At 38.3% G+C, this 118,665-nt stretch overlaps 13 protein-coding genes, 1 long non-coding RNA gene and 1 pseudogene across 19 annotated transcripts; 7 read left to right on the forward strand and 8 right to left on the reverse strand.

The window, feature by feature from the left end:
- Window positions 1-5,638: 5,638 nt before the first annotated feature.
- LOC139191284 (uncharacterized) lies at window positions 5,639-6,765 on the reverse strand. Its single transcript, XM_070811864.1, has 2 exons — window positions 6,700-6,765; window positions 5,639-5,986 (listed from the first exon to the last, which is right to left on the reverse strand). The coding sequence occupies exons 1-2, from the start codon at window positions 6,763-6,765 to the stop codon at window positions 5,639-5,641; spliced, it is 414 nt and encodes a 137-aa protein (XP_070667965.1).
- Window positions 6,766-11,840: 5,075 nt separating this feature from the next.
- LOC103431251 (mitogen-activated protein kinase kinase 9-like) lies at window positions 11,841-13,222 on the reverse strand. The gene has a single exon (XM_008369387.4). The coding sequence runs from the start codon at window positions 13,097-13,099 to the stop codon at window positions 12,155-12,157; it is 945 nt and encodes a 314-aa protein (XP_008367609.1). The 5' UTR covers window positions 13,100-13,222; the 3' UTR covers window positions 11,841-12,154.
- A 4,977-nt stretch (window positions 13,223-18,199) lies between these two features.
- Window positions 18,200-24,370, forward strand: LOC103431252 (potassium channel SKOR-like). The gene is made up of 11 exons (XM_008369389.4): window positions 18,200-18,729; window positions 19,633-19,921; window positions 20,561-20,900; window positions 21,159-21,454; window positions 21,763-21,843; window positions 22,160-22,258; window positions 22,684-22,908; window positions 23,041-23,229; window positions 23,378-23,453; window positions 23,574-23,868; window positions 24,126-24,370. The coding sequence occupies exons 1-11, from the start codon at window positions 18,452-18,454 to the stop codon at window positions 24,247-24,249; spliced, it is 2,292 nt and encodes a 763-aa protein (XP_008367611.1). The 5' UTR covers window positions 18,200-18,451; the 3' UTR covers window positions 24,250-24,370.
- Window positions 24,371-28,582: 4,212 nt separating this feature from the next.
- Window positions 28,583-29,551, reverse strand: LOC103431267 (uncharacterized). The gene has a single exon (XM_008369403.1). The coding sequence runs from the start codon at window positions 29,549-29,551 to the stop codon at window positions 28,583-28,585; it is 969 nt and encodes a 322-aa protein (XP_008367625.1).
- Window positions 29,552-44,166: 14,615 nt separating this feature from the next.
- Window positions 44,167-46,347, forward strand: LOC103431253 (uncharacterized). Its single transcript, XM_008369390.2, has 4 exons — window positions 44,167-44,501; window positions 44,741-44,823; window positions 45,859-45,914; window positions 46,047-46,347. The coding sequence occupies exons 1-4, from the start codon at window positions 44,330-44,332 to the stop codon at window positions 46,123-46,125; spliced, it is 390 nt and encodes a 129-aa protein (XP_008367612.1). The 5' UTR covers window positions 44,167-44,329; the 3' UTR covers window positions 46,126-46,347.
- A 1,625-nt stretch (window positions 46,348-47,972) lies between these two features.
- LOC103431254 (U-box domain-containing protein 21-like) lies at window positions 47,973-49,702 on the reverse strand. Its single transcript, XM_008369391.4, has one exon. It carries the CDS (start codon window positions 49,472-49,474, stop codon window positions 48,140-48,142), a length of 1,335 nt encoding a protein of 444 aa, XP_008367613.2. The 5' UTR covers window positions 49,475-49,702; the 3' UTR covers window positions 47,973-48,139.
- A 1,128-nt stretch (window positions 49,703-50,830) lies between these two features.
- LOC103431255 (extra-large guanine nucleotide-binding protein 3-like) lies at window positions 50,831-56,485 on the reverse strand. Of its 2 annotated transcripts, none has more exons than XM_070811574.1 (8): window positions 55,367-56,485; window positions 55,142-55,279; window positions 54,711-54,815; window positions 54,412-54,597; window positions 53,376-53,553; window positions 52,396-52,628; window positions 51,916-52,085; window positions 50,831-51,797 (listed from the first exon to the last, which is right to left on the reverse strand). In XM_070811574.1, the coding sequence occupies exons 1-8, from the start codon at window positions 56,396-56,398 to the stop codon at window positions 51,215-51,217; spliced, it is 2,625 nt and encodes an 874-aa protein (XP_070667675.1). In that variant the 5' UTR covers window positions 56,399-56,485; the 3' UTR covers window positions 50,831-51,214. The 2 variants fall into 2 exon arrangements, with proteins under 2 accessions (XP_070667675.1, XP_070667674.1); XM_070811573.1 differs by having other exon boundaries at window positions 52,396-52,631.
- A 308-nt stretch (window positions 56,486-56,793) lies between these two features.
- LOC103431256 (uncharacterized) lies at window positions 56,794-59,301 on the reverse strand. Its single transcript, XM_008369393.4, has 4 exons — window positions 58,814-59,301; window positions 58,142-58,287; window positions 57,121-57,239; window positions 56,794-57,032 (listed from the first exon to the last, which is right to left on the reverse strand). The coding sequence occupies exons 1-4, from the start codon at window positions 59,026-59,028 to the stop codon at window positions 56,931-56,933; spliced, it is 582 nt and encodes a 193-aa protein (XP_008367615.1). The 5' UTR covers window positions 59,029-59,301; the 3' UTR covers window positions 56,794-56,930.
- Window positions 59,302-61,196: 1,895 nt separating this feature from the next.
- LOC103455652 (UV-B-induced protein At3g17800, chloroplastic-like) lies at window positions 61,197-63,862 on the forward strand. Of its 2 annotated transcripts, none has more exons than XM_008395235.4 (3): window positions 61,197-61,523; window positions 61,845-62,158; window positions 62,725-63,862. In XM_008395235.4, the coding sequence occupies exons 1-3, from the start codon at window positions 61,380-61,382 to the stop codon at window positions 63,560-63,562; spliced, it is 1,296 nt and encodes a 431-aa protein (XP_008393457.2). In that variant the 5' UTR covers window positions 61,197-61,379; the 3' UTR covers window positions 63,563-63,862. The 2 variants fall into 2 exon arrangements, with proteins under 2 accessions (XP_008393457.2, XP_008393456.2); XM_008395234.4 differs by having other exon boundaries at window positions 61,284-61,523; window positions 61,842-62,158.
- Window positions 63,863-64,196: 334 nt separating this feature from the next.
- On the reverse strand, window positions 64,197-80,870 carry LOC139191285 (purple acid phosphatase 3-like; annotated as a pseudogene).
- A 1,948-nt stretch (window positions 80,871-82,818) lies between these two features.
- On the reverse strand, window positions 82,819-89,165 carry LOC103455654 (purple acid phosphatase 17-like). Of its 2 annotated transcripts, XM_029093118.2 has the most exons (8): window positions 89,050-89,165; window positions 88,628-88,737; window positions 88,339-88,495; window positions 84,134-84,241; window positions 83,890-84,017; window positions 83,605-83,733; window positions 83,442-83,509; window positions 82,819-83,180 (listed from the first exon to the last, which is right to left on the reverse strand). In XM_029093118.2, exons 3-8 carry the CDS (start codon window positions 88,493-88,495, stop codon window positions 82,967-82,969), a joined length of 804 nt encoding a protein of 267 aa, XP_028948951.1. In that variant the 5' UTR covers window positions 88,628-88,737; window positions 89,050-89,165; the 3' UTR covers window positions 82,819-82,966. The 2 variants fall into 2 exon arrangements, with proteins under 2 accessions (XP_028948951.1, XP_028948949.1); XM_029093116.2 differs by lacking the exon at window positions 89,050-89,165 and having other exon boundaries at window positions 88,628-89,004.
- LOC139191389 (uncharacterized) lies at window positions 84,173-88,291 on the forward strand. The gene is made up of 2 exons (XR_011575432.1): window positions 84,173-84,279; window positions 88,245-88,291. It is a non-coding gene; the product is annotated as an uncharacterized lncRNA (long non-coding RNA).
- A 1,173-nt stretch (window positions 89,166-90,338) lies between the features above and the next one.
- On the forward strand, window positions 90,339-93,024 carry LOC103455653 (DNA-directed RNA polymerase II subunit 4-like). 2 transcript variants are annotated; one of them, XM_070812259.1, is made up of 7 exons: window positions 90,339-90,461; window positions 90,900-91,008; window positions 91,171-91,248; window positions 91,483-91,516; window positions 91,593-91,661; window positions 91,906-92,003; window positions 92,767-93,024. In XM_070812259.1, exons 1-6 carry the CDS (start codon window positions 90,413-90,415, stop codon window positions 91,981-91,983), a joined length of 417 nt encoding a protein of 138 aa, XP_070668360.1. In that variant the 5' UTR covers window positions 90,339-90,412; the 3' UTR covers window positions 91,984-92,003; window positions 92,767-93,024. The 2 variants fall into 2 exon arrangements, with proteins under 2 accessions (XP_070668360.1, XP_028948701.1); XM_029092868.2 differs by lacking the exon at window positions 92,767-93,024 and having other exon boundaries at window positions 91,906-92,115.
- Window positions 93,025-102,052: 9,028 nt separating this feature from the next.
- Window positions 102,053-108,277, forward strand: LOC103431260 (transcription repressor KAN1-like). 2 transcript variants are annotated; one of them, XM_017331176.3, is made up of 6 exons: window positions 102,435-103,964; window positions 104,205-104,281; window positions 105,266-105,311; window positions 105,969-106,131; window positions 106,274-106,324; window positions 107,942-108,277. In XM_017331176.3, the coding sequence occupies exons 1-6, from the start codon at window positions 103,004-103,006 to the stop codon at window positions 107,958-107,960; spliced, it is 1,317 nt and encodes a 438-aa protein (XP_017186665.2). In that variant the 5' UTR covers window positions 102,435-103,003; the 3' UTR covers window positions 107,961-108,277. The 2 variants fall into 2 exon arrangements, with proteins under 2 accessions (XP_008367618.2, XP_017186665.2); XM_008369396.4 differs by lacking the exon at window positions 106,274-106,324 and having other exon boundaries at window positions 102,053-103,964.
- A 3,507-nt stretch (window positions 108,278-111,784) lies between these two features.
- Window positions 111,785-116,899, forward strand: LOC103431258 (uncharacterized). The gene is made up of 7 exons (XM_008369395.4): window positions 111,785-112,808; window positions 114,139-114,177; window positions 114,279-114,349; window positions 115,553-115,617; window positions 115,734-115,823; window positions 115,968-116,060; window positions 116,190-116,899. Exons 1-7 carry the CDS (start codon window positions 112,114-112,116, stop codon window positions 116,589-116,591), a joined length of 1,455 nt encoding a protein of 484 aa, XP_008367617.1. The 5' UTR covers window positions 111,785-112,113; the 3' UTR covers window positions 116,592-116,899.
- The last annotated feature ends 1,766 nt before the right edge of the window (window positions 116,900-118,665 follow it).

Raw genomic sequence — 118,665 nt, forward strand, 5'->3', positions numbered from 1 at the left:
ACTGTTAGTGTGGATGCAAATTTCTTCCTCCTTGATCTTGGACAATTTTGCACCTACAAAACAATTAACACCTTAGGTTAAGGCCAAGAGCCTTACGCGCCCACGATGAATGGGGGTGCTTTGGCCGAAGAACCTCCGATGCCAAAGTTAGAATTTAGAGAGAAAGAGTGTTTAGAGAATTTTGGGATTTTTGTCAAAGTGTTGGAATGAGTTTTTGGTGAAAATAGGAGCCTATTTATAGGGCTAGGCTTGGCCATTTTTTCTAAGGAATGGCTGGCCCTTGAAGGAGTTTTTGTGGTTGAGATTTTGGTTTAATTAGCCAATTTATTGGCTAATTAAACCTTAAAGAATAAATTGGTGGTTACATATTTATTTAGAATAAATTGATAATTAGGTTATGAAAAGGTTATAAAGAATAACTAAATAATTAGCTAAAAAGGGGAGAAAAGGGTAAGGAAAGGTAGGAAATAGGATGGATCCCTTTTTAGATGGGGATGGCCGGCCATTGATGTGGTTTTGGGTGGTTTATTTGATATAATGGGTGATTAAATTGGTGATTAATGGATTAATTAGGAATTAATCCATTAATTAGCCAATTAATCTCTATTTATATGAAATAATTTGTAGGTTATGAAGTAATTATCTAAGATGAGGATGGATGAGATAACTATGAATTTGTTACCTTCCTTTGGGCACTTTTGACTTGGTTTAGGGATGACTGCCCGCTGCTCGCACGTAGGAATCCCAATATGCCTCAAGGGTATTTTTGTCCTCTTTTACCCAAGAATCCACGTGTTGCCTTGTGATTATTTTTGGCTCCACAAATGCCCCTACACTTGTTGGGCTGCTCGCAGAAAAGGGCAACAGGTGTAGAGATTTTCTCGTTTTAATAGGAAATTAAATCCTTCTAGGAAAGGGAAATAAATTTTTCTTAAAGCCTATTTAAGTCCACCTTAAGTGGGTTATTAAATCAACTTTGGAGAGCGGTTTATTCTACTTTACAAGAGAGAGAGAAAGCTTAGATGATATTTGTTCCCCTCCTCTAGCAATCTTCTACATCTTGCCCGTGCAAAAGACTGTCTTTCGTTGATTTCTTCGTCTTCTCCGTGCCGCACCGATGTAAGAAAATTTTAATTTTTCTTGTCTTCTTTTTGGATAGTGTTGTTGCAGGGCAGCCGTCGGGGTGGTGCAACACATCGGTTGGGAAGGGTCAGGAGTCGGCTCGGCATGGGCCGAGAAGGTGTTGTGGCAAAGACCACTGCCTGGGTTGTTTGGCTTGGCTCTAAGGGCAGCTTGAATGGCTAGGGATGTGAATTGAGGCGTTGGGGTGCAGTGCTAGGGTAGTCGCATGGCTCATATCCTTTAGGCCTTTGGACCTGACGCGGGCCAAGCTGGCGATTGAGAGAAATGAGAAGGTCGCGGGCTTCATAAGTTGCTGGAATGTTGGGCATGCAGACCTTCTACCCGCTAGAATGCTGGGTTGAGCTTCTTTGCTGAGTACCGCGAATGACGTTAGCTGTTTAGTCATCTTTATCGGCAGAAAAGTAGGCTGCTCCCGAGAAATGAGGTAAAGAAGATTAAGGATGACGCATTGGCTTGTCTGAACGCTGTTGTGTAACCTATTATGAATGAAGGTGGAAAAAAGAAATCTTCCCGCCTACTCAAAAGATGCCGGTTGGGAAAAACTGAAGACTTCATTTGCTGCTTGTGACGCATGCTGTCGAGAGGTCTGTGATTGACATGACTTCTTCCAATAGGAAGAGAAATGAGGCTGTTAGATCTGAGCATGTGGCACTGGCCATGTCGAGAATGGCTTGTACGATTGCTGATAGAATTGCTCAATGTAAAGGTCCATTCATGCCCTCAGTGCCGAAGTATGTACCAAGACGTCCGTTGAGAGCCAAATCTGGTTCATATTTAGAGAAGCTTGCTATTATAAAGAGCAATGAGATGGACTATATTGCTAAGGTGGCACTAAGGCCTACTTCCTCTGCTACCAAGACTGATTCGCCTGCTAGAAAGGAAGATACTGCTTTCATGGGCAGCTGTGAGAAATCCACTAAGCATGCTTCTAGGGAGGCTGATGAGATTTATGTGCCCTTGAAACCAGATCTGCTTGAAGACATGGACCCTTGTGCCAAGTTTGTTGATGGCGTTAGAAAGGTTTGCTTGCCCAAGTTCCTTTGCGAAGCATACAACATAATATAGAATGACTGATCTGCTTGCTATGATGCAGATATAGCAAGGCTGCCAATGAGGTGGCGAAGACTATGGCAGCTGAAGCTTATTCCTCGACTGAGGAGATTAAGAGGTTGGATTCTGAGCTCGTTGATTTGAAGAGTTCTAATATCTCTGCCCCTACTCAGATTCAAGATTTTGAGTGCGTCGTTTCTTAGCTTCATTCAGTTGCCTATGCAAAGGATGAAGAGTGTATTGCTGCTTATAATCAAGTGATCCACTTCAAGAGAATCGGCGATAGGCTTGAACCCCAAGTGTTGGAACTTCAATGTGTACTGAAGATCAATGAAAGTCTGAAGAATAAAGTGGATGAGCTACAACGCATCCATATTGGTCTGCTCGAGGAGAATGAGCAACTGAAGGTTGAGAATGATGGGCTCAAGGTTTCGAGACATTCTCTATTTCTCCGGAATACTTGTTCACCTTTACTTTTGAGGCCTTCATTGTTAAAGTAGTCGGAGATGTTGGTGTCCAGGCTGGTGCAGCCGGGGGTGAAGCGCTGAATGGTGCTGCTAATGAGAATGTCGCGGCTGCTGAAGATGTGGTGACCGAGTGGTCATGGAGTGTCCAAGCTGCTGAATAAGAGTCTTCTAGGTAGTCTTTAGGATTTTCTTTGTTTCCCTTGTTGCTTTTTGCTTTGCTTGAACTCATTCGATCTTTTCTAGCTGTTTATCAACTTTGCTAGAAAATTTAATAAACTTGCTTCCTTCACTTTTCTTCATCTTCGCTTCTTTTGTTCATGCCCTAACCTTTGGACTTTATAGACTAGTGGCAGACGTGCTACTTTTTTATAAGCAGACAAGCCGCGTAGCTTATGCAGCTGTAGGTGTTGGTGTAGAACTTTGCAAAGTTGTTAGCCATAAGGTCGGCAGCCGGACGCCTTACTTACAGAAGCAAATAAGTCCGCGTGACCACTAGGCTGTTAACCTTGGCTTTCTCCACTTCCGTAGGTTGCGTAACAAGTATCACAACACTTTAGGACTTGGTGTGAGTCGTTCCGCTCTTGGCAGAGGTAAAGCTTATCGACTACGTAGCATGTCGGTAGTGGATAAAACTTCGTATATGCACGATAACTTGTTTAACCTTTCACAAGAATGTGCGGTTGTATAAGTTTAGCGTGGTTTACTGCTCGAAGGGCAAGCCATAGGCAGTCTTCCGGAAACCATAGGCTACCTTAGTGCACTTGGTAGCAGCTTTAGGGTTCCAGGGCAGCCGTCCATTGGATGTACTGTGTACTGTGCCCCCTCCGTCTCTAGGGCCCGATTCCCCACGAATTAGGCCAAAAGACCCAAAATCCTTCAATTAGCTAAGCCTTGAAAAAGACTATTATGGCTAATTCTAGGAATCCCGGCGCAAGCCATCGTGCATCTAGTTATACTAGGGTAGCTAGACTCATCCATGTCTAGATATTCGGAGTGTAAAGTTTATCCTCTCGTCTTGGAGAGCTGACCCATATGGGTGTCGGGGAATTGGTTTACCCTCTCGCACAGGAGAGCATGGTTGGTCCCTCGGGGGGCGCAATTCCTGCGATGGGTCTCTAAGAAGGGCACAGTCTTCTTTTGAAGTGCCGGAGTGATCAGTTGTTGTAAGCATGCAACCGAGCCAAGTTATGATACTTCTGAATTCCTCATTGAAAAACGAGTGAAACGAACGAGAACTTAGCTGTAAGGTAGGAACTGCAAAACAACTGGATAGTCCTCGACTTGTGAGGTGGTGCTCGTCGAGCTTCTTGAGTCTTCGGGCTTTGATGTAGTGGGAGGTCACACATGGTACTTCTTCAGATTGTAGGCGCTCCATTACTTTTTGATCTTTTTATCGTTTCATGGTGGCGAGGGTGTAATTACTCTTGCTGCCTACTCTGCTGATCTTGTACGGACCTTCCTAGATGAGATCCATCTTTTTGGAGCTTTATTTGTAGGCAATGATGAAGGCTTTTCTTAGGACTAGATCTTTGGGCTGGAACTGCGGATCTTGGCCCTTTTGTTGTAGCTGGAAATGAACTGCTGCTGGTAAGCTGCGATGCGCGTGATAGACTGCTCGCACTTCTCCTCTGCCAGATTTAAGCCTGTGGCCATCTCCTTTTGGTTGCTCGTCTTTTGGTGGTGCGATATGCCCATTGACATCTAGGGAGTTCGTCTGGCCATTTTCTTTTCTTACTGGTGGGGGATTTCTTGTGGCAGTCGAGGATCATCTTGGTGGATACTTTGGCCCACCTATTGCCTTGAGAATATCTTGGCATAGACATGTGCTGCTTGATGCCATATTTTTGGAAGAACTTCGCCAAATATTTGCCCACGAACTACGGGTCATTGTTTGTGACGATGGATTAAGGGATGCCAAATCGATAAATGATGTTCCTCCATATGAAGCGCTCTATGTCCGTCTGAATCATGGTCATCATAGGCTCTGCTTCTACCTATTTGGTAAAGTAGTCGGTTGCCATGATCATCATGTCTTTGCTCCTAGTAGTCTGGCTGGTGATTAGCTGGGAATCAGAATGAATTGAAAGCTTTTTCACCACCAAGTCTTTTGTCATTCGAAGACCTACTAGTGGGGCTTCGTACTCTGCTTCGTTGTTAGATGCTTTGAAACCTATAATGATCGCCTGCTCGAGCATCGAACCGCCTGGGGTGACAAGGACCATGTCTACTCCTGAACCTTTGTAGTTGGATGCGTTGTAAACATGCAAATGCCAGAAGTCTTTATCGGGTGGAGCAGGCGCGGTTGAAATGTGCTCAGCTACCTTCGGGACATCATTAGGCCACTCTGTTACGTTGTCAAGGCTAGGCGTGAAGGCGCGGTAGAGAGCCGTGGAGTTGGGGCCATGTTACATATGGCAGAAGATGCTCAACTGCCGGTATTGGGCCACTCTAGACTGAATAATAGAGCAAGGGTTGGCTAGGGCCGTGTGACGCACAACAGGAGGTAGTGCTAACTGCCGGTACATGTTGCTCTTATGTAGAATCTTCTGGGACGACGAGGACAAAACTTGCTTCTGAGTGTTCCTTCCAATGTTCGTCTGCCATTGGCGTGTCTTTTGGGCTAAGTTGTTGCGTTCGTTAGAAAACTTTACATCCGTCAAGGTCTACGCCTTTATTGTCGCGCGTCTAGATTCGGCGGAATAGTGCGTCATGATGATGACTGTGTGTGTTTGAAGGTAAAACTTGAGCTTTCAGGTTACAACAACTATTGTCAAAGTTAACTTTTGAATTTCCAATAGCATCAATGAGAGCTTTTAAACTGTAGAATACAGGTAGTCGGGCCCTCAGCTCTTCTCGCATGATGATAGAGCTTATTGATGCTCTAGATACCGTTAAACACGTGAATAAGTCATCCGCTGCTTCTGGTTTGGATAGTATGGAGATGACGTCGGGTACTTCTTCAAGTCTTTGAATGTGCATTAGCGAGCCTCGTCCCAAAGTGCATGTTTCTCTGCCAGAACGAAAAAGTCTGCCAGAGTTAGATCTTCTTTCATGATCAATTTTCCAAATAGCGGGTGGTCTGCTGGAAGTCCTTTTTGGAAGGCTACTCTAGCTATCAAGTCGTTGCATCCGACTATCATTGCCTTCTCTGTTTTGAACATTCTCACATAGTCACGAAGTGACTCATTTGGGTTCTTTTTGATCGAGCAATAAGATGAATATTCTTTGGTGAAAACCAAAGAAAGTTTGTCGAAATTCCGGATGGATTGTGGCGACAAGGTGTAGAACCAAGCTTGCACCTCGCCTTGCAGAGTGGTGGCGAATATCTTGCACATGAGATCATCGTTGTTTCGATAAAGGATCATTGAGCTTCGAAAGTGTTTTAAGTGTCATTCCGGGTATTCATCCCCTTTGAAAGATATGAAATGTGGCATGCTGAACTCGCGTGGAGGCTCTGCCTGCTCGATCTCATTCGTGAAGGGTGACCTGCTTATGTTGGTCATGTTCCATCGTAGTGCATCATCAGTGACCTCATTGCGTTGGAAATTGCGCAATTGCTTGGTCAAGAGTCTCTCTACTTCTTCCTGAATTTGCCCTTGTTGGGGTAACGGAGCTCTCGGCTGCCCCCAATAGTGACTTACTGGTGTAGGCTATTCTTCTATGTGTTTGGCTCGTCTATGCCGCGGATGCGGTGCATGTAGCGGGTTCCTAACAAGCGAGCGAGTTCTTCGTAGGCTGCCGGTTGAATTTGACCCGTTTTGAGTGACTGCTTTTCTCCGTCTGTCGTGCTGCCTACTCCGATGTGAGGTGGATGATGCTCCTTGCGGGCTTAGCCGCAAATGAACACTTTGCCTGGAAGGCTGCTCATGTTGATTATCGGAGTGTGACCCAAACTGTGAATGTATGTTCGTCTGTGGGCCTAGTCAAGAGTGCACACTCATCCGCGCTCTAAGACGGGAGTATACGCTATCTCGGGGGCCCAATAGGGAGTGTACACTGCCCGAACGCTCGGTTTGTGGCTGGTCGAGTGGCTGCTTACCGGGACGCTGTTAGAGAGGTTCTTTATCTGCCCTTGTCCTACTTCGGGACACCTCATCTGGGGCATATTGCACTTCGGGACACCTCAGCTAGTTCACCAAGATCGTCTGCTGTGCGAGGGCGCTCGTCAACTCTATGACTTGTTGAGACAAGTGTTGTTCTCCATTTGGGTTGGAAGAACTTGGAAGGAATGTTTCTCCTTGAGTAGTGGAAGTGTGGTAGACTCCAGATGCGAGATTTGAGTTGGGAAATGTCAAATCTGTGAAAAAATATGGTAAGAATGCCCCCGGCTCGATGGTAGGTCCGGATAGTTGAGATAGTCTTGGGCTGACTTGGGCTGCTTGGAAAGCTACGATAGCAGACTAGGCCGCGGGAGCAGGCTAGGCCATGAGAGCAGGCTGGGCCGTGAGAGTAGACTGCTTGGCGGGAGCAGGCTGGGCTGCGAGAGTAAGTTGGGCCACGAGAGCAGGCTGGGCCGCGAGAGTGGGTTGCTCAGCGAGAGCAGGCTGGGCCACAAGAGTGGGCTGCTCGTCAGGAACAGGCTGGACCACGGGAGTGGGCTGCTCGTCGGGAGCAGGCTGCTCAGCGTGTGATGCATGCAAATGCAAGGCTTGGGCTCGGACCCGTGCAAGCTTGGATGGCATAGCTTGGGCCATGGTGGAACCTCGTAGTGGTGGTACCACTCCGCCTATGACCACATTTAGCCTCGTGGATCGCCGTGGTCCCATTTTTTGAGTATTAGAATTTTCACTTGTGGAATTTTCTAAATTTCTAGCCATTATATTTTTCTTATACGTTTTATCAAAGAACCTTTGCAAATAAAAAATTCTAATAATAAGAACGTATGAAAAATATTCAAATGGACTAGAAAATAGAGAAAAACCTTTTTATGCGAGAGTCTTCTACGAGTATAGATCTCAACTCTTAATGAAAGCACCAATTTGTGGATGCAAATTTCTTCCTCCTTGATCTTGGACAATTTTTCACTTACAAAACAATTAACACCTTAGGTTAAAAGCCAAGAGCCTCATGCGTACACGATGAATGGGGGGGGCTTTGGCCGAAGAACCTTCGATGCCAAAGTTAGAATTTAGAGAGAAAGAGTGTTTAGAGAATTTTGGGATTTTTGCCAAAGTGTTGGAATGAGTTTTTGGTGAAAATAGGAGCCTATTTATAGGGCTTGGCTTGGCCATTTTTTCCAAGGAATGGCCGGCCCTTGAAGGAGTTTTTATGGTTGAGATTTTGGTTTAATTGGCCAATTTATTGGCTAATTAAACCTTAAAGAATAAATTGGTGGTTACATAATTATTTAGAATAAATTGATAATTAGGTTATGAAAAGGTTATAAATAATAACTAAATAATTAGCTAAAAAGGGGAGAAAAGGGTAAGGAAAGGTAGGAAATAGGATGGATCCCTTTTTAGATGGGGATGGCCGGCCATTGATGTGGTTTTGGGTGGTTTATTTGATATAATGGGTGATTAAATTGGTGATTAATGGATTAATTAGGAATTAATCCATTAATTAGCCAATTAATCTCTATTTATATGAAATAATTTGTAGGTTATGAAGTAATTACCTAAGATGAGGATGGATGAGATAACTATGAATTTATTACCTTCCTTTGGGCACTTTTGACTTGGTTTAGGGATGATTGCCCGCTGCTCGCGCGTAGGAATCCTAATATGCCTTAAGGGTATTTTTATCCTCTTTTACCCAAGAATTCACGTGTCGCCTTGTGATTATTTTTGGCTCCACAGTTAGCATATGGCTACCCACATTAATTAATTGTAACTAAGATATGGCTGCACACATTGTGTGTGTGAACATTTTTTATTTTTAAATGGGAAGGAGAGAGAGAGAGAGAGAGAGAGAGAGAGAGAGAGAGAGAGAGAGAGAGAGAGGGAGAGAGAGAGAGAGAGAGAGAACATAGGAGTGGGAGGGGGGAAGAGAGGTTTTTGTTTTTTATATTTTAATATTAGGTATATGCTAAAATTACATGTATGTGAGGTTTAAGTACAAAACAGCAAAATTTGATTTTGTGAAATTACATTACTACCTATAAAAAAAAATTTGTGATAGAAAACTAAATAGTATTTTCAAACTCTTTTGGTTGATAAAGAGGATTTTGTTAATAGGTAGTTAGATATATGCTAAAATCACCTGTAGGTGAAGTTTAAATATACAACAGCAAAATTTGGTTTTGTGAAATTACATTATAATTTTTTTTTGTGATAGAAGATTAAATAGTCTTTTCACCCTCTTTTAGTTGTCAAAGAGGATTTTGTTAATAGATAGTTAGATAGTTTATTGTTGCATAATTGACAACTCATTTAGAGCATGTTTACATACATGGAGTTATAAAAGTAGTAGAATCATTTTAACATCTTGAGTTTTCTATGTTTATTAGAGTATATATCTTATCACTTATTAAATTTTCATTGTGTTTAACACATGAAAACTGAAAAGTGAGAGTAGTTTTCCCTTCAAATCCATAATCAAATAATTAAATACCAAGAATCAAATTAACTAAGTATATTATGGCTAGTTAACAAGGAAAAGTGTTTCAATGGAAATATTTGAAAATAAAACGTACTTAACAATTTATCAACAACCTATTTAACTATTTGGATGGTGACAATTGAAGAGCTGCATGATTGACATCGACGACCTCTCGTGGATGATCAAGTTGGGTGGTAGGGTGGGATTGAGTCGTGAGACATCAGACATGGAGCGTTGTGATTCATGCATGACATAATTGGCCAAGCTTTGATATTGACATATTTATTTACCTTTTTCTGAACTCTCTCATGGAGGAGCTATTTGCTGACTCATCATGTTCTATATTATTCAGGATCGATCGAAGCTGTCAAGAAGCATCCAACTTTCGTGCCATGATAGCCTTTGCTTGCACCAAATTTGTTATCATCAGACTTGGCAGCCAATCATATATGACTCCGAGAGAAAAACTTGTATAGGTCATCAAGACTACGTCAATCACTTATCTGTAAAACAGCTTTCACGAAACTATAAGATTAATTGCATTTATCTTGCTTGATATAAAAACGTTGCACTAATCAGAAAAACTCTAACAAGAGTTTCCTTTACATGCAGTGTAATTCCACCTAAAAATATATAAACGGACAGGATTGTTTCAACAAAAACGAAGGAAATGGCTTCGAATCTTTACATATGATGACATATCTGCTTGGCTCATGAATGGGACATTCAGATATTTATTTATTGCAACACTAGAAAATTTGTCACTTGCCAGTGGAGGCTAGCAAGAAACCAGCTTTATAAGACATTCGTGAAGATTGGATAACCAAAAATATAAATCTACGATGATTGTACCTTTTTTAATTTAAACAAAAAAATAATCTGCACATTGGACATGGATTTGTGAATAAGTGGAGTCACTGCATCATTTTTCTTCTAATCTTGGTTGTTGGATTGAGGGTTGTATTATTGTTAGCATGATTTCTTTACTTCTTGCACGGTTTAGCCTAGCTATCTGATCATAATCTTTGTTTTAGGAGAAGACTTGATCTTGGTTAATTGGACAAAAAAGAATATCCAAGCTATAGTTTTGTTATATACTGGAAATTAAAACTTTTTCCCCGAGGAAATTGAAACTAAATTGATCAAATGCTATTGTTAACAATCACCCTATCATAAATCTAATTCATGACGGTAACTATATATTTGTAAACGCACAAAATTCGAAAATCGACATAATTTTAGTAATTAGTATGTCACCCGATTAGTATGTAACCCTAATGTAAGTGTTTGGATTTTTTATATTATGCTAAGCACACAAAAAGTCGAAACTCAACATAGTTTCAATAATATACATAGAAAGTAGAGGATGACTTTTTAGCTAGAATGATTTCTGAGATTGGCATAAGATCTCATTTTGGTCACTGTCAATGAAAATCGATAGAATCGATCCTGAGTATGTCCACTATAAATCATTTTGGTACTTTCGTGAAAATTTTGTCAATATCTTCATTAAATTGTCACGTGAATGAATACGTGACTACCTTTTTAAGGGTATTTTTGTCAAACCAAACCCTCCACTTAACGAGAATTGACAGATTTTTCACGGAATGACCAAATGATTTACGGTGAACAAACTCATGAATCACTTTGATCGATTTTTATTGTTAGAGATCAAAATGAAAAATTATGCTAATTTTATAGACCATTTTAGCTAAGAAGTAAAAAAAGTATACTATTATTGATTTTCTTCCTACCGTAAGTGCTCGGATTTCTATTACGTACAAAGCTAATTCACCCATAGAAAGTATTGATTTTCCTCCTAAAAATTGACTAGTATTTGTACACCAGCTAGGAAGTAGGGTTGATCAATTACGTACAGCCTCTACTTAAGGATTGACTGATACATCAAACTATTCATAGTTTAGAGAAATTATCAATCGTCGTGGTCTTTTCTTACACTTCTTAGTTCATTTCCTCGATGTTAACTTCAAGTGTTGAATTCTGACTTTTAGTCATATAGAAAGTTTAATTAATGTCGTGATGTTTAAGAGCCACAATGAAATAGAATCAAAGGAAACTTGATATTCATATGATGATTCTCTTAATCATAATTTAATTAACATCATAATCCACAAAGAATCCGAATCCGGCCAGTATATACAAAAGCTCATAAAATCTACAGTAACTAGTGTCCGAAAAGACTCATGCCAAGCCCGGCGACCCGACTCCTAATTACTGCCGGATCCACTCGCACGGATATTTGACACGGGAAGATTTGATAGATCATTTTAGCTAAGAAGTAAAAAAAGTATACTAATATTGATTTTCTTCTTACCGCGAGTGTTTGGATTTCTATTACGTACAAAGTTAATTCACCCATAGAAAGTATTGATTTTCCTCCTAAAAATTGACTAGTCTTTGTACACCAGCTAGGAAGTAGGGTTGATCGATTACGTACAGCCTCTACTTAATTGACTGATACATCAAACTATTCATGGTTTAGAGAAATTATTAATTGTCGTGGTCTTTTCTTACCCTTCTTAGTTCGTTCTTTCGATGTCAACTTCAAGTGTTGAATTCTGAGTTTTAGCTACTCAAAAAGTTTAATTAATCTCGTGATGTTTAAGAGCCACAATGAAATAGAATCAAAGGAAATTTGATATTCATATGATGATTCTCTTAATCATAATTTAATTAACATCATAATCCACAAAGAATCCGAATCCGGCCAGTATATACAAAAGCTCATAAAATCTACAGTAACTAGCGTCCGAAAAGACTCATGCCGAACCCGGCGACCCGACTCCTAATTAGTGCCGGATCCAATCGCACGGATATTCGACACGGGAAGATTTGATGAGCATGAGAATAAACCAAGTTAATTGCCCGACTCGGCCTTGTAGCCCTTGGAAGATTTATAAACTTCCCGGCGACGGATTCTTGAATTCACATCCTCACCTATCTTTACAGACGAAGGGGTGGGTCAGAAGCTGAGCGGCGGACCACCTCTTGCCAGACTCCTTCTGCAAGCAACACTCCATGAAGCTCCGAAACTCCTCGGACACGCCCTCCGGCAAGGTGGGGGGCTCTCCGAAACATATGGCACACATGAGGGTGGCCCAGTCGGGTCTCTGACCCGGAGGCAAGAACGGGAAGTGACCCATGTAGAGCTCCATCAGGGTCAGCCCCAAACTCCATATGTCACTGGCGTAGCCGTTGTAATTGCCGCCGTAGGTATCCGGGTCGAATCTTTCCGGGCTCATGTAAGCGCAAGTTCCGACGTATGAGTTGCAGGCGTCCAACGTTCGGCACATGATCTTGCTCACGCCGAAGTCGGCGATTTTTACCTCCATGTTGCTGTTTACAAGAAGATTTGTTGGTTTGATGTCGCGGTGGATGATTTTGTGGGTGTGGAGGTAGTTGAGGCCGTTAAGAACTTGCCGCGCCACGTGGGTAAGTTTTGGCTCGGAGAAGGTGCCGTTGGATTTAAGCAGGGTCTCGAGGGTGCCATAGTCCATGTACTCCATGAGAATCCCGATGTCGCCGGAGGGCTGCTCGAAGATTGCGTGGCAGTGGACGACGTACGGAGAGTCTGTGCGGCGGAGGATTTCCATCTCGCGGAAGAGTTGACGGCGGACGGTGGGGTCGGAGTCACCTTGGACGAGTTTGTAAGCGTAATTGGCTGAAGTCCGCTTGTGGCGGACCTTGTAGACGGTACCGCCGTTTCCGTGTCCGAGGACTTCGAGTCTCTCGAGTTCTGCGGCCAAGATAGCGGAGGAGGAGGTGTTGGTGGTGACGGCGGTGGGAGGGAGGGGGAGAGAGAAACGAGGGCGGCGCTCGGAGAGGTCGGGCAAGGGGAGGCCGAGGTTGAACTGGCGGCGTTCACGGATAAGAGCCATTTGGATTTGCGGTGGTTGTGTTGGTGGAGTGCGGAGTGGAGAGTTGTGTCGAAATGGAAATGAAATGAAAGAACCCTTTTCCCTTTATATATAAGTGGGAGTGAAAAAGCACGTGCGGGCCTTGCAGCCGGCGGAAGAGGGTGGAGGGAGTTAGTAATACGAAGGTGGAAGGATAGAGAGGATGTGGGGTCCAATTGGGTGTCCAATTTTTTAGTGCTACTTGTCGTCGAGATGATATATGCACATGTGATTAAATGGCAAGTTGATAGCTAGCATGCCACTCCATTATTTTAAAAGTAATCAAATTAAAATTTTAGGAAATATTCAGATGAATCTGAAGATAATGTAAGGCCAAAGCAGCCAACCACCAATCAATGCTCACTATTGCAAGTGGCACTTGGCTCACCTTCTAGCTAGCTACTCCATCACTTTGCGATAATTCTCACTACTTATAGAAAGGTCTAGTTTTCTATGAATGGAATGGGGGAAATTAACCCAAGGTTTCATTCCAAGTTTAAAGGATATGCACTACTAAATCAATAGCTTTAATTTGAGATGATTAATTTGGGTCAGGTCACAATGAGTATGTCATAATAATTAGATATCGAACTCACTATTTAAGAAAGTTGAATATAAAATCTTCCACTTGTAAGTGAAGACGAATATCATTTTTTTTAATTATTATTATTATGACATGGAGAGAATTCGAAACGATTACAATAATTTAATAAATGAGTAAGTTTCGAACACAGAACGTATGGGTGGAAACTCAATACCCATTTAAAAATATGATGTTTAGCCACTTAGAACTACTGTCTGGTGTATTCCTTTTCACTTATAAGTGAGAGATCTTATGTTCGATTATCACTAAACGACGAATTTGAATCACATTATTGTTATTCAATTATGCAGCTTAGTCCACTTTTCTACTCATTCTTTTAGTGTAGATAATATCGTTTGTTAAAAAATAAAAATATATCATGTTTAAACAATGATTAGGGTAACCAAGAAAATAACATTTCATTAGCCTATCTTCCATATCTCGTGCTTAAAGAGTGAGACACTTATCGTATAGAGAATTAGGCCCATGTCAATGGCGGTACGTAAAAGCAATCTAGCAACCGCCCCAAAGAAAAGAACAAAAGAAGATTTGATGTTTTAAATAGTATTCATCATGTACATCGCCAAATCACCATGTGCTCTATTGGACGTTTTTAATTAGGTACGTTGGCTGTTGAGGAGCCATCTGTGACGAGGGAGGATTCCCGTCATATTCTCTTTGTGAAAATTTTAAGAATCTTTCAGTTACATTTGTTAATCGTATTTTATACTATCAGTTTTCGTTAAGTAATGTTTATATTCAATTATTAAATAAAAAATTTATAATAATTTCTGACCGTATGATGTACGATAAACAAATGTAATTTGAGAATCTCCAAAATCTTTATAAAAAGAAACCAACTATGATCGTCACTCATCTTTGACATCAAGATTCCAATATGTATGAATAAATTATTAACGGATCACACTACCGTTTGTAACGATTGAGTCGCAAAACAATTAATTAAATTGGTTTTTTTGTTGGTTTCGTTTTTTGTTTTTATGGTTAGTAAAATTAGGAACGTGGTTTAATTAAGTTTGTTTAGATTAAACAAACCCTGCCCGTTTACGTTGGTTTCTGTGGTTAGGAGGTTGGCTCATCAAGTTCCAAAAGAGGGCACATTGGGTTGGAGTGCGATTGGTATACATTGAATTTGGTTTTAAAGTTTAAATTAACTGATGAGGTGGCCCCTGTGTCCCTTGTCTTAATCAGTGTCCTTGTTCCATCTGCTACATGTAATTATATAAAGCAGCACATTGATGCTACGATATTTATGTTCTTACTTATTAACTTTTATGTTCGAAATAAATTAAAGTTTTATCATAAAATTAAGGATAATATTAAGAAGATTATATTTTTAAATAAAATTTTATCAACCAAATGATATGGATATTGATTATTGGTTTATTACTTAGCGTTAATTAACATGTTTATTTTCTATTGGTGATACATCATTTGATTTGCAAATTTAATTTAAAATTAATTTGGTCCCTCCTAGCATTAGGTTTCTCCATTCACCATTCACCATTATGGTACTCTTTTACATTGACATCCTTACACTCCCTCAAATATAGCGAATTTTCAAGCTAAACACATGAACAACACAAATTAAGTGACATGGAGCATGTGTGCACATGTGAGCCAATTTGACTCTGCTACCATGAAAAAAGTTGACATTCCACTACAAAACCAATTGACAATATAAAGAGTCACCCAACCTCTTAATGTGGAACTTTTTACCTACGCCTCCTCTTGGTATTTATATTAGAAGATGTTCTTATACTTTTTATACACATTTTGGTCAAAAGTTGTTACCCTAAACAATGAATTACCGCATGAATATGCATGCGCATCTAAGTCGTCAAATAATTTCCTTTATCAACGTTATAACTTTATTACTAACTCATTAACCTGCTCCACCACCATCTAAATATAAATACTACCGTTTGTTAAGTGATTAATAATCGATCATAAGAGCTTAGCTGAATTTTAATAAATGGAGAACATGGGGCCGATAAAATTGAATTGCAGAGGTGGATGGCGACAAAGAGGGCTATTCTTTTATAAATGATGCCAATTTGGCTATTGTCTTATAACTTTGTGACGTCAACATTAAGTGCACGAAAGCAACTTCATCCATAATAATAATAATTAAGAAATAAATAACAATATCGCACATACCACTCTCTAGCTCTAATGTTTTCAAAATAACTATATATATAAATAAGGTAATTTGAGTTTGATATTTATAACGCCACAATTACATTAATGTGAATTTAATGTATTTAAATCGTTTTCATAAGCTTAATATATTGAACTCATAAGTTCAATTTACTATAAAAGTGTAATTCTTTTATAGATTTAATATATTATATCCTACTGTAGATGGCCTAAGCAGCAAGTTGCACGTAACATCTGAACATCAGTCCTGACGAAGATGGAAGGGGGCCTAGGGCTTTCTTTGTCACGTACTGTGAGCTGTTGCTTGGCTCACTGCTTCCTTAATCAACGTCTGTCCCAAATTGTGTTATGATTACCAAGCGTGACTGTGAGTGTCGTCCTATATTAGCCAACAGAGGATCCTAAATTATGTTCGTTCATTGTACATTGTGTGATCAGTTTTCATCATATTATATTTGTACTCAATTTAAATAAAAAAATTTAAATAATATCTGACCGTACATCATATAATAAAGAGATATAATTCATATATCATCAGGATTCTCGCAAAGAGAATCCGGATTCTTACATTGGGACTGCTTAATTATGCCAATCCATTCCACGTTGAAACCTATAATTGTCGTCTTTTATTTTTTTTTATTTTTTTAAGTTTATTTATTTATTATTAAATATGAAAACTTCTTTAATCGATGAATTATGAATATATGAATAATCCGGTGAGTAAGCAAGGCAGAAATAGGAATTTTTTAAAGAGTGGCTTAACTTTATTTAATATATATACATATATCTCCAAAGAGAAGTTTCAAATGTGTGGAACTTGTAGTATAAAATGAATCGATCAAACAAAAAACGTGACATATAGAAATTACAAGTTATTTGTATGTACGTAGTTAGAATTTTAGAATGAGGTGGGCTAAAATTATATATTGTGCATGATACATGAGGTAACTGAGTTCATGAAGAGTTTACCTTTGATGTAGTATTTTTTATTGGCATTTACTAGATACGATGATAATATGTTTTTAAAATAGAACCATCGACTCAAGAGTCATAATTCTACACACACATATGTATGGGCATGAACGAGCTCAATTTAAGCAAAACTTATTAGTGATGAGGTTGATTTTCTTTTGTTTTAATTAAGCATGTTAAGCACGGAATAGTGCTTTGATGTTCTCCCATAGGATCTTTCTTGCAATTTTGTTCTTTCGAATTGGGCTAATTGGCTAAGGGGGCATAAAAACCGTGGAACCACAAAATCGAATTGAACCGTAATAAAATAAACTATGTTCAAAAACCAAATCGAATCATATATACCGATTTCAATTTCGATTGATGAATAGAATCAGACAGTACCGAACCGTCCCCACCCTCTGGCTACCCACACTCTTGCAATTTCTAGGGACTTTTTTTTATCGTTACAAATTCTTGGGATTTAAACTTAATAAATTGATTGAAATTTTTGAGCCACCAAGCTTTGGGCCAGCAGAAATTAGATATAAAATACTTAACAATGTTTTCATTCATGAAGTCCAAAGACTTGAGAATGTTACGAGCCCAACCACTCGGACATAACAAACAAATGATCAAAATCCTAAAACTTATTTTATAGGTATTAGGAATTTGGGACCAATGTATTTCTCTTGTAACTTGAAAAAAAAGTTACAATTCTGTATATAAACGTACAGATGGAAACGTATAGTCATATATTTATGCGAAAAAGTGCAGGAGTATTCCCTTGCTTTATATATATATATATATATATATATATATATATATTTATGCGATATGAGGTGGTGTCCCATCCATTTGAAATTAAGGTCAGTATAGATTCCATGTTTATCTATCAGTCTTCAACTCTGTTAATTAATTTCGAAGCATCTTACAATAAAAAATAAAACACCAAGAATATTAACATCTTACTATTGATGTAGGACTGCTACTATATTTTTCTTCATTTATATATGTTACGTAATGCAGACGTCAATTAGCTAGGGCAGCTCAAATTTTAATCATCATATATGTAATTAAAATAGTTTAAACTATCGATCGTCTAATCAATAAATATTTGTAACCTAATTAATATTTACAAAGCTATATAAAGTTTCCCCTTGAGAAATGTTGAGACTTTATCAAAATTGGGATTCTTCATATTTTATGTCACCTTATGTTTTTGACACAATTTTTATAACGTTGACACAGAAATTACGTTAAACTGTAAGGTAATAAAAAGTTCATAAAAAATCTCATTTTAAAATAATCTCCTTAGCATTTCTCTTTTATTCTTTATTGGATGAATTTTCATTACTTGGATGCTCAAGAAGATTGTTCTTGGGATACGTAAAAACATTTATGAGCGGCCCAAAATAGGCTTTCCTTATCTGATAAAAAGACGGGAAAAAGTAGTAGTGCCTGGATTCTATCTGTCACCACAAAAAGTTACTGTTTATTACTTGGTATCAAACAACAACAGTATCATTGGCATTAAATATACATTGGCTTTGGCTCTCATTTAACTTTATTCACAAGTTTGTTATTATTGAAAGAGGTCGATCTGAGGAAGATAAAAAATGCATGGAGCTGAAAGGAGAAAATCGTCAGGAGGAGGTGCTCATGATCAGTACGAAGATGAGGGGTCGACGTTTGAGGATGATGATGATTATGAGGAGGAGCATATTAATGATGATTCTAAGAAACAGTGGCTGTGGAAATTAGGGCGTTTTATCGCTTGTACGACTGCCGGCGACTCCACCACTCTTACTACTACTCCTGGCAGTACAAGTACTGGAAGCAGATCATCGTCTGCATCTTCGTTTCTTGATCGACTCGTTATTCATCCTGATAACTGGTAAGTACATGTACCTTCAAATTTCTCTGGCTAATATATGTATGAGATGTGTTTTCTAGATCTGTGTTCACGGCCGGAGAGAATCTGCGTTGTAATGAGTTGCAGTTAACACATAATGGTAATTTAATTAGTACATTAGGATCATCAATCATAATTATAGATGGGTTAGTAAGTGATAGATTTTTCTCGTGAATAGTATCTTCATTTTCATTTACAAGCTATTGTATTCCGAGTACAATGCCTTAATTAGAGTAATAATATCGATTATAATAAATAAATAAAAATCATGAATGGATTATGTAGGTGTAGGGTTAATTAGTTGTGAGAAACCTACTTATATATCATTTTCAAATTATTAATTAGTTGTAAGGCGTTAGCTTGCAGACCAGCGGATCTGGTGGTCGACAATGATTCAGACTTGGTAAAGGTTGTCACCGCACCTGTTTCAACAATCTTGTATTTATCACTTATAATTATATTGAAAGTTTGGATACAAAAAAATTATATAGAAAGTTAATACACATGATATATAGATGCATATAGTATGTCTTTTACCTAAATGAGAATGTGAGTCTCTTAATTGTATGTATCTACCCTACAACTACAAGCAGAGGTCTGATTGTACTTTCTTGAAGGTTGTAGGTCAAAGTGGGAACTTTCTAACTAGAATGTCTTTGTATTCACACATTTGGGAAGGAAAGAAAAGAAAATTCACGGAATTCATGATATTATATAGAACCTGCTAGCAAAACCTTTTCGATATATAGTACTCAAGAAGAGAGGGGAAAAATGAACTTTATGAATATAGTTTTGACAAAAAGTTGGGTCGGGTTTAGAACCGGCCCAATAGCCCAAAGCTGTAAGTTGGCGCCAAAACATAACCCTAAATATTGGAAAATGCAGGTTGTACGTGGGGTGGACGCATTTCATTCTGCTATGGGCAGTCTATTCGTCCTTCTTCACGCCATTGGAGTTCGGCTTCTTCCGGGGTCTGCCCGAGAATCTGTTCCTGCTCGACATCGCCGGCCAGCTGGCCTTCCTTGTCGACATCGTCGTACGCTTCTTCGTGGCCTACCGAGACTTTCACTCGCACCGTATTGTCTACAACCGCAACCTCATCGCTCTCCGCTACTTGAAGTCTCGATTTCTCGTTGATTTGCTCGGTTGTCTGCCTTGGGACGCCATCTACAAGGTAGTATTACTCTTAACTAATTGTAGGCAAAAACACGTTTTCAGTTATGTAGTTTCTAAAAAGTTCCATTTTCGTTTCATGTATTCCAACTACATCGGATTTGGTTAAGTTGTTTGCAAACTGTTCCAGTCCGAGGGCATCCGTTAAACCCCATACTCTTAAGTCCTATTAATTTATTGTACAAAATTGTCTCGTGCATTCACATGGGAGAGTGATTAATTAACGAGTTTCGTACAAGAAATTAACATATGTTAATGGATGTTCTGTAATTGAGATTTGCAAACTACAAAGACTAAATTTGACGCCATTGAATCTGAAAACATATCTGAATTATTAGTTTGGAAAATTAGCACAATATAGCGTACTCAGAGTAAGTGGCTTCTTTGGGAATTTTGAAAGGTCTAAAAACATTTTGTGTTTGTTAAAAAAAATAAGAAGCGCTTTAGCTCATCGAAACATTTTTTGAATAAGCATATGTCAGATACTTCTATTGGAAGCACTTGGGTTTATAAAAAAGAATTTCAACTTATATAATATTTATAGAGAAGTAATGTCAAACATGCCCTAAGTCTTTCTCCAACTGAATCCAGATCTAGTTATTCTTAATGAAGTAATTAATAGATTGATTATGATGTGTAGGCTTCTGGGAAAGAAGAGGGAGTGAGGTACCTGTTATGGATAAGACTAAGTCGAGCACGCAGAGTAACAGAGTTTTTTGAGAAGTTGGAGAAAGATATAAGGATCAACTACCTTTTTACAAGAATTGCCAAACTTTTTGTTGTGGAACTTTATAGCACACACACGGCTGCCTGCATCTTTTATTACCTTGCTACTACCATACCTCCGTCACGGGAAGGATACACATGGATTGGAAGTTTGAAGATGGGTGACTATAGCTATTCCCATTTTAGAGAAATTGACCTTTGGAAGCGTTACGTTACCTCACTCTATTTCGCCGTTGTTACCATGGCAACCGTTGGTAATTATCTCACTTATTTGTTCATTAGTTTAAGCTTCTTAATTTCCTTACACTAGGTTGTCATTGCGGTAGTATTCCAAGTTAATCACATAAATCATGTATTGTCATGTATTTTAACATTCTCATGTGACAATCCGTGATTGGTTTGGGATCCCGTTGCAACTACATTCTTCTCTTTTACTATACATACGCCAATTCATTTTAGAGATGGTTAATTAATGTATGCTTTTTCTTCTTTTGTTTTTGTATCTTTTATAGGATATGGAGAGATACATGCAGTGAATGTGAGGGAAATGATATTCATCATGTTTTATGTGTCTTTTGACATGCTTTTGGGTGCTTATCTGCTGGGTAACATTACCGCACTGATTGTAAAAGGATCAAAAACTGAAAAGTTTAGGGACAAGATGGCCGAACTTATAAAATACATGAAGAAAAACAGGCTTGATAGGGGGATAAGTAAGGATATCAAAAATCATTTGAGGTTACAGTATGATCGTAGCTACACCGAAGCGGCTGTTCTTCAGGATATTCCAGCCTCCATTCGCAGCAAGGTACTGATCACTGCCTAATTTTAAAGTCAGGCCGAAATCTGTGAATTGGGAGTTTGATCAAATAATATGTTTCTTGTTCTTGACTGTTCTTCCGGTTTGAACCATTTGCTGAATCATGAAAATCTCCAATAAATTTTAGTACATTTTCCTGAAAAATTATTTTTTATTATCCAATAAATTTTAGTAAATTTTAGTACGTATCAAATAATTGGGATCTTACATTTGATTATCCTATTTGACAAGTTTTTGGTACTGCTGTACTGATTCTGAAATCTACTAAAATTAATCTATTTGTTTCTACTTTGCAGATTTCACAGAAATTATATGAACCATACATCAAAGAAGTTTCTCTTTTTAAGGGATGCTCTTTAGGATTCATAAAGCAGATTGTAAGCCATTTTATTCAGTATTTGCATTGGACAAATGAACAAAATGCTGTCATCATTTGATATGTGCATCACCTTTGTTTACCCTCAACACATGAATGATTTCTGCATACATTTTTTTCTCCTTATGCATACTCACTCCTATTTATTTATGTCCCTTGATTCCCTTTTAATTTATTAAAACTGAATGACAGAAATATAAAAGGGTGTGTAGGGGGAGAAATAAAAGGGGTCTATAGTGCTCAGTTCCAAAATGATTAGAATTCTAAAATTACTTCTTCCATAGGAAGAAATTTAACCTATGTTTTGCGTTTATCAGGCAACCAAAATTCATGAGGAGTTTTTCCTTCCAGGAGAAGTGATCATAGAGCAGGGACAAGCAGTGGATCAATTATACATAGTATGCCATGGGGAGCTGGTATGAGTTTGACATTTCAATGTTAATTGCTTATTCTTCACTAATCAAAATTAATCCTTAAATTGTTTTAGTTACTCACACATTGATCTTTGTGTTCCTCTGCTCTTACTATAACTCATACTGTTGATTATTTGATTAGTTGCATGCGTGCAATCCTCAAACACCATGATTGGTGCTGGCTACTATTAGTACACACACACACACACAAATCTATTTCATTTGTTGTATATGCGAAAGCCTGCGCGGCTGCACGCACAAATGAAGCACCTTTTTCTCTGTTTACTCTTTCAGGTTTGCAAGTTCATATTATTTGTTGACCCCTCAAGGGTAAATTAATAGTTACTCTATGTAGTCTATTGTATACCAGAATATATGTTCAATTTTATTCCTAAATCCTAACGGATTTGTTTTGATATTGTCTACAGGAGAAGGTGAGAAGGGATGAAGACAGTGAAAGTGAAGAGCTCCTTGAGCGCCTGCAAACCTATAGCTCGTTTGGCGAGGTTTCTTTTCTTTGTAATACTCCCCAGCCATATTCTGTTCGGGCTAGTCAACTGTGCAGGGTCTTGCGACTTGATAAACAATCTTTTAGGGAAATCCTGGATATACATTTCTTAGATGGGCGGATTATCCTAAACAACCTCCTCGAGGTAAATAGACTCGAAAACTTTCGTGGTCTTTTTTCGCTTTCTTGCTTCTTTCACAAAAAGATAGTGCTTATGCCCAGGTAATTTGCAAATGAAAATTTAAATTCCACCTGCTAATCACTTCTCTTCTTCTAGGGAAAAGACGTGAATACCCGGAACAAGCTTTTGGAATCAGATATCATCCTATATATTGGAAAGCATGAAATGGAGTTAGTTATGAAAGTAAATTGTGCTGCCTATGATGGAGATTTTTATCGAGTAAAACGTTTGATTGGAGCTGGAGCTGATCCCAACAAGATGGACTATGACGGAAGGTCGCCTTTGGTACGTATTTAGATGCCTAAGCTTAAGCTATAATTTGATCTTTATAAACTGGAAATGTTGGCATAATATAATCAACTTTACTACTATGTTTTCTTATCTGTAACAGTATTAAATATATATATCTATATATTTTATTTTGTTTCCTCAGCATGTTGCTGCATCAAAAGGGTTTGTTGATATCACTCGTTTCCTTATTGAACAAGGAGCGGCCGCTGAGATGTCAGGTGATACTCTAAGGAGCTCTACGAGAACTTTTTAACTGGATCATGTTATGTTGTGAGTAAATCTTCCTAGTTATTACAATTATTGTTGATTAATTTGTGTGTCACTGTACGTAATATTAGATAAATATGGGAACACTCCTTTACTTGAAGCCATTAAAAATGGGCACGACGAAGTAGGTTCTTTACTTGTTAAGGCGGGGGCATCACTCGCTGTTGATGATGCCGGTGATTTTCTCTGTACCACGGCAGCAAGGAGGAATATGGAGCTTCTGAAAAGGCTTTTATCCAATGACATAAACCCGAATGCGAAAAATTATGATCAGCGGTCACCACTTCATGTAGCTGCTTCAGAAGGCTTATATCCAATGGCAGAATTCCTTTTAGAAGCAGGAGCAAGTGTTCTATCAAAGGACAGGTAAGGTCTGAATGTACCTCATCTGGCTTGTTAGGCCGGAGGAGTTATATGGAATGGGTTCATCGCCAACGTGGCTTCTTGAGCCACTAATACAAGAGCATATGCACGGCTCTCTCCACATGGCCTTGTATTGGTGGCCCATGGCGCAACAATGGTAGTGAATTTGATCCTTGTAAGTCTCTCTTGCTAGGCAAGGACGACATCTTATGGTCTCCTTGAATCCATTTTTAAATAACTAGTCTACTTCTTGATTGCAGATGGGGAAGAACTCCACTTGATGAAGCCCGCATAGGTGGAAATAAGAAACTGATCAAATTGCTTGAAGTCGCCAGAGCTTCTCAGTTGTCAGATTTCTCCGATCATTCTCAAGAAACTGGTTAACATTAATTTTTATACATTTCTCGAACATGTAGTACACATTTTATTACTAGCTGCTAGCCAATCTGTATTATCTGTAATATTACATTATCCTTTGAATTCATATCGAAGTAAGCTACTCTAATGAACTTAGTACCAGTTTGGCTTAAGCTTAAATTATAAAAAAAGTGGGTACCAAAAAAAGTTGAGCACTAAAATGTATTTGATAAACATTTTAAAACAGCTAATTTTCACAGTTTTGGATGAAAAAAACTTCACAAGACCGGCTTTTTATCGCCAAAACACGGATGAACAGTGTTCATTAAATGAAACTTTCAAATTTCCAAACCTACCCTTTTGCATCTTTCTCCTAAAACTCTCCTTCGCTGTTGTCTCTCGCCCGCTTCCACTCTCCAGCTCTCTCTCTCTCTCCGTTTGAGCTCGATCTCTCCCTCTCATCTTGTTCGAGCACTCTTCACCAAAAAAAAAAAAGGTATATTTCCCTTTCTCAACCTTTATTTCTGGATAGTTGGAATATTGAAATTGAATAATTGGAAGGTAGAATTGGAAGATTATTGTTTGGACCCGATTTTACACTATCGGCCCGAGTAACCTAAACCGTTGAATGAGTATAGCTCTTAATTGTTGGATGAAAAATAAATATAATTTTGTTACTATTAAAGGATAATATTATGGTTTTTATCATAATAATTATCTTTTAATTTGAATCATTTCAACATTATATCTTCGAATAAGTACAATTCAAGTGAACTTGGGATTCCTGTTATTAGATTGGAGCAGCATGGTAGATGGGGTTTGAAAAGTCAAGATGCGTGGTTTGGGATAATTGGAATGTCATTGGTGCATGGAAGTTGGACCATAGAGATTCACAGCTTGCGAGGCAATCAAACATCATCAAAACCAATCTTTGGTTTAGATTGGTGCCATGCAAAAGATAAGGAAGGAGCACGTGGCATTGAGGGAAGGATATGCAGGGTACAATACCATCAAATATCAAAATTGTTCCCTGGGGCCATTATCACAAATGCACGTGGTCTACATCAGGGATTTGGGATTTTGGATATCGCATATTATGTGGATAAGGTGACAGAATCCCGATTGAACTCTACAAAGTTACCAGGCCGTGCCAAGCAAGAACTGAAACCTATAAATACAGAGGCAATGGCAATAGGAAAAAGCATCTCCAACTCAACACACAAACTGTCCTGCGCAAACCCTCGCTTTACGCGAAACCTCTCAACAACTTTGAGATTTTTATTTTCCTTTTTCGCCAACACATCTTCAATTTGGATAAACAGCACTGTGAAAGCAACCAGCGAACATCTTCAGTTTGGATAAACAACACTGTTGCTGTAGAATCAGCCGACCGTGAAGCACCTTCAGTTTGGATAAATAGCACTGCGACAGGGTCGACTGGTTATCTATCAAAGTCTCGGTCGAGAAGGATTTTCGAATCCTTATTGGCAGAGGTCATCTCATTAGCCTTCTCGGCGAAATGAGGTGTTACAAGTTACTACATTCGGTACATTGAAAGCCGAATTTGATATTGAACTTCGCAGAACTAGCAGCCTTGTTTTCAGGCTCTAGAACCCAAAGGCCGAGACGTGTTTCTTCCTCGGCCACAGTCGCAAGATCAAGAAGTCAGTAGCACACCCAACTCAACATCAACATTTTTTACTCCTCGGCCGACGAGTTGGCACGCCCGCATACAACCGAAGGATTTAGTTAGCTTATTAATTACTTGGCCTGCGCGCCACATAGACTTAGTAGTTTTTAGGGTCAACAGTAATATAAACGTGGTTGATTTCATTTTAGTGACGAACCATTTGGTAAAAGAATAAGGAGATTCTTTTAGGGAAGACGCATATTTCACCTCAATGCAGGGACAATGCCACGTACGCAGATAAAACAAATGCATGTTTGGTATACAGATATAGTACGTGAAAGTGTTCTATTAAAGATTCAGAGGACAGGTGTACGATTTGAATGTTCTCGACCTGACTTGTTTAGGCTGGATCATCTTATGGTCTTCTTCAAACTATTTTTTATTATAACACCAGATCTTCTCAGTTGCGACAGTACTATGATCACTCTCCAGAAACTAGTTAACATTAATTTACATTTCTCGAACAACTATGCATTTTACTAGCTGCTAGCCAATGTGTATCATCTGTAATACATTATCTTTGATTGAATGGAGCCAAGAGTGCGAACATTTCTCTCTCCCATTTTGGCCTGCTTTTTTTTTTTTTTGTCAACTTTTGGCCTGCTTATTTAACTGACAAAAGAAAGAAACTAACGTAATATTTGCTGAAACTGTCTAAGGTTGTAAAGATACACATGAATATTATATGCAAATCATGGAAAACTAATCTTGGTCGAGTAATGGTGTACGTAATGGGTAATCAACCATTTAGTTTGATTTGAAAGGTTGAAACGTATGGAAAATATTATGACAAATGAATGGCCTGCGGTATACTGAGGAAAAATTGAAAAAGTCGCGAGGCCAAAATTACAAATTAATAACCTTACTTGCTAGATCATTATATGCATGAATTAATACATTCGTCCACTATATATTATTGAACCTCTACAACACAAATACCTTTCCACATAGATAGGATATGTCTGTTTATTGGGAGTCTCATGAGGATTTCTAGAAACGCTACCCATAAACATTAAATCATGATGGTCCTGGAAGGCTAGTGGCTTCTTGCACGGGACTGGCTGTGTAGACATGTTGGGGATCGGGACTTAATTCTTTCAGGCGTAGTTCTAATCTGCTTTCAACGAATGACCTTGTACAGAGACCGATTTGCACGTGGCGTAGTTAGCAGAGCACATTGTTGTTGTCTTTGTCGGCAGGTCCAACAACTCAGGCTTGAACAATTGCAAACCAACTGTTTTTGCCTTCGTCCCGCTGGTCAGCCACGGCCAGATCAACAGGTTGTTTTGAAGAACTAGATCCACTTGATGAAGCCCGCATAGGTGGAAATAAGAAACTGATCAAATTGCTTGAAGTCGCCAGAGCTTCTCAGTTGTCAGAGTTCTCCGATCATTCTCAAGAAACTGGTTAACATTAATTTTTATACATTTCTCGAACATGTAGTTCACATTTTATTACTAGGTGCTAGCCAATGCGTATTATCTGTAATATTACATTATCCTTGATCGAATTCATGTTGGAGTAAGCTACTCTAATGAACTTAGTCTGGTCGGAGTAAGCTACTCTGATCGGAGTAGTCAGAATACTTTAGTTTAGATAAGAGCAATCTAGTCTGATCAAAGTAGTTAGGCTACTCTCAGGAAATGATTAGCCAGAACACCAAGTGTAGTCAGACAGCCTTAATCATTAAGACTAGGCTTATGCCCATTATAGATGTTACTTGTCTCCCAACTAGGAAAACCCTAGTTCATGTCAAATTAAGATATCTTGGTGATTAGGCAACATAATCATAATCTAAGAGGATTGTGTCTTATCCTAGATACCCTCCTAGATACTCTCTTGATTTAATACATAATACTTTTTCTACAAATACTCTCAAGATCTCTACGAATACCTTACTTTGGGTATATGCAATCATTCTCAATTCTCAATACTATTAGACAACGTAATCATAATCTAAGATGATTGTAATTACACAGTGAAACCACCAATCTCTTGAAAAAGGGGGATGATCTTTTCTTTTATTTTTTATTTTTTTATTTTTGTAAAAAAGGGAATTATCTGGGACCCATCTTCCCTAAACAATGGTGGGTTCTTCCTCCGGAGTAACGGGAGGGCTGGTTTGTTTTTCTCTAGAGAAGCACAATTGCGCTGTGTTTCATCCTACCCTCCTGTGGAGTCGCAGGATTGGCTTCGGTTAACTGCCACCGGTTTTTATCTCTTTAATTTTTTTTCTTTAATTATTTGATATGTTTTTGTACGAAAACTCCCTTTAAGATTATATTCTTTTTTTTCCTTTGCAGTTGTGAATTTTTTTTGTTTTCGAGGGGGGGGGGGGTTTAGTCCAAATTTTTTTGTCGAAGCTTGTTTCACCAAAATGAGCACTCGGCTTTATAATAGTAGAGATATATAAATATAAGATAATTAATGAATGCATGAACTATTATTAAACCCACTAATAAAAACATACATTTTCACAAAGATAGGATTTGTGTTTATTGCTTTAGCGCACACAACAGTGAAATAATTAAAAACTAAAAAGAAATCAAAATTACACTTTTGCTAGATACACTGTTATATTTAGCTCATGCAACAATTTTTTTAAGATAGAACGAGTGAAGTTTCATGAGGATTTCTTGAGACACTATGCACAAACATCACATGATCATATCATGTATGGGTGCGAATTGCTGTGTAGACATCAACTTCTTGGGGGTCAGGGTTTTCTTCGCCCAGGCGTAATTCTAATCTGTTGTCAACAAATGGCTTTGTATAGAGGCCAGTTGCCACATGGCGTAGTCGGCAGAGCACATTGTTGTGGTTGTTGCCGGTTGGTCCGACACTTTCAGGCTTGAACAATGTGCAAGTCCATCTGCCTGTGTTTTCATCTCGATCGTCAGCCGCAGCAAGGATCAATGACCTGTTTATGTCCATCCTTCTCAAGTATTTGTTGTTGTACAAGCATTTGATATGAACGTAATGATTATTTTGGTGGTCCCTACTGTTTGCCCGCTCCACTTGGAACTGTGCGAACTCGCTCGTACGATCCTGTGCGGAGAATTGGAGAATCTGATGAATGTTGTTTTCTTGATCAAGCATGTAGCGCAAGTACCTGTTGTTGTTGTTTGATTGCAGCACAAAAGGGCTCGGTAGTACAAGCGGTTCCAAGTCGACGACTGTGTACACATCCATATCGTTGTGGAGGTTGGGGGTGTTTCTCTCTGCGAAGAGGCACTGGTTGAAGTCGTTAACAGTGAATGACGTCACAAAGTGCCCGAGTTGCACGTGGAGTAATCGGAAGACTGCCTTGTTGTCTGAATGGACAACCACAGGCTCGAATAATGTGCAGGACCAATGTTTTTTATCTTCCTCTGGTTCGTTAGCTCCAGCTACAATCCAGTACTGGTGATCGCTCGCCCTTCTCAAGTACTTGTTGTTGAAACAGCATTTGATATGCACGAGTCCTCCGTAACCGCTGTCTGCCGGCTCCATTTGGAACCTTGCGTACTCGCTCTTAACATCCTCTTCGGAGAGTTGCACAAGCCCATCAAGATTCTCGATACGTTGATGTATGTAGCGCAAGTATTTTTTGTTGTTGTTTGATTTCAGTGCAAAAGACCTTGGTAGTATTGTTGCCATGGTATTTGCAAAGATATCTTTCTCCTTTCTCTCTCAATTATAATTTAGTTGGGATGATCTCTTTCTCTCTTCTCTCTTAATTTCTTCAAGTGCTCTTCTTCAGCTGTTATCTTGCTTATAAAGCCAACACCTAACTGTACAAAAGAAAATTGATACCAGTTGTCAGCTATCCTTTTTGGGTTTTTGTTTTTTATTCTTATTTTTTATTTTTTATTTAGACCTTGGTATTAAGTGGTAGCTATCCTATATTTTGTTGTGTTCCCAATATTTTTTTTTTCTTCTAAGAAGCCAGCAAGCAGCTGGTAATGATTGTTTATAATTATATGGTTTCCTTTTTTCTTCTAAGAAGCCAGCAAGCAGCTGATAATGATTGTTTATAATTATATGGTTTCCTTTTCATCTGTTCACAACTTGTGTCCACACTGATTTAATATATACTTTTAAAGAGTGGTTATCAACTATTAGCTATTAGGAAAGTAGTAATGGTTAGTCTTTAATTAATATAAACACGGCTGATTTCATTTAGTAACGAACGATTTGGTAAAAGAATAAGGATAATACTTGCATTTCTTTTAGGAAAGACGCATATTTCATCTCTCTGAATAATGTATCTTTATTATATAAATTTTTATCAAAATCATTATATTTCCTAATTTTTGAAGATAATCTTTATATATAATCATTCAAATTGAAAATTGTTTAGTCATTCAAAAGTATTAAATAAATGGACGGTTCATCATGATTATAAACTTGATACTTATACCGTCGATTTTGTTCCATATACTTGGCTGCATAAACAATCTCAGATTTGAATGATTTTTTGGAGAGAGAATCTTCAAATGAAGATTAAAAAATTGAACTTCCATTTTAGAACCATCCGGTGAAAATACATTATCTGCAAAGGCTGTCGTGGGGGATACAAACATTATCCAAAGAATAATACAAGTATCCATCCACTTACAAACATAATTTAATAGTAGAAGTTTTATAATCGTAACTGTTCAATTATGGAGCAAGATAATACTTGAAGTGCCCGCATAAGATGAGCTCATTCCTCCACTTAAAACACATTTTCATAGTAGAAATTTTATAATCGAAACTATTCAATTTCAGAGCAAGTATTTTTCTTGTTGTTTGATTTCGGTAGAATTTTTATGAGCCATGTTTTTTTCTTTTTGTTGAACGATAGATTTGTTTGATTAAATGTTAAATTAAGGAGTTGACGGGGTTCAAATTCACACGGTAGTGCAGGGTAACACTCCGCTTCACTAATGTGGTAGAAGGCCACAGGCTGCCATGTTAATTGGGATATGAAATCTTTCTCTCTTCCATCCCTCTTAATTCTCTCATCTACTCTTCTCCGAACCCTCAGCCACCTATATTAGTTCTATTTATAAAAGCAAATTGCTACCAGCTGCAGTTTTCCTATTTTTTTGTTGTTTACATAAGTTAGATGATGCTTTAGTATATAGGTATTTTTTTTCTATGTTCACATATGGTGTCCACACTAATGATTCAAATTATGTATATTTTTAAAAGAAATTTTATTAACATTCCAAAATTTTCCTTGTGCATTTCTCACAAGTGTGTATTTTTTTTAAATATAAAAATTTGGAGTGCATAACGAGAATTTGAAATACCAATAATAATTCTCTTTTTTTTATTTTAAAATTTTTTATGATCATATGAGAGCATACGGTAAACTATTTACAAGCCAGCTATACTATTTATGGTCTTCTTCTTCTTTTTTTTCTGATCATGTTGCTTATATAATTTTTTTTTATCTGTTTCGATACAATAAACTATTAGAGAGTAACATTTGTTCTTAGTATTTAATTGATATGGGCATCCAGTGACGAAAGATTGGGTAAATAACTGATGTCATTGCTTTGTTCATTAGTTTCCAGCCTTGTTTATCGGAATAGCATGTATTTCTAAGCATTAAATAAGTGATTGTCAACTTTCATAAAACACATGGCTAGTGTAGAATTTTTTGTTAAAATTTTTCTTAACAAGTCGTTATGGTTATGACGAGGAATAAAAGCGTAGGGATCGCTTGTTAGAAAATACAGTGGAGCCTTAGAAATAGTGATGGATTTATAGTAGACGATGGTAACAGACTTGGTTAAAAGTGGGAATGGAAGATGGTGGTGAAGACATCCATGGCTGCCTGGCCATGAGAAGGAAGGTAATATCGGTGGGGAGTCCGTGACCGTGTGATTAATAAGGACTCGAATATAGATGCTTTCCCTTCTAGTAATTTTTGAAAGGTAGATCCTGTTGTGAAACTTAGAAAGTTTCCATCCATATATACAACACCGGATCTTGAAAGGAAACTCGATCGGGGAAAAAAGTTACTTTGGATTATGCAAGTGTAATAGCTTCTTTTGGTCTTTAATTAATCTTTCTCTTAGTCTTTAACTAATCTTTCTCTCAGTTTCTCTCCTTCCACAAAATACAAATCAAAAGTTGACGGGGTATATATGTATTATGTGCAAGCTTTCAACAACGAGTTGTTTAATTAGCTCAAGTCATTGGTCATTGGATGCCCAATAATAATTCTTTTTTTTTGTATTTTTTATGATCATATGAGAGCATACGGTAAACTATTTATAAGCCAGCTATCCTATTTATGGTCTTTTTTTTTATTTTTCTGATCATGTTGCTTATATATATATTTTTTAATCTGTTTTGATACAATAAACTATTAGATAGTAATATTTATTCTTAGTATTTAATTGATATGGGCATCCAATGACGAAAGATTTGGTAAATAACTGATGTCATTGCTTTGTTCATTAGTTTCCAGCCTTTTTTATCGGAATAGCATGTATTTCTAAGCATTAAATAAGTGATTGTAAACTTTCATAAAACACATGGCTAGTGTAGAATATTTTGTTAAAAATTTTCTTAACAAGTGCTTATGGTTATGACGAGGAATAAAAGCCTAGGGATCGCTTGTTAAAAAATACAGTGGAGCTTTAGAAACAGTGGTGGATTTATAGTAGACGATGGTAACGGATTTGGTTAAAAGTGGGGATGGAAGATGGTGGTGAAGACAGCCATGGCTGCCTGGCCATGAGAAGGAAGGTAAGTCTGCGACTGTGTGATTAATAAGGACTCGAATATAGATGCTTTCCCTTCTAGTAATTTTTGAAACGTAGATCCTGTAGTGAAACTTAGAAAGTTTCTATCCATATATACAACACCGGATCTTGAAAGGAAACTCGATCGGGGGAAAAAGTTACTTTGGATTATACAAGTGTAATAGCTTATTTTGGTCTTTAATTAATCTTTCTCTTAGTCTTTAAATAATCTTTCTCTCAGTTTCTCTCCTTCCACAAAATACAAATCAAGAGTTGACGGGGTATATATGTATTATGTGCAAGCTTTCAACAACGAGTTGTTTAATTAGCTCAAGTCATTGGTCATTGGATGCCCAATAATAATTCTTTTTTTTTGTATTTTTTATGATCATATGAGAGCATACGGTAAACTATTTATAAGCCAGCTATCCTATTTATGGTCTTTTTTTTTTCTTTTTCTGATCATGTTGCTTATATATCTATATATATTTATCTGTTTTGATACAATAAACTATTAGATAGTAATATTTATTCTTAGTATTTAATTGATATGGGCATCCAGTGACGAAAGATTGGGTAAATAACTGATGTCATTGCTTTGTTCATTAGTTTCCAGCCTTTTTATCGGAATAGCATGTATTTCTAAGCATTAAATAAGTGATTGTAAACTTTCATAAAACACATGGCTAGTGTAGAATTTTTTGTTAATTTTTTTTCTTAACAAGTGCTTATGGTTATGACGAGGAATAAAAGCCTACGGATCGTTTGTTAGAAAATACAGTGGAGCCTTAGAAACAGTGATGGATTTATAGTAGACGATGGTAACGGATTTGGTTAAAAGTGGGGATGGAAGATGGTGGTGAAGACAGCCATGGCTGCCTGGCCATGAGAAGGAAGGTAATATCGGTGGGGAGTCTGCGACTGTGTGATTAATAAGTGATACGCCCCTACCCTGATATTCTCCGAATACCAGGATAGACACGTGCTGGCCGACACCCGAGGGTGACGAAAGCCATTAATTGATACAAAAGCTAAGAATAAGAAATAAATAAGGGTTATGAATTTAAAATACAATGAATTAACAATTTAGGAACGTGTTTAGAGCATACAACTAAATCTAATCACTAAAAAGAATTAAGATAAAATTGAATGAATAAAGAAGTGAGTCCTACATCAAGAGGATTCAAAGATGCTACTGCGGAAGTGTCTTGACGCTGGGATTAGATGTCTTGATCCTAAGTCCTGAATGGGGGCGCAAAACAAAGGTGAGTGGACCAAGTTCATATATATAATAATAATAAAACAGTTATCAAGATACTAACCCCCACAGTTTAATAATGAAAACTACTAGCATAATAAGTGATGGATTTAATAAAATCCTAGCATACCAAATATCTCAAAAGCCATATCGCAGAAATGCATCGCGGAAATCAAAACAGTAAACGTATCATAAATCGTCTCGTAAACGCGGTGTGCTGCTAGAAAGATCACTGAATAAATAAACTCCCAGCCCAATGCCTGCTCCGTGGTCTCTGCGCCCGTAGCCAGAGATTACCAACTCTCAGCCCAATACCTGCTCCATGTCCCTCAACCCGTAGCTAGGGATTATTTATCCCGGCCTAAATGCCAACACCAGTTCCTCGCCCCAGGCGGCATAGTGTCTACTAGGTACGCACAAATAGTTACGCCTCTCATAAATAACCACTTCATAGTATAAAGTCATCCATCGTCTATACTATAAAGAGGGGTTTCTAAAACATGTTCTAGCATCCTATCGTCATCCATCGGATAGTCTACCAGTTCATAGTTTTTATAGAAAATACGATATATCATAATATAACTCAATATAGGCTAACAATGAATCCTCACCAAAACACGAGACGAAAATCAATATATTAAATCAACAGGCTTCACATAAATCAAATCATAAATTCGTAGGAATGCTAATCATTTATGCAATTAAATTATCAAATCATGAAATTTTAGAAGGGGTCCACTCACAAATATTCCTTAGCAGAAGAATTGCGCGAATCAGGATTACGAATTTCCTTAATAACAACTTTACCTAAGCACAAAAATGTAATAAATAAATAAAAGAATTTTCTAAAAGATTAGGTTTGAATTAAATAAAATAGGGGATTTGGGATTGAATGGGTTTAGGGTTTTAAAGGATTTTAGGAACCTCGGGTTTTGGGTTAAAATGGTATTAGGGTCAGAATTGAGGTTTGGGCTTAAACCCAAACATACACACACATTACAAACACACACACACATGCATGTGCATGCATAAACACACACACACACACCTCAAAATACACACACACACACGGGCACAAAATCACAAGGCCTTAAGGCCTTAATAAAAATAAATAAAGAAAAACAGGGCTTTAAGCCCTTTTTAAAAACCACCGACCCAAGGCCCTTTTTTGGGTTTAAAAAAAATAAAAACAGTAAGCTAATAAAAGAAAAAAGTTTGGGGTTTAATGGGCTTAAGGCCCGAGGGAAAGAAATGGGAAGGCCGGCTGGCCTTGGTTTGCCGAGAGAGAATGCCGGAGCTGCTACAGCTCCGGTCACTTGAAAACGAGAGCTTCGAGCTCCGATCTAGGTACAAACATGAAGAACAAGGAGAGAGAGAGATGTTTCTACCTTCCAAAGACCGTGACTCAGTCAGAGGTGACCGGAAAAAGCTCCCAACGTCCACGGTTCGCCAGAAAAATGGGTGTGCTCACCCTGGAACGATTCCAAGGCAAAACCTACGTAAAAATGGAAGGTTCAAGCTTCTAAATCACAACCAAGCAACAATCTAACAACGAGAAGGAGAGATTCGACTTACCTAACGGAAAAAGAGGGAGGGGGGTTCACCGGAGCTTTGCTCCGTGCTGTCAAACTCGCGGGCAGAGAGGTCCTGGGCTCGTTGCGAGCTTCTCTTCGATGGTGACTCGGTCCTAGTGAGTCCACAGGAAGAGAGATATGCGAGAGTTTGAGGGAGAGAGGTACGGGAGAGCTGAGAGAGAGAGGGAGAGAGTGAGAGCTACGAGGGAGAGAGACGAAGGAGAAGGAAGAGGTCTCGGGGGTGGGGGACAGAGAGAGGGAAAAGAGAAGTGGTTTAGATGACTGCCACGTGGCAGTTGGGGGGGGGGTGGGAAATAACAAATACTACAATTATTTGGGGGTGGTTGTAACAATAAGGACTCGAATATAGATGCTTTCCCTTCTAGTAATTTTTGAAAGGTAGATCCTGTAATGAAACTTAGAAAGTTTCTATCCATATATACAACACCGGATCTTGAAAGGAAACTCAATCGGGGAAAAAAGTTACTTTGGATTATGCAAGTGTAATAGCTTATTTTGATCCTTAATTAATCTTTCTCTTAGTCTTTAACTAATCTTTCTCTCAGTTTCTCTCCTTCCACAAAATACAAATCAAAAGTTGATGACGTATGTATGTATTATGTGCAAGCTTTCAACAACGAGTTGTTTAATTAGCTCAAGTCATTGGACTGACGCGAGATTTGGTTGGACAACTGACCTCAATGCCACATACGTAGATAAAACAAATGCATGTTTGATATACATATAAAGGGATTTGGACCCTCTCCTAAGCTTAGGGGGCTGAGCCTCCTAAGCAAAGCATATGAACCGTTGGAATCCAACGGTTAAAAACATGAGGCTTCTCTAAAAGTTATAATAATTGTAGTCATTGGGATGGGATTTTCAACTAAAAGGCGTGTCCAAAATGTTCAAAAGTTTTTCTTAACAAGATCGGGTAAATTTGGAGAGAGATTTCTACTATTAAAAGTCTAGAAAGTTAAATAGAAGAAGATTTCATTTCATGAAGGGATTACATAAATCTTAGTCCAACAACTTTACATCTTCAGCCAGAGCAACTATTCTAGAAAAGTAAATTTGCATGATGGTAAAAATTCGGCATGGTTCTCCTAAATACATGTTGTTGTTCGCAAGTTGGGTTTTGGAATCCTCAACCTCTTGCGAAATCTTCTCCATCTCTTCTACTTTTTGGGAGAGGTGGTTGGTGAGGGTCACTTTCTCAGCTTTGAGTAAAGACAATTGTTCCTCCAAGCGCTGGATTTCAGAACCAACCACTGTAATCCTTTCTTCCATCACTAACCCTTCTTCCACCAACTGCCGGAGCGCGGCTGTACTCTTCACATGTTTTTCCTAAAAGCATTTCACTCTATTGGACGCCCGCTCCGCCTTCTGATGATGATCCCTTAATGCCCGCAAATTCTCGAATAAACTCAGAAAGACTTTTACTAAGCCTGGGACAGCAACTGAGCTTGGTAAAGCTCAATAAAGGCCTTATTCGCGTCATGGAGAATCTTAAGGCTGAAAGAAGCTATGAAGTCCCGTTTCATCCAATCCTTGAAGATTTGACGATCATTTTAAAAAGAATGAGACTTAGAGGATGTTGGAGGTGATTGCAGCTTAGTTTTGATTTGCCCGAATTTCTTTACCAGGTCGAGCAAAGATGATGCTGAAGAAGCTGAATGTGCACTTTTCACACCTTCAACCGTAGAAGTAGGGGCAGCCTCAACTAAATGAGTAGGAATGATTGCAGAAGCATGAATGAAAGTAGCTGTTGTAGAAGTCTTGGCTCGCTTACTCACAGGCTCAGGGACAAAGATTCATGTGATACTAGAACTAGGAGGGAGGCGAGAAAAATCTCTCTTACGCACTATGCGCGGTGGAGATTTTCCCGAACTTTCTCCAAAACCCTATTGCAAACAAGACAGACGTGTTAAAAGGAAAATTTACGAGTCAGAATAAGACAAGGTAAATCTACCTGAGTTAAGCCGGAACCTTGGAAGGAGATGAATGGGGAGTTACTTCCTCTGATTGCTGGGGGGACTGTCATGGCTTACCAAGGAAGGAGAGACAGTGCTCGAACCTTCAACAGAAACCTACAAATAACAGAAGTGGGGGCCAAAGTTAGTAATTAACTTATGAAGAAGAAAAGCAGAAGGTCTAAAGTTATGATGTACCTGAGAGGGAACCTAAGGTTGAGGAGCAGGGACTTTAGAGGCTTCAGGTGCATCAGTAGGAGCTGCTCGAGAGGCATGTAGGTTAGTTACCTCTAAAACCACATGAATCTCAAGGACTATAAGCTCCCCGAAAGTGGAAACTGGTGTTTGATGGGGTTTCTGTACTGGAGAAGGCTGGGAAGAGTACAAGATGATGAGTACTAAGAAAAAAGATTCTTAGTATGAAAGTATTAAAGGTAGGCACTTACTGGGTTACTGTCATCCTCAACATAGTGCATCATTTTCACAGTTGAACGATCAAACTGAGAAATGGGAGTCACCTCCAAAGGAATGGATTTTGCTCGAAATGGAGGAGCTTGCCTTAATTGGGATGAATGAGAAGAAGCCTCGGGTAGTGAGATCTTTTTAGCCTGAAGATCCTTTGCAGATAGTCAGGTAGAGAATTAAGAAAAGAAAAGGAAAAAAAAAAAAAATCAAAGAAGCAGTCTATACCTCTAACTCTTTAAAGGCAGCATTTTGATGTTCTTCGGCGTTCCGTTGCATTTCTATGCCCAATGACTCATCCCTTGAAACAAAAGAAGGCTTCTTAGATACCTGGGGTCTTGAAATGAAAGTAAAATAAAATTGTTAGCTTTCAGACGTAAATTATAAACGGAAACTTGAAGTGAGGAGTACTTACTAGAGGCTTTCTGTTTCTGCCTACCCGCTACAGGAATAACAACAGTATGTGACTTTGAAGCAAAGGCAGCTTTTGAAGACTTGGAAGTATGAGCTTTTGTATTCTTCCTGGTTGGGGTTGCCCACTTGGGTTTAGGCTGTTTCTCAGACTCAAAATCAGAAGTTTCTACCACAACTGTCTGTGCCCGCTTAGGTGCTCGAATGTTCTTTTCGGGCTCTCCTTCAGCCTCCGAGTCTCCAGATAGCTCAGAGATATCCCCACCTTCTCCAGCCTCTCACCTCTTAGCCTCAGCGATAGCTTCCTGAATGATCAATGCATCAACATATTCTTCATCTGACCCAATGTTGGCCGTTTCAGTATTCCCTTGAGCTACAAATGTTAAAGAAAAAAAATGAATAAAGAGCTAAAGAAAGACGGATTCACAAGATTTTCATAAAATATAAATTAAGGGAAGAAAAAGCACCTATCAGTAGAAACTGGTTCTTTTGACTAACCATTTCCTTCCAATTCTCAAGTTCGCCCGAGCTAGGTTAAGATTTGAGAGAGAGTTGGTTGAAGAGACGGTCATGAGCTTGCAGAAATCATCTCCATACTTCTTGATCCATTTAGCTTCCCACCAAGTAGAGAAATTCGAGGTGTATTTGAAATTAAGGGCTAAAGGCTTTCAGGCAACATTGCTCATAACCTCAAGGCTATGTCGGGTAGCTCAGAAAATGACTTCTTGAGGAGATTGGAAGCGATAAGAGGTGTCACAATGAATATAGTCAAATAATGGGATTGGAATGGCTTGTTTAAAGCCGAATTACCTACTACAAAAGTTGGGATGATAAACCTCCAACCCGCATTCATAACGATCGCTACGGACTTCCCAAGCTAAGTCCCGTGGTTGAATACAACTGTTAAATTTCTCCCTGCAAAAGGGATTAACATATTCTCTAAAGGCATCTTGGAAGGCTTGATCATAAAACCAAGAATACCTCATAAACACAGACGTTCCCCACTCCAAGTCTGCCCGAGTCTTGCAAACTCTAAAAAAATAAAAGCAGGCAAACGTTGAATGGTTTGTGGAATAAGCTTTAGCTAGAATTCGGGCATGAGCCACACCCTCTGGAAACTCCAAGTTAGCTGCCCGAAACTTTGGAAAATACCATTGTAACCATGATAGGGTTTATACAGATGTCTTCGAAAGATAAGAAAAATAAATCACATCATTAAAAAAAAAAACTACTAGGACTTGGCGACAGCAAGATTTCTCCCTTCACATCAACCTTAGCGGTCCAGCTGTTGGAGGAAACCTTCACGTGAAGGCAGGTTTGGTCAACAGGCATGATCTCTCATACTTTGATACTTTTGCATGTTCTCCGGGTGGGTTTTTCAAAATGGGAACATGCATGATGAAAGGTCAGTATACAGCACGAGATCTAAAAACCAGCTGGTGTACTTCAGCTGTAAAAGGTCAGTATACTTATCCAAGTGCTTTCTTCTTTCCTCTTTTTCCTTTATTCCACTTTCGCTTTCTCAGAAAATGATTTCACATGGCTACCACCCTGCAAAGAAGATGTAGGGGATGGGTCATTGATCTCATCCAGTAGGGTCTGCAGCATACAGAGCATCTTTGATATGCACTAACTTCCATGCAATTTGTCGAGGTACTAGGGCTGGCCATGGGGCGGGAATTGGGTTCTCTGATGACGGCAGTGTGCGGCAGAGAGATTTGGCGAAATCAAACCGTGGAGAGAGAGAGAGTTCGATCTTGCTGCAAAATCGAAGCATGCAAAGCTGCCATATTGATGAAGAAGTCGAGCGATTGCTCGTGTATCCAAATAAATCCCAATCACATTGCTACAAGCCGAGAAGGAATCTAAAAATGGGGCGGTTGGCGTACTTGTACGACAAGAGTTGTAGTCTAAGAGCCTCCATGTCCAACAAGCCATCCCCGTCTAAACCGATCTCGATCACTTGAGCTAAGCTTTGCCGCCACAAGAGGAGGTTCGAGTGGTGCTCGTAAGGGCCGACGAAAACCAACCACCTCTCTTCCATGCCTATTAAATCACTACCCAGTATTTTATCTCTTAGGGTTGATGGCACGGCAATCCCCATCATTTCTTGGAGCATTTTGATTGCTAAAGTGGTGCCTTAGCCGCACAGCAAGAGTGTATCATCTGTTCCAACCCCTAAGCATTTCTTCAAGTACTTGACTGCTTCTCCCACCATTTTTGTCATTCGGTTTCTGACGAAGCTGTCACAAGTGTGAGTATTCCCGTAAACGGGAAGGACATTTTTGACGATGAAGTTTTTAATATAGAGAATAGAGCGTCCAGAGGCAGTGTGATCGGCGTACGTGAGTCTTCGTCTCCGAAAGGAGAATCAAATTCTGCAGCAGCACCGATGACTTGAGAGTGTAGACAAGACAACCTTAGCTGCGCGGACTCATTCTTTGGCACCTCCAAGTGTAGACAAGACAGCCTTAGCTGCAGCGGCACCGATGACTTGAGAGCGTAGACAAGACAGACTACTGGTTGATCTGTTTCTGGCAAGGTGGGAGAAAACAGGACAAGCCAAACTCCCTAAACATTTCCTTCATAAGGGTTTTGATTTTGTGGTCATTGTAGTCATAGTAGTGGTGATCTGTGGCTAATGAGGAGGAAGTGTAGAGAGGAAGATGAGGAGAAGGGGCATTGGGCGGCTCTCTGTAGTCGGTGAAGGTGCCTTGGGAGTTACCCATCTTGATGCAGATCTCAATGACTAAAAAGCACCCAACCCCAGAAACAAGAGAGAGAGAGAGAAAGAGAGAGAAAGAGGCCCAAAGAAAAGAGCACAATAAAAAAGTGAAAGCTGCTTTGCTTGCACGATGGGAGAGAATTTCCCAATGAATGTGGGGTTGGAGCGAGAAAGAGATGGGCTATCTTGGTTTTGCAGATCCACGGTAGACAGTGGTGAAATTTGATGAAAAAGTGAAAGAGAACCGACATAGTTTTTTGTGTCGATTTCCCACAGACGGCTCCAAATGTTGATGCACAAAACCGGAGGGGTCTTGGAACAACTTAAATCCGATTGTGAATCTGCAAGAAAGTAAAGAACACAAGATGTATCGTGGTTCACCCCAATGTTTGGGCTACGTCCACACTGATATTGTATTTCTCTGTTTGTGAGATGATGAAATGGTGAAAGCTTCTGAGGGTGAGAGAGCTCTTCCCATGGCCTAAGAATTGGCCTCCCTTAATGAGGAGAGTGAGGGGTCCTTTTATAGAATAAAGGCTCCTCACTTATTACATATTTGCCCATTCATTTATTACATAATTACATTTGAGTCCCCCGAGTATTTATACGAGATCTAAATACGGAGACCCTAAGTATGGTACAAACACATCTAAATAAAGAGTGCGTTGCAGTTATTCTATGTGTCTAAATAACATTATCGTTAATTAATTTTATTTCCTATGCTATTTGATAAGCAACTCAATTAAAACAATAGGAATGATTTGCTATGTAGTTTGCATGACAAGTTTATAGAGTCTCATTATCTTTATCACTTCGGTGACTAATTAAGATTTCATAATCCTCTACCTTTAAGTTTATATCAACGAATGTACTTTTAAAATTTTAATGTTCTCTTATCACCTCTATAAGAAATAGCACAACATCACAAACAATAACTGTTCTTAGTCTTTAACTAATGTTTCTCTTTGTTTTTCTCTTTAGTTAATATGAGCATGGATGGCTGACCGCATTGTACTGACGCAAGATTTGGTATAATTATTAATCTCATTGGTCTATTTTACTTGCACTGTATGAATAAGCGTTTGTCTAACTTTCATTTATAAAGTATGGATGCGGAGTATTTTGTTCGAAACTTTGTACCATATTAGTTGTTGATGCACAAAACTGATCGGTTGAATTTTGAACCAATTTAGATCTGACCTTAAATCACACAAATACAAAGAATACAAAGAAGTATCGTTGTTCACCTTGGATTGGAGCTACGTTAACATTGGTGCAGTTCCAATTTCACTACGTAAATTAATGTGGGTTACAATGTACATAAATGTCTATTGCATTTGAAATAGTAGAGAGGCTAGGGTTTCGTCTCTCTAATATAAGGTGAGGAGTCACTTCTATAGGATAGGGGATCCCCTCTTACATACTTAGTGCACTAAGTAGTGGGCCCAAACTATGCTACAACATGGTTATTGTTATACATGAGGAATGTACATATATTTAGGCTTGTTGCTTTCAGTTGATTATTTTGAAAGCAAATAGATTTTATAATGAATTTTATTAGAGTTGTAATTCTAAAGAGTAATGTTATTCATACCATGTTTTTGTACCATATTTTCATACCATCTTAGGTGACATTTGATGTGGACAACCATATCATTTGAATTAATCAGATTTTTTTTTTAATTTAGTTCATTATTTAATAAACTAATAATTAAGAAAAACTAGTTAAGTAAATGATGATTGTGGTATACGATGAGTCTTTCTTATTCCTTTCCTTGGGTTTTGCAAATTTTTCAAATGATGTGGTTGTCCACATCAGATGTCACCTAAGATGGTATAGAAATATGGTATAAAAATGTGGTATGAATAACATTACTCAATTTTAAAAGGGTAAGGAATTAACATTCCCTACTACTATAAATAAATGTGCACTGTAATGGAATAATACACATCCACAATTACATATATTTCTCTTTCTCTCTACTATTGCCGCACTCCTCTTTCTATTGCCTCCATAATTGTTTATTAAATTATGCCTACAACATCTTTATCTTTTATCTTTCTTTCTTCTTTTTTTTCTCGTGTGAGCAAGACAGCAATGTTACACCTCTATTTTCTTATGTGTAGGTTAAAAGCTGAATGGTTAAGAAAATATTTTTTGTCTTAACAAAAGGAAATGGCCATGTGCTTGATAGTTGATACTATATTAATTAATTCGTTTCTAGACTTCTCCATACACACATAAGAAATAGTATTTTACTATTTAGTAACAATATTGATATATTTGTTTACGTACCATCTAATACAAGTGAGCATGAGCGCATCCACATAGAGACCAGTGTGGTTCCGAGACCTAATGAAGCCTATGAAACAAGTTTGTGAAGGTCCTCCGAGAATGATCCGAACCAGTATGAGATGTTTTTTGTGCCGACTAACTATTTGATGAAATGTATATTCGACATCACACATAGAAAGAGTCGACAAAACTAGGCAAGAAGTCTCAACAACACTCGACAATTGACAGGTGCGCATCATGGCTTGCAACCAAGTACCCGATGAAGTGCCTTATTGGAAAAAGTTTGAGCGCTTTTGTGTGCTATTTCTATCTAAAAAACCTTGCACATCGAGGACCCCCACCCCCCAAAAAAAATTCTAAATCCGTCATTGCAAGTGCATTCTGCATACGATAAGTAGGAAACGTACACATCTAATAGAAAACGAATTGCAGTTATTTTTATGTAACTATGTTATATGATACACAACTCAATTAAAACAATAAGATTGATTTACTATATAATTTGCATGACAAGTTTTTAGTCTTGTTCTCTTTATCACTTGAATGACTAATTAAGATTTCATAGGCCTTTACCTTTAAATTTTATATCAACCAATCTACTTTTAATGTTCCTTGATCACCTCTATGAGAAATAGCACACCATCACAAACAATAGACAAGACTACATTCTCGATTTACTGCAAATTTGAGCCTCAGGCCCATTTATAGTTGAAAACATAGCTTGGGCTTTGAGTGGACCGTATAATTGCTTAATGGCTGTGGCCCAAACGATGTTGGTTTTGGGCCAACCCAACCGATCTGATGAGATACAAACCAGACCAAACCAAACCAAACCAAACCAAATCATATCGGAGAGAGAGATACTTTTCTTCCTTTCTTATATGCTTTACTTGGTGATTAAGCCTTTTAAGCCTTAAGGCAGCTGCAAAATCAGAAGGAGGAGTAGAGCAAGTAACAGCGAAGCAAGCAAAAGCAGAGGAATTGGAGGCGAAGATGGCGTTGCAGTGGATGATATTGACGTACGTCGTGGCGGCAGAGGCGGCGTTGGCCTTCCTCCTAACCATTCCGGCGCCCAAGCTGTTGAAGAATCGATTCGTGTCGCTGGTCTCTCTAATCCTCCAACCCGCCCTCTTCATCGTCCCCTTCGCCGGATTTCAGCTCCTGGGTTCGTTTCCTTTCTCGATTTCGTTCCCGTTTCCGCTCCAATCACACTGATATTGTCCTTATTTGTAATTATTTCTGCGATCTGGCCTCTCAATTGAAATGGGGTTTCGAATTTCTCGTTCAGGGCATTATATAGCTTTGGATTTCCCAATTTATCTTCTTTTTTTTTGTTTGATTTTTGGTAACAATGGGTTCCCTTTGATGTTTGATTTTGCAATTGTTTCGTTTGTTTGTGTGTAGATATATACTGGAAGAATGAGCACCGGTTGGCCTGCACCTCTGATATCTGCACCGCCTCTGAGCGTGACCGCTATGAGAAATCGGTCAGTTTCCCATTACTCTCTCTCTCTCTCCGTGGTTTTCATTGCTTTTAAAGTTCCAATATTTGATCAAATTGATCAGATGATGCCTTCTGGTCTTGAACTTGATCAACCAGCTAAATTAACTTATTGAAGTAGAAATCTTGTAACAAAAAGGAAAATTACATTTTGATCTCCCCATTCACTAATGCTGCTTGGCAGCTTTATTATAATTAACAGCATTTTAATTTAGGGACCTTCGAGATCATCACATATTCGTGCTTAGTTTTACTCAAAATCAAAATGCTCAATAATGCATATCTGTTTCTTAAATTAGTCCTCCGAATACACATATGTTGGGAATTAAATTGTTAGGTTGTTTTGGAATAGGATGGTATCTTGAATCCTGCTTCTTTATCATTTGTTGGACTTTCTTTGTTTGTGGGAATTTGTGGATGAGGGGGGAAGAAGGGGTTATGCTTTTGGAAATATTCTAGTACGAGATATCTCTACATTTGGGCTGTACATTTCATGAAAAATTCGATATGTGGTCCAATTCTTGCGTTGCAAGTTGTTGCACATTCAGCTTTGGGATGTCTTAGAGAGATTGAGAATAGATATGTCCATGCAAATGAGTGTTTGACAATTTCTCATCATAATGCTCGCTTCTAAAACGACACTCGCCATTGTTTTGGATTTCTAGGTATCAAGATACAAAGGTTTGAAAGCCAAGTTCATCATCCTTCTTTTTTCAGGTTTAGAAGATGGAATTTGGGGATTTCTTTGTTTATTAGGGAAATTGGTACCATTCGTGCATTGTCTTTGAACCATTCATGCATGGAAATTGGAAAGTTATTTGAACTTTAACTTGATGCACGTAGTTTAGTCTTATCATATTTGATTCGGTTAGGTGACAAAAGAGCTGATCAGCCTAGTCTAGTGATTGCATATTTAGCCCTCTGCCAATAAAGAGATACAAAAATCAAGTTCTTTCTATATCCATGGTATATTCAATTGTTCTTGACTCATTTCCTCTGTTGCGAATAATATGCCATGCAGATGTACAAGGCTCAAGGGAATGTAGTTCTTTGTGCTTCAGCATGTCTGCTTTACTGGTACGTCGGCCAGATATGAAATGCCCACTTCTTTTTGTTTTTAATTCATAAAAGAGAAAAGGAAGAAGGTAAACTTAAGGCCTCTGATATATGTCTTGTCATTTGATAGCAATCTACAAATTTTGGGCGCAGGTGTCTATTTCGCATCTGTAAATTGTACAAGGACATTCAGAACTTGGAGGAAGTGGAGAAGAGGTACAAGGACGAGTAGGTTTTCGGATATAGGCCCTTCGTTGGCAGTGGAAACAACCGAGTTAATATTTTTTTCATCATAAATGAGAAACCGATGCTGCTTTTAGTAATACTGTAATGTCTTGAATTTGTTTGTGTAATTTGTAGCCGTCTAGTATGTTGATACATTGTTCGTGTAGCTGAAATATACTTTGTTTTCCACATTACATGAAAACTATGGCATTGATCGTTTGTTTGAGTATATGAATTCTAATCTCCCTCGATTCGTGAGCATGACGGGGCAGTAGGAACAGGCGGCGCCCCGTCTAGCTCAGTTAGAATTTTTAAATTTCGTTGATGGAACCATCAGATGCATTTCGGCATGGTCATTGTTTCGTCGGCGTATGTTATGCTGCAAGTTTCGTTTACACTTCGTGGCAGAGAAGTCAAATAATTCAATTGAAATGTTCAAACGAGGTCTTCCAACGTACGTAGACTTGGTTGTCACACAGAGGCTGCATTGACCCATGAAACACGCTTTAATTTCTTGAAAATTGGCCAAATTTGTTGGGTTAATCACTATAATTGCTATATCGTCATTCTATGATGGTTGTCAATACTTAATCGATACGATATTTTATTCTGACCAATTTAACAATTAAGATTTGATTTAAAATTTGCACAACATTCAAAATTAATGGAGGACATTGTATTATGCATAGGCTTATAAGTTTATAACATTTTACTTATGCAAAAGATCTTGTGAATAACCACCAATTTTGTTTTTCACAAACACTTCACTATAATTCAAGGTTTTTATCAAAACCCTCACAAAGACTATTTTGTATCATTTTCGCCGTACCATCAGCTTTCCAATGACTTATAATACTTCATCTTATTAAATAATCATAGTTTTTTTACAGATATGTCTGCTGCTTGATAATGTTTTCTTTGGCAACTATTTTGCTCCAATTTTTTATTATTTAGTATATTTACTGAGCAAATGATATCTTTTACGAGATTTATGTTAATTGAGAAAATAATATATTTAGCGAGATTTTGTGAGCTCTTCATGTCTTTAAGAATGTGTTGCATGGGGAGGAGGGCGGACTGTATCATGTGCAGAATTCCCACTCGGGGGAGAGGAAAAGCTAAAACACTAACAGCCTACAAGTTGAAAAGATTGAAAACACATTACAATTGTGCAGTACATCATTGACATCCTCGTCGTTCCCAACTCACATCATAGAAAGTGTTGCAATCTTCTTTCTTTTGGTAGGTATGAAACCATGTCCTTATTATCCAAACGAGTTTTGGTTTAGTTTAAACAGGTGCATAAAAAATCAGCTTCATCAGTCGGCGCCAACAACTAGACACACAAAAAGGATGTGTTTCGAGTTTCTTTTTTGCACAAGAGGTGACTTAAATTGATATAAACATGACCCGCTGATATAACATCTTAAATGAATAACACATGTTTTGAACGGATTTTAAAATGACTAAAAGTGTTTTTGGCAATCGAAAAATATGTGGCCAAAAACTTATTAGCATTTCTAAGTCGTACAAGCACTTTTGTGGAGAAGTGTTTCTCCAGTAAGCACTTGAACTCTCAATGTAGAACTGTAATATTTATTTATTAAAGAGATAAATGCTAAGGAGACTTTTAAAAATGGGGCTCTCTATCATCCCATGTTTTTTTACTTAAGTTTTACAATGTTGGAACGGAAATACCATTAAATTGTGAGGTAGCAGAGAATCTATGGAGTGTCCTACTTTAAGAGTCTCTTTAGTATTTCGATATTACAAAAGTCCTTTCAAAAGGGCTAACCAGCATGTGTTTCAGAAACAATAATCATTGATATAATACTGTGACATGTGAAAAGAAGAGATTGAAACTCTGTTTTACTTTCCAATTCAACTGGCAGCATTGCATTAACAAATCTGGAGAATAAATTAATCAATGTTTACCATTTCAAAAGCTCATCAATTGATGGAACTAAAACTAAGAACTAATTAACACAAAGAATATGTATGTTTTCTTTTGAAAACGTTCATCAAAACGACCTTCTAATACTCTTAAAATCGACGGACTCTATGCATTCCAATCCAGCTCTGTAAGGATTCAAGAGCTTCAGAAGCTCGTTCGTCTTCTCCTTCGTGTGATCATCCCCGCAACGAACCTGTAAAACCAACAAGAGCTTCTGAAATGTACCGACTTGAAGGGCCTCAACCAGCACTCTTTCTTCTTGCCTGCTTGCACATTTACACAGCTTCCAAATCGCTGAAATCGAATACTCAGTTGCCATTTCCGATATTCTCAAAATTTTCTTCACTAAAACTGGTATAGTTAGCGCATCAGCATACGCCTTTTCCCTCCCTTCTTTGCAATCACAAAGACTGTCGATAACCGCCAATGCCCTCTCGCTTACGCCCCTTTCCGAGTCCACAAGCATTTCCAGCAATACCGAAACCAATCCCATCTTCAAAAATGCTAGCTTGATATTTTCACCGGCGGAAGAAGATGATGAAACCAAGTACCAAACTACCATCAGAGATGCCTTGGTAATCGCCGGTGAAATTTTCTCTCTGATGAGCTCGAAAAGAATGTCATTCACCCCACCAATCTCCGCCAACGCTTCAACATGTTTGGTGCGATCATCGCAAGAAAGAAGCTCTTTCAATGCTAGAATGGAGTTTTGCTTCACCGAAAGATCATCGCTTTCCTTGAGAAACCAAACCATGCAATGCAACGATGCCTTGGATCCCAAGTGTGTGTGTGACTCTTCATCGAAAGCCGGAAGCATCCAACTCAGCGCAGACAGTAATTCTTCACACACAATTGCATTTCTCCTTTCGCAATCGCTTGCGAAAGAATCAAAGGCTGCAGCGAGTACAGATGCAGCCCCATTCTCCAATATACAGCGCTTGTTTCGCTCGCTCCCAGCCGCCCATTTCTTGATTCTGCGCACACATTCGACGCACCCTTGGTGATCCAAACGTCGAGCTGAGCCCGCTAAACTGAAAAGAATCTCGGAGACCTCAATTGGCATGATGGGAACTCGCGGCGTTGGAACACGTTCAATTCCATAGCGCTTGTTTTCGGTGCACCATTCTTGAATCATTTTTCTGAGACTATGGTTGGGAATCTGATCAAAGCTTCTCAACACCTGATTTGTCACAGGGCAAGTGAAGTTCCCGCCTTCGAGCCACATGTCGATGCTCTGTCTATCATAGGTTATTCCGGATGACAATGTGACCGGATCCTTCATCAAGTCAAGCGATATCGGGCAGAGGAAATGGTTCGGGATCAGGGCTTCCATGTCGAGGTCCCCCGGCTGGTTTTTCGCCGCACGGTGGCCGGTTCTCCTCCTTCCCCAGCCTAAAACCATTGGTACAAGCTAGTTCACTCACACAACAGAAGTTATAGGTTAAAGACGAAAATTCAGAAAACTAGAGAAGTTGTTTCTTTTGGTTTTGTTGGTGTTGGTTTTTTTGGTTGTGGAAAAAATAGGAGGAAGGAGATGGAGTTTATATACCAAAATTTGTTGTCCAAACTACAAGTTTGAGGCCTTCACACGCGGCGTTCAAAGTATGAGAAGTGGGAAAGAATTGAATAAGAAAGAAAGGAAATTCAAGATGTAGGGGGAGGAATAGGTTTTCCATTTTTCTCTTTTTAAGTAATAGTATTTGAATGTTGACCGTTGAAGCTTTGAATGTTTTTAAACCTTAAATCGTCAAAGGAGGAAGCGGTAAAAGTATACTCCTCACGGGATCCAACTGTACCAAGCAAACGAATTATTTGTTCTCTTTTCTTCTTTGTTTTTCCCTTAGAATACAGGATAATGTATGATTGAGTTTAGTCAAGTTCGACTCTTTTTTTTTTTTTTATGATTCAAATGAATTTAGTGTAATTATTCTATTATTTGTTTTAGAAAAGTTAACGAACAAGACATGTAAACAGTCCTACTAATTAGATGGTTAGCAATCTCACGAGGGAACGAACTCCTCGTTCCACTGGACCTCACATAAGTACAATTCTCAATGCACATCCTTTGTGAGAATTGTTGGTCTGGCTACCCTATAGAAAAGCCTTCTCCCAACAAAACTTCTCCGACCGAAATTTTTCTCCAAACAAAGACTGACCGAAAGAAAAATACTAACACAATAACATATTTTGTTGTAAGTAAGTTTCTCTCTTCTCGAGATCCCATCTATTACAAAAACGATCAAGTTGGGCAATAAATATGGTAATAACTAGAATTATTGGTTATTATTCTATTCATTTTTTTTAGTCTTTATTTAGGTCTATGTTTTCTTTGTAATCGGATGTAAAGCAACACAAAGTCGGTCAGCTTAACTGTGTAAGAACGAGTCCTCCTAGCCTAACTAGGTTCCTCAATATCAGGCTAAGGTATCAGCTGTCTTCTTCACAGCAGTTTTGACTTTGACAGAGTCATAGGCCATTCAATTTCAAACTCCCACGCCATAAAATTTAAATAAAAAAATTAAACCCGGTTAATTCGAATCTTGAAGATCCTACAATCACGTTCGTCGATCGTACATCGTGCGATCAGAATTTTTTTTATTTTTTTATTTAAAATTAAATATAAATAGTACTTGACGAAAACTGACCGCACAATATACGATTAACAGATGTAATTAAAGGATTCTCGTGATCCTCACAAAGAGGCCTCATTCAATTCGAAATAAGCAAATAGAAATTTTAACCTAAAAAACAGAAAACCTTACGAAAGTGGCTTTTTATTCACTTTTGAATTTACTGTACAGAAAAATACCACTCCTTTAAAAATGAGCTTATGTTACAAATCAATTTTTAATCCTGTACATAACCAGCAACACTGTCAATGAACCTTGAAACCAAATCCGGCCTACGTTGGCCTACGTTGAAAACAAGTCCGGCCTGAGAAAGGAGGAGGAAAAGAACAAAGAGAGAAAGAAATGCAGCCGAACTGTCTTCGCTACTCATCCTTCCATCAGTTGAACAAACGGCAGCACGTAGCCCCCCATGTTCGTTGGAGCAGTTTCGGTGTTTCCCCAGTGACAAGTTCAAGCCTTCCAACTTTTCACTTCACATGGTGCTCACCTGCAGAGCCACGGAGAAGCGTGGTCTATTCCTCCCTGACATATGGAGAAGAACTCATCTCCGTGCTGTAAAATGAGTCGTCCCCATTTACTGCAAAGAAATTATCATTCTTTTCTTCATCCCACTTGAGGACCTCCCGTACGTACTTGAATGCCTCGTCAACTGAGGCAGCCTCCCGAGCTCGGGTCTGCGCCACAAACAACTTTTCGCCGCTTATGGATGAATACAGCTCTTTGAATTTCACCGCCACGTAATAATATGCTTGCTGTGCCAGAGACTGACTATTACCATGAAGCCTAACAGGTCTGAAGTCCTTTAGCCACTCGCAGGCAGACAACGGAACCTGGTTTATCTTGCCTTCAAAGGCATCGTATTTGTTCAGAAAGAGCACAAACGGAGTGTCTCTGAAACAAGGGTGCCGTACCAAACTCTCAAACAAATCTCTGCTTGCCAGCAATTTATTACGAAGAAGACCATTACCGTGGGCCCACATTTGATCATAGTCGCTCAACACAACACAAAAAATCACTGCCCTCACATCTGCAAACATTTCCAGCCATTTGCAACCATCACTCAGTCCCTTGGAATTAATGCGAATTAGTTGATACCTGAGACAATAAAATCCAGTGAGCAACAGACTGATGGTCTCATTGGAAACAGAAAAAAAGATACAGTATGAGGACAAGATGGGAAGCTCGACTGACGATGAAAGAATGAAGGTATTACTTAGTCAAGGGAAGGGAACATTCATAGTTTTCATTGTATGGCTCAGACGTGGCACTTCTGTCATCAAATGAAAATTCCATAGAGGCAAGCCCATTGCTCTGTGTAACGCCCTCAGCATATAAAATGTCTTTCTCGGACGGCTCATACTCGTTACTTGATATTTCTATAGCCTGTTAGAAATGAAACACCAAACGTGCATAAGAATAAAACATGAATATTGCAAATTTAGTTTAGCTAGCGACAAAGCATCCAAGCCTGCTTAAAATGTCACCCATATCAACCAATTAAACCATATTCTATCCAAACATAGTCTTAATATTAATTCAAAGTAAATGTGAATGATCATAAACTAAATATGAAAATTCCATAAAAGGAATACTATCAATTCTGTGATTAACAAACTTTGATCTTCCAAATAAAGTTTTAACAGGCATGCAATTTGGAGCCAAAAGAGTAAGGCAAAAATGAGTAATGACTAACCCGATCTAAGAAATATTTGGCAACTTCAGGAAGGCAGTCTAGTTCCTCCCTCCTTTTGTATGTTTCCTGGATGGCAGAATCTCTCCACACTTCATCCACAATAGGAGCATACTCACGTGTCGCAGCAGGAAAGAATGCATCCAAGTCTCCAGTTGCCATGATATCCAGTAACCAGTCAGAAAAGTGCTTGAACCTTTGGTTGATTGCATAGATGCATTGCTCACTTTCATCAACTACTGTTTCACATAAATTCATTTCACAGTCAACCACTGACTTAAGGTTCATTCATGCCTACAAGCAGAGAACCAAATAAGCAAAATATTCTCTCTTAAGATGTAAACATTTTCCTCTTCAACCAGTATAACATTTCTTCAATATTAATAACAAGGGGACAATCATGAGTTTAAATTATGTTGGACATAAGATGAAACCAATAGGGGAAGCATTTTTTCCTTTTCGGACAGACAAAAAAATGATATGCCAACGCCACTGTTCTACTTGATTCTAACAAACTAGGTCTAGGTCGTACCCAGTGCACAAGGCTCCCGCTTTACGCAGGGTCTGGGAGAGGTGAATGTCGGCTAGCCTTACCCCCATTTATGGAGAGGCTGCTCCCAAGTCTCGAACCCGAGACCTACCGCTCATGGGCGAAGGCACTTGCCATCGCACCAAGTGCGACCTCTACTTGATTCTAACAAACAAACAAACAAAATTTGACCAACAGCAGCAGCAGAGAATCAGACTAAGAGAAGGTTGACCCATCTATCAATAAAAAAAACTACCAGCCCTGTCAAGGTAGCTGTATTTGAAGTAGTATTTAACGCAAAAACAAATCAGACATGACCACCATAATGCAATGTATCTATGTTAGAAACAACTACAACAATCATGGATCTAGAGTTTTGTTGCAAAGATGGACATGGACATAGCAAGCAGCTACCGTATTTTTGTAAACAGAAAAAGTAAAAGGTCATGTTGACCTGAAGGGGACTCATGAGCAGCCAACAAAGATATCCTATTCTCTGTCAATGCTTCCTCTTCAAAACGTTCTCGGCCCTCAAGTAATATACTTAGATACTTATACATATTGCTCTGAATCATGAGTTTGATGTTCTGCAGCTCTTCGGAAGTGAACTTGTTCCCGTATAAGAGCTTAGCCTGTTCCATGGGTAAAAGAAGGATGACATAAGCATTTTTAAGATGTACTGTCCAAGAAATAAAGCTTTCAAAGTTCTGATACCAAAAAAAAGCGAATGAAATAATAAACAGCAAAAACAAAAGCACCAAGCCCTAGGGGCTTTTCGCTAACCGGTCTTCAAGGTATCATGCAGTTTGATTATCCACAAAAGGTAAGTTAATACATTAAATGGACTCCAATCCTATTTTAATATCCCTGTTTTCCCTTGGTTTTGAATCTAAATCATTCACACAAAACCTAATGACTCACAATGCTACATGTCAGCACATCTATGTTAAATGTTTAAATTAATGTTTTCCAAGGTGAATGCCCACATTTACCATACTTGCAATATATCAGTGACTGAGCTAATTGGATTTCCCCTGCTTCTAATAATGTTCTTGATCCATTAAAACATGCAGCATCTTGGCTACTTCCATGGTTTTACCATACTTGCTAAATTTCTAGACTCCTAGTTGGGGTTGTTCAGTCAAAAAGAGCCAATGGTTTCAGTGAAAGATTGCAAACCATGTAATGACATATGGGAAGATAAGGTAAGTTCACTATCATGGTAAAGGAAACACATTTTAATTGTCAACTGATGAAATATGTCACGAGTCAAATTGAAAACAAGGTAAATGCAACTACTAACATCTTTGCATTTAGCGAAAGCAGTTTTAAATATTTTATAGTTGCATAACTGTAAACCAATGAGGAACCAGACACCGGATAGAGCAAGTCTATTCAAGTCTTGCTTGACTAGATCAGACACTAGGAAACACGTAAACTCAAAAAGACGTGTACCATGCAAGGCACCCTGAAGAGAAGGGGGGCAATACCTGCTTGAAGATGGTGCTAGTTCCAGATCCCTCCAAGCCAAATAACAGAAGTTTCTGAACTCTTCCCTGTTCCCAGAATTCCCGGACTGACCTGCTTGAAGGTGTCATCGGATCTTCTTGTGCCCCATTTTGATTACCAGGTGGTACAGGCAATGAGAATAATGAACAAATGAAACGAGTGGATGCCTGCCTACCAAAAACCAAACTGCAAGAGAATAAAAATTCGACTCACAATAATCTGTCACAATTTCAAACGTGCACCAAACAACAATTAACCAACATTCAAGGTACGAAAGAACCTTTCCCCATATATTCCCTTTAATGTTATTCTGGCCTTCCTCCTCATAAGAACCATCATCATACACCCAGAAATGAGTATCCGGAGGGCACTGCACTTTGGCCAGCTGAGATGCAAGTGAAAAGGAAAATGATAAGCTTTGTCGTATGTAAACAAATGATTTATGCAATCACCAAAAAATATGAAGAAGCTTCTTCTTATTGTTAACTTTCATTAGAGACTTTCAACTAGACAGATGATTATCTTACAAACTTACTTATTATGGAAAATCCTATAGTACGAATTCACATTTGCAACCATTGGATTGACAGATTCACTTTTTCATACTAGGGGTTTAGGGTTTAGATTTCCAAATTATTGTTGCATTTGTTTGTATTGAAAACGGAGCTCTACTACCAACATACTCATTCATTATGGACATTTAGGTAATACCTTCAACACCCTACGCTCAATCTTTGTGATCTCTCGGCCATTCATGAACACTTTGGTGTTCCCATTGCTTGCATCAAACCGAATCTTACCCCCAACATTGAGTTTCGAGCTAATAATCCTATCCGGCTTCTCACCCTCCTGAAATCAAGCACACAGGACTATAAACATACAAAGCACAAAAAACCCTACTGCAAATGCTCATCCATTTGCTAAAAAAAAGCTCACCTTTCCCCAAAGACCGGAATCCTTATCGTACCAATACCTCCCAGGTTTCAACTTCTGAGGAGGCAATTCACATCCCAAAATCTCAGCCAGTTCTTCTTCCCTCAGCTTGCTTCCATTCACAACCAACTGCTCCGGCCGAAGCTGATTGGCGGGGCACTCCTTCTCGCCCCTCATTATCTGCCGAATCTCCAAAGGGCTGCAAACCCTCGACAGGATCCTCGAACACTTCCCCAAGTTCGACCTCTTGGACTCGTCTATTGGCTGCCCAATGCAGCTCACACATTTCCTCCCCTCCGGCATCGACCCCATCGCCTTCAGCAAGCAATTGCTGCAGTACTTGGCGTCGCACACCAAACACCACTCTCTCTCCTTCAATCTGTTCCCTTTCCCGCACCTGCTGCAAATCCCTCTCTTACTCGATCGCCTCCCGGGCGAAGAGGCCCCTACAACCGGCGATCCCACCTGTTCGGTGGCCGCGCTCGATTGCGGGGACGAGTCGTTATCTTCACCCTCGTCCTCGTTCTCCGAATCTCTTGGTTCATTGAAAGTGACGACAGCCGCCCTCTTTCCTCCGGTGGCGCCGCCGGTCGGTTTGTGCTCCAAGTTCGAGTCTTGAGCCGGCAACTCAGAGCTGAAACCTTCCTCTGCTCCTTCAAATTCCGATCCTTCCCTGCGGTTTCGCAGCTCCGGTTGCGTCCGCGGAGTCGAAGACGACGTCGTTCTACTCGTCTCCTTCACAACGCCGCCGTTACTCACCCGACTGAACCGCGAGACCTTCTGACCGACCGGCGACGCCACCGGAATCGAAGACGGGGCTTCAACCGAACCAGCGGTCACGGAAGAAGAGTAAAGATCGAGAGAGTCGAGGTTAACCGGATCAACCTTGGGCGGGTCGTAGTGCAGAGGAGAGCCTTCGTATTCGACGGCGATGGAGTAGTCGAGGTGCTCTTCGTCGGGTAATGGTGCGCCGGCAGGCAGCATCTTTCTGAGGAGGTCCTCCCAGCTCTTCCCGCCCTCCGGTTCGGAAGCCATGGCGGGGCGCAGGGTGTTTGGTTCCCGAGAAAAAAGCTCGAGAAAATGAAATGAAAGGTAATTGCTTTGCCGTACAAAGCAGTTGGGGGGAAGCTAGAGAGTGGGGGATAAGAGTTGAGAAATGTCAACGATGACGTTGACAATTTTTTCACATTTCAAATTGATGTTTTTGGAGTTTACAAATAATTAAAAATAAGTACCATTGGAAATTGACAGTTGATTACTTTTGGTGAAACCAAAGTAAATACGTTTATACATTGAGTTGCTAATGTTTGTTGGTCGAGAAAAATTTGGCACGAGATGTCAAGATGACGTTATCCTTACCTCTCGCAGAATAGAATTTTGGTGTTTTAGTGTCATCTTCGTACTCCGTATTAGTATTACTGGTAGGAGAGTTGCTCTAATCAAGATATTATTGAAACTGGTGCTTAAGCAAGAAGTACATTTAGGGAGATCAGTCAGTGCACATAAGTTACCAGCAACACCGGGTCTTGGTTTTTCGAAATCTCCCTAACAGACTATTAGTACAGTTTCAATAAAATGAGATGCTATACACTAACTTCCGTCGCTGCTGTTTCTCAAAACCAGATACAATATCATCAATTGATTCCTCCCACGATTCGGCTGCTTCGATCTGGAAAAAAATTAACGATAATGTACCCGTCAGCATTACTATTTTGCATTACAGATTATGGGGTGTCAATGCAACCATAAATACAGACCTCTTGGCAAAGATCTAAAGCAAGACGAGCTCCTACAGCCGCCTCCTCGTGGTTATCTTTCACCTCCAAGTTGATTATCAGCACACATTTCCTAAGAACATGGTCCCGGTTGTTGAGATCTATACATTGTTGCACACGGGTCAGACAAGCAAACAAGGATGGCATCTTCAAGTTACAGATTAACTGCACAAATCTTCTTTTAGTTTTCATAAAACTAAAAGATAAACCAAAGTAGATGGTGCCAATACTTTTGAAGCTTTTGTTAGAGTTTGGACTAAAAGTTCAAAGTTCAAATATAAGTCCATATGATTCATTTGGTTGTGTGAATTACATCAAGCGAAAGATTATGAAATCAAATCCACAGAGAAATCTGATCAAAACCCAGTTAAGTTATTCAATTTCCATTTTTTAGGCATAAGTAGAGTCTCTCCCACCTACAGCCTTCTCTGCGAAAAATATCACCACGTATACAGCAGGCAGACTCAAGCCAACAAATTTCAGCATTCTCCCCTACCATCCAACTTGGGTTTTCAGTTCAAAATAAATTCTTCCACATATGCTCAACTAAACAGAAACTTTCAACCATCCAATATGTTATTTTTTATCAAAAACTCTCTTGAGGTTTAAACTTTATCTTTTCCTTGAGGTTCATTAACCACAAGTTCCTAGAACCAGCATCTCTGTTATATGTATAAAATCTAATAATCCTGGGAACCTATAAACTCAAAGTTCTTACTTTCTTACATTTCCCAGATGGAAAAAGAATCCATTTCAAATATCAATCGTTGTTTGTTACCATCTCCAATGATTACGTTAAGCTGAAAGAAATTGCATGCCTATAACTTAAGAGCTCAAACTCTACCAGCTAGTCATATTCCAACAGCTCGACAGAAAGAGATTGCCAAGAAACAATACTACCAACACAAAGAAGAGCATTTAATTAATTGATTATCGAATTACTGTGGACTATTGAAATCCAGAAGATACAAGCCGAAACTAGGAGAAGAGAGTTAAAACCAACCTTCAATAACCATGTCAAAAACCTTTTCTTCGAATGTTAACACCACATCAAAGGAACCGTCGGCAGCATTGTCCTGCCATCGCTGAGGTGCCAGTTTGACTCCCAAGTTTCTTTTAAGCATAGGCAAGATGCCATTACGCTTATACCTGTACTTATCGTCAAGGTTGCACTTTGCATAAAAAACAACACGGTTCAGAACGCAAAGTACGCACATAAATTCCAGTTCATACATCCCACAATACTCGAGCATTGCTACTCAGAGCTACCAATCAATAGTCATCATCATCAACTATTCTATACTCTTCGCTAAACGCCTCGAATCCACAAATATCGAATTTACTCTTAAAAGCCACGGGTAAGTTCATACACAAAATCTATCAGACTGCCCACTTAATCTCCAAATATTGAAGCTTTGAACCTACAATCTCAGTTGCATATATCAACAGAGTCTCAAAGTTCTTCTTTTTCTTTCATGTTAACCAATCTGCTGCCACCAAAACATTTTGTTCGCACTATTTTCTGGATATTTATAGGAATCTATTTCATCACCAAAATATCATATTCCCCAAAACCCAGAATTCGAAAAACCCAATCGAAACAAGAAAGATACATAATTTGAAAACCCCAATTGAACAAAATCGAAAGAAGAACAAGTTCGGAGGAGGAGGATACAGTTCGGGGTCTTTTCGCCGCAGATCGTCGAACATCTGCTTGTAAGGTGTGCCAAAGTCGTAAACGTTGGGTTCTCTGAGAGAGGGACCAGGGAGCTTGACGTGGGCTCCGGTGCCGTACGACGCGACGTCGAAGCCCTGCCGCTTGAGGAGCGAGTGAGCCTCCATGCTCCGGTTCTGGTTCGACGAACACACCATGGCGTACCGGAACTTCATGGCTTACTGAATTCCACTGTCTCTGTCTGATTCACAGATCACAATACGTCCCTTGGGGCGGCTGGGTTTTTCACTTGTTTATCACAAATTAGTCAATTTCTTTTTTCGTTCACTTATTTATTTTTAGGTAAGCTCCTTTAGGGTGCGTTTGGTACGTGGGACGGAACGGGACGAGGCGTTCCGTCCCGCGTTTGGTACGTCAAAAATGGGTGGAACGGGCTATTCCACGGGATAGATTTTGGGTGTTTTTGCGTCCCACCTCCCCCTGGAACGGGTTTGTTCCACGTCTGTGGAACACACTGTTTTACCATTTTAAGACAAATATACCCCATGTATTTTTCAAAAATTACACCTTCGTTCCGTCCCGTCCCGTCCCGTTCCGTCCCGTCCCGTCCCGTTCCGTTCCCTCCCGTCCCGTCCCGTCTGCGTACCAAACGCACCCTTAGGTATCGTTTGGGACGTGGAACGGGACGGAACGAAACGGGATAAGGCGTTTCATTCTACGTTTGGTGCGCTTAAAACAGGTGAAATGCATTATTCCACGAGATAAATTTTGGGTGAATTTTCGTTCTGCCTCACCTCCTGGAACGACTCGTTCCACATCTATGGAACACAAAATTATAACATCTCCGTCTCCTTCTTCTTCCTCCTTGTTTCCATCCGGGGGCATCTTTGCTCTCTCTCCATTCCGTCCTGTCATGTCTCGTCCCGTCCCGTTCCATTCCGTTCTGTCTCGTCCCGTCTGCACACCAAACGATACCTTACACTATCTTAAAACCTAAAATTTTTAACCTAAAAAATTTAGTTTTAATCCATAAGTAGCTTTTTTGCTCAAACTCTTATGGGTTAAAATTTTAGGGGTGTATTCAATTGGGAATTTGAGAGATTTTAATAGATTTATAAATCCATGAATTTTTATAGAGTTTAACTAATTTGTAGAGATTCCATGTAAAATTTTGATTCAATTCCCTCGAAATCTCATGGGGAGATGTGAGATTTGTAGATGCTTAAAATACATTACAAAATCTCTCAAATTCCCTTTAATTCCTCAACTTTTCTAAATTCTTTAAATTCAAATTCTAATTGAATACACCTTAAATGTTATAAACTTCTTTAAAATTCTAATTGAATACATCTGGATTTCTAAGGATTTTAATAAATTATCTTAAAGTCCTGATTGAATACACATTGAATTTCAGAGAATCACTTAAAATCTGATTGAATACCCCATAATTTATCAAAAGAATTAAAATCCCTTAAAATCCTAATTGAATACACCCCCTTAACCTTAAAGTATTAAAAAATAAATTTAGGCTAATAACTTTAAAAAAAAAATTATGTAGACTATCTTAATTTAATTTTATGAACATATTGACCTAAAAATATTTTGATTCTGACAAATATTAAAAAATCACTAACTAACACCATGAAACTCGTGAAATACTATGAAAGAATATGAAACACATAAAAGAATTTTTTTTTAATTACTTTAGTTGTTGGATTTAAATTTAGACCGTTAGATTTTTACCAGTTGGATTTCATCAAATTAGATATTAACTGTTGAATTCAATAAATTTATATAAAACTAAAAAAAATATACATATATAGTGGGCCAGCCCCACTAACCCAGGAAGAATCCTGGGCTAAATTTGGCCTAGAAATGAGTTTTGAGTTTTAATTCATATTTACCCCAAAGGTTGGAACAAGTTGGGTAAGTTTAGAACTTAACATCTGAGTTTTACTCTAAGGGTTGGAGTAGGTCTTAGAACTCAAAAGTCATAATTTTATTTTAATTTATAGATCGCCTCCTAAAATGTACGTGAGACCAACATTCAAAAAGACAATGTCGTATGTGCAGTAAATTTAATTATAAATTTTCATTATACGTCAACATTCAACAATCAGATAATATTAATTTTAAAAGCATTGAATAGATGAAAGAAAAAAAGTTAATTAGCCCGGGGCACCTAGCTACATACGAGATTAACATATCTAAATCAATGTAGAATAAATTTTGAGTCTTATAAAGATGATTTTTAAGTTCAAGAAAGCACAAATCGAGTTTTGAGAGCAAAGTGGAGTAAATTTTAACTTGAGAAAATAAAATGACGATTTTTAAATTAAAAAAAAAAAACCAAATTAAGACTAAATTTAAGTTTCAGAAACGTAGCTAAAAATAAGCTAAGTTTTTACTCACTCTTTTTTCATCTTTATTTTGTTACTTAAATTGGACGGTAATAATTAGACAGCACAACTCATTTGTCTAAATAGAAAAAGAATTTCATTTGTCTTGTGTGAAATTTATCAGTTCGAATTGTAAATTATAGGGTTTCGGGTCGGAGAGCTGAAAGATGGAAGCAGCAGCAACATCGAGTGTTTTTCAATCATCAATCGCCGCCTCCAGGCCCTCCAATTTGATTGCCCGACCGGGGATTTTGACGGCCAATGGACCCGGATTTCTGCGTTTGGGTCCCAAAACTCACTCGCCAATCAAGGTAATTGATGAGAATTCGTGGGTTGTTGTTACTTTTCAATTTTGCATGATCCCGAATAGTTTGCGAGTAATGGGTTCCTCTGGTAATTGATGAGAATTCTGGGGTTTCTGTTAAATTGAGAAAGATTCAATTTTTATTGGGATTTGAGGGGTTTTAGTTGGTGCAGTTCAATTGTGCTGTTTATAGCATATGACTTAAATGTCTATGCAAAAAATCAATTTTTAGTCGATATTTCATCCGATCTTTTTCGGAATATTTGTAGCTGTGGCCAAATTTGGCGTAGTAGTTGAGTAATATTTGATCTGATTTCATGTTTAGCAGCATCGGTTTTCAATCTGTCAACCGAAGGTGGGGCATAGGAGAATGGGATATGGAAGCAGGAGAGGCTTCGTGGTTAGGGCGGCAGCTGCATCTTCGTCTCCGGACTCAGCTGGTTCTGCTTCTCCAATCGCCCCACTTCAGCTGGAGTCTCCAATTGGGCAGTTCCTCTCTCAGATAATGATTAGTCACCCACACCTTGTGCCTAGTGCAGTGGACCAGCAGCTTGAACAGCTTCAAACCGACCGCGATGCTGAGCAAAAGAAGGAACAGAAGGAAGAGCCTTCCGCATCTGGTACAGACCTCGTTTTGTACAGGTTAGTTGCAATCTAGATTGAGTGATAAGCTAAGAGCCAGTTATGTTTACATTAAGGGCTGGTTTGGTATCGCTGAGCTTTGAAAAAAAGCTGCTGTGAGAATAAACGGCTGTGAAAGTGTTTGGTAAACTTTTTTGTAAAAGTGCTTTTGAAAAAAAAAGCAGTCTGATAGTGGATCTTTTCATTAAAGGAGCACTGTAGTTCTGTGTGCTTTGAAAAAAAACCAGTTTTCCAAAGCTACAAATTGCAGCTTCAGCTTTTTTCTTTGATTTCAACTTATTCTCACAGCAGCTTCCAAAATAAGCCCTTTTTTTTAAATTTACCAAACACCAAAAACACTCCCAGTTTTTTTTCATAGGAGCTTTTTTTTAAATCACCTTCAACCCCAAACTGGGGCTAAGTCAAGTTAAGCTGCGTAAATGAACCATAAGTTTGATGCTGTTTTCCTTAGTAAAATCAGAATAAATGAAGGAAAAAGTTTGACTTTGCCACCATTTGGTATGTGCAACTAAATGGAGAATTGTAGTTTTGGAGTGAGATATTATTAACTTCTTCTGCAATATCAGGAGGATCGCTGAGGTTAAGGCTACTGAAAGGAGAAAGGCTCTTGAAGAGATTTTGTATGCTTTGGTGGTGCAGAAATTCATGGATGCTAATGTTTCTCTAGTACCTGCCATTAGCCCAACTGCTTCAGACCCTTCTGGCCAAGTTGATTCATGGCCAAGTCAAGACGAGAAGCTCGAGCAGCTTCACTCTCCTGAAGCGTACGAGATGATTCGAAACCACCTGTCTCTCATCCTAGGAAATCGGTTGGGTGACTCGACCTCTTTAGCAAAGATTAGCAAACTCAAAGTTGGGCAGGTTTATGCAGCCTCTGTCATGTATGGGTACTTCCTCAAACGGGTTGACCAGAGGTTTCAACTGGAGAAGACAATGAAGATCCTTCCAGGTGCAATGGGTGCTGAAGACAGTGATATTCACAAATCAGTGGGGGAGGACGTGAGGCCTGGCAGTGGAGGGGAGGCTTCGCAAGCAGGGGCGTCTTCCCATCCTGAAGTCCCTTCCTTGGCTGGAGGCGTTAGTCCTGGGGGTTTTGGCAATGCGCTGAAGCATTCTCGGTTGCGAACCTATGTGATGTCGTTTGATGGAGAGACCCTTCATAGGTATGCAACAATTAGATCGAGGGAGGCCATTAGCATCATTGAAAAGCACACCGAGGCATTGTTTGGGAGACCCGATATTGTCATCACTCCTCAGGGGACTGTTGATTCCTCCAAGGATGATCTCATCAAGATTAGCTTTGGTGGTTTGAGGAGACTCATTTTGGAATCTGTGACTTTTGGCTCTTTTCTTTGGGACGTCGAGAGCTATGTGGATTCCAGGTATCATTTTGTTGCAAACTGAGTTATATTGAGTTAAAGATCGTTCCTGCCATGGTAAAACTCGGTGGTGCATTGGAGCCCCAACTGCCCTTCTCAAATGGGATAATTGAGACCTAGTGAAAAATATCAAATGTTTGGTGCTAATTGCTGTATATAAACAGCTGAAAATTTGCTGTTGTCCCTGTAACAAAAAGGCTTTGTAGGGTTATCAAACTTTCTGTAATTCTGATTTGTTTGCGCTGACAACCATTTCTCATCGATACAACGGGTTACAGAACAACATTTGATCATTTAATTTATGAGAGTCTTTCCTTTTGTTGCACTTCTACATGGAATTGTAAAGAAATTTGTTAGGCTTGGAAAGATTCAGACGATGCAGAACTGCGCCGAACATGTCATAGAATGTAAATTCTGCATCAGTCTCTGTAAGTTGTGCAGATAAGAAGCCTTGCCCGTCATAGTAGAACTTGAATCTGTTTCGTTTCGCTTTAATGTCGCCTTTCCATGCCTTCGACCCACCACCGCTGGTCAAGAACTGGATTTGGCTGTGCGCACAAAATTGGTGATTTTTAACAGATTCTATTCATCCATAAAGTTAAAGTTTAACTTTAAAACTGCTTATCCTGTTGGTGTCGCTAGTGTGTTCCAAGCAGTGGTCATGTCCATTCATGTACGCGGTCATGTCCATTCATGTACGCATCAACGTTGTCTGCCTGCATCAAAATCATGCGAGAGGTCGAAACATGTTACTCAACATATCTCTCTCTCTCTCTCTCTCATGCATAGCAGCATAAGAAGTTACCTCAAGAATGGGCAGAATCTGGTCAACTACTTCTTTGGTGTCTCCATGATGCCCTATGCTTCTGATTGTGTGATGTCCAACGACAACTTTCCACTTTGCAGAAGAATTCCTTAATGCAAAATCTAGATCCTGTTCCCAACATAAACAGATGTATTATGCATATTGGTAGGAAAATCCATTGTTGTAAATGGGAACATGGTAGGGAGAAAATGGGGATTTGCCATTGTAGTGGTATCTCAAGTCAATATTGTACCGTCATGTATTTTAACTTTCTCATAGATCAGTTTGTGATTGATTTGAGATATTGTCAAGTGAAATTCCCGTTCAAGGAAGTTCATTCTCAAGCCGAAGAAGAATGGGAGGAGTACCTTCAAGAGATTAGAGAGGTACTCCTTCCTAGGAAGAACACCGAAAAATACTTGTCCACAAAAGGGTTGGTGTCAATGAAGAAGTCTGCGACTTGTGTGTTGACAAGAAAAGACTTGAGGCAAAGCCACCGGTTGTCCATCTTCCTAAGGACCGGACTCAACTGGGCCAAAGCATTTCCCCGGTAGTCATGGTTGCCGAGAACTGAAATCGACTCTATTTTCCCGACAACATCAAAACAAAGTCAGCTGAGCTTCATTTAATTCAATGTATAGCATATATAGTTGAATTTAACGGTTGGATGTGCATTGAAGAATCAACGAGAATTTAGTGGGTGGATCTGAGTGACTTAAAATGTACAAAGCAACGAACTCACGAAGATACCATTGCTTTTGGAGACTGTTGGAGCGAGATTTCCTACAAGAAGAAATACCTCCACAGATTTATTGACCGTAATCTTCACGTTCGCTGAATCTTTCTCTCTGATATCCCAGAATAGTCTTCCTTCGTAACTTGCCCGGGCGGGCGTACGTGCAAAAGATGCTCTGACGCTCAAGTAAGCTGATTGGTTTTTCTCTTCTTTGGATTCTCTCAGGTTCTCCTTACGTACCTTGTTCTTTGGCCCCTCTCCATATTTATAGGATTGCATGCCTGGAGAACAAGTATCACGATCTCTCTTCCCTTTTCCACTTCCTTAGTGGTCATCCGTAATATGACCGCATGTTTCGGGAACAAGCACCACGTTATATTTTCCTTTCCCACTTCCTCAATGATCCTTCGTAGTGGAGGCGGTTACCTGGACACGTGCGCCTGTTCCTCGTGGGCTTTCCTTACGGTTTACCTTGCATAACACCATTCCTGGGTGACTTGGATTGGCCCATGAGTCGAAACCGGATTTTATCCTCCCACAATGCCCCATTTTCCCCTTTTTTTACGTATGTAAAATAGCGGAAAACTAAGTTTTTCGATCACATGTGGCCTTGAAACTATGCTTTTTGAACCTAGCTAAAACTTTAAGCATTTCTTACTAAGACCAAATTTGTGGAAGTTGCTTTTTCTACGGGTAAATGAAGGTAAATTTACCAAAGTCATTGTTTCGTGTGCCTAACTCGCGAAAGCCAAACAGGCTCCTTCGCTTACTTTACGAAAGTCACCTCACATCTTCACATAAAATGTGGGCTGACACCTTCCACGAAAGCAGACTAACATTTACGAACGAAGATTTACAAACGAACATAACACCTTGTATGATTTATGAATGAGAATTTACGTATGAAGATTTACGAACGAGGACTGACATGAAAGTGGACTGACTTGTATGATTTACGAGGATTTACGTACGAAGATTTACGAGCGAGGATTTACGTACGAAGATTTACGAGCAAGGATTTATGAAGACATTACGAAGGTGGACTGACATTACGAATGAGGACTGACATTACGAAAGTGGACTGACATTACGAACGAGGACTGACATTACGAAAGTGGACTGACATTACGAAAGTGGACTGACACGACAAAAGATGACCGACGAAATTTAACTGTGTAGGATGTCTAACAGGTTACACGTATGCGTATCTATTATATAAATCATTGTCCCATCTTGTCGAACTGACAAAAGCAGCAGCTGTAGCTGCAGCGCAGAAGTCTAAAACACGTTCATACATTTGCGTGCATATATATAGACACCAATACCGACACTTGCCTTTATACACACATATATATGCATACTTTTGAGGACATCACGTCCTTGCCAGACTTTTGCATGCTTTTCTATATGTATACACACCAATATATATATATATATATATGTGTGTGTGTGTGTGTGTACTTTTGCAGACATCACGTCCTTGACAGACTTTTGCATGCTTTTCTATATGTATACACACCAATTCTAACACTTGCCTTTATATATATACATATATATATGTCTGGATTCATAGGCATATATAGGCAAACCTACGAGCAACATACGTGTGCATATCTCTGCATACTGACATGCGGATCTCTGTACATACTATTCATTTATTCGTGTACATCTCTATGCACGCATGTATATATATATGTGTGTGTGTGTGTGTGTCATTACCTTGTGTTTCTCCATCCCTGATTTTCTTCACTTCCTCTGCTTAGTTTCTTCTCCAAGCCTATGATTTCTCGCTTCAGGGTGACCTCTTAGTTTACAGGTAATTTTCCATTTCAAACCCCTCAAGAATATTTTAAACATTCCACTTACGTTTACGAGCACAAATTCCTCTTCTGTCTTATCTAACCAATTTTGGCCAATAAGTCTCCCACCCATTTATCATGTCGAGACGTACACCTTGGTCTAAATATGGTGGTACTCCACCACACTTCGAAATTGTCAAGGCTCGTGACCTAGGTCATGTTCCAGATGACATACACCTTAGCCCACTTCCTGCCGAAGCCGACATGTATTAGGGCCTCGGTATCCTAGCCAGGTCTACCTTTTATCTCCGGATTACTTAGGGGTCATTAGTTTCCCGCTCCACCCCATGATTCATCTCATCTTATTCTTCACCAATACTCACCCTATGCAACTGAACCCAAACTCTTACTTGATTATGTCGACATTTCTGGCATTGGGTCTGAAGCTAGGTGTATCTTTAGGTTTTAGGGATTTTCTCTATCTCTTCGACTTGACGGTTATTAAGGGTGAAACTAGCTTCTTTAATTATAAACCTAGATATCATAAGAAATTCTTGTCATTGGGCCATTCGAGAGCCAGAGATTGGAAAAACCGCCCTCTTCTGATTTCGAGGAACTGGAAGGCTCCCGAGCTGTCTCAACTATCTATCCCTTCTACTTTCGGTCCTAAACCTGGTATATAATTTTACCTTTATTATTTGTTTTTCATAACTATGCGGACTTTACTTACCGTGAACTTCTTTCGCAGCTTTATCGGATGGTCCTGAACAGATCATTTCCAAAGACCGAAAATGCTGGCTAAAGAAGTTTGTGACGAGGAAGATATGGAGCTCTAAAAAAGTTCTCGACATCCTCACTTAAATCACCTATCTCCGCAACTCCATCATTTACTTCCTGTACTGTTTGGTCGACCGGTCGTTGCCCTCGGACCACCTACTTAAATCTATCTTCGCTCTCGATCTTGACCTTCAGTTCAGCGCAAAGTCTTCCTTATTTATGACCGACTCTCAAATGGAGGGCTCAGAAGAAGAAGACGAAGGAGAAAAAGACGAGGAGTCAGGGCAATCAGACACGAATTCTGACTCGAATTATTCTCCTGCAATGGCTTCACCACCTTCTGACATTCCACCACCCCACTGCATTACATCGGCTCCACGTGATCTTCCTATGCCCATAATTGTAAGCAGGTCGGATAATGTCATCTGGCGGATAGGCCCAAAAAGCCTAGGCGTGGTTCACCGACTATCTTCGGCACCACCCCAAGACCCATGCAATGGCAACTGGCTCCTCCCACTTTCGGCTCGACTAGTGGCAATGGTTCCAGCAATTCATCTCAAGTTTAGAGGCCTGAGTTCACAAAAAGAGATGGGAGTCATGTCACCTTTAGCGATGATCTATAGGGTAACGCAAGCGCCGCTACTGCTGTGGTGAGAGGCTTGGTTCATCCTAATGACGCCAGTCGTTTCGAGGTAATGCTCGATGATGATGTCAACTCTTATGAATCTCATTGCCTTATGAAGGTATTCCTTCATTCTCTCATGTTTTCGTCATTTCTGTAAGCTTTAACCCTAACGTTGTTTCCAGATGGCTCTCATTCAAAAGGAAAAATCAGACAGACTGGATGCCAGGTTGGAATCCCTCAGCCTTACTCAGCAACAGGTCAGAGAGTACCAGGCTAAACTTCATGGATATGAGGAAGAGATCACAAGTTTGAAATGAGCTTAGGATGCTGTAACGTCCGAAGTACGCCACATGAAGGAAGAGTTAACTGAGGTCAAGCGAGCGAGGGCCACTAAGCGCGAGATGAATATGCAGCAAATATGTAAGGAGATGGCTTCCAGCTTCAGATTTGGTTAGGTGCAAAGCCAACAATGCCCGAAACATCGATTTGTAGCTGATCCTGACGTGTATGATCGCCATATGAGGATTGAATCGGGTGGATATAAGTGGTATGAAGGGATAGATCGTAAAGATCGGAGACCCTCAGACCAACCTGCTTCTTCTGATTATATCCCAGGCAGCGGGTTTGTTACTACTTCTGGACCCATCTCGAGTTTAGGCTTTGGAGGCTTTTAATTCGGCCATCGTTTCGGCGCTCAATAGCTCATGCAATCGCGTGGTCTATTCTTTTGGGCTAAACCCCCATTTGTGTTAGTGATCCGTTCTTATGGGCTAAAACTCCATCTATGTTTGTAATCTGTATTTTACTTACTATCTCAATTGTATCTTCGCGTGATTGTCATTCACAAATTGGGCCTTCGCCCTTCCACTGCCTAACTCTTCCTATCCGTTCCTTTTGATTTTCAATTTTAACTGAATGTGATCAATATCTTTTATCCTTAAATTTGAGTTTTCAAACCAAAGATTAACTTATCTTAATAAGATACGATCACCTTAGATTTTGAATTTTCGTTTCTATCAACCTCGAATTGCCTCTATATAAAGGGGTGTTTGAGAGCCATTAGGTAGTACCTGGATCTTATGGTTAACAATCGAAAAGTGAAGCTCCACTTCCGGCTCTACGCTGATGTTCCCAAAAAAGGAAGCTTGGGGTTCTAGGAATGTAATCGAGCTATGTTCTAATTCCTTTTCTCGTTCACCAATAAGGGCTTCTTATTCTTCTGAAGTCCCTAACACTTTTTTATGAATCCACATACCGGTTTTGAACAAGATCTAGACTCCATTGTCGGCGGAATGATCTATTCGAGGCTAAATCATACCACTTAGGCTCTTAATCCGGTTACTGACAGAATGGTCTCTCCGGGAGGGAGTTACGCAACTCAGGCTCCTGACTCTATAGCTTGTTCTCTCGACCTTTACGCAAGAGATGAAGCGGGTCCTTCTCGCGCACCTTCCCGTCACCACCCACGTTGTCCCCAGTGCTTCGACTACTCCCTACTATTGAACGAGCGTGAAACTCTGAAGGGATACTTGCAACGTGCTGAACACCAGGTAGATCATCTCAGAGGGGAATTAATGGCTATCGATCGTGCCGTGTATGTTGCTCACTTAGATGGCATACACGATGGTTTTAAGCAAGGCATTCAATATTTCCGCTCCAAGGCGAAATCGGCCTTTCCCTCCGTAAACTGGGATAGTCTCTCTACCCCGTTAGACTAGCCATTTTGCTTGTAATAAGTTGGGCCCTTAGGTCCAACCACTATTGGGATATCTAGTAGTGATGTTGTCCTTGTTTTCCCTTTTTTGCTAGTAGGTTTACTTCTCATTCTTGTCTTTTATCGTACTATATGTCCAACATCTAAGAGGTTTTCCTCTTTAAATAAAACATATTATCTTTTACGGCATGAGAACAACGTCCCATTGCCTAAGCTTTTTACCTTCGCACACGTCATGCCTTATTTTCCTCTGCAAACACGCGACGTGTTCGATGAGGCAAATCTATTAAATTCACCATTTCGTTATCGATCTCAGAAACCATTCAACCTTGAATCAATTTTTACCTATTCAATCTTAGATGGGTCTTTGCCCATTGGATTTCCTTTCCTGCTCAATCTTAGATTTTTTATCTTGATTGGGTCTTTGCCCATTATCTCTCGCTTAGGGTACTGAAGCGGTTATCCCCACAGAGGTCAGTCTACCTACGGTCAGTATGCAGAGATATGCACACGTATGTTACTCGTAGGTCTACCTATATATGCCTATGAATCTAGACATATATATGTATGTATATATGTATGTGTGTGTGTGTATATATATAAAGGCAAGTGTCGGAATTGGTGTGTATACATATAGAAAAACATGCAAAAGTCTAGCAAGGATGTGATGTCCGCAAAAGTACGCATATATATATATATATATATATATATATATATTGGTGTGTATACATATAGAAAAGCATGCAAAAGTTTGGCAAGGATTTGATGTCCTCAAAAGTACGCATATATATATATATTTTATTTTTTTTATTTTTTATTTTGATGTGTATACGTATAGAAAAGCATGCAAAAGTCTGGCAAGGAAGTGATGTCCGCAAAAGTACGCATATATATATATATATTGATGTGTATACATATAGAAAAGCATACAAAAGTCTAGCAAGGACGAGATGTCCGCAAAAGTACGCATATATATATATATATATATATATATATTGGTGTGTGTAAATATAGAAAAGCATGCAAAAGTCTGGCAAAGACGTGATGTCAGCAAAAGTACACACACACACACACACACACATATATATATATATATGTATAAAGGCAAGTATCGGTATTGGTGTCTATATATATGCACGCAAGTGTGTAAACGTGTTTTAGACTTTTGCGCTGCTGCTTTTGTCAATTTGACAAGATGGGACAATGACTTATATAATAGATACGCATACGTGTAACTTGTCAGACAGCCTACACAGTTAAATTTCGTCAGTCCTCTTTCATCATGTCAGTCCACTTTCGTAATGTCAGTCCTCATTCGTAATCTCAGTCCACTTTCGTAATGTCAGTCCTCATTCGTCATGTCAATCCACCTTCGTAATGTCTTCGTAAATCCTCGCTCGTAAATCTTCTTACGTAAATCCTCGCTCATAAATCTTCGTACGTAAACCCTCGTTCGTAAATCTTCGTACGTAAATCCTCATAAATCATATAAGTCAGTCCACTTTCGTGTCAGTCCTCGTTCGTAAATCTTCATACGTAAATTCTCGTTCGTAAATCATACAAGGTATTATGTTCGTTCGTAAATCTTTGTTCGTAAATCCTCGTTCGTAAATGTCAGTCTGCTTTCGTGGATGGTGTCAGCCCACATTTTATGTGAATATGTGAGGTGTCTTTCGTAAAGTAAGCAAAGGAGCCTGTTTGGCTTTCGCGAGTTAGGCACACGGAACAATGACTTTGGTAAATTTACCTTCAGTAAATTTACCCGTAGAAAAAGCAACTTCCACAAATTTGGTCTTAGTAAGAAATGCTTAAAGTTTTAGCTAGGTTCAAAAAGCATAGTTTCAAGGCCACATGTGATCAAAAAACTTAGTTTCCCCTATTTTACATACGTAAAAAAGGGAAAAATTGGGCATTGTGGGAGGATAAAAACCGGTTTCAACGCATGGGCCAATCCAAGTCACCCAGGGATGATCTTATGCAAGGTAAACCGTAAGGAAAGCCCACGAGGAACAAGCGCACGTGTCCAGGTAACCGCCTCCACTACGGAGGATCATTGAGAAAGTGGGAAAGGAAAATATGACGTGGTGCTTGTTCCCGAATCATGCGGTCATATTACGGAGGACTACTAAGGAAGTGGAAAAGGGAAGAGTGATAGTGATACTTGTTCTCCAGGCATGCAATCCTATAAATATGGAGAGGAGCCAAAGAACAAGGCACGTAAGGAGAACCCGAGAGAATCCAGAGAAGAGAAAAACCAATCAGCTGACTTGAACGTCAGAGTATCTTTTGCAGGTACCCCCGTCCGAGCAAGTTACAGAGGAAGACTATTCTGGGATATCAGAGAGAAAGATTCGGCGAATGTGAGGATTACGGTCAACAAAAGATTTCCTACAAGAAGAAATACCTCCACAGATTTGTTGACCGTAATCCTCACGTTCGCCGAATCTTTCTCTCTGATATCACAGAATAGTCTTCCTCTGTAACTTGCTCAGACGGGGGTACCTGTAAAAGATACTCTGACGTTCAAGTCAGCTGATAGGTTTTTCTCTTCTTTGGATTCTTTCAGGTTCTCCTTACGTACCTTGTTCTTTGGCTCCTCTCCATATTTATAGGATTGCATGCCTGGAGAGCAAGTATCACGATCTCTCTTCCCTTTTCCACTTCCTTAGTGATCCTCCGTAATATAACCGCATGCTTCGGGAACAAGCACCACGTCATATTTTCCTTTCCCACTTCCTCAATGATCCTCCGTAGTGGAGACGGTTACCTGGACACATGCGCCTGTTCCTCGTGGGCTTTCCTTACGGTTTACCTTGCATAACACCATCCCTGGGTGACTTGACTTGAATTGACCCATGAGTCGAAACCCGATTTTATCCTCCCACATAGACTCTGAGCAGTGTATTTCAGCAAACGACTTTAGAAATGCAGGGTCGTTGACGCTGGTCAATCCCCTGTTGTAAAAGTTATTACCCGTGGAGATGACGAAGTCTATGTTTAATTTGGCTCTAATCTTCCCCATCTGCAATTAATTATTTACAAGATGCAATTATGCATGGTGGAAAAGAACAAACACTCCACACTTGTTACTTTTAGAAAGAGCCAAAAACGCATACAAATGATTTGATTAAGCGAGCCCAAAAAGCGTGCCCATAATCTCAACTGAAATTTATGTAGGTCTTGACACCTAATTACCAGAGCAAGTAGAACAGTCGTGTTTTTGTACACTTATTTTTACTTCTCTCACATTTTTTCTTAATTCTATCATTTAATTTTTTTTTTCGATTCATTTGATTCGACTAATCAAAATTGAAAGGGGTAAATGAAAATTAAAAAGAGATGTGTGAATAGCATAATCCTTTAGATTAACTTCAATGGTTAGATTAAAACTCAAAATTTAAATTTTAAAATCACTCAAACTTCTCCAATCATTGGGCTTTGGGAGAAATTTAGCCCAGAAACTGAGCCAGTTAGTGGTTGTGATAGAAAGACCAACGACTATTTTTTATCCGACGGCCCACGTGGTTGGACCGTTTGTTCAACCAAACGATCCAGATTCAATTGTTTAAAAAAATTAAATTTATAAATACATAATCCAACATTTGAGATCAAATATAAGCAAATCTAACGGTAAAAAATGTCCAAAAACTCACAATAAAAATTCAATTGTTTAGACTAACTTCAATGGTTAGATTAAAACTCAAAATTTAAATTTTAAACTCACTCAAACTTCTCCAATCATTGGGCTGAAAAAAAAATTTGGATTAAAACTTATCTTTGAGGGAAATTTAGGCCAGAAAATGAGCCAAAGTTAGTGGTTGGGACAAAAAACCAACAACTATTTTTTATCCAACGGCCCACATGGTTGGACCATTTGTTCAACCAAACGATCCAGATTCAATTGTTTAAAAAAAAATTATAAATACATAATCCAACATTTGAGATCGAATATAAGCAAATATAACGGTAAAAAAAAAATCCAAAAACACACAATAAAAATCCAACGTCTAAAATAATTAAAAAATATATTTACATCAAAATTTATCCAAAAACTCTATAAATACCTATATATTTGTTCAAACATCCACGTAAAATTCACTCGTCAAACAATTCTTCCTTCTTTTTCCTACCCACCTATGTATTTGTATTTAACAATGGGGTAGGTTATGCGGTTTTTCATGTTCTTTCATGTGATGCATATGTGTAAGAATGGGGTAAATTTAATAATTTTTTATTATTTATCAAAATTTTAATATTTTTAGATTAAATGTTTATAAAATAAATTAAGATAATCCATATAATTTTTTTTTAAATTACTGAATACTGAAAGAAAAGTAGGCTAGAATAATTCTTTGAATAATTTCGGGCTAGAATTTTAAGGTAAAACTGTTTCTGGGTTAGAATCTAAAGTTTTGGGGCTAAACATTTAGTTGACCCCAACCATTAAAGTTGGTATTGGAGAAATGGAAAATTTCAAATTTCTTCATAATCTACCCCATTTCAATATATGAAGGGTATATACATATACGTCTTAATTTTCCTTGAGCTTGTGCGTAAAATAAAATAAAAAACTTGAGAATGAAGAAAACATGAGCGGAAGGAGATTAAGTACATTTTTTACAATGTTTTAAAAGACATTAGGCGCTAATCGGGCGATGGGTTGGGGCCTAGCGCCCAGGCGGCTAGGCAGAGCCTAGGCGGACTATGCGGAGTAAATCTATTGTATTTCATGTAAATAAGTGTCTGTTGATACTTAAAATATATATAATTTCATCATAAACTATAAAATAAAATGAAGTATTCATAATGAAAACATGAGGAGCAAACATATAATGTGTGTTTATTTAAGTGGTCAATAAGTCTCTTACAATTTATTGGAAACAATAAAAAGCAAAAGGAAAGTTGTCTATTTTTTATCTAAGTGAGTTGCAACCTAGGTAGGTGTCTAAGTGGGTCTAGGCGGGCTAGGCGGGTGCCTAGGCGGTTTAGGCGGACGCCTCAGTAGGTATGCGCCCTTTCTTAATTTTCAAAAGCCTAGACATTAATCGGGACGGTGGCTAGCCGCCTAGCGTTTAGGCCCCGCTAGGCGGGGATTTTTAGAACAGTGGCTTTTAATAAGCCAAGAAAATAGTACAATGTTATTAATTTCCTCTTCTATTTACTTATGTTGAAGCAAAAAAAAAAGCATAATTATTTTAGGAAACTAAGAAACTTCTGCAGAAGAAACATCTGTCTGACGGATCGACAAGATGAACTGTGTCTGTAATAAACAAAGTAAAGCAAACTTCGGGGTAGCCGAGCTGATCAGAGCAGTGTGTTCATCCTCTATAAGTTATAACTCGCATGAAAAGTTCAAAAAGAACAACAACAACAACAACAACAACAAAGCCTTTTCCCACTAAGTGGGGTCGGCTATATGAATCCTAGAACGCCATTGCGCTCGGTTTTGTGTCATGTCCTCCGTTAGATCCAAGTACTCAAGTCTTTTCTTAGGGTCTCTTCCAAAGTTTTCCTAGGTCTTCCTCTACCCCTTCGGCCCTGAACCTCTGTCCCGTAGTCACATTTTCGAACCGGAGCGTCAGTAGGCCTTCTTTGCACATGTCCAAACCACCGGAACCGATTTTCTCTCATATTTCCTTCAATTTTGGCTACTCCTACTTTACCTCGGATAACCTCATTCCCAATCTTATCCTTTCTCGTGTGCCCATACATCCCACGAAGCATCCTCATCTCCGCTACACCCATTTTGTGTACGTTGATGCTTCACTGCCCAACATTCTGTGCCATACAACATCGCTGGCCTTATTGCCGTCCTATAAAATTTTTCCTTGAACTTCAGTGGCCTACGACGGTCACACAACACGCCGGATGCACTCTTACACTTCGTCCATCCAGCTTGTATTCTATGGTTGAGATCTCCATCTAATTCTCCGTTCTCTTGCAAGATAGATCCTAGGTAGCGAAAACGGTCACTTTTTGTGATCTTCGCTAGATTGCTCCGGTCATTAGTGTGGATAAGTATATAAATGGATAGAGATAGGAAAGCAAACACAAGATGTACGTGGTTCACCCAGATTTGCTACGTCCACGGAATAGAGGAGTTCTCATTAATTGTGAAGGGTTTACACAAAAGCAAACACAAGATGTACGTGGTTCACCCAGATTGGCTACGTCCACGGAATAGAGGACTTCTCATTAATTGTGAAGGGTTTACACAAGTACATAGGTTCAAGCTCTCCTTTAGTGAGTACAAGTGAATGATTTAGTACAAATGACATTAGGAAATATTGTGGGAGAATGATCTCGTAGCCACGAAACTTCTAAGTACCGGAGTGTGGTATCGTCTTGACTTGCCTTATCTGTCTCATAGGTAGATGTGGCATCTTCTCTGGAAGTACTCTTCCTCCATCCAGGGGTGGTATCTGTAACTGGTGGAGATGCACAAGGTAATGTATCAATTTCACTTGAAGCTTACTTGTAGTTTCATGCTTGGTCAAGCGCGATACAAACCATGTAGTAGGAGTCCCCCAAGTCGCCGAGCTAGGGGATCTGCTGAAAGAGGTGACAGACAAGGTAAGCAATCAGAGCTCCGGCTGATTGTTCACATTCTCCCTATCTTGCAGGCAGCATGAAGGATAAAGAGAAGAAAAATGAGGAGAGATGATATGGGATACTTTTGCTTTTGAAGAAGTAACTTTCCACAGGCTTATTCTTGAACTGGGCTGGAGGGTTTTCTGGTTTCCTCCAGAGTATAAGGCCGACTGAAGAATTTGAGGGTCAAAACAAGTCCATCAAATCTAGAGTACGTTCGACCCTGCTGATATGTGATACTTTTGCTTTTGACAGAGTAGTGGATGTATCGGCACGTGTGCTGTTACGCTTGTCTCCACATGCTTCCTTGTATCATTCTCACTTGCCCTATTTGTTCCTCAGGCAGATGCGGTATCTTTCCTGGAAGCATAAGATGTTGAAGATGAGTACTCGAGAGCAATGCCAGGTAAGTAATCAGGTAAGGGGTTCCAGGCAGTCAGTTCCTGGCTGGAAGCTTGATTCCAAGTGCTGACTGATTGCTCTCTTTCTCCTTGTCTTGCAGGTAAGAACAAGGCCAAAGGAAAAGACAGGGAAAAAGCATGATATGGGATACTCTTGCTTTTAACCCTGATGATATGAGATATTCTTGCTCTAGTATAGCTTGTTTACAGAGGTATTATCGGGGGGAAAGAAAGCTGAATATTTCGAAATGCTTCGTTGGGAGTGCCCTCTCAGATAAGAGAAAGGGTTGAGCATTTTTGCAGGTCTGCCTGTCCGTTAGGGATGGAGGTCGACATATATAGGAGTCTCCCTAACATCAAGTAATAATGCTATTCCTTTACCCTGCTTGGTTATAGCACGGTAGTGGGAGCTGCCAGCTTCACATGTTTTAACCCTGTCAGAGCACTTTGAAAAAGTGGTCTGTGGTATCTGGAAAGCTAATGTTGCGTGTGAAGATTACAGACAAGCTTTATCCAAGGAGATCCAGCTCTTGAAGTTGGGAAAGTGGTGCCTCTTCGATTTTCGAACAAGCAATCCTGTCGGGGATCTGGCTCTCGAGATTCGGAGAACGATGCCTCTTCGATTTTTGAGAAAGCAATCCTGCTGGGGGTCTGGCTCTCGAGATTCGGAGAGCGGTGTCTCTTCGATTTTTGAGAAAGTAATCATGTTGGGAGTCTGGCTCTCGAGATTCGGAGGGCGGTGCCTCTTCGATTTTGGAGCAAGCAATCTTGTTGGGAGTGTTTTCTCGAATGTGAGTAAAGGTTGGACGTGTTTGCTAGTCTACCTTGCCACGAAGCACAGAGGTTGACACACAGGGACTTTCCAATTATCCAGCAGTGGTACTGTTCCTTTACCCTCTCTTCGATTTTTGAGAAAGTAATCATGTTGGGAGTCTGGCTCTCGAGATTCGGAGGACGGTGCCTCTTCGATTTTGGAGCAAGCAATCTTGTTGGGAGTGTTTTCTCGAATGTGAGTAAAGGTTGGGCATGTTTGCTAGTATACCTTGCCACGAAGCACAAAGGTTGACACACAGGGACTTTCCAATTATCCAGCAGTGGTACTGTTCCTTTACCCTCTCTTCGATTATTGAGAAAGTAATCATGTTGGGAGTCTGGCTCTCGAGATTCGGAGGGCGGTGCCTCTTTGATTTTGGAGCAAGCAATCTTGTTGGGAGTGTTTTCTCGAATGTGAGTACAGGTTGGGCATGTTTGCTAGTCTAGCTTGCCACGAAGCACAGAGGTTGACACACCGGGACTTTCCAATTATCCAGCAGTGGTACTGTTCCTTTACCCTTGTGGGTAATAATATGGTAGCTAGACCTTCAAAATTTATGTGTTTAAACTTTGTTAGTGTTGTTTCTTTGCAATTCTTTTACCCTTCTTGGTCAGAGCGATGTAGTGGGAGCTGCAAGCTTCACGTGTCTCAACTTTGTCAGAGAACTTTGGCAAAGTTATCTGTGGTACCCATGAGCTACTGTTGCGTGTGGGAAGTGGGTGATTGAACAGTACGATTCATGTGCTTTCTACTTCGTCAGAAATCTTCGACAGAATGCCCATAATTTCCGCACAGCTGAGTGTGCGTGTGACAGGTGCTGACAAGGCTGGAAAAGTAGGTGCCTCTTCGATTTCTGAGATCGGCCCTCGTGGTCTCTGAGCATCCCATCTTTTGAGAAAGCAAGCCTCTTCGATTTCTGAGATCGGCCTTCGTGGTCTTTGAGCAGCCCAGCTTTTGAGAAAGCAAACGCCTCTTTGATTTCTGAGATCGACCCTCGTGGTCTCTGAGCAGCCCAGCTTTTGAGAAAGCAAACGCCTCTTCGATTTCTGAGCAGGCGCCTCTTCGATTTCTGAAGCTTCGTCGAGTGCAGATTTTTATAGGGGCTGACATTAAGTTCCAAAGCACACTTGAATATCCACCAGTAGAAGCTCCATTCTTGCACTTCTAAGATCTTGATTTGTCCGACCTCTTCTCTCTTCAACACCTTTGAAAATGTCTGGCCCCTCCGACCGTCGTTTTGACTTGAACCTTGTTGAAGAGGTAGCCCCGCCTTCTCCAGACAACATATGGCGCCCATCCTTCGTCTCCCCTACTGGTCCTCTTACCGTTGGGGATTCCGTGATGAAGAATGATATGACCGCTGCGGTAGTGGCCAGGAACCTTCTCACTCCCAAAGATAACAGACTACTTTCCAAACGGTCTGATGAGTTGGCTGTTAAGGATTCTCTGGCTCTCAGTGTTCAGTGTGCAGGTTCTGTGTCTAATATGGCCCAACGCCTATTTGCTCGAACCCGCCAAGTTGAATCATTGGCGGCTGAAGTGATGAGTCTCAAACAGGAGATTAGAGGGCTCAAGCATGAGAATAAACAGTTGCACCGGCTCGCACATGACTATGCTACAAACATGAAGAGGAAGCTTGACCAGATGAAGGAATCTGATAGTCAGGTTTTACTTGATCATCAGAGATTTGTGGGTTTGTTCCAAAGGCATTTATTGCCTTCGTCTTCTGGGGCTGTACCGCGTAATGAAGCTCCAAATGATCAACCTCTGATGCCTCCTCCTTCTAGGGTTTTGTCCAGTACTGAGGCTCCGAATGATCCTCCTCCGGTGCCTTCTCTTTCTGGGGCTCTACCGCCTGCTGAGACTTCTCCTAAGCAACCTTTGTGAAGGCTCCCTCTTGTTTGTTTATTTTGACTCAAGTATATGTACATATTTGTAACTTATCGGGGATATCAATAAATAAGCTTTCCTTCATTTCAACGTATTGTGTTAAATACACCAAAGCCTTCTTCGCTAAGTTCTTTGAATTTTCTTTTGTTGAAGCTTGTATGTTGAAGCTTTGTGAGTGGAGCATATAGGTTGAGGTAGTGTTCCCTTAATTTCCCGAGTGAGGAAAACTTCTTGGTTGGAGACTTGGAAAATCCAAGTCACTGAGTGGGATCGGCTATATGAATCTTAGAACGCCATTGTGTTCTGTCCTGTGTCATGTCCTCCGTTAGATCCAAGTACTCTAAGTCTTTTCTTAGGGTCTCTTCCAAAGTTTTCCTAGGTCTTCCTCTGCCCCTTCGGCCCTGAACCTCTGTCCCATAGTCGCATCTTCTAATCGGAGCGTCAGTAGGCCTTCTTTGCACATGTCCAAACCACCGTAACCGATTTTCTCTCATCTTTCCTTCCATTTCGGCTACTCCTACTTTACCTCGGATATCCTAATTCCTAATCTTATCCTTTCTCGTGTGCCCACACATCCAACGAAGCATCCTCATCTCCGCTACACCCATTTTGTGTACGTGTTGATGCTTCACCGCCCAACATTCTGTGCCATACAGCATCGCCGGCCTTATTGCCGTCCTATAAAATTTTCCCTTGAGCTTCAGTGGCATACGGCGGTCACACAACACGCCGGATGCACTCTTCCACTTCATCCATCCAGCTTGTATTCTATGGTTGAGATCTCCATCTAATTCTCCGTTCTTTTGCAAGATAGATCCTAGGTAACGAAAACGGTCGCTCTTTGGTATTTCTTGATCTCCGATCCTCACCCCTAACTCGTTTTGGCCTCCATTTGCACTGAACTTGCACTCCATATATTCTGTCTTTGATCGGCTTAGGCGAAGACCTTTAGATTCCACCTAAGAACAACAAAGTAAAGAAATATAGTTTACAAAGTTAACCTGAAAAGCAACTTGAGATTGATTCTAACCACCCCTTCTACCACAGTCACCAACCGCCAAAAAGCTGAGTGAGCCATCAGGTTTCACAGGGTGCTCAAATCGCTGAAGCTCCGCCGTCGACACAGAAACAAAGCTCAACCAAATAATATTCATGAAAACAACCACCCACAGCAACCCCATGGCTATGGACATCGGCTAGCCAATATTATGTTTCTGTGTTTTAGAAGTTGGAACTAAAAGAAAGTAAAACGCTGAGTATATTATATTATCTGTATATAAAGAGAGAGTGCTTTAATTAATATGAATTATTGTTGTGAGGGCAATGTAAGAGAAAAATTTTAGTGTGCCGAAAATACAACTTAGTACACTAAGTATATAATACAAGTGATTGGAAATTTCTTTTTTATAAGTATTCAACCACTTGTATCGTAACAATTGGTTTATTGGACCGTGCTCATGACACACTAAAAACTCTCTTACCAATGTAATAATGCAAGGATAATACCTACGTTCTTTTGGAATATACATATCTCATTTCTCTCGAATAACGTATATTTACTATATAAATTTTATAATTAGAATCGTTGGATTACTTAATCTTTATTTAACTATCATTCCTACATAAAGTATTCGAATAAAAAATAATTTAGTAATTCAAATGTATGAAATAGATCGATGGTGTAAGTACCAAGAAACATATTCAAGATGAGCCGTCTAATTATTTGATACATTTAATTGACTAACTGATCTCTTATTCCAACTTTTTTGTAAGAATGATATTCAAAGAAAGATTAAGAAGATGAACGATTCTGATTGTAGAGTTTATACAATTAAGATATGTTATTTGTAAGACGTGTATATATGCATTTCCCGTCAGAGCACACAAGTATTATTCATAAAATAGTACTATTCACACATTCATTTACCTTCCACTCATCTTTATTAATTTTTTGTCATTAATTTTCTTCAACTCATTCAATCCAACTGTCAAAGATTAAGAGAAGAGTGTAAGAATTAAAAATGAGTGTGTAATGCAATTAGATTCTGAATTAGGCAAATGTAGACACAACGGAAAGTGAATGCTACGTAGACCCCCTACCGATCCGTTTAAAGTTACTCCAAGTCCAGTCGGCATCTGCAGTGCAAAATGTGATGTTGCTGGGTCCCATCGATAAGTCTAGGTTCTAGCCTCCTAGGGTTGCTTTCCTTCCCAATTTCCTAGCAACTTCCTACCTTCCCAATTTCCTGGCAACTTCCTACATCTTGTTTTTCTCTTCTCTCACTTTCAGGTTTTGGGATCATAGTTTGGCAATCAAGTGACAGTCCTACACCGATCACTTGCTAGCTCAAGTCCAAATATACAGAAGAAAATGAATGCATGATGCATAAGCTTTTCTACAAATCACTAGGTATGTAATTGTCTTTTGATGATAAAACAACCATTTTAATACTTAAGTTGTGCCACAAATCAACGTGAACCTATTATAATATTCGATTTGGTACTGATATTGTTTCAAACTTAATAATTCGACATCAACTTAAGCACCTAAGTTCGTCCACATCCATGACTTATATTGAGCCGTACAAATACTAAAAATATCTTGGTAACACGTCTTAGTATATTTTGTGATAGAGCCAGGAAGAACTGAAATGATGTCTTGATTTTGTGTTTCTAGTTTCTAATCAAGTCATGCCTCGATTCTAAGATATGCCCAGAATTGGCACATGATAGCAGAAAATAAGGGTATAATAATACATAAAGTCAGTTGATACACATACATAATACATATAAGATATTCAACGGGTTTTACATGACACAAGGGATTGGTGTCAAATTATAAAGAAATAGACCATAAAATGTAACATGGAGGGAATTAGAGAAACTCTCCATGAGCATTACAAGATCATATACGAGGGTTTCATAGATGACACCTCCCAAGTACGGTTCTGTGAATTCCTCTCACATGCTTTTGTAATGCTTGTGAAAAGTTTCTCTACTTCCCTCCATGTTATATTTTGTGGTCTATTTATTCATAGCTTGGTATCAATCCCTTGAGTCTTGTTAAACCCTCATCCAAACATACCCTAAAGTAATTTTGAATATCTTCTTGTTAAAAAAAACCGACGATTTTGATAAGGATCAATGTACTAAATAAGGTACATATTTAAGAATAAGAACAATTTGAGAATTGAATCCAACTACAATTTTCAGCCTTGCAACTACAATCTATTCGGCTCTAGTACATTCCCTCTTGCATCTAGCTAAAAAACATAATTTATATCGAGGGGTGAAGCTGCTTGGAAGCATTCAGTCTATGTAAAACCTTGCCAAAAACATCATAAAATGCAATCTCTGCATCTGTGGGATTCAACTTCACAGACATAAAGCCTTGACCATCATAAAAGAAGTTGAGCCCTTCTTTGCTCAGCCCCTTAACATCTCCCCTCCATGCTTTAGACCCTGCTCCGCTTGTTAGAAACTGTATCGGGCTGCATTTACATTCGAGTTTCAATCAGCATCACCGTCGTGGGGTCACATACAAGTTACTTAAGCTTATACTTCATGACTCTCGTTTAGTGCTTAGGATTGGATTGTATGGGATAATCACCACCAGATTCAATGTGTTGAAGCAAGAAATGAATGTTAACTTCCAAATCTAGCGAGTTATCCAATATCCAGTCCAAGGTACCAAACAAGGCTTTCCAATTTTAAGCAACACCATGAAAACTACCTAAATTAAACTTCTGTACCTCTCTAAGTCGCTAACGTGTTCTAGGCAATGATTGTGCCCGTTCATGTAAAAATCAACGTCATTGGCCTGAGATTTATGAAGGATTTAGTAGAGTTAGCTTTCTTCATATGACATAGTTTCATCACAACTTATTCTTATCGAAGATTTATAGAAATACATACCCGAAGGATTGGGAGAAGCTGGTTTATAAGCTCCTGTGTGTCACCATGATGCCCTACACTTCGAATTGCATGGTGTCCAACAACAATCTTCCACTTTGCAGGGGATGTCTTCAATGCAAACTCCACATCCTATTACCACATCAGATGTATCAATATGCATCATGGTTTTCACTAAGATGTCAATCTGGTGGTTTCCCACGCTAAATACGCACTGCCATGCGTTTTAAGTTTCTCACATTTTAGGCAACATTCAAATTCAAAATGGTAGCAGAAATTTGATTATACCTTCAACAAGTTTGCAATATAAGCCTTTCGAGGGACAATGCCACGCCAATCGTAAGTATGTTCGTCTGCGTTTGTGAAGTACATATCCACCAAAGGCGTGGTGTCCACGAAGAAAATCTCCGCTAGTTCTGGAGGAAAAAGGATATAGGAAGCAACTGCTTATGAAGTTTTGATCGAGTTTCCAGGGATTTCAATTCATTGTATAGAAAAGAAGGAAACTCAAGAGCTCTTATGTTATGCACACCTGTATTCACAATGAAAGACCTCAAGCAAAGCCATCTGCTATCGATTTTCCGGAGGAGGGGGCTCAGTTGAGCCTCTGCATCTCCCCTGTAATCATGGTTCCCCAACACTGGCATTCAAAGTAAACCAAGGATAATTATTATCAAGGTGTTTGGACCCAAATTTACACTATCGGCCCGTGCAGTCAAGGCCGTTAGATGAGTAAAGTTCTAGACCGTGGGATGATAAAGTGGTTGAGATAATTTTCAATTATTATTAAGAACCGTGTGGAGAAATTCTACAAGGTTGGAATGGGATGATCAGTATGATGAGATGCTGTGCGTGCGAAAGTCTCTCAGATATCTACTATATATATATATATTAGGCCTGCATGCCTATGCGGCTATGCCGTGCGTACGAAAAGCTCCCAACTCCTAAAATATCTATTATATATATATATATATATATAATAGTGGTTATTACTATTTGGTCAGATGATGTGATAAGTCTTGATAGACTTTTGGTTTGTTTGAGAAGGCACGACAGCTTGAAAGGATAGCCCTCTGATATATCAAATTTCTTTTCACAAGTTTGAGTTACAAATGAACTCTATGAAGTTACCAGGCCGTGCCCAGCAAGAACTGATCACTATAAGTACAAGGCGCTCTGCATCAGAAAAAGGACCCACAAAATCAATACAAAATTGCCATGCGCAAACTCTCACAACTTGAGATCTTTTTCTTTTCCTTTTTCGCTGACACATCTTCCGTTGGCATCAACAGCACTGTGGAAGCAACCGGTGATATCTTAAGTCGGCATAGATAGCTCTGTCACCGTAGAGTCGGTCGGTCTCGCAGTATCTTCCGTTGGCATCAACAGCACTGCGGCGAGAACGGTCGATTACCTATCCAAGTCTCGGTCGAGAAGGGTTTTCGAATCCTTGTTGGTCGAGGTCATCTCATTAGCCTTCTCGGCGAGGTGAGGTGTCACAGTTATTACATTCGGCACATTGCAAGCCGAATTCGGTTCGTGAACTTTGTAAGAAATAGCAGCCTTGTCTTCAGGCTCGAGAACCCAAGAGGCCGAGACGTGTTCCTTTCTCGGCCGCAATCGCAAGACGCAGAAGTCAGTAGCGCGACCCAACGCAGCATCATCAAATTTACTCCTCGGCCGAGCCTCGGCCGACGAGTTGGCACGCCCGCAATCACCGAAGGACGTAGTTAGCTTAGAATATACTTGGCCTGCGCGCCACGTAGGCTTTGTAATTTCTAGGGTCAACATTTTGGCACGCCCAGTGGGACCCAGTGCTAAACTACGAAGTTCACATGATCTATCTCGATCCGGCTTCAAGGGATGAGTGTTATCGCCTATTAAAGAAGCAAAAACAACTTCTCGAGAGTTTGAGAAGAATTTCTGAAAGGCAAGAGGCCGGGGGGCAAATCTCCACTCCGGCCACAACCAATATTCGGCCTAAGAAAATTGTTAATTTGGCCGAAGAACAAAGGCCACCTATTTTTTCGGTCGAGGCTGAAAGTGTGGTAGGCCTAGAAGAAAAAGTTCAAATTTCTGAGCCACAAATTGACTCAGAAAATGATTCGTCAGAGGAGTGCTCCAATGACGAACAAGACCAACCCATGACTTCTGACCATAAAACCACATCAATTGATATGGTAATTGGAGACATGGTCCTAGACGCCGAAACCATGACAGTCGATATGGTTATTGGCGATAAAGCCGATGTAGAGATATCTCATTCGGCTAAGTTATTCAAGTTAAAAGCCGAAGTTATGCCTGGGGGGCATAATAATTGTCTAACATATTCGGCGGCCGAAAATGAAAAATATTTCGCCAAGTCAAAAATATTTGGGGAAAAGTTTTTATTCGGCCTAGGGCGAAATCAAAATTTTGTTATTGCAAGATCTCGGCTTGGAATAAAGCATTGTTGGCCTCCTCCTGACTATGGTTCGGCCACTTTTATTTCCATTTAGAAAAAAATAAAAAAAGAATAAATTATTTTCTTAATTATCTGGCTAAGTAAGCCGATGCATAAGAAAATAAGGGGGGCAACAAGAGTGCGGCAATCCAAGCTTATATATATTAGTTGGCCGAGAAGAAAAAGAAACAAAGAAAGCCTCGGCTACTTTACAAAAGCCTCGGCCTCGACCCCATTACAAAACAAAGCCTCGGCCGAAATATATATATATGTAAAAAAAAAAAAAATTCATTTTGGCCGAATGAATGCTTTTGGCCGAATTGTCATGGATATATATATAAGCATGGGACTTTGAAAGGTCCAAACTGAAGACAGGCTTTAAGCCTAAAGCCTAGACCTAAGGGTGGCAGGTATTTTTGGCAAAAGTGGTTGACTAAAAGAGAGAAAGAAAAGAAAAGATGTGATGGAGATGCATGGCAGTTTGCTTTACAGCTTGCTTTGGGGTGCTATTACCAAGAAGGAAAGATATATATATATATATATATATATATATATATATATATATTTATATGTGCCAACTGCATGGCTGGCCGATCATATCAGACAATCAGGCTAATTATATATATATATATATATATATATAAAAGCAGCTTTTGCCCGAAGGAATGCTTTTGGCCAAATGAAAAGGTTTGGCAGAGTACAATAAGTTTAATATATATATATATATATATATGTATATGTATAGGCAGGCCGAGCTCCAACAATCTGTCTCGACCTTCCAAATATTTCTCGACCTCGGCCTCGATGAAGACAGCAGCAAAAGAGAGGTGGAGACTCGGTCAAAAGGACATGTTTGTGAGCGTGGGATGCCATGAGTAATGTCTGACACAAGTTCAATTCATGGCCAAATTACAGTTTCTTTGGGCAGACAATCCTTGTCCTTCTTTGGGTGCTTTCTTTTCGGCCACTTTGTCTCATTTGGTGCTGTTGTACTCTTGATCATCTGGAGAAACTTAATTTCCTTAACCATTCGGCTTACGAGCCGAAGCTCAAGGAAACTGGGGGGCAATGTTTGGACCCAAATTTACACTATCGGCCCGTGCAGTCAAGGCCGTTAGATGAGTAAAGTTCTAGACCGTGGGATGATAAAGTGGTTGAGATAATTTTCAATTATTATTAAGAACCGTGTGGAGAAATTCTACAAGGTTGGAATGGGATGATCAGTATGATGAGATGCTGTGCGTGCGAAAGTCTCTCAGATATCTACTATATATATATATATGTATATATATATATATATATTAGGCCTGCATGCCTATGCGGCTATGCCGTGCGTACGAAAAGCTCCCAACTCCTAAAATATCTATTATATATATATATATATAATAGTGGTTATTACTATTTGGTCAGATGATGTGATAAGTCTTGATAGACTTTTGGTTTGTTTGAGAAGGCACGACAGTTTGAAAGGATAGCCCTCTGATATATCAAATTTCTTTTCACAAGTTTGAGTTACAAATGAACTCTATGAAGTTACCAGGCCGTGCCTAGCAAGAACTGATCACTATAAGTACAAGGCGCTCTGCATCAGAAAAAGGACCCACAAAATCAATACAAAATTGCCCTGCGCAAACTCTCACAACTTGAGATCTTTTTCTTTTCCTTTTTCGCTGACACATCTTCCGTTGGCATCAACAGCACTGTGGAAGCAACCGGTGATATCTTAAGTCGGCATAGATAGCTCTGTCACTGTAGAGTTGGTCGGTCTCGCAGTATCTTCCGTTGGCATCAACAGCACTGCGGCGAGAACGGTCGATTACCTATCCAAGTCTCGGTCGAGAAGGGTTTTCGAATCCTTGTTGGTCGAGGTCATCTCATTAGCCTTCTCGGCGAGGTGAGGTGTCACAGTTATTACATTCGGCACATTGCAAGCCGAATTCGGTTCGTGAACTTTGTAAGAAATAGCAGCCTTGTCTTCAGGCTCGAGAACCCAAGAGGCCGAGACGTGTTCCTTTCTCGGCCGCAATCGCAAGACGCAGAAGTCAGTAGCGCGACCCAACGCAGCATCATCAAATTTACTCCTCGGCCGAGCCTCGGCCGACGAGTTGGCACGCCCGCAATCACCGAAGGACGTAGTTAGCTTAGAATATACTTGGCCTGCGCGCCACGTAGGCTTTGTAATTTCTAGGGTCAACACAAGGTAAAAAGAAAAATAAGATTAATATAACAATAAGCATTTTTCATTAACTTTCGAACGTGAGACAACTCTTCACATCATCGCAGGAGAAACTTACCGCTATACCACTGCTTTTGCAGGCTCTCTTCTGTATAGATTTTGGTAAATGACTCTTCAAATGCTGTGTCATGCTCGCTGATGAGCCCATTGTCGTAAAAGTTATCTCCCGTCGACACCACGAAATCTATGTTAAGTTTATCTCCAATCTTTCCCATCTGCAACAAAAGTAGTTGTGCATGTGCCAAAGCAAAATTGTTATTAGCACTCCAAAAATGTTGATTCCGCCGAAAATCATGAGAAGAATGTTAAACGAATGAGAACAAGGTTTGGAAATTGTGGAAAGGAACCTGAAAGGCAACTTGAGACTGGTTGAAATCTCCTCTCCTTCCCCAGTCCCCAATCACCAAGAAGCTGAGTGATCCATCTTGTTTGGTGGGGTGGTCGAATCTCTGCAGTTCTGCGGATGTAATTACCAGACATAGGGCAAAACTGAGGATCAAGAAAAAAATAGAGGTTCTATAGTTTTTAAAAGGAATAGCCATGGATGGCTATGGAGTTTATGAGAAAAATCGAACCAAATGTATATATGAACGAGGCAAAAAGTATAGACTCGATGAATATTTGGGGGTAATCTTCTTCCTTGTATTAAAGTGTCACAGTCCACTGCCTTTATATACAACAAGGTTGATAATTAAGTAGGAGACAAAGATGCTTAATTATAATTATGAAGATGATGATGCAAAAGGATTGGGATTAGGTTCCACTTAACTCTGAATTCCGCGATACGACGTGAGGAATACTGAAGAATATTCTCCAAGTCACGCTCAAGAAACTTGAACATGGAATATATTTTCACTGGCTCATGAATTGGTGGAAATAAATACCAAGTTGTCATAATTTTGAACTTGAAATCTCTTCTAATATCGGAACATACAGTTTGCCACGTAAATGTTAGTTAATTTGAAATATTTGTTAGTTTTTGCAGATTCTGTGTGTATAAAATATTGGTTAAATTTGACTGGGTTTGGCAGGGAGAACATGATGAGAATATTTAGTTTCATGGATTCTAAATGGTTGGCAGTTCCAAGATAATGTTAGGGTTTTGCAACTTGAGTCAATTATTACACCAAAACAGAAAAGGAATTGATAACGATCCAGACGTCACAGATAGGATGACGAGATGCGAATATGCGCGGGCATATATGTTGGAACCGTTAGAATATTCGGAGGATCCAAATCCAAGGTCGGCGAGAACCAGTTTGCCTCCCCAATCGTAGGACTGCAGGCAGGGCAGATGTCATCGTCTCCAAACTCCAAAGTAGTTGGCCAAAATATCCTTCACTTGTTGGATTGGTCCTTGGATGGATGAATATTTATGTCCGGACCAATCAGAAACTCGTATCGTTAATTAGCGAAGCGCAATAATAATACAGCAACGTATGACGTTTTATTTTTAAATTTTTTTCACGCTTTCAAGATTATGAAAATCGAAAAGCAATAAGAATACGTGTTGTAGTAACTCTAGTCTATACGTTTATGTCATTACATAAGAATCTGATTAACTTTTTTTTTATAGATAAAACGATATTTTAAATTACTTTATTACTTGGGTAAGTGGTGGATCATCGTGATGGATAAAGTACTCTTCTTCAATCTATTTTGTTATGTGTTAAAAGCTCACCACTCTCCCACTAATCTATCTTAGGGTAAGAATATCATGTGTAATGAAAGTAAAGAACTATTTAATCCGAAGGATGGGTACACAAAATTAGATGTTAAAGAAAGACATATTGTTCTAATCAACTAGACCTAACCTGCACATGCATAATTCGATTATAAACCTAAAACCAAACTTGGGTTGTGACGTTGTCATAAGCTAAAGGGTTAATGTTTTGGGTGCCCAAAATCTAATATGTGAGCTAAAGTAGGCCTTCTTCAGCCGTTAAAACCCAAAATCGAATTATTATTGTTTTAGTCGGCCCAAAACTGAGGTCGGTTCGGACAATGGAGAGCTTTATATAACAGCCCAAAGCCACAAATACAGAATTCAATTCCTCATTAGGGATTTGCTTACGTTCCAGAAAGCATATCTAATTGGGGTAAAAAAACAAACGTCCATAGCTCTCTCAAAAATGCTAAGAGCAGAAGATGAGGACGCTTCAGAACTCAAACTTGGAGACGGTATCTGATTCATTATTATCAATTTCTTTCAAAGTTCTTAATTGGCTGCGATTGCGGTTTTCGGTCATGACCTAGGCATAAACTTTTGTGTATCAAAATCTAAAGGGCACAAAACCGATAGGCACTGTAAACGTGACATTGTACAACAATGGCGTTCATAATTTAATGATATAATAATTTAAGATGTGAGACGAAGGATATGGAGTATATATTTTTATCTAGGGTTTGTGTGCATTAATTGAATTTGTGTAAAGATGAACATTATTCCGTGACATTATCTTTCTTTGAAGAAAACACGCTAGAGCATCACTTTTTGGACCTTCAAGCACTAAACTTCTCTAACTTACCACCGGATTCAATTGTAAACCTAGTTTGAGTATTCAATTTTAGGGTAATATCTGGTCATTATTTGTTTTACATTGAGATTGTCGTTGTCAGATTTTTTGAAGGCGAAGTGTCTGATGAATAGTGAGGTTGCCATTCTTCTTGAGCACAGATGTGATCAGATGAAGCATATGTCCGGCGAATCAATGCACCAACTTCCCCAGTAAGATTTAATTCTAGTACTCTTTGACACCAAAATTTAGTAAAATTATGGATGATCAGTTCATATATAGTTAGCTGGTAGATAGAAAGGGTGCTCGATCGTCAATTTTTTTGTTTGTCCAGGCTTATAAATTTACTAATCACTTGTTATTTTCATGGCCAGAGTGCTGGAGAAATCACTGCAGTATGTTAAGCGCTTCAGTCGCTTCACGAATCAGGGCTCTGTGAAGCAAGTTCGAGAGTATCCTTCATTGATGATGTAACTTCAGATATCGTCACACTGATGAATTGGTTTATGTATGGTCTGGTGAAATCTTTAGGATTCATGTTGGTTCAATACAAGCATGTAATGCCCTTATAATGGAGAAACTTAATATTAATATAGGTTATCTAATTGCACTTCTTAATTTAATTATAGTCTTCTTCTTTTCACTTTATATCATTCATACATGTTTAATCCTTAAGTATTATTCAGAGTTCTCAGTAGATACCAGTTGGCTGAATTCGAGGTAATGGACGAATAATCAAAAGAATAAATTACGCTTTGTTTTAGATAATAGCCTTCATATTTCCTCTACTCCGCAGCTTGCTGTGATTGGAAATCTTTGTCCTGAAACTGTGGAGGAAGCCAAGGCAGTTGTGCCTTCCCTCAAGGTAGTGTTGTAAATCTCATATTTCATGTCTACATATCTCAGGTTATAACAAGGCAAATATTTATATCTCAGCATCGCACCACTTCGTGTGCCCGTTTGATAACCTTTTGGTTTTTAATTAGTTTTCAGTATTTAGCGTTATATGGCAACTTTGTTTATCTTTACTTTTCTTATTATGTTAATATGGAGTATGTATGTTTGCAAAAACTAAATTATGATGAATCTCCTGTCTGATCAAACTGCAGACGAAAGGACGTGGGCACGATGATGAAGCCATTGAGAGACTGTTGAATGACCTAATGATGATTAAAAAGTTTGAGTGAATATATGCTTCACTGTTTTGGTGAATTGATGTTCTCATCTCTTGGTGATTTATTTCTACTTCAAGTTCAACTTGATCCAAAATGTGTAGCTAATTTCTCTCTTCAATATGTACATTGAAACTTGATAATTAACCTACCAGTCAGCAATTTTTGGTTAGGCGAGCGATTGAGACATTAGACACATTAATTAGGGTGCAAGGAAGCACCTAACCTACTCACATGGACCTGTCTAGCCCGTTGTTCTTGGCTCATGTCTTAGGCAGGCTTAGTATATGGTCCAATATTCTTATTTTTCCATTTGAATTTGGTCCGACCTCGGCCTATATGAGAAGTTTTAGCATACGGACACATGCCAGAACTTCTCTACCTATGCGTCTCTAAGCCATAACTTCTCGACCTATACGCTTCAGGCTCGATCTTGTTAAGGGTTGATCTTATCGATGCTTCTTCTTATTGTTTTTTAATTGAAGCATCAATTAAGAAATTTTGGCAAACTGAGCGCATGTTAAAATTGTTTAATGGCTAAACTGACACGGAATCTCGTACTCCTATTCTCCTTAGAATTTAGTTTTCTTTAATCAGTTCCTGTCCCTTGCAATTAATTAATAATACAAGAAAGAAACGGTTTGTAATTGTATTGGAGAAGGATTCAAACATGCATATCTAATGTCTTATCCAACCATATATACTTATATTCTTCACTATATACATGAATTAAATTAAGTTGAGCATATAACCCAACTCTACCCTATTTATGACATTTTTTTGGTTTATTTTGTTTAGGTTGTGGTTTTGTTGTATGTGCCTGGCAAAAGACTATGTCGACTTCTCTGTATTGTCTCATAGCAAGGCTTCTTTGCTAAGGTGCAACGTTATGTGCAAGTGTATCAGAAGGTGTTGCAAAGGTTTTGCCCTCATGAGCGTATCTTCTGATTGGTACGATGTGGTTATGTGGGTTGGGTTTTGTTTCGTCTTTTTTTTGCGTTTGTAATCCGGGAATTATTCATGAACAATGATGTATCTGATTCTATTGTATAGTGAAATTTCTACCTTAAAAAAAAGTCATGCCTTACCAAAGTGTATAACAAGGACTTGAATTCTCTATTCGGATCTCCCTTTTCAGATCATTTCCTAAACTCTAATTCTGATCGTTCATGCAATTTGTCAGGCCACGAATCAATTTTAATTTCTTCTTCTTTTTCACGCTACACGCAAAATGATCTTTTCGTGAACGGTTAGGATTGAGTTTTGTAAAGAATTCTGAAGGGGGAGATCCGAAGAGAATCTGGACCCCAAAAGAAGCAGCCCTCATAAAATTAACAACAACATGCAATTCAATATGGGTGTGTATGTGAATAAGTGATGGGTCTGAGTAGTAATTATGTGTGTAGGTGTAGCGGTCCCGCCCTGTATGGCCTGTGGAAGGAAAAGGGATGACCTGGTGGTTCCATCCACTCTCCCGAATGTTACTCCTCAATTCAAACCTGACCTGACAGACTGACACCTCTTAATAATATTATATATACCTGTTGTTGTATAAAGTATAATAAAGAAAATTTTTGTTTAATCTGTCCAGGAACAATTAGAACTAGTACAAGAGAAGATAATAATAACAATTTGATTCATATTTTTTGTATGGAAATTCTACTGTACCTTTTGAAAAGACAGGGTATTGGTGTCCAATATTGACTATATATGGTGAGGTTACAAAATGGTATCTGTTTGTAACACCATTAAGGTTGATTGTTACATTTTGAACATCTTGATATAGTATAAAGCAACAAAATAGTAAGAATTATCCATTATCGTTATTTATATTTATGCTACTTTCTTTGCGTTTAATGATCTTAGAACATGACATTAACATTCAATGTAAATTACAAGTAAAGATAAAATCAAGCCTTAGTTGTCAAAGTTTATAGTCTAAAGCAACAAAATAATGATAAAGTTATAATTAATAACACAAAATGACTTAATGAATAATGTAACAAGTTTGGATTTTACATTGTAGATGTCATATTACATTACACTGTCAAAGTAGAATGCTATGCAGGAACAGATTAAGGGTACCAGTTTGGTTATTAAGTTGTAGGCTAACTATTGTGTGATATTCATTATGTTAAAATTATGTGAGTTACAAGACTACAAGGAGTTAATTTTGGTGTCAGCGATTGACCAAAAAAAAAAAAAATTTTGGTGTCAGCTGGAGAAACTGAGGGAAGTTGCAGGACTGAAGGAGAAGAAGGAGAAGGAGAAGGCAGGCAGGCAAGAAAGAGAGAAAGACAGGTTCCCAGTATGTATGTATGCATGTATACATATAACTTGCTATAAAGCAGAGGAACGTCTACATCCCTCCTCGGTATTCCATGAGATGTGAAAGCTCAGTGACATCCAGTTTATGCTGCTATCAACTCTCTCTCTCTCTCTCTCTCTCTCTCTCTAGTTTTGTTTCTCTCTCTTGTTGATTTATGACCAACCCAATGGGGCGGTGGTTGATTTCAATATTTGCCTCGGGGTCGGGGGCTATGTGTGAATAATAAGAAGCAGAAGAAAGAAAGAGAAACAAGAAAAAAGTCAAAAGAACTCAAATCCCAAACAAATTCAAGGGGGGAGGGGCGCAGTGGCAAAACCCTAATTTTCATAATTTCACCATAAAGAAAGACAGACATAATTCACAGGAGCCTAGATAGCTACAGGTAGCCCTTCTTTTTTATTTTGTCAATAAAGCGTTGGAATTGCTGTATAAAGTGTTGTCTCTGTGTGTGGTTTCTCTCTCCTCTCCATCAATCATAAAGCAATCGATTGCAAAATCATTTCTCATGCATCTTTTCTTTTCTTTTGTTTCCTGTGCCCACTCTAATCAATTCTACTACTGGTTCCCTTGGAACTGACGTCCTAGGTACCCTTCCTTTTTTAATTAAAAATAGGGGTGTGATATTCATACATCATTTTTTACTTCTCACACATTCTTTTAATTTTCGACCATTGGATCAAATGAAGTGAAGAAGATCAATGAACATAAATTAAAAAAAATGTGTGTGAGAAGTAAAAAGAAATATATGGATAGCACACCTTTAAAAATACTTAGATGACACGAGTACATGGTCATTATGACATATTTGCTAACAAATAATGACATGAAATTTTTTATTCACATATTATTTATTGGAAAATGATCCTTTCCTAAGGATCATGGGGATCGTGTAATCATGTACATTCATTGTATATCATGCAATTAGAAATAATTTAAAATTTAAAATTTAAAATTAAATTTAAATAGTATCTAACGAAAACTGACTGTACGATGTACGATGAACGGACATGATTACATGATCCTTTAGATCCTAAAGAAAAGGATCCGGCGAGGATCCTTTTCCTTATTTATTGACACAAAACTCTATGTAACAATATATTAGAAATTCTAAGAAAACTCTCTATAGATTCTCTGTCATTTCATATTTTTTGCACAACTTCTTATAATATTGGTGGGGAATTGTGTCAAAAACATAAGGTGACGGATAATCTTTGAAGAGTCACACTTTGGAAAATTTCCTTAGCATTTCTCATGTTAATATTATGTAAGTTGTTCTCCCACCTTCCCCATTTGTAACTTTAATCTCCAGTTCCCAGTAAATAAATAAACTAATTGGCCAATACTTATACTAGCTCCTGTACCCCCCACTTGACTCAAGTCGGTATACACATGCCTTTCTAGCACAAAACTGAACTAAATTGTGCTAATGCTCTTATGACTGTTAATTTTTTACTCTAATTGTGGATGTCGAGTTTTTATTCTTCAGTATTTAATTAGTAGTATTTAACTCAATCATTCATCGCATGCAACAGAGGTATTGAGCTTGATTTACCGTTTTCTCCAATACCACTTTTATCTAGAAAAACATATGTATGTAAGTTAGTTGTGTATATGCGAAACTTTTTAAGTACACCAATTTCATACATACATTGCAGAATTTAATTGTTCACTGAAGAATCCAAGAGAATTCAGGATTGATATGACTCATATCAGCCACTTAACATGTATTGTTAATCTCAACTTCTAATTATATAAAATTTATAAGTGAGTGACCGAATGTTTTGATCTCTAAGTGGCCAAAGAGAACATTTCTCTACATTGTTGTATAGTAATATGAAGAGTCGTTTTGAGAGGAAACACTTTTAAAGAAAAGAAAAAAAGTAAAAAGATAGTCTATTGGGATATTGAGTGGAGTGTTGCAATCACAACAACTCTAGCTAGGGGTGTGCTATCTACACACCCCTTGTTACTTCCTACATACCCCTCTCAATTTTCAGTTGTCGGATTGAATAAATTGAAGAAGATCAAAGGATAAAAGTTAACAAAGGGTGTGTGAGAAGTACAAATGAGTGTGTGGATAGCACAATCCTAACTTTAACAGTACTACATAATTGAACAAGTTTGTGTAAAAGTATCCAAGTAGAAATAAATATCTGATCGATCTCAGTCGACATTTATATACAAGAACAATTGTTAGGCTTTAGTTAAATTGTACTTAGGCTTTGCACTGAATATAAATAATCTTCTTATAAATTAGAGATTTAAAATATCGCGTGATAAAAAGAAACAAATTAATTAAGCCTATAAAGTATTGAAACTAATATTCGATGTGGAGTGGTTGTAGATTGCATTCTAACTATGTGTGTCTTGAGTTTTGAGTCAAACGTGAACTTGCATAAACCAAGATCAATTGAACACATAAAACAAACTCAAACAGCACAGAATTTCTGCGGTTCAATCAAATCCTATCTACTTGAATGTATGAGAGAGAAAAAGTGAGGTCGAGAGAGCTTGGGATATAAACAATTTTTTTTTTTTAAATAATGCCCTCATTTGTCAGAGAAGATTGTCTTAGATAGGATTATTTACTGTGACGAGGCATTTTAAAGAAAGAAATTGATGTTTATTTTGTCCAAATTAAAGGTAATTTTCAACTTGAACAAAATCTAGAAGTTGTCATCCATTTCGTTTTTCAATATTGTGCATAATTTTATCCATGCCAATCCTCTGCAACAAACAAGCTTATATACAAAGTTACGGACACTATATATGTATAGGTATATATATGCATGTTCAAATAGATCGACCTTGATATAGATGAGGGACTTGCAAAATCATTAGATACAATACGCTTGAGAGGACTTTATTTGATGAGTCTTTAAAATGCGTAATTTTGAAAGTCATTTGTTTAGCGTATTTGTAGTGTTTTAGTATTAGCTTCTGTATTTTTCTTAGGACTTTGAATGTCTCTCGTCGGAACATACCCCCAAATTAAAATTGAAATTACATATCCGGCTGGCCTCTTGTTTTGCCGAAAGGGTCCATGGCTAGCTATCTAATTATCATTAGATGGTGGACCTGTTGCCTAAGAAAGGGTGGCTGAGGGAGCTTCTAAGAAAGGTAAGATTGTAAGAAGCAGGGCAACATTCAATTGTAGGTCTCAGCACGTAATTTCCAACACCAGCTTTCCCCCTACTGCTGCTATTGTCATGATCAATGACCTCAAGAAGAAGTACGTACCTTGTTACCAATCGTAAGCTACAAGGACCTGAAGATAAATCAGTATTGGGTGAGAGATCTGACGGGATTTAGTGCATGTGAGTGGGTATAGTTTTCGAAGTTTATTATAGAGATCCATGGAAATTGATATCTAATATGTTTTTCATTAGTCAAGCGTTTAATTATATGAGTAGCTTAAGCTGTTCAATGCATATGGAATGTCTAATCTATAGCTAGAGATGTCTTTTTTCTGTATTAATTAAGAAATGGAAAGTGACACTCTTTATATGTGATTTTCTCAAGAGCAAAATGGAGGAGTAGAAAATAATAGAGGATAATTGAAGAATAATTACTAATCTTGAAGAACAAAATATCGTTTAATTTAATTTATAAAAATAAATTAATGTGTAGGGTTGGGTTTTGGGTGACCACCCTGACCAGTAGTGTTGACCAAATATACAAGGTTCATTGTGTGCATCTCGGTTTTTGGAAAGTGAATGTGTATTATCTCAGTAGGTAGAAATAGAAGCTAGCTAATCATTCCATTTGCAAAATATGGATGTCGTTAGTTAACTATGGAAACCAAATCTCCTTGATTTCTGTTGTGTTAAAGGATGTTTAATTAGTCAAATTTGTTACTTATTATATGAAAAAGCAAAGTCCTCATCAACAGTACCTGTTTTTCTTTACCTGAACTTGTCTGGTGCGTTGAGGGAAAATTTGATAAGTTAAACATTATTTGTGAACATTTTGGTAACAAATCCATGAATTTACCATCTTATTATAATTTATTAAAAACAGCCTTAAATTTACATATGCACTGCCAATTGTCGAACAACTAAAAGGTGCTCTGAAAGCAGATTGTGCTTTATTGCAGTTACGAAAAATAATTATGATTATGTATTCTGATGCGAGTTCGATTCTTATCGATTCTCTTTCTCCTAACAATTAACTATTTAACCCACTCACACTTCTACTAAAGAAAAGTGCTATGAAAAATTTCAGTATTAATTATGTATTCCATCCAAAGAAGTGAAGAGTACAAACTCATCATGTTAATCTACTATTAGATCCACTGCTTGCCGACATTGTTACCACATACATGTTTGTTTTTAGGAAAGGGAGATCCCTTTCCTTGTTTTTAAAGATATGTACTGTTTACCTGATAGATGCAAAAATCGAAAGATTAAGGAATCATTTGGAAATGTTTTTAAAATGGTTAAAAGTGTTTTTTTGTGAAAACGTTTTTGGAACTAATATTAATAAAAATGCAAGTGAATCATGATGCTTCTTGCAAGACGCACTTTTAGTCATTTTGAAATCCAAAAACAATTTTCTAAAAAACACTTTCAGTCATTTTAAAAACACTTTTAAACGAGCTTTAATACTAACTACTTAAATGTGTGGCAAAAAACTTGGTAATCAGAACCGACAGAACCTCACTTCTTCTATTCATACAGCAATGTACTATTTATGCAGGCATGAATGATTTGACTCTACCTTCTCACTACATGGGCAGACAGTAATGAGTATGTATCCCGGAACAATATGAAGTTTAATAATTATAGTAGTAGCAACTGTCAACTATATATATTTCATACTCAAAGTTCATTTCCAATTCCATACCAAAGAAATACGAGTTTATAACCAGTTAGGCAAGTTGCCTCTTGCTGTCGAGAGGTATAAAAAATTTATATTTTTGAGTTGGAATTTTTGTGGATTCTAAACGGATAGAGAGATAATCTGGCATACGACTAAGGGAATATCTACCTTACAACTAAAGATAAATCCTAATGATGAGACAACAATTTTTTTTTTAATGGAAGGCTTCAACGCTATTTTTTTTTTTCAAAGGAATATATCAAATTTCATACTTAGGGGTTATTTCAATTTCCATACTAAAGGGATTTGACCCATTAGTTGCTCTCGAGCTATCAAAATTTCATATTATTGAGTAGGAAATTTTGTTGGTTCTTAATAACCGACGGAGAGAATTTGTAATTGGAGATATATCGGTGAGACAATAAATTATCTTGAATGGAAGGCTTCAATATTGCTACTTGTCAATGGAATAATGCCAAATACTGTTGCCTAATGTTATGATTAGCAACGATCGATGAGAATACTTATTTCGAATTAGAAAAATAAAAGAGTAATGCTAGGTAAACTACATTTACAAACTAAATGATATGTCTAAATAAGAAATAATCACATTAATCAACATTTAAATAATAATCCAATCATCAACTTTCAGTCATTGAGTTTATAAAATTTAGTCTACACATTTAGTCTCCCTAGCATTATCGAAAAGAAAAACATACTTACAAGCACAAGTACAATATAAGTATTTGGTTTAAGAATGCTGATAAATGAGTGTTTGAGCAACAAATATTATTAGGGTAGTGTTATCCATACATCTATTTTTACTTCTCACAAACTTCTTTTAATTTTTGGCCGTCCAATCGAATAAATTGAAAAATATCAATGCTAAACAATTAACAAGAATGCTTAGAAGATAATTGTGTGAACACACTGTTCTATTATTATTCCACGACAAGGTGTTGCATAAATATTTGTCCAAGACTCCAAGCTTAATTGCATCGGAAACAAAGGATGAATGGTTCAAATTTTGACATTTATTTATGCGTATGGAAATAAGTGAAATTTAACTAAACTAATTTGAAGCATTAAATGCATTAAATCTTTCACCTTTTCAATGTAATACACTTGCCTCAGCTGAGCAGTTTAATTACTTGTTAATTAATTAGTTAAATTAATTTAAGACATGGGGGCATATATAGGGCCTTGTAACTCGTTAGTGTAGCAGTCGAGGACATGTTTAAATCTAAACCTGGTGAATGCATTAAAGAGACGAGCATTAGAAAAATGAATTAGTAGGGAGAAATTGATGATGATTAGTTTTTATATATGTTTAGTAAGTTGATTTGGCCTAGGTTTCTGGAATTGATTAAGATGTGTACGAGTCAATGAGGGGAGGGTGTGGTGAAGGCTCGAAGGTCATGTGGGGATGACATAATACACGCAAAATGCTGGACAAATTTGTTGGAGGATTAGAAGGGAATATTTTGGAGGATGAAAAGGAATATAAGAAAACTAACAAAGGTATGTGGAATTAGGGTTTACGATGACAACCATATGAAAGCAAACAAACAACACTTTAGAGGGTCCGCGATATAAAAACTTTAAGGTCAAAGGGTCCACCTAATTAATCAATATTTCTTGACTATTACAACACCCACCCAGTTCCATCATTCATTCATTCATTTGCCAAGATACATACCCTATCTGATCAAGATTTTTTGTCAATTCAGACTAGCGTTTCGTGATGTTATAATTTTGCTCTAATTATGAAATATGTATTTGATTTTTTTAAATATATTTAAGTTTAAAACATATCAACTTCATCATCTACTCATCTTATAACATCTAAAGAAACAAATTACGTGACAAGTACAACAAGAACCCTGCTTAGCATTATTGGAACTTCAATTCTTGTGATATCACTGCCACGTGCCACAGAGGCCTAACAAATATCACAACACGTTTTAAAGTGATAAATGAAATGAAAGGGAATTATTGAGAAAGGGTCAGATCATGGATGGATGTACACATGATGATAGGATATATACCATATACCACAGAATTTGTGCATGTTGCGTTACTTTCTGCAGCTCTCTTTGGGCTTGTTTTATGCTGTTTTGCAGCTTTCTTTTGGTTGGATGCAATTTTTCTTCCACAAAAGGAGAAACAATTAAAGGAGCTTCTGTTTTTGATATAACGCTAAAACGATCGATTTTGTGTAATTATCTCAATTTGGGGGCTAATCATCATTTAGCTTTCTACATATGTTGCAGTAACGAAATCACCAATTGAATGATTTGGGTACTCTGATTAAGATAAGCATGCATGTAAACATCGTATTGAGTATCTTCACTTAAAGGTTCTAGATATGGAAAAAAAAGGTATGTAAACTAAATGACATGTTATTGATGATTGAATTATTATTATTAAGTGATAATTAACGTGCTTATTTGTTAGCACAACTAAATATGTAATTTTTTTGTTTAACATATACAAGAGATATTTTTTTTTTTCACAAAATGATATTCGAATTTAACTACTTAAATCTAAAATGAAAAGGATTTGAACTTGGATCTAAGGGTGCAGGTGTGAGGATGAAAAGATGTCTTACATTGAAATATTACCGAACTTTTCATGTGTTATAAGAAGCTGGCCATTACCAATTGGTTTAATGGTAAAACCTTAACTCGTTCGACGAGTATATTGCTCCTAATAAACTAGTCTAAACAATAATGATGTCCGAGGAACACAAAGCTGATCACAATAGGGTTTAGGGTAAGATATATATTAAGACACGGAGACATTTACTATTGCACCAGACAAAAGTAAAGGGAAATTAAGAAAAACAAAGCATATAGATGTATAGTACACGTGCACTGTGGGTCAATGTATGACTGTCAGCAATATATACAACGATGAATGGATGTAGCTGGCGAGGTCGATTAATCGACTAATAATTCATATGGCATTGCATGTGTAGCAGAGAGAGAGAGAGAAAGGACTATAGGAAGGGAGGGTTTGTAGCGAAGAGGATGGGGGGAATAGAATTATAGATTATCTCTCTCTCTCTCTCTCTCTCTCTCTCTCTCTCTCTCACACACACACACACACTGTCTCCTCTTTACTTTTAACCCGTCGTCTCCGGGGAAGATAAAAATACCAAAGAATTTTAGAAACCAATAATTAAGAAAATTTGCTAAAAACTTTGCTGCATTTTTGCGTGCTGAGTTTATATATTGACTAAAGCAGAGTGAGAGGGACAGGCTTTGTTGGAGTGTCATTTTCCTATATATACTCTCGAGGCATTAGAAACTCAGACCCACATCTTCTTTCTCCTTCCCAATATCCCTTCCCCATTTTATTTTATTTTATTTTCTACTACTAATTATTATATATTTGGCAAAATACCAAACCCCTCTTTCTCTCTCTCCTGATGAGGATGTCTGTTTCTTGAGCACGAGAAACTGTTTCTTGAGCAAGAGAAAAGTCTTCCTTTTTTTCATTCAGCCTTTCTTTCTTTACAGCACACTCTCACTTTCTTTCTTTATATCTCCCTTTTCCAATTTTCTTTTGAAAGGCTTTACTTTCTTAATTTGTCCTCCATACTCCTCCTAGGCTGCAAAACCATCAGCACTACTTCCTACTAAATTATATATCTATATATGAGTGTGTTTTTAGTTTTGGAGCAAGAAGATGGATGAAATTAGACCCACTTCTCACAATCACATCTGGATTAGCTATGAGTGTGTGGTTTAGTTTCTGAAATCTGTCAGGAGAAGAAGTGTGTTTTTTCAATTTTGTTTTCAGAACCCAAAACTGCTGGGTTTGTAGCCGTAGATTTAGATACTGCTAGAAGCTGGGAATATATATAAAAGGGTTTAAAATATGCTTCACGAAGAAGGGCTTTCATCAGAAGCAGCTGCAGGCGGCAGAAGCTGCTTATCTTTGAATCCGATTCCTGATCTTTCACTTCACATAAGCCCTCCAGACACAAACACAAATAGTGCTCCATCCTCCATTTGCACCGACCGAGCAACACCCGATCACGACTCCGCCAGCTGCTTCAACATATGGCGAAGAGACACCGACGAGGAAGATACCAACGGCGGCGCCCTAACCAACAAATCCCACAGCGACAGCTGTATTAGGGCCAGCTACACCAGTTCTTCCCCAGTAGCCGCTGATGCCGACACTGAGCTCTCCCTCGCCAATCCCTCGGCCTCAGAGGCCGAGAGCGCATGGAAGAAGAACTATTTCGGCGGCGGAGAAGTTTACCATGACGAAGGGAAGAATACTAGTATTAGTGCAAGTAGTGGCAATAAGATTCCGTTGCTGGAGAGACTCAACCCCATCAAAGGGATTCCTGTTTACGGTACTAGTAGTACTAATTGCTCGTTTCCTCCTACGTTTTCGCCTAATCCTGTGTACCAAACGGCGCCGTATCTGTCTAATTCCTTCAGACCGGCAGCACCTGCTGGGAATTGTAGTGGCATGGGCATGGGAATTGGAATAGGATTGGGAGGGTTTAACGGGATAACGATGGACAGTTTAAGCCTAGGAGTAGGAGGAGTGCAGCCACAACAGCCGCAGCATCAACGGCAACACTATTTTCCGTCCTATAATTTGAATCCTCATTACCCTCAGCAGCATCATTGTGTAGGGGGAGGTGGGAATTACAACGCCGACTTGTCGTCCAATGGTTTCATCATGAGATCTAGATTTACGCCTCCAAAGCTCATAGGGCAGAATATCAACAAGAGGAACATGAGAGCTCCCAGGATGCGATGGACTACTTCTCTTCACGCCCGTTTTGTTCATGCTGTCGAGCTCCTTGGTGGTCATGAAAGTAAGCCCCTCCTACTCTCTCTCTTACTCTCAGGGGCGGACGCACGTTAGGGCAAGGGTGGGTAGCGGCCGGAAAATCTCGCCACTGCTCACCCTACATAGTTGCGTAATATTATTAATTTCTGTATGTCTTTCCTTTTAATTAGTTTGAATTGAATTATATGTACATAATTTTCCCTGGGAACTCTTGAATATATATGTAGTTAATTATAAATTATTTTGTAATTTTGGGTATATATAGGGGCTACTCCAAAGTCCGTGTTGGAGCTCATGGATGTGAAGGATCTCACACTTGCTCATGTTAAAAGCCATTTGCAGGTACATCTAGCTTCATCTCATCACTTCTTCGATTACATTGGAGAGTTTAGAAGCCGGGACCTATGCTACTCTTAATCATCTCTACCCACCTCACCCTACGCTAAATCAGTGACTTTTTTGTTATGTTATTTTCTAAAGAAAAAAGAAAAAAAATTAGCATTCTGAAATGTTTGATGCATTGACCACATTAAGATTTCAGATTCAAACCCTATACTTTTCTCTAAATTTCTCCCTTTTAATTTTTTCTGTCGACTTTCACTGCGTTCGATTTTTTCTATGGGTTGTGTGTGTTTGTGGGAGGGGGAGAGACTGGACACTGGACACTTTGGCTATCCAAGTGGCACGATAGCCAAGGGACACGCAGCAGCATTATCACTGGTACTGTGATGAATTAGTGATCCATCAATAAATGGATGAATGAACAGTGGAAGAGGATTCTCTCTAATCTGTCATATCCTACTTCAACGGTTACATATAAACCACGTCAATATTTTATATTAATTTTTTATAAAAATAATAAGAAAAAAAAATAAACATCTTATATTGATTTTTTATAAAAATAATAAGACAAAAAATAAAATGTTATAGGAGGGAAGGGAAGGGAATGGAAATCGGGAAAAAAAATCTCCTCCATTTCCATGAACAGTTGAGTCTGTTTCTGTTCTTGTGACTGATACACACAGGACAAGTTCTACTTTCAGAGAGAAAGGGAGAGAGAGAGAGAGGATGAGAGAGAAAGAAAGAAAGTAGCCAAGCCATCATTTCTCAATAATACAAAGCATTTACTGACCTTACCAAACATCAACCTCGTGGTTATTAAACAAACAAAACAAAATCCCACAAAGTGAATTATGCAGCATCTCCTTTGATTTTGTTTTGTTTATTTTATTTTATTTTGCTTTTTCGACGGAGTGAGATTTTATATATTAATCAATTATTTCTCTCATTCTCTTATTAAATATCTTGTTCTTTTTGGATTTGCAGATGTATAGAACCGTTAAGAACACTGACAAACCTCTAGCTTCCTCTGGTAATTCTTATTTTGCTTCACTAGGACTTCCCTAATTAATATCGTTAATTATTCCCATGAATATATCTGCTACTACGACGTACCCTTTTGAATTGTGAAATTCTTACAACCATTCCTCTGCACTGGCTACCTCCAACCCCACATATATGTACTATCGTATTCATGCACATAATACATACAGTCGTACATCCACACATTTTTCATTTGCATCCCAACAAACAACTAGCTAGTACGTTTGACAACAATATATATATATATATATATATATAGGGGTGTGTGCACACATCCCATTTTACTTCTCATACATCTTTTTAATTTTCGACCGTCGGATCGGATGAATTGAAGAAGATCAACAGACATAAATTATCAAGGAGTGTGTGAGAAGTAAAATGAGATGTGTGGATAGCACACTCCTATATATATATGCACATGTATAGAATTCAGATTAAGCATGAACGAAACAAAAATTTACCTTTTTTAATTTACTCTTTTTTAGACTGTTGGCATGTTATAACTTATAATGTACATGACCAAAACAAAGATTACACTTAGATTTTATTATCTATACAATGTAGAAAGAGACAACATTAACAAGTTACGTTTGTTTTAGTGTCATGAACATCGATATGAACATTTGGTTGGCTTGATATGCAACAGATGGATCTGGGGATGACGATCTTTTGTCTACAACAAGCCATCATCATAATTCAAATTCCAATGGTTTACTTAACCAAAGAGGAGCCTCAAATGCAACTTTAAACTTAGAGCACGATCATATGGAACACCACCCTTCTAACAATCTATGGGGCAACTCCTCCAGGTAATTAATATTTAACTTTCTCTTTGTGGACTGACTAACTAATGAACCTTCATTAGTATATAAATTTGTTTTATTATTGGTTAATGGTGGTACTTTCGAGTGATTGCTTTGCCTTTCTTTTCCTATGCATGGTTATGGTTAGCTTTTGCTTGGGAAATCAGAATCCACGCCCTTCCTTTTCTGAAACTAAAAAGTACTTCTTTTTCCAGCTTTTGCTTTCCATTTGTTTCCTTTTTATGTTTTCTTTCTAATAATCTATGCGGTGGCCTCGTTCTTGCATCACCAATCTAACTTGCATTGCAAATGGTAACCAAAAATAAAATCTCGAACTTGAGGGCGTGAAAAATTATGGGTTCTTTAGATATAGGCCCTTGAAACTCCTATTTTTCAAATAAAAACCCACTTAAATTTAAACATACAAATAAAACCCAAATTTCAAATAGACTGCCATGTAGACAAATATATGACCAACTTTTACAATACATTTACAACTTATGCCACAAAATCCTAATTTGGTCAATAAATGTTATTACTCATCCTAATTATGATGAGCAATTAAATCCATATGGATATTTTACCTTTCTTGTATCATAAATATTAGCAACATATATAAATTAATTTACCAAATTAAAAAAAAAAGACATAACTTGTAAAGAAAAAATAATATTGTTTGAATCATGTAATTACCTACATACAAATTAATTTACCCACTTATAAAATATTCTACTAATTTACCTGCATTTTAAATCATGTAATTACCTACATACAAATATTATACTAATTTACCTACTTATAAAATATTATATTAATTTACCTACATTTAAATTAATCTACCTACTTATTAATGTTATAGTAATTTATCTATTCCCCCAACAAAAAAAATTAGTGATATTAGATAATGTTCGAATGTTGTGGGTTTGTGCTTGTAGACAATTAAATAAACTTTTAATGTAATGCACATAATAATGTAGGTAAATTAGACCATTTTGAAAGTAAATTAGACCCTTTAAATTTTGGTTTGATGGAATAGGAAAATTAGACTATTTTGTAGGTAAAAATTGCACAGAACATATCACTTTTGTTTTGTGTATTAGGGATTGGAGTATTCGCAGAAGCTGTTTTAGGTTTATTGTTGTGTTGGTAGGTAAATTAACTTATATATTTAATGCACAAAATTATGAAATTAGTATTATTATTTTTCAATAGGCACGTTATAACAATTTGAAAGTTAATACATCGAATATACAATGAATGACATGAATTATTTTGTAAAATATATAAATTGATCAAATGGATATAACAAGTAACTGATCCAAAAACTCTATCCAAGTATTAATAGGGGTAGTTTAGGCATTCTGAAAATACACAATTTGAAAAGTCAAACTTAGTCAATGAGATTTATTCAAGAAAACAAAAGGTGATGGGTTTTAGTAGAGGAGAATATAGTTTCAAGGGGTAATATCAAATTTTCAGAAAAATTATTTTTATATATATATATATATATATATATATATATGTATGTATGTATGTATGTCTGAAAGAATAAGATCAGAGAATGCAATAAATATCTAGTAGTACATTTCAACTTTTTGTATTTTCTTTTCCATTTGTAATTTAGAAAAAAAAAATAAAAAACATAAAAATTAAGCCCGTTGTGCTTGAGGAGATTGCTTTTCTTTCTTGATGATGAAATTAGCTACTTAGTCTTCTCGGACCTTCATGCCATTAATCATGACATAAATCCTCCTTCTGCATGTTCCTTACTGACTAGCTACTTAGTATATTCTTCTTCTTTTTTTCAATGTTGCAGGTATGATCTTCATTTGTGATTTGCATCGAGTTTGAGTACGTATCTTAGAAGCTGAATAGGGTTTTGGAACCAGCAGAAGATGTAGAAAATTGCTGGTACTTATATTTTAGGATAATATATGCAAGCGCATGGTTGCAGTAGAGGAGGATGGCTGCAAGCCAGTTAAAGGTTTCTAAAATGTTCTTAGACCAGAAATGCTCTCTCAACATAGAATTACTACTGGAAAACAATTTGAGGTAGTGACCTGCAATTATCTAGGGTTTATTAATTACCAAGTCTTGCATGAAACGTATCTTTTTAATTATATGGATACAGAGAATCCTTCTTTTGATTGAATGGTCTATTGATTTTAGTGATCTAGCAATCATGTATGGGTCTCTACTTACATTATACGTATCGAAACACTGGAAATTAATTTGAGTTGATCATCAAATTAATTATGCACTGCAAGCTTATAGTTACACACATAAGTCCACAAGCTCCATTACACTTGGGGGTTATTTTCGAACGGATCATATCGGAAACAAGGTTTCCAATTTTTATTCCAAAATTTTGGAATCAAAGCTGATCACAATTTTTTGTAATTTTTGGAGGCAAAGTAATCTCGAAAATTTCATAATATAATCCAATACATGAAATTTATTGTTCTCTCTTAATATTTGATATTTACTTATGCATATATCAAATTCATTTTGAATACAAAAAAAAAATGAACAAAATGTATCCAGAAAGACCGAAATTAACGATAAAATACAAAAGATGATTACAAAGTATATAAGTTTTAATAAATAACTATAAAAAATTAGATATTTTTTGATCGGATATGTTCGAAACACTTCAAAAAAAATTCAAAATTCTTGGAATCTATAAATGCATTCCCCTTTCCATTCCAGTTTTTCAAAAATATTAGAATTTGAAAATTTTTGGGTTTGAAAACTCCATTCTGACTTTCACCCCTAGCTTATACTTTTAGCTTTCTATCCGACTCTCTTCCACCCTATAGTTCATCAAACTACAGAAAAATCTAGAGCAAACTGCTGAAATTCCCCTAATTTTCTAGAACTAAAATTTATGGGGGAAATATGAAATACAAGTTTGATAGGGATTTCGACAGTGGGCGTGAAATAACAAAAACACCTTTTTTATGTTACCATGAACCCTCTTTACTATTTAATTATCACATTTCTTGTCAAAAGTTTTAGGCAAGTTTATCAACTTTAATTTGCAGGGAATAATAAGCTAATGTTTTCAGTCCCAGAGTTATATAGAATCAAATGATGAAACCTCAAGAATCTAAGCTTATGGAGTTCAGCTTCACGTAAAAGAACATAACTCTAACTTATGAAGTTAAAATTGCCTGGCTAGTACTGCTGAATTATGCTCTTAAAAAAAGAAAAAAGCAAAAAACACATCTCGACACAAATACGAAATATGTATATACGTTGCCATGCACGTCTTCAAGCTTGATGTCTTTTTCTTGGAAGGCTCTGTTTTTTATAATTCGTTATATATGCTGGTGTATGTATAACATGTTCTTTTAAACTTTGTGATGTTGTTCAGCGTGTTTTTTAATTAAGACTGAGCTTTAATTTTTGATATTCATGTCTAGATTTTGGATAGCTTTTACCATCTCTTATGCGATGTTTAATAAAACATATTATTCAATAAAAAATTAGGTTAAAGTTGCTATATAATTAGTGATGTTGATGTATGATGTTTTGCTATTGCGTAGAAGTCATGAATTGAATCAAAAGTTAAAAGCAGAAAGAAAAGAGATGGAATCAGTTTTAGTGGTGCATTATCTGCTGGATTAATATTCCCTCTTTTGCTCTCTCTCTTTCGGAACAAGTTACATTTTCCAAAGAACCTTTTTCCGTTGTCTCTTTAAATGGGATCACTTTTAAGTGATTAAGTTGTGAAATCTTGACTTTGAAATATCTCGCCCTCTGTCTTTATTTAGTATGTTCATTTGTTAGATTTGAAGCTTGATTTGCATCTCAGAAAAGCTAATTAAAAGCACTTTTTGTGTTAATTTTATATTATTTTAAGAGGTGGGGGAATATTGATTGAATAATTTAACAAGCAAGCCGGCATGCATGTATATCTACTTATCCAGCATCATTCCTTCATGCAGAAAAGTTGTGTTTGCCCGGCCCTTAACCAAATCTTAGATTTCAGGTATAATCGACTATTAATCTGCTTTTAGGGGCTGTTGATTCTACTTCGCTTGGTACCGTACGTGACAAAAATGATGTTACCGTTGTGGATTGCACCATGACCCATTTTCTAATCCTAATTAAAATATGATTAGTTTATATACTATCACGTCTATTCACATATCTTACATTTATACTATAACAAAAACATTCATGTTGTAACAACCAACGTCATTAATGAAGCAACAATATTATTATGTAACCTTTATTTAACGTTGGATAGTACTTTGAGGATTATAATTTAACCTCACGTTTTTTGTAATTAAGATGTTAAATTTTGTTGAAACTGAACGTCACGTGAAGATTATGGCCACAATAGTGGATTATGATTTTGTGTCATCCAATGATGTCCACTCATATCTTACATCTATATATACTTAACAAGACGTTTGCATTGTAACAACTAGGTATGGTTTGTGTTTGTCGTGTTCGTATTGTTTTCGTGTTATATAAGTTATTATTAACGTATTATGTCGTGTCAAACTTGTTATTTTATCATGGTTTTGGGTTGGGTGTAGTTTGAATGAATGCATTTGTCATCAGCCCAATTTTCCCTAAAAATACATATTCGGCCCAGTGAATAGTAAGGCCCAAACCAACTCTACTAGTTCCAATCTGCAAACCAGGAGCTGACGCTTTACACGTGTCAACACTTCACAGACTCAACTCAACCAGGATCCTTCCTCTAAGCTGTCGCCATGCAGCACGGGAGAACGTAAACAATTTGATGGCACCACTCCACGTGTTCCTGCGACCACTTCAAACCAAAACACTACACTTCCCATCTTCCATATCGGAAAGAGATCCTCTGCGGACCTCTTCTTCAAAAGATCGTGAATTAAGTGATTCAAAATTTTAAAATTTAATTTAACGGTAAAAAATTATTATAATTTTTAGAGGTTCAGATTTTAAGGATCGTTGGATCAAATTTTAAAAATTTTGATCACTTGATCAGCGATCTTTGGAAGAAGAGATTCGGACAGAATCTCATTCCTTCCATATCGGCGCAGATCCAACACAATTTCATTCATTTAGGTATAATTTTTTTAAGTAAATTGTGGCAATGGTTCTTCAACTTTAATCAAATTGGAGCAATGGTCCCTTAACTAAAAATCTATTACCATTGGTCTCTCAATTTATCAAAATGTGTAGCTATAGTCATTTTCATCAATTTCGTCAAAATTTTGTCAAAATAAGTTATGTTGGAATAACCATTTATATAATTAGGATCCCTCAACTCATCATAGTGTGTAATTATGATCTTTTTTGTCAACTACATCAAAAAGTTTGTCAAAACGAGTTATGTTGGAATGACCATTGCTACAATTGGGTTAAAGTTAAGGGATCATTTGCCCAGTTGAATTAAAGTTGGGGATCAATGGTAATAAATTTTTAATTGAGGGACAATAGCCGCACGTTTTGATGAGTTGAGAGACCAATGATAATGAATTTTTAGTTGATAGATTATTGTTCCAATTAAGTTAAAATAAAAATATTATAGCTACAATTTACTCCATTTTTTAAAAGGATAATATTACCGCGCAAGGACACGCGTCGGAGCGAGAAAACCCCGGGAAACGGATTGGATTAGAGCGCCAACCAGGGAGAGCCGGTGGTAGCTTCTCCCCTCAGAAAAAAAAATCCCAAAAACGGAAAATTGAATATGGACCGTCTCTCGAAATTTCAGTTTCCAATCCCGAAAACACTCGAAAACTCAAAAATTAAATTAATTAAAATTCTAATTTAGGCCGCCCGCCTTCTCCTGCGCTGTGGCAAGTGGCCGGCTTTGAATCCACCACCTATATTTTTGCTGTCCATTTTTTTTTTTAAATTTTTGGAGAATTAGCGATTTTTGTGAGATTAGAGAAAAGCAGCGCGCGAGGTCTAAAATTAGCAAAAAAAGCACTTTTTCGTTTTTCCCACCGAGAATTGAGTAAAAAACGCACAATTTTTTTAATGATCTGTTTGGGAAAGGCAGGGATTATAGATAGTAGAATTCTGTTTTTTCACGGGGAGAAGAAGGAGCCAAACAACAACCTCAACAGGAAACAACCAATCCGGCCGTTGATTGGAGTGGAGGAGCTCCAATTCCATTTCAACTCGTCATCTCCACCGCCGCCGGCGTCATCAGCATTGTTCTTTCAACCCACAAGACCACCGCCGAAGAAGCAGCAGAAAATGGCGACGGAGAGAGGCAGCGATTTGTCGTCGTCGTCGTCGTTGATGTTGACTTCTGGAGCGAGCGGCCGCATAAACGCCCTCCTCTCGCTGCGGGCGCTGCGGAGTCTGATGATGCTGATTAACGCCTTCTTCCTGCTCCTTCTGCTCCCATTTCGCGGCCGCAAGCGAGCGCCGTCGTCGTCCGCCTCGTCGTCTGCGGCGGCGGCTTCGCCGGTCTTGGCGGAGAAGTCGGCCAAGGACGAGAGGCAGCCTAGGGGGCCCGTGGTCCGGGTGCCAACAACGATTGTTCCGTGGAAGAGCAGCTCGTCGTTGCCGGTGGACCCGGAGGTGGCGGCGAGGAGAGCGTTAGCGAAGCTAAGAGTTGTACAAGATGATGATGAGAATTCGGTCCGGCGATATTCGCTCTTTGCGACTGCGAGAGGTGAAACTCTCTTCACGCAAAGTTGGACTCCCGTTTCCGTTAACATCAGGTAAATCAAATGACTCTGTATTGTATTATCCCCTTGGATTGGACTGGATTGGATTGGATTGGTTGGATTGGATTGTTTAATTTGAATTAATGCAAAAAGGTGTGAATTTTTCATTACTTCTTGAAGAAAATGATGAGATTTCCGGCGGCAATCTAAATGCAGAAGAAATATGCTATGGGATTGAAAGTTTTAATCTTTTTTCTTTCTTTTCAATCTTAATTAAGGTTGGCTACGCATCGTTTTTCAAGGAGTAATCTTTTATCGTTGGGTTTTGGTGCTCGAAGAGTGGCAATTGTTAATGTAGTTCAATGAATGAACAGTTTGGACATATGTGTTTATCTTCTTGATTACATCGTCGTCGTTTTGAATTAGTTAGGTTCATGTTAAATAATTTCATTACTTTGTCAGTTTGTGTTCACTAAGTATGCTAATAGTCAAGCATATTCTAACATATGCTTGTACCATCACTATCAACCTTCCATTAGAAACTGTGTAGTACGCATACCATACCGATAAGGACCGTTGCTCAAGGATTGCAATACCTGAGTAAAATGGGCAATCTTTTTGTGGTTGTTTGTTAGCCAAATATCGCTTTCATGAGGATCCTTCGCTTTCTTGAGGTCCCATCTCTAATCTCTTGTCCTTAGACCCACACGATAATTTCAATGGTTGTGCAGTGCACCTGGATTTACGGAAAATGCACATCTTGTTCATTTTCCACTCCTCTGCTTACTGGCATAATAAGTTAGATCATATTGCTGAGACCATTTAGGGCATTGCCTATTTTTCAGAAATCTATTAAGAGTAGCTACAGATGGTGTAACCAGTTTTAAAATTGATAGTGTGTGGGAAAGTCAGGCAAATTTTCTTGTGGTTGGTTCCACAGTGACTTTGCACAAATTTCTGATGAATCATTTCAGCTAAGGTTCACCACTTAGAAACTCTTGTATGTGGGCTATTCTATTAAAATGTTGAATGATAATGCCAAGAAACATCCGGGCAATTAAGCTGTTCTTGACGACAGATCCTCTAAAGCATTGCCTGGGTTTTATCAGAAGTTTCTGTTAACTTACATAGTCCATACCCTGAACCCTATTCTTGTTACATGACATACTAATTGGTAAGAGAACATTTCCGTTGCTACGAATATGTAAGTTGGAATAATTGCTAAAGGAGAGTAACCTTCTCCTACCATATATCTGACAAGTTATGTTATCAGACTGTTAATATATTTGGATTTTATATTCAAACACGTATCTACTTTATCCACAGTTTTGTTTGCAAAGTCATGGAGTCCAAGTTTTAAGTTTCTAATATTTACATTTTGCAGGGGCGTAGTCATTCTTATGCATGGTCTGAACGAACACAGGTTTGTCATTTCTACATAATTCTCACTTAAGTGCTATTTCAGCTGATTATAAGGTTAAAGGCCTTGATATATCTATTAAGACATTTGTACAATTTCACCAGTGGAAGATACGATTACTTTGCAAAGCAACTGAATGCTAATGGATTTAAGGTTTACGGAATGGATTGGATTGGTAAGTCAACACCATTTTGACCCTTTACCATTGCATTTAGACTTCTAACTAGTCTAAATGGTTTCTGTTCTAGTTCTAAAACATGATACCTAAAGTCTAAGCCAATTAATGACAATTGCCTGTGTATGTCATTATCAATGTGTAGTTGTGTACTGACCTAATTTTAATGTTTTCGTGCACTCACTAGTTTCCTATCAACATTTCTTTTTGTTTTGTAATTGTGTATATTGTTTATGCCACAAGCTTGTCTCGTCTTGTGTCATAATGACTAAATTTCTAGGCAAGCATTTTGGATGCTATGGAACAGATTGAAATATGAGATTGATCTATATAACGCAACATTTAAGAAATTGGCTGAAATATTACTTTTATATTTGCTGTGGAAGGGGAAGAGCCTTAACTTTTTAGATAAGGGGGAAGATGTCTCTCAAAAGTTTAAAATCTCACCCTTGTATTAGAGGCAGTCATCTTTTTTTAATTAATTACAGTTTTCAAAGCCTAGAGATCACTCTCTTCAACAAGGCATATATATTTGGATGTTGCAGGAATTGAGTAATTTGGACTCCCATTGGTGCGAAAAAGTAAACCTTTGAAGCTCCCTTTATAAGTAAGCTTTGTATGTTTGGGTCTAACCTTGTATGTTTCTCATAAGTTACGCCTCTGATGCTTCTATCGAGTGAAAAATATTTAGAATGGTTTAAGCGGAAGTTGAACTTAGTTTCATCCAACACAAGCATCTGGTCTAAAGTGTGCCACCGTGTATGGTGGGGTGTCCTTCCAGTTGTATTTATCAGAATTGGATTAAGATTAAAACTTTCTTGCGTTTCACTCGAAATTCACTTGGAAACCTTTGCAATTTCTAGGCTTCTAATTGGGACTGAATGTCATTAGTTCTATTTTCTCTGTACTTTGTTTTTTGTTTAAGATGCTTTTGGATTGTTTTCTGGTGTGTAATGGCTATATGTTGTCGGGGGTTCAAGTCTTATTATGATTTGAAGGAAGAGTCTCTGCTTTTTTTTGTTTAACACAGCCATAAAAAAAAATAGTATCTCGAGTTTTCTTTGTGTTGAAGGATAAGTCATAAATTGTGGACCTTGGGTTACTCCATCCCTGTTACATCGCACTAAATCTCTAAATCTTCTGATTTAGTAGTTAATTGTTTATATATCTCATATAATTGTTCTCATTGATTTATCTATCTAGGTCATGGTGGGAGTGATGGGCTTCATGCATATGTTCCTTCTCTCGATTATGCTGTTACTGATATGGTAAGTTTCAAGGCTCTTTAACAATTGAATCCAGTTCTTAATGCACCTGAAAAACCTAGGAACTCTGCTTTGATTAAACGTTTACATGTGTTCTTCGCTCTTTTATTTTTGTGCAGAAATTATTTCTCGAAAAGGTTTTAGCTGAAAATCCAGGCCTACCGTGTTTCTGTTTTGGGCATTCCACAGGTGCAGCCATTGTCCTTAAGGTATGGGTTGCTGGTAGTCTGTTTTTTCTTGGAATTGCATGAATGACTTTTTTGTAGTCACAGTTTTGTTGTCTTCTATCTATTCATTAGCTTCATTGGCCTGGAATTTAATCTAAGCCTACTCCATCGCAAAAATGATTTTAGGTAATGCTTGACCCAAAATTTGAGTCCCGCATAGACGGTGTAGTGCTCACATCACCAGCAGTTGGGGTTCAGCCTACGCATCCAATATTTGTGGTCAGAAAACCAGCTTTTGTTACAACTAATTTTTATGCACTCTTGAATATATTATATACTCAATTACAAGTTTTCAAATGCACCCTAAACCCTAACCCTCTACGCGCTTTCCTCCGTTTATCATGCCAGGTAATTGCTCCATTGCTCTCATTTTTGCTGCCAAGATACCAAATCAGTGCAGCAAATAAGAAGGGCATGCCTGTTTCTCGTGACCCAGCGGCTCTAGTTGCCAAGTATTCGGACCCTCTAGTGTACACTGGATCCATCCGCGTAAGGACTGGTTATGAGATTCTCCGAATCACATCCTACTTGCAGCAGAACCTAACCAAATTGAGGGTCCCCTTCTTTGTTCTCCACGGCACAGCTGATACGGTTACTGACCCCGAGGCCTCCCAGAAACTGTACGATGAAGCCTCCTCAACTGACAAAACCATCAAACTGTTTGACGGGTTGTTACATGACCTTCTCTTTGAGCCAGAGCGAGAAGCCATTACGAAGGGCATCATTGAGTGGTTGAATCGTAGAATATGAAGCAGCTAGGCAGTGCCACAGTGGGAGATAAAGATTGATAACTCATGTGACAAAAAGAAAATGGATCGATCGATACGAGTGACCATTTTTTTGTGGAAGCAGGAGATAGAAATACCGAAATTGATGTGGCTGGATAAAAAATCAGCATATTATGTTGAAACTTGAAGCATCGTGACATTGTTTTCTTGTTCGGTATTGGAAAGATCATCTGCAGTTGTAAAATGCTTCATCTCCTAATCCATATGTTGCTTGAAAACTTGCCTGCTGAAGAATTTAAGCAGGTGGGGTTTTCCACATTTCAAACAGAATTCCTGGCTCACCCGATAGCAAACTCCCCTCATTTATCATAAGTATATATTTTCTGTTGTTTTCTTTACCTAGTGTTAACAGGTGAAGCAAAACTCGTGTATTTTTTAACTTCCGATTTCGACAGAGGTTTACGAACAAGGAAGAAAGTTGACGTTCCACCATAAAACCAAGAGCAATATAAAAAGTAGCTAATTACTTATAAACACATTCAAGGTCCCTCATTTCTAGGAAAATACAAATCGAGTGATGTGGAACACGTATAGCCGTTGAGTTTCACATGAAGGGTAACCTGCTTTGATACCATAAAGAAAATTGAGGTTCTACTATGAAATCAATTGGCAATACAGAGATTAGCTCAATTACTTATAAACATATGCAACTTCTCTTATTTCCCCAATGTGGGATCGATACTCCCAACAATATTATCAATTATTTGTCAAGGTGGTGAATAATGATTTATGTCCCTGCAATCAAATACATTTTTATAATTTTTTTTGGGGTTTTGTGGACGTTAATTCGCTTTAGCGTATGATTACTTAAAAAAGAATAATTAACCACGCTTTTACATGGAGGAAACACGGACAATTATATGATAATTAATCGAGTGAAAGAAATGAAGGAATTAATATTATTCTGATGTTTCATTAATTAACATAATCTGATGTTGCGAACGCTGCAGTGAGCTGAGCAATACAAGTAGGCGACCGTGGAAATATTCGTTTTAGGAAAGCACAAGTGCCAAAAGAGTGGTCAAGTGGCTTGACTTTCTACACGATCTAGTGGAAACTGTTGCTTTCTAATTTCTGTTTTATTCCCGTTATGAACTGCTCATTTCTACACTTTCACAGCCACCTTCTTGGATTATATTAACCTATCTGTCTATGATAACCGAAAGACCAATACTATATATAATATCCCATCCACTGTACATGGAATAGGATTGATAGCGCCCTCGTATTGATTGTTTCGTCACTACATATGAATCATTTAGTACTTTTAACGTAGGACAATATAAATAATATTTTGAAATGTCAATCATATTCAATACTAAACAATATGTGGTCACGAAACGGTTAATAAGATGACACTATTATGACTCGCTGAATGAATAGTAAAACGTGAAACAAATACATGTTAATGTTACATATGGAGCTTCTCCTATATATGAATATTGGGATGTGTTATCTACATATCCCATTTTACTTCTCATACATCTCTTGATAATTTCTGTCCGTTGATCTTTTTCAATTCATCCGATCCGACGGCCGAAAATTAAAAAGGTGTGTAAGAAGTAAAATGAAGTGTGTATATCACACCCCATGAATATTTATGTAGTTGGCTTTTTAGACGGGATTCCGTTTCATGGGATACACGATTTGTGGTCATGAAATGATATGTGGTCATGAAATGGTCAGTATAAATGGAACTATTCAGTCTATCCTAAACCCCTACATGGATGGTTGAACGTGATGCTTGCTATATGAAGCTCCTCCACTGTACGAATATAGCGGCTTCTTAGAGATGGTTCCACTCCACATAGTGAAATACACGATATACATATATATATATACATATATATCGTCAATACGTCATTTATATATTAATATTTCACGTTGATTCGCTTTGATATGAGATTCATATATAGGTGTAGATATAATATATATTCTCACGATATATGATTCTCAATATATTGTCAATAACTCTTTGCATGAACAATGAATATTAAAAGGAACCACTTAATAAGCTTCATGTATATTATATTTAC

Source organism: Malus domestica, chromosome 14, assembly GCF_042453785.1.
Source record: "Malus domestica chromosome 14, GDT2T_hap1".
NCBI lineage: Eukaryota > Viridiplantae > Streptophyta > Magnoliopsida > Rosales > Rosaceae > Malus > Malus domestica.

What these genes read in the sequence shown, in the direction of transcription:
- LOC103431252 (XM_008369389.4), top strand. Translation starts at nt 18,452, where the DNA reads ATGCATGGAGCTGAAAGGAGAAAATCGTCAGGAGGAGGTGCTCATGAT. An exon ending in TGTTACCATGGCAACCGTTG is followed by an intron (nt 20,901 to 21,158) that starts GTAATTATCTCA and finishes TATCTTTTATAG; the next exon opens with GATATGGAGAGATACATGCA. An exon ending in AGTGTTCTATCAAAGGACAG is followed by an intron (nt 23,869 to 24,125) that starts GTAAGGTCTGAA and finishes TCTTGATTGCAG; the next exon opens with ATGGGGAAGAACTCCACTTG.
- LOC103431260 (XM_017331176.3), top strand. Translation starts at nt 103,004, where the DNA reads ATGCTTCACGAAGAAGGGCTTTCATCAGAAGCAGCTGCAGGCGGCAGA. An exon ending in ATGTTAAAAGCCATTTGCAG is followed by an intron (nt 104,282 to 105,265) that starts GTACATCTAGCT and finishes TTGGATTTGCAG; the next exon opens with ATGTATAGAACCGTTAAGAA. An exon ending in CTATGGGGCAACTCCTCCAG is followed by an intron (nt 106,132 to 106,273) that starts GTAATTAATATT and finishes GGTTATGGTTAG; the next exon opens with CTTTTGCTTGGGAAATCAGA.
- LOC103455653 (XM_070812259.1), top strand. Translation starts at nt 90,413, where the DNA reads ATGCTAAGAGCAGAAGATGAGGACGCTTCAGAACTCAAACTTGGAGAC. An exon ending in AGAACTCAAACTTGGAGACG is followed by an intron (nt 90,462 to 90,899) that starts GTATCTGATTCA and finishes TGTCGTTGTCAG; the next exon opens with ATTTTTTGAAGGCGAAGTGT. An exon ending in TCTGTGAAGCAAGTTCGAGA is followed by an intron (nt 91,249 to 91,482) that starts GTATCCTTCATT and finishes AGTATTATTCAG; the next exon opens with AGTTCTCAGTAGATACCAGT.
- LOC139191284 (XM_070811864.1), bottom strand. Translation starts at nt 6,765, where the DNA reads ATGCCCCAGATGAGGTGTCCCGAAGTAGGACAAGGGCAGATAAAGAAC. An exon ending in ACCTCTCTAACAGCGTCCCG is followed by an intron (nt 5,987 to 6,699) that starts GTAAGCAGCCAC and finishes CTCATGTGCAAG; the next exon opens with ATATTCGCCACCACTCTGCA.
- LOC103431258 (XM_008369395.4), top strand. Translation starts at nt 112,114, where the DNA reads ATGATCTGTTTGGGAAAGGCAGGGATTATAGATAGTAGAATTCTGTTT. An exon ending in CCCGTTTCCGTTAACATCAG is followed by an intron (nt 112,809 to 114,138) that starts GTAAATCAAATG and finishes TACATTTTGCAG; the next exon opens with GGGCGTAGTCATTCTTATGC. An exon ending in GTGCAGCCATTGTCCTTAAG is followed by an intron (nt 115,824 to 115,967) that starts GTATGGGTTGCT and finishes AAATGATTTTAG; the next exon opens with GTAATGCTTGACCCAAAATT.
- LOC103431253 (XM_008369390.2), top strand. Translation starts at nt 44,330, where the DNA reads ATGGCGTTGCAGTGGATGATATTGACGTACGTCGTGGCGGCAGAGGCG. An exon ending in CGCCGGATTTCAGCTCCTGG is followed by an intron (nt 44,502 to 44,740) that starts GTTCGTTTCCTT and finishes GTTTGTGTGTAG; the next exon opens with ATATATACTGGAAGAATGAG. An exon ending in TCAGCATGTCTGCTTTACTG is followed by an intron (nt 45,915 to 46,046) that starts GTACGTCGGCCA and finishes TTTTGGGCGCAG; the next exon opens with GTGTCTATTTCGCATCTGTA.
- LOC103431267 (XM_008369403.1), bottom strand. Translation starts at nt 29,551, where the DNA reads ATGGCAACAATACTACCAAGGTCTTTTGCACTGAAATCAAACAACAAC.
- LOC103431256 (XM_008369393.4), bottom strand. Translation starts at nt 59,028, where the DNA reads ATGAAGTTCCGGTACGCCATGGTGTGTTCGTCGAACCAGAACCGGAGC. An exon ending in CGGCGAAAAGACCCCGAACT is followed by an intron (nt 58,288 to 58,813) that starts GTATCCTCCTCC and finishes CGATAAGTACAG; the next exon opens with GTATAAGCGTAATGGCATCT. An exon ending in TTTTGACATGGTTATTGAAG is followed by an intron (nt 57,240 to 58,141) that starts GTTGGTTTTAAC and finishes AACAATGTATAG; the next exon opens with ATCTCAACAACCGGGACCAT.
- LOC103455654 (XM_029093116.2), bottom strand. Translation starts at nt 88,822, where the DNA reads ATGGCTATTCCTTTTAAAAACTATAGAACCTCTATTTTTTTCTTGATC. An exon ending in AGTCTCAAGTTGCCTTTCAG is followed by an intron (nt 88,496 to 88,627) that starts GTTCCTTTCCAC and finishes CTTTTGTTGCAG; the next exon opens with ATGGGAAAGATTGGAGATAA. An exon ending in GCAAAAGCAGTGGTATAGCG is followed by an intron (nt 84,242 to 88,338) that starts GTAAGTTTCTCC and finishes TTTGAATGCCAG; the next exon opens with TGTTGGGGAACCATGATTAC.
- LOC103431254 (XM_008369391.4), bottom strand. Translation starts at nt 49,474, where the DNA reads ATGGTTTTAGGCTGGGGAAGGAGGAGAACCGGCCACCGTGCGGCGAAA.
- LOC103431255 (XM_070811573.1), bottom strand. Translation starts at nt 56,398, where the DNA reads ATGGCTTCCGAACCGGAGGGCGGGAAGAGCTGGGAGGACCTCCTCAGA. An exon ending in TGCTCATGAGTCCCCTTCAG is followed by an intron (nt 52,632 to 53,375) that starts GTCAACATGACC and finishes TATGTGAAACAG; the next exon opens with TAGTTGATGAAAGTGAGCAA. An exon ending in TGTTCCCTTCCCTTGACTAA is followed by an intron (nt 51,798 to 51,915) that starts GTAATACCTTCA and finishes TTATTGTCTCAG; the next exon opens with GTATCAACTAATTCGCATTA.
- LOC103431251 (XM_008369387.4), bottom strand. Translation starts at nt 13,099, where the DNA reads ATGGCTCTTATCCGTGAACGCCGCCAGTTCAACCTCGGCCTCCCCTTG.
- LOC103455652 (XM_008395234.4), top strand. Translation starts at nt 61,380, where the DNA reads ATGGAAGCAGCAGCAACATCGAGTGTTTTTCAATCATCAATCGCCGCC. An exon ending in AAACTCACTCGCCAATCAAG is followed by an intron (nt 61,524 to 61,841) that starts GTAATTGATGAG and finishes TTTCATGTTTAG; the next exon opens with CAGCATCGGTTTTCAATCTG. An exon ending in ACAGACCTCGTTTTGTACAG is followed by an intron (nt 62,159 to 62,724) that starts GTTAGTTGCAAT and finishes CTGCAATATCAG; the next exon opens with GAGGATCGCTGAGGTTAAGG.